At 43.7% G+C, this 105,629-nt stretch overlaps 2 protein-coding genes across 4 annotated transcripts; one reads left to right on the top strand and one right to left on the bottom strand.

Moving 5' to 3' along the window:
- Nucleotides 1–35,310: 35,310 nt before the first annotated feature.
- Nucleotides 35,311–43,544, bottom strand: LOC309796738 (melanoma-associated antigen D2). 3 transcript variants are annotated; one of them, XM_082610042.1, is made up of 13 exons: nucleotides 43,442–43,544; nucleotides 41,863–41,936; nucleotides 41,001–41,492; nucleotides 40,119–40,427; nucleotides 39,935–39,998; nucleotides 39,596–39,675; nucleotides 38,948–39,042; nucleotides 38,156–38,235; nucleotides 38,020–38,062; nucleotides 37,620–37,682; nucleotides 36,411–36,525; nucleotides 35,632–36,038; nucleotides 35,311–35,445 (listed from the first exon to the last, which is right to left on the bottom strand). In XM_082610042.1, the coding sequence occupies exons 2-12, from the start codon at nucleotides 41,905–41,907 to the stop codon at nucleotides 35,640–35,642; spliced, it is 1,785 nt and encodes a 594-aa protein (XP_082466168.1). In that variant the 5' UTR covers nucleotides 41,908–41,936; nucleotides 43,442–43,544; the 3' UTR covers nucleotides 35,311–35,445; nucleotides 35,632–35,639. The 3 variants fall into 3 exon arrangements, with proteins under 3 accessions (XP_082466168.1, XP_082466170.1, XP_082466169.1); XM_082610044.1 differs by lacking the exon at nucleotides 43,442–43,544 and adding an exon at nucleotides 42,812–42,887; XM_082610043.1 differs by lacking the exon at nucleotides 43,442–43,544 and adding an exon at nucleotides 42,122–42,178.
- Nucleotides 43,545–52,446: 8,902 nt separating this feature from the next.
- Nucleotides 52,447–93,261, top strand: ITIH6 (inter-alpha-trypsin inhibitor heavy chain family member 6; the record flags this gene model as incomplete). Its single annotated transcript, XM_082609224.1, is given in 25 exon segments — nucleotides 52,447–52,548; nucleotides 53,807–53,961; nucleotides 58,916–59,006; nucleotides 59,008–59,027; nucleotides 59,872–59,875; nucleotides 59,879–60,119; nucleotides 62,279–62,511; nucleotides 64,169–64,309; nucleotides 67,175–67,198; nucleotides 67,202–67,291; nucleotides 73,057–73,228; nucleotides 73,958–74,013; nucleotides 74,017–74,151; nucleotides 74,153–74,408; nucleotides 74,411–74,667; nucleotides 74,671–74,897; nucleotides 74,899–75,666; nucleotides 75,668–75,999; nucleotides 78,228–78,320; nucleotides 79,633–79,668; nucleotides 90,275–90,388; nucleotides 91,372–91,426; nucleotides 91,428–91,483; nucleotides 91,486–91,724; nucleotides 93,052–93,261. Coding segments are annotated over 25 exon segments (4,107 nt in total).
- Nucleotides 93,262–105,629: the final 12,368 nt, after the last annotated feature.

Raw genomic sequence — 105,629 nt, 5'->3', positions numbered from 1 at the left:
CTGTAGATATCAGTTAAGTCCAACTGGTCTATTGTGTTATTTAGGACTTCTGTTGCCCTATTAATTTTTCTGTCTGAATGGCCTGCCTATTGATGTCAGTGGGGTGCAAGGTCTCCTACAATTATTGAATTCCTGTCAATTTCTCCCTTTATGTCTGTTAGCATTTGTTTTATATATTTATGTGCTCCTGTATTGGGTGCATGTGTGTGTGTGTGTGTGTGTGTGTGTGTGTGTGTGTGTGTGTGTGTGTATATATATATGCTTCTATCTCCTGTTCTGCTTAATTTCCATTATTCTATCTTCCAGACCACTTAATAGTTCTTCTGTATTAGTTAGTTTTTCATTTGTTGCCTTTTGCTCGGTTTTCACCTTGGCAATAGAGTTGTATAATTTTGATTGGCTCCTCTTTATAATTTCTAGTTCCTTGTCACAGTGATCTGCATTTCTATCAGTAGTCTTTCTTAATTCCTTCAGCATTTTTATTACAGCCTTTTTGAACTTGGGTCTGGTAGACTGGAGAGGTCTGTTTCATTGTTCTTTCAGGGGATTTCTCTTGTTCTTTTAATTGGGAGTGGTTCCTCTGCCTTTTCACTTTACTTATATTCCTCTGACTCTATGAATTTAGGAGACACATTTACCTACTGTGGTCTTGAAGGGCTGTTTTTATGTAGGAACATCCTTGTGTAGGCTGTGAGTTCAATATTTTGGTGCAAGGGCTGTATTTGGTACGGATGCCTGCCATGTCCTTTCTCAGAATGTGTTGCTCATTACTCCCTTGCTAGTGGTGTGATTTGCATTGTGGTGACCAAAGCCTGCAGTGGATGTTGGGTGGGACCTCCTCTTTGCTCTGTCAGGAACACAGTTTGCTCCCCAGTTGTTGGAGTAGAGGTCCCCAGATCCAGTTCTACACTATGGTGTGAGATAAGTGGGACTGAAGCACTCCCACTGGAAAAGGAGCTGCTGTGTTTTCCTCCCCAGGAGCTGCCCCTCAGGACATAAAATTCTATGACATCAACTGTCACCCAGTGTGTTTGCTCACAAAGTACACTGTTGTTGGCACTGTCCTTGGCCCCTCCTCCACTGTGGGGATGCTGGTAAGCAGCTCAGATTTCAGCCTTGCTTCTGCCTGTGTGCCTGCAAAGCCTGCTGCTGCTAGCACCCAACACAACTCAGCCATGAGAGCACAGTAATCAGCTCAGATTTTCCCAGGTGCTGCGCTCACAAAGCCACCAGCATGAATCTGCTGAAGTCGCACACCCACCAGGAATCCGCTTAGATTTCAGCCCTGCTTCCACGTGTGGGCAACCCTCTGGTGCTTGTACAATCTCAGAGCTCTGCTGTATCCCCTGTGAACACGCTAAGAATGAGGTTGCTATGGCAGGGCCACACCCCACACTTCACAGGTGCATTAACAGTGGGGCTCCTACAGTGGACCTAGGCTCCATAAAGTGAAACTTATAGAAACAGAGGGTAAAATGGTGATTAATGGGGGCTGGGAGGCTAGTAAAATGGGGATATGCTGGTCAATGGATACAAGTTTTCAGGTATAAGATTAATAAACTTTGGGTGTCTAATGTACAGCATGATGAATATAGTTAATAACATTTAATGTATACTTGAAATTTGCTAAGAAAGTAGATCTTTTTTCTTTTTTACATCTTTATTGGAGTATGAATGCTTTACAATGGTGTGTTAGTTTCTGCTTTATAACAAAGTGAATCAGTTATACATATACATATTTTCCCATATCTCTTCCCTCTTGCATCTCCCTCCCTCCCACCCTCCCTTTGCCACCCCTCCAGGTGGTCATAAAGCACCGAGCTAATCTCCCTGTGCTATGTGGCTGATTCCCACTAGCTATCTATTTCACATTTAAACATTCTCACCACACACACAGAAAAATATGTGAAGTGATGGATGTGTTAATTAATGATTGTGTTAATCATTTCACAATGTTTATGTTTATCAACTCATCAAGTTCTGCACTTTACATATATATGATTTTCTTTATCAATTATACCTCAATAAAGTGGTGGTGGGGGGAATAAAGTCCATTTAAACAGGAAAAAGAAAGGATTCTCAGTTGACAGTTCTTTAAGCATCTTAAATAGGTTATTCCACTGTCTTCTGGTCTCTGAGGTTTCTGCTGATAAATTGGCTGATGATCTTATTGAGGACTCATAAGTTACGTGTTGCTTCTCACTTGCTACATTCAAAATTCTCTCTGTCTTTAGCTTTCAACAATTGAATTATATTTCTTGGTATGTATTTTTTTGTGTTTATCTTGCTTGACATTTGTTGAGTTCTTGGACTTGTAGAGTCATATCTTTCCTTTCATTTGGCAGATTTCTAGCCATTATTTCTTCAAAAAATCTCTTTGTCACTTTCTCATGTTGCTTTCTGGGACTCTCATAATTCATGTATTGGCCTGCTTTATTGTGTCCCATAAGTCCCTTAGGCTCTCTTCATTGTTTTCATTCTTTTTTAATTTAATTAATTAATTTATTTATTTTTAGGCTTTTCCAATAAATATTTTTTACATCTTTATTGGAGTATAATTTCTTAAAAATGGTGTGTTAGTTTCTGCTTTATAACAAAATGAATCAGTTATATATACACATATGTTCCCGTATCCCCTCCCTCTTGCATCTCCCTCCCACCCTCCCTATCCCACCCCACCAGGTGGTAACAAAGCGCCGAGCTAATCTCCCTGTGCTATGCGGCTACTTCCCACTAGCTATCTACCTTACCTTTGGTAGTGTATATATGTCCATGCCTCTCTTTCGCTTTGTCACAGCTTACCCTTCCCCCTCCCCATATCCTCAAGTCCATTCTCAAGTAGGTCTGTGTCTTTATTCCTGTCTTACTCCTAGGTACTTCATGACATTTTTTTCTTCTTAAATTCCATATATATGTGTTAGCATATGGTATTTGTCTTTCCCTTTCTGACTTACTTCACTCTGGATGACACACTTTAGACCTATCCACCTCATTACAAATAGTTCAATTTGGTTTCTTTTTATGGCTCAGTAATATTCCATTGTATATATATGCCACACCTTCTTTATCCATTCATCCGATGATAGACACTTAGATTGTTTCCATCTCTGGGTTATTGTAAATAGGGCTGCTATGAACATTTTGGTACATGACTCTTTCGGAATTATGCTTTTTTCAGGATATATGCCCAGTAGTGGTATTGCTGGGTCATATGGTAGTTCTGTTTGTAGTTTTTTAAGGAATCTCCATACTGTTCTCCATAGTGGCTGTACCAATTCACATTCCCACCAGCAGTGCAAGAGTGTTCCCATTTTTCCACACCCTCTCCAGTATTTATTGTTTCTAGATTTTTTGATGATGGCCATTCTGACTGGTGTGAGAAGATATCTCATTGTAGTTTTGATTTGCATTTCTCTAATGATTAATGATGTTGAGCATTCTTTCATGTGTTTGTTGGCAGTATGTATACCTTCTGTGAAGAAATGTCTATTTAGGTCTTCTGCCCATTTTTGGATTGGGTTGTTTGTTTTTTTGTTATTGAGCTGCATGAGCTGCTTATAAATTTTGGAGATTAATCCTTTGTCAGTTGCTTCATTTGCAATTATTTTCTCCCATTCTGAGGGTTGTCTTTTGGTCTTGTTTATGGTTTCCTTTGCTGTGCAAAAGCTTTTAAGTTTCATTAGGTCCCATGTGCTTATTTTTGTCTTTATTTCCATTTCTCTAGGAGGTAGGTCAAAAAGCATCTTGCTGTGATTTATGTCATAGAGTGTTCTGCCTATGTTTTCCTCTAAGAGTTTGATAGTTTCTGGCCTTACATTTAGGTCTTTAATCCATTTTGAGCTTCTTTTTGTGTATGGTGTTAGGGAGTGATCTAATCTCACACTTTTACATGTCCCTGTCCAGTTTTCCCAGCACCACTTATTGAAGAGGCTGTCCTTTCTCCACTGTACATTCCTGCCTCTTTTATCAAAGATAAGATAACCATATGTGCGAGGGTTTATATCCGGGCATTCTATCCTGTTCCATTATCTATGTTTCTCTTTCATGCCATTACCATACTGTCTTGATTACTGTAGCTATGTAGTATAGTCTGAAGCCACAGAACGTGATTCCTCCAGCTCCATTTTTCTTTCTCAAGATTGCTTTGGCTATTAGTAGTCTTTTGCATTTCCATACAAATTGTAAAATTATTTGTTCAACTTCTGTGAAAAATACCACTGGTAGTTTGATAGGGATTTCATTGAATCTGTAGATTGCTTTGGGAAGTAGAGTCATTTTCAGAATGTTGAGTCTTTCAATACAAGAACATGGTATAACCCTCCATCTGTTTGTATCATCATTAATTTCTTTCATCAGTGTCTTATAATTTTCTGCATACAGGTCTTTTGTCTCCTTACGTAGGTTTATTCCTAGATATTTTATTCTTTTTGTTGCAATGGTAAATGGGAGTGTTTCCTTGATTTCACTTTCAGATTTTTCATCATTAGTATATAGGAATGCCAGAGATATCTGTGCATTAATTTTGTATCCTGCTACTTTACCAAATTCATTGATTAGCTCTAGTAGTTTTCCGGTAGCATCTTTAGGATTCTCTATGTATAGTATCATGTCATCTGCAAACAGTGACAGCTTTACTCCTTCTTTTCTGATTTGGACTCCTTTTATTTCCTTTTCTTCTCTGATTGCTGTGGCTAAAACTTCCAAAACTAGGTTGAATAAGAGTGGTGAGAGTGGGCAGCCTTGTCTTGTTCCTGATCTTAGTGGAATCGCTTTCAGTTTTTCACCATTGAGGATGATGTTAGCTGTGGGTTTGTCATATATTGCCTTTATTATGTTGAGGAAAGTTCCCTCTATGCCTACTTTCTGCAGGGTTTTTATCATAAATGGGTATTGAATTTTGTTGAAAGCTTTTTCTGCATCTATTGAGATGATCATGTGGTTTTTCTCCTTCAATTTGTTAACATGGTGTATCACGTTGATTGATTTGCGTATATTGAAGAATCCTTGCATTCCTGGAATAAACCCCACTTGATCATGGTGTATGATCCTTTAAATGTGCTGTTGGATTCTGTTTGCTAGTATTTTGTTGAGGATTTTTGCATCTATGTTCATCAGTGATATTGGCCTGTAGTATTCTTTCTTTGTGACATCCTTGTCTGGTTTTGGTATCAAGGTGATGGTGGCCTCGTAGAAGGAGTTTGGGAGTGTTCCTCCCTCTGCTTTATTTTTGAAGAGTTTGAGAAGGATAGGTGTTAGCTCTTCTCTAAATGTTTGATAGAATTCCCCTGTGAAGCCATCTGGTCCTGGGTTTTTTTTTGTTGGAAGATTTTTTAATCACAGTTTCAATTTCAGTGCTTGTGATTGGTCTATTCATATTTTCTATTTCTTCCTGATTCAGTCTTGGAAGGCTGTGCATTTCTAAGAATGTGTCCACTTCTTCCAGGTTGCCCATTTTATTGGCATAGATTTGCTTGTAGTAATCTCTCATGATCTTTTGTATTTCTGCTGTGTCAGTTGTTACTTCTCCTTTTTCATTTCTAATTCTATTGATTTGAGTTTTCTCCCATTTTTCTTGATGAGTCTGGCTAATGGTTTATCAATTTTGTTTATCTTCTCAAAGAACTAGCTTTTAGTTTTATTGATCTTTGTTATCATTTCCTTCATTTCTTTTTCATTTATTGCTGATCTGATGTTTATGATTTCTTTCCTTCTGCTAACTTTGGGGTGTTTTTGTTCTTCTTTCTCTAATTGCTTTAGGTGCAAGGGTTGTTTGTTTATTTGAGATGTTTCCTGTTTCTTAAGGTGGGATTGTATTGCTATAAACTTCCCTCTTAGAACTGCTTTTGCTGCATCCCATAGGTTTTGGGTCGTCGTGTCTCCCTTGTCATTTGTTTCTAGGTATTTTTTTATTTCCTTTTTAATTTCTTCAGTGATCACTTCATTATTAAGTAGTGTATTGTTTAGCCTCCATGTGTTTGTATTTTTTACAGATTTTTTTCCTGTAATTGATGTCTAGTCTCATAGTGTTGTGGTCAGAAAAGATACTTGATACAGTTTCAATTTTCTTAAATTTACCAAGGCTTGATTTGTGACCCAAGATATGATCTATCCTGGAGAATGTTTCATGAGCACTTGAGAAAAATGTGTATTCTGTTGTTTTTGGATGGAATGTCCTATAAATATCAATTAAGTCCATCTTGTTTAATGTATCATTTAAAGCTTGTGTTTCCTTATTTATTTTCATTTTGGATGATCTGTCCATTGGTGAAAGTGGGGTGTTAAAGTCCCTTACTATGAATGTGTTACTGTCGATTTCCCCTTTTATGGCTGTTAGTATTTGCCTTATGTATTGAGGTGCTCCTATGTTGGGTGCATAAATATTTACAATTGTTATTTCTTCTTCTTGGATCGATCTCTTGATCATTTTGTAGTGTCCTTCTTTGTCTCTTCTTGTAGTATTTATTTTAAAGTCTATTTTGTCTGATATGAGAATTGCTACTCCAGCTTTCTTTTGGTTTCCATTTGCATGGAATATCTTTTCCATCCCCTTACTTTCAGTCTGTTTGTGTCTCTAGGTCTGAAGTGGGTCTCTTGTAGATAGCATATATATAGGTCTTGTTTTTTATCCATTCAGCCAACCTGTGTCTTTTGGTGGGAGCATTTAGTCCATTTACATTTAAGGTAATTATCGATATGTATGTTCCTGTTCCCATTTTCTTACTTGTTTTGGGTTCGTTATTGTAGGTCTTTTCCTTCTGTTGTGTTTCCTGCCTAGAGAAGTTCCTTTAGCATTTGTTGTAAAGCTGGTTTGGTGGTGCTGAACTCTCTCAGCTTTTGCTTGTCTCTAAACGTTTTAATTTCTCCATCAAATCTGAATGAGATCCTTGCTGGGTAGAGTAATCTTGGTTGCAGGTTTTTCTCCTTCATCACTTTAAATATGTCCTGCCAGTCTCTTCTGGCTTGCAGAGTTTCTGCTGAAAAATCAGCTTTTAACCTTATGGGGATTCCCTTGTGTGTTATTTGTTGTTTTTTCCATGCTGCTTTTAATATGTTTTCTTTGTATTTAATTTTTGACAGTTTGATTAATATGTGTCTTGGTGTATTTCTCCTTAGATTTATCCTGTATGGGACTCTCTGTGCTTCCTCGACTGGACTAACTATTTCCTTTCCCATATTAGGGAAGTTTTCAACTATAATCTCTTCAAATATTTTCTCAGTCCCTTTCTTTTTCTCTTCTTCTTCTGGAACCCCTATAATTCGAATGTTGTTGTGTTTAATGTCATCCCAGAGGTCTCTGAGACTGTCCTTAATTATTTTCATTCTTTTTTCTTTCTTCTGCTCTGCAGTAGTTATTTCCACTGTTTTATCTTCCACATCACTTATCCGTTCTTCTGCCTCAGTTATTCTGCTATTGATCCCATCTAGAGTATTTTTCATTTCATTTATTGTGTTTCTCAGCGTTGCTTGATTCATGTTTAGCTTTTCTTCGTCCATGTTAACTGTTTCTTGCATTTTGTCTATTCTATTTCCAAGATTTTGGATCATCTTTACTATCATTTTTCTGAATTCTTTTTCAGGTAGACTGCCTATTTCCTCTTCATTTCTTAGGTCTGGTGGGTTTTTATCTTGCTTCTTCACCTGCTGTGTGTTTTTCTGTCTTCTCATTTTGCTTATCTTACTGTGTTTGGGGTCTCCTTTTTGCAGGCTTCAGGTTCATAGTTCCTGTTTTTTTTGGTGTCTGACCCCAGTGGCTAAGGTTGGTTCAGTGGGTTGTGTAGTCTTCCTGGTGGAGGGGACTAGTGCCTGTGTTCTGGTGGATGAGGCTGGATCTTGTCTTTCTGGTGGGCAGGTCCACGTCTGGTGGTGTGTTTTGGGGTGTCTGTGGACTTTTTATGATTTTAGGCAGCCTTTCTGCTAATGGGTGGCGTTGTGTTCCTGTCTTGCTAGTTGTTTGGCATAGGGTGTCCAGCACTGTAGCTTGCTTTTCATTGAGTGAAGCTGGGTGCTGGTGTTGAGATGGAGATCTCTGGAAAATTTTCGCCATTTGATATTATGTGGAGCTGGGACGTCTCTTGTGGACCAGTGTCCTGAAGTTGGCTCTCCCACCTCAGAGGCACAGCACTGACTCCTGGCTGCAGCACCAAGAACCTTTCATCCACATGGCTCCTCAATTTGGGATGATTCGTTGTCTATTCATGTATTTCACAGATGCAGGATATATCAAGTTGTTGTGGAGCTTTAATCCGCTGCTTCTGAGGCTGCACAGAGTGATTTCCCTCTCTCTTCTTTGTTCTCACAGCTCACGGGTCTCAGCTTTGGATTTGGCCCCGCCTCTGCATGAAGGTGTCCGGAGGGCGTCTGTTCTTCTCTCAGACAGGACAGGGTTAAAGGAGTAGCCGCTTCGGGGACTCTGGCTCACTCAGGCCGTGATGGAGGAGCGTCACGGAGTGCGGGGCAAGCCTGCGGTGGCAGAGGCCAGCGTGACATTGCACCAGCCTGAGGCATGCAGTGCGCTCTCCCAGGGAAGCCAGCCCTGGATCCTGGGACCCCGGCAGTGACGGGCTGCACAGTCTTCCCAGAAGGGTGGCGTGGACAGTGACCTGTGCTCACACACAGGCTTCTTGGTGGCGGCAGCAGCCTCGGCGTCCCATGCCCATCTCTGGGGTCCACGCTTTCAGCCTCGGCTCCCGCCTGTCTCTGGAGCTCCTTTAAGCAGCGCTCTTAATCCCCTCTCCTCGCACACCAGGAAACAAAGAGGGAAGAAAAAGTCTCTTGCCTCTTCGGCAGGTCCAGACTTTTTCCCGGACTCCCTCCCAGCTAGCTGTGGCGCATTAACCCCTTTAGGCTGTATTCATGCTGCCAGCCCCAGTCCTCTCCCTGTGCTCCATCCGAAGCCCGAGCCTCAGCTCCCAGCCCCGCCCACCCAGGCGGTTGAGCAGAAAAGCCTCTTGGGCTGGTGAGTGCCGGTCAGCACCGATCCTCTGTGCAGGAATCACTCCGATTTGCCCTCTGCACCCCTGTTGCTGTGCTCTCCTCCGTGACTCTGAAGCTTTCCCCCTCTGCCACCCGCAGTCTCCGCCCACAAAGGGGCTTCCTAGTGTGTGGAAACCTTTCCTCCTTCACGGCTCCCTCCCACTGGTGCAGGTCCCGTCCCTATCCTTTTGTCTCTGTTTATTCTTTTTTCTTTTGCCCTACCCAGGTACGTGGGGAGTTTCTTGCCTTTTGGGAGGTCTGAGGTCTTCTGCCAGCGTGCAGTAGGTGTTCTGTAGGAGTTGTTCCACGTGTAGCTGTATTTCTGGTGTATCTGTGGGGAGGAAGGTGATCTCCACGTCTTACTCTTCTGCCATCTTCCCCGGAAGTCTTTCATTCTTTTTTTAATTTCTGCTCCTCAGACTCACTAAATTCAAATGTCCTATCTTCAAGCTCACTGATTTTTCCTTTTGCCTGCTCAAGTCTGTTGAACTTCCCTAGTGAATTCTTCTATTCTGTTGTTATAGTTTTCAACTGCAGAATTTTTGTTTCCTTCTTATAATTTCTCTTTGTTTATATTCTTATTTTGATCATATATCATTGTCCTGATTTCCTTTAGTTCTTCTCTTTGTTGTTGTTGTTGTTTTAGCTTTTTGAGCATATTTAATTCAGTTGTTTTAAAGTCTTTGTCTAATAAGTCTGAAGCCTGCATGTCTTCAAGGATGGTTTCTGGTGCCATTTTTACTTTTCTCCCTTAGAATGAGCCATGTTTTCCTGTTTCTTTGTGTGCCTTGTAATTTTATTGTTGTTGTTGAAAACTGGGTATTTGAAAAAAACCTGCCAACTCTCTCAATCTTTGCAGACTGGCTCTGTGCTGGGGAAGTCTTTCACTAGTCAGCTGGGCCTTAGTTCTGAGGCTTCTGGTAAGCGTGAGGAAAAAGCTTAATATCTCCTTGGGCCTTTTTTGAGCATGTGTCTTGACTCAGCTTCTGTGTAGCTTTTTTTTATTTCTCCACATACTTGGTTGCTTTTAAATATTGTAACTTCTGAAAGAGTCTTTTCTTGAAGACTTTGATGGTCTGGTGTATGTTTCACTTGTCAGTGTTCCTGCAGCCTTCCCAAGGTGTCCCTACTGCTTCTCCTGCCTGAGAACAAAGTTGAGCAAAATAGAGAACAGTCCATTAGACAGCCCTCAGACTAGTTAACTTGTGGCAAATAAAGTCTGCTCTGCTCCCTCTAATTTAAACAAGGGTATTGGGAAGTGGGCTGCTGCTTCCTCCAGACCAGGACATGCCATGCCTCGGAGGGTGTGGCATAAAAGCAAACAAATATATCATGGAATTTCCTATCATTTTGAATGTGGCATTTTCTTGATTGGGCAATAACTTGGGTATTGTAGATCTTTTATTGTTTTCCAGAACTCCTATAAAGACATTTTATGTTGTTATCTAGGTTTTATTTTTAATGTTTCTATGGAGAACCAGGGCCTGGAGTTTCCCAATCCATCATTTTGTTGATGTCACTCAGGCTTATCTATATTAAGGAAATTGGATAAATAACTAATAACCTTCCAAATCAGAAAGCACCAGACCCAGAGGAGTTCACTGGTGTATTCTACCAAACATTTAAGAAGAAAGTATATTAATTCTCTAAAATCTGTTCCAGAAAATAGAAGTATAGGAAATACTTCCTAATTTATTCTATGAAGGCAGCATCACCCTAATACCAAACAAGTCAAAGACATTATAAGAAAGAAAGCTACAGACCAATATATATCATGAACATAGATTCAAAAATCTTCAACAAAATACCAGCAAATAGAATCCAACAATGTATAAAAAGAATTACACACCAAGTGGAATTTATTCTAGGTATGCAAGGCTGCTTCAACTAATGAAATCAATTGATGTGATCCATCATATCAGCTGGCTAAAGAAGAAAAGTCAATCAATAGATGCAAAAAATGCATTTGACAAAACTCAACACTTATTCGTGATAAAAACTCTAAGCAAACTGGGAGTAGAGAGAAATTTTCTCAACTCAGTAAAGAACATCTACAAAAACACCTACAGTTAACATCATACTTAATAGCAAGAAACTAGAGATGCTTTCCCACAATTAGGAACAAGGAAAGGATATCCTCACTCTCCACTCCTATTCAACATCATACTGCAAGTCCTAGCTAATACAATAAGACAAGAAAAGTAAAAAAAGGCATACATAGTTGGATGGAAGATCTAAAATTGGTTTTGTTTGTTTTTTGTTTTTGTAGATAGCATAATTGTCTGTATAAAAAAATCCAAATAATCAGCAGAAGGTCATCCTGGAAATAATGATTATTGCAAGACTGTAGACAGGGTTAATATACAAAACTCAATTGCTTTCCTATGCACCTGCAATGAACAACTGGAACTTGAAATTAGAGCAGAATGCCATTTACATTAGCACCAAAATAATTAAACACTTAGGTGTAAACCTAACAAAATATGTGCAAGATCTATATGTGGAAAACTAAAATAATCTGATGAAAGAAATAATAGTGAGAAATTAAGATAAAAAAGCAAAGTAAGATACAAATTAAGTAAGATGCGAATACCCTTTATCAGATTGAAATCAAGTTTGCCAGGCATTTTAATCCTGAACAGGTATTGACTTTATCAATTCTCTTGGTACATCTACTGAGATGGCCATTTTTTGCTTGATTATGGTAGTACAAAGAATAACAATCATTTTGTTTTTAAGATCAAATTTATTGAGGCATCATTTGTATACAAGATAGTGCAGCCATTTTACATATACAGTTTAATGAGTTTGACAATGTATACACCCATGAAACAGCCTCTGCAATCAAGATATAGAATATTTCCACCACCGAAAAGAAGTTCCCTCATGCTCCAAGGCCTAGGCAACAACTTATCTTCTTTCTGTCAAAAAAAGATTATTTTGTCATATAAATAGAATTTATAAAAGAATTTACAAAAGGAATTTATAAAAGGATATAATATAAATGGAATTTTATACTATATACTCTTTTGAGAGAGGCTTTTTTAACTCATCATAATGTATTTGAGATTTCTCCATGATTTTGCATACATAAGTTTATTCTGTTTATTGCTGAGTAGTTTTACATTATATAAATATACCATTGTGTTTATCCATTTGCCCATCAAAAAGTCTTAGGCTCTTTTCCAGATTGGAGGCTATTATGAATAAAGCTTCTATGAACATTTCTGTGCAAGTCATTTATGGACATGAGTTTATTTCTCTTGAGTGAATACTTAAGAATGAGATTGTTGAGTCATATTGTAAGTGTATATTTAAACTTATGATTTTTTCCAAATTGTTTGCCAATGTAGCCACAATATTTTGCACTCCCACCAGCAATGCATGAAAGTTTCACTTGTTCTACATCCTAATAAGCACTTGGAATTTTCAATCTTTTAATTTTATTCATACAGTGGTTGTGTAGTTGTCTGTTAGTGTGGTTTTAATTCTCATTTGCCTGACAGGTGGTGATATTAAACATCTTTCACATGCTTGCTGCACATTTCTACATCTTCTTTTGTGAAGCATTTGTTCAAATATTTAGCCCAATTTTTAATTTGTTTTTAATTTACATGAGGCAAATTTTATATTTTGGTGTATGTTCTATGGATTTTAACAAATGCATAGATGCATATTATTACCCTTATGATAAAAAGAAACAAAATAGTTCCATCACCCCCCAATATTCCACCATATTAAACCTTTGTAGTCAAACCCTCCAAACAACTTTAATTCCTAGCAACCTCTTATCTGTTCTCCATCCTATAGTTTTATTTTCCCAAAATGTAATATTGTATGATTTGGAACCTGGCTTCTTTCACTTAGCATTGCTTATCCTAGTTCTTAATTTGTTTTGTGTGTTCTTATCGTTGAATTTTAAGAGATCTTTATTTATTCTGGATTTTTCTTTCTAATATACATTGCAAATATATACTCCCAGTCTGTGGTTTGCCTTTTCATTTTATTGATAGTGTCTTTCAAAGGGCAGAAGTTTGTAATATTGACAAAGTCCATTTCATAAAGTTTACCATTTATGATTCATGCTTTGTTTTTTTTGGGGGGGGGGTTGTTTGTTTGTTTTAGGAAATAAAATGAATATTTTATTATCAATGTAAAGTAGAAAAACTGAATTCCAAATTATATATACTATACACAGCTATGTAAACAAATAAGAAATACAAAGGAAAGACCAATAGAAATACATTAAAATATTAATAATAGTTATCTTTGAGTGGTAAGACTTTGTCTTTTTTATTTCTGTGTATTTTTTGAAGGTCTTAAAAGTTTTAATAATTATTCATTCCACTAGAAAGAATTTTTACATAAAATAATTAATCCATGCCTTTGTTACCCCCAGGAATGTAGATATATGCCATGTTATCTCTTTAAGTATTTTTTTAAACATCTTTTTTGGAGTATAATTGCTTTACAATGGTGTGTTAGTTTCTGCTTTATAACAAAGTGAATCAGTTATACATATACATATGTTCCCATATCTCTTCCCTCTTGCATCTCCCTCCCTCTCACCCTCCCTTATCCCACCCTCTAGGTGGTCACAAAGCACAGAGCTGATCTCCCTGTGCTATGTGAGCTGATCTCCCTGTGCTATGCGGCTGCTTCCCACTAGCTATCTATTTTACGTTTGGTAGTGTATATATGTCCATGCCACTCTCTCACTTTGTCACAGCTTACCCCTCCCCCTCCCCATATTGTCAACTCCATTCTCTAGTAGGTCTGTGTCTTTATTCCCGTCTTACCCCTAGGTTCTTCATGACCTTTTTTTTTATCTTAGATTCCATATATATGTGTTAGCATACGGTATTTGTTTTCTCTTTCTGACTTACTTCACTCTGTATCACAGACTCTAGGTCCATCCACCTCACTACAAATAACTCAATTTCGTTTCTTTTTATGGCTGAGTAATATTCCATTGTATATATGTGCCACATCTTCTTTATCCATTCATCCGATGATGGACACTTAGGTTCATGCTTTGGTTTTTGCATTGATAAACACTTTAGGTTGTTTCCACATCTTGGCTATTGTGAATAGTGTTGCAATGAACTTGGGAGTGAAGTTATCTCTTCAAGATAGTGATATTGGGGCTTCCTTGGTGGCGCAGTGGTTGAGAATCTGCCTGCCAATGCAGGGGACATGGCTTCGAGCCCTGGTCTGGGAAGATCCCACATGCCGCGGAGCAACTAGGCCCGTGAGCCACAACTACTGAGCCTGAGCGCCTGGAGCCTGTGCCCCACAACAAGAGAGGCCACAACAGTGAAAGGCCCATGCACCGTGATGAAGAGTGGCCCCTGCTTGCCGCAACTAGAGAAAACCCTCACACAGAAACAAAGACCCAACACAGCCATAAATTAATTAATTAATTAATTAATTTTAAAAAATATTTGGCCAAGTTTGTATTAGGACCAGAGATAAAATGTATAAAATGTTTGACATATGGTAGGCACTCACTAAATAGGAAGTATTAAAAAAAGCATTAAAAAAAAAGATAGTGATATTGTTTCCTTCGGAGGTATACCCTGCAGTGGAAATTCTTAACTTTTGAGGAATCTCCATACTCTTTTCCATAAAGGTTGCACCATTTTGCATTCCCAACAGTGTGCAAGGGTTTCAGTTTCTCCACATCTTCACCAACACTTGCTCTCTCCCTCTCTCTCTCTCTCTCTCTCCCTCCCTCCATACACACACACACATACACACACACACACACACACTAGCCATCCTGACATGTGTGAGGTGATATCTCACTGTGGGTTTGATTTACATTTCCCTAACAATTACTGATGTTGAGCATATTTTTTTCATGGATCTGTTGGTCATTTGATGTCTTCTTTGGAAAAATGTCTATTTAAGTCCTTAGCCCACTTTTAAATCAGGTTGTTAGTTTGCTTTTTATTTTGTCTTGTTTTGTTGGCTGTTGAGTTGTAGGAGTAGCTTGTATATTTTGGATATTAACCCCCTATTAGATAAGGTTTCCCATTCTGTAGATTGCCTCTTCACTCTGTTGACTGTTTCATTAACTTGCATTCCTGAAATGAATCTCTCTTGGTCATGATGTATTAGCCTTTTCATATGTCATGGGGTTCAATTTACAAATAGTTTGCTTGCAATTTTTACACGTTCATGAAAGTTAATGACATATTTTTCTTATAGCTTCTTTGTCAGGTTTTGGTATCAGGGTAAGTCTGGTCTCATAACACAATTTGCAAACTGTTTCATCTTTATTATATTCTCTGACAGAGTTTATGTAACATTGGTAAATATTTCTTTCTTGAATGTTCCAAGAATTTGCCAGTGCATCCACCTACCTCTGAGTTTTCTTGGTAGAAAGGAATTCAATTACAGATTCGATTTAGTTAACATATAGAGAGTTATTCACACTTTTGATTTGATCTTGTGTCTATTTTGGTAAGTTGTAATATTTTTAGGAAATTTTATCTTTTTACTGAAGTTATAAGCTTTACAAGCATAAAGTTTCTCATAATAAGTACTTCTTATTACTTCTGTTATTTGAATTGGGTAAAAGTTACTATTTTGGGTCTGCAATTTTATGATTTTGGTAAATACATATAGTCACATAATCTAAAACAAAAGAAAGATACAGAACAATTCCATCACAGCAAAATAACTCTCTCATATTGTCCCTTTTTAGTCAACTCCTCCACCCCTCCTAGGTCCTAACAACAACAGATCTGCTTTTCAATAACACTGCCTTTTCCAGAAGGTCTTATGTATGGAATTACACAGGATGTAGCCTTTGGAATCTGTAGTTTTTCTTTTTTCTCTTACCACAACACATTGGAGATTCATCCGTGTCATTGCATGTATAAGTAGTTTGTTTATTTTGCTGATGAGTAGTATTCGATTGTATGAATGCATCAAAGCTTTTTTTTTTTAATTCACCAATTGAAGGACATTAGAGTTGTATCCAAGTTTCGGCAATCATAAATAAATCTGCTATACTTGTATACGGATTTTCATGTGAACATGAGTTTTCATTTCTCTAAGGTAAATACCTGGTATTCCATTGTATGGGTGTAGCACTGTTTATTTAACCATTCACCAGTTGAAGGACATTTGAGTTGTTTCCTTTTAATTGGTGAGTATGAATAGAGCCACTAAAACATTTCATTACAAAGTTTATGTGAATTTAAGTTTTGTTTTCTATTGGGAAAAATATAGGCTAGGAATAGGATTTCTAGGTTACATGGTAAGTTTTTTTTTTTCTAAATTTATGTGAAATTCCCAGACCACTCTCCAAACTGTACTATTTTGCATTCCCACCAGGAATATTTGAGAGTTTCTTTTTGCATACTCACCAGCACTTAGTATTATGAGTTTTTGGTTTGCCTTAGTTTGTTTTTGTTTTTTAAGACATTCCAATAGGTGTAGTGTATCTCTTTGTGATTTTAATGTGTATTCTAATTTTTTTTGAAAAATGTCATACCCCAGAGTGTGGTCTCTTTTGGAAATTGTTTCATGAACACTTAAAAGGAATGTGTATTCTGCTATCATTTGGGGTAGTGCTTTATAGATGTCATTTAAGTCAAAACTGTTTAATATTGGTGTTCAAATCACCCATATCCTTACATATTTGTTAACTAATTTTCATCAGTTACTAAGAGAAGCATGCTAAAGTCTCTACTTATGATTGTGAATTTATGCCTCCTTTTATTTCTATCAATTTTTTGGTGGGGGGAGTTTAATATTTATTGAGGATAAAGTTTTTTTTTCCTCTTTTTATTTTTTTCTAATTTTTTATATATATCAAGCCTGTGATAATGGGTGCATACAAATTTATAAATGTTATATCTTACAATTGAATGGATCCCTTTATCATTACAAAATGTTCCTCTTTGTCTTGATTCAAAGCCTGTTTGATCTTGCATTAATACAAGACACCAGCCATCCTTTTAGTTTCAGCCTGTATTCTTATATTTAAGGTCTATCTATTGTTTAATAAAACATATAATTGAATTCTATCTTTTTTAGTCTTTTCACTGAAGTGTGAGGTGTATTTATATTTAATGTAATGAGGACATAGTTCAGTTTGATCCTAATATCTTTTTTAAAAAGATTTGTATTGAAGTATAGTTGATCTACAATGTTGTGTTAGTTTCAGGTGTACAGCCGGATGATTCAGTTATATATATATATGATTAATGATTCAGTTATATATATGTATGTATATATATATGTATATACAGTCTTTTATATATGTAGTTATATATATATATATAATTTTCCAGATTATTTTCCCTTATAAGTTATTACAAAATATTTCAAATATCCTGCATTTGAACTCACCTCCTCTCATGATTACTGGTTTAGATATCATATTTGTGTGAGGATGATTTCCTACCTTTACTATATGTTTGCCTTTACTGGTGAATTTTCCTATTTTGTAATTTTCTTCTTTCTAGATGTGGCCTTTTCTTTTCTGCCTAGAGAAGTTCCTTTAGCTTTTGTCATAAAGGTGGTATGGTGGTGCTGAATTCTTTTAGCTTTTGCTTGTCTGTAAAGATTTTGATTTCTCTGTCAAATCTGAACAGGAGTCTTGCTCAGTAGAGTATTTTTGGTTGTAGCTTTTTGCCTTTCATCACTTTAAATATATCATGCCATTCCCTTCTGGCCTACAGAGTTTCTGCTGAAAAATCAGCTGATAACCTAATGGGGATTCCCTTGTATGTTATTTGTTGATTTTCCCCTGTTGCTTTTAATATTTTCCCTTCATCTTTAACTTTTTTCAGTTTGAGTAATATGTGTCTCAGCATGTTCCTCCTTGGGTTAATCCTGTATGGGACTCTCTGTGCTTCCTGGACTTGGGTGACTGTTTCATTTCCCATGGTAGGGAATTTTTCAGCTATTATCTCTTCCAATATTTTCACAGGCCCTTTCTGTCTCTCTTCTCCTTCTGGGACCCATATAATGCAAATGTTGGTACATTTGATGTTGTCTCAGAGGTCTTTTAAACTGTCCTCACTTCTTTTCATTCTTTTTTCTTTATTCTGTTCCACAGCAGTAATTTCCACCACTCTGTCTTCCAGCTCTCTTATCCACTCTTCTGCCTCATTTATTCTGCTATTGATTACTTCTAGCGTGATTTTTATTTCAGTTATGGTATTCTTCAACTTTGGTTTTCTCTATATTTCCTAACTCTTTGTTAAAAACTTCTTGTACCTTCTCACTCTGTGCATCCATTCTTTTCCTGAGTTCTTGGATCATCTTTATGATCATTACCCTGAATTCTTTCTTGGGTAGATTGCTTATCTCCACTTCACTTAGTTGTTCTTTAGGGATTTTACCTTGTTCCTTTGTCTGGAACATATTTCTCTGCTGCCTCATTTTGTCTAAATTGTATTCGTATTTTTATGTATGTGGAAAATTAGATATGTTTCTCAACCTTGGAGAAGTGGTGGCCCCCTGTAGGGGATGTCCTATGCATCCCAGGAGTACACTCCCCTCTCTTCACCTATGTGCCAGGCACCAGCTGGTCCCAGGACAGGTCCTGACCTGTTTGAGGACTCAGTTCCACTGGCTGAGGAATTGTAGTGTTTTGGTTTTGGTTTTTGGTTTTTGGGGTGTTTTGTTTTGTTTTTGTTTTTGTTTTGCTTTGCTTCTGGTGTCTGTCTCCTGGTGTGTGAGGCTGGTCTAGAGACTTGTACAGGCTTACTGGTGGGAAGAGCCAGTGCCTGCCCACTGGTGGGTGGAGCTGGATCTTGGCCATCTGGTGGGCAAAGCCATCTCAAGGGGCATGTGTAGAGACAGCTGTGGGCTCAGAAAGTCTTTAGGCAGCCTGTCTGCTGATGGATGGTGTTGTGTTCCTGCCTTGTTTGTTGTTTGACCTGACTCATACCAGCACTGGAGCCTACAGGCTGTTGGGTGGAGCCAGGTCTTGGTGCTAATTACCAAAGCAACATGCCTGTCTCCAGGAAGAGTTCAAGTAGATGAACACTCCCTTATGTTTCTGCCACTAGCTTTTATGACCCCAGAGAGGGCCACAGTCACCCCCAATTCCCAGGAGAATCTCTAAGACCAGCAAGTAGGTCTGGCCCAGGTTCCTATGAAGTCACTGCTTTTGCCCTGGGTCCCTGTGCACATGAGACCTTGTGTGTGCCCTGCAAGAGTGGAGTCTCTGTCTCCCACAGTCCTGTGGTGTTCCTGCAATCAAGCCCCACTGGCCTTCACAGCCAAATGCTCTGGGAGCTCCTCCTCCTGATGCCAGGCACCCAGGCTGGGGAGCCTGACATGGGCCTCAGAATATTCACTACTGTGGGAAAACTTCTGCAATATAATTATTCTCCAGTTTGTGGGTGGACCAGCCAGGGAGTATGGGATTTGATTATATCATATGTGTGTCCCTCCTACCATCATGTTGGGTTTCTTCTTTATGTCTTTGGATGTAGAATAGCATTCTTGGTAGGTTCCACTCTTCTTCTTATTGGTTTTTCATCAATTAGCTGTAATTTTGGTATTCTTATAAGAGGAGGTAAGCTCAAGGTCCTTCTACTCCACCATCTTATCTCCTCCCATAAGCCTAATGTCTTAATACTACTTTTCTATTTGTCCCACCTGTTCTATGTGTCTTTAGTTCTCCTCCCCTTACTTCTTTTTAATTAATTAGTATTTATTGGTCCATTTTATCTTGTTTATTAGATTTTTAGTTATATAATGTTGTATTGTTGTCATGTTTACCCTAAATACTACACCATGCATTCTTGCCTTATTATAGTCTACCTTAACTTAGTAGTTTAACCACTTCTCAAAGAATGAAAGAACCATAAAACCATTTAACTCCATTTTTTTCCTTTATGCACTTCACTTTAAAAATATTTTTAGTTCTACCTACTATAAATCACATAGCAAGTAATTAACATTGTTGCAAAAAACAGTCAGTATTCTTTTACATTTACTCATATGTGTATCTTTTCCAAGGGAACTTCAACCCGTTCTACAATTCTGTTTGTCCATCTAGGTTCATTTTACTATAACTTAAAGAACATCCTCTACTACTTATTGTAGCTTGAGTTTGCTGGCAATAAATTCTATCAGTACTTGTCCAAAAATGTCATAATTACACCTTAATTTTTGAAGAACATTTTGGCTGGGTACAGAACATAGCTTGAGATTTTTAAAAATATAATTCCTTTAAAAAAGTCATTTCATTGCCTATGACTTTCCATAGTTTCTTTTCAAAGTTCATTTCTAAGATGTATTGTTATTTCCTAAAGATAATAATTCTTTCTCGATGCTCTTGACATTTTTTCACTTGGTTTTAAACAGCTTGCTCATGGTGTACCTAGGTCTAGTTTTCTTTCTGTTTTCCCTAACTGGTATTCTCTAAGCTATTAGAATCTATATATTAATTTATTTAATCATTATCACTTTTATGTGGAATCTAAAATCTGGCACAAATGAACATATCTACAAAAGAGAAACAGACTAAGAGGCATAGAGAATAGACTTGGTGCAAAGGGGAAGGAGGATGAGGGAGGGAAGGACTAGGAGTGTGGTATTAACAAATGTAAACTATTATTTATATGATGGATAAAGAGCAAGGTCCTACTGTATAGCACAGGGAACTATATTTAATATCCTGTGATAAACCATAATGGAAAAGAATATTTTTAAAAAAGAATGTATATATGTGCATAACTGAGTCACTTGCTGTACAGCAGAGATTGGCACAACACTGTAAATCAACTATACTTCAATAAATAATAAATAAATTTTAAGAAATAAAAATAAAATTTATTTCATCATTTGGCTTTCTGACACATGTTTATAACTCTTTACTATATTATTTTCATTATCATGGGTGTCTTTGCCTCAATTAAGATACTTTCTAGTGATCTCTTGAACTCACTAATGCTGATTTCTAAAACTAAAAAAAACATACCCAAAATTAGGTAATCACTAAGTATATTTAACAGTAGATTGGATATGAAGACAGGGTTAGTCAAAAGATACTATGGTTCACAGGCTGAAAAATCACTCTGGCCTAGGATATCTAGGCTTAGAGATTGGGAGCTTATGATGTAAAAAACAAAACAAAACAAAACAAAAAAAACCCCTAAACTTCCAGAGTTTAATGTCCAATAACTTCATGAGATCTGAAGCACCCAGGTACCCAAGATGCTAAAATTCAGGGGATATTGCATCCCATAGCTTTCCTCCAAAGAATTATGTGGTTCTACCAGTAACAAAGGCTATACTGCCACAGGATATCAGAACTTTATACTTCTAGAACCACAGGGTACTATGGTTTGAAACGCTGCTTCCAGAACTTTATGGATTCAAGCTCTAAAGTCAAAATCTATTTGGTCTATGGCTGCAGGATTCTGTTTCAAGGGTGCTCTGGTAGGTGGGGTACAAGACTGAAGCCTAGATGGACCCAGGACTCTATGGCTTCTAAGCACTATAAGGCCAGTGCACTGTATTATTCTGGCTATATAGTCAAACAAAACAAAACAAAGCAAAGCTGTGGCCCCTTGACAGTTCTGAATCTAAAATGACTACAGTTTTAATGTTTTTGACTCATGCTTTATGATGCCAGAGTACTCTAGCCAAAAGTCTCCATGACTCTGGGCCTTTATGAGACCTGGAGGTTTGTGGTTGAGGTTCTTGATGGGTTCAGGCCTCATAATCCTATGTTTCAGTGTTCCTAGGATTCTGTGGCTCCGTGTCTATGTGGCTCCTGATATGTAAGGTACCAAGACTCTAAGGTAAGCCTAGGCCTATAAGGTCCAAAGGTGATGGGATGGCAGGGTGTCTTGTCTCAGGGAATCACTGCACCAGCACTCTCTGCTTTCTGAGCTTTCTAAATCAAGAGCAATGAACGATCCCCGGGGTCCTTGTTACCTGCTTCATTTTGGTACCAAACATGGAGCCGCTCGCGTCAATAACAAACACCACATTTTTCTTAACAGGTGGAAGGCTTCTGGGTGCAAACTAATGAACAAAATAACCATCGCAAATCTGGAAAAAAAGAAGTGGAATCAACAAAAACTGTGAAAACCAGACTAAATCAAGTCCCCTCTTATTTTGCTGCATAAAACCCTGCTCTTTTCCTTCCTAGGCCTTATCACGGTTGCTATTAAATAGGCATTTGTGGGATTGTTTGCTCAATGTCCATCTCCTCCCCCAGAAGTGTATCTCTGCTGGTCAGGCTGCCAGCCCAGGGCCTGCCCCTGAGCTGTGGAGAAAATGAGACTGGCTTGTTGCCCAAGGCTCCAGGGATCAGGATCTCTGTAATATGTGAGTTCCTGTCTGTGAGAGCTGGGCTTGCATAGTCTTGAGGGCCCCTAGAGACGTTTTGCCTGGGCTCCAGGAACTGAGAGTGTTGTTTTAACCTCCCTCTATAGAGTGAGCCTGAGGCCCGGCTCCATTGCTGCCAGGGGCTGGGAGTTTGCAGGGCCTCCTTCTCCTCCTTAAACCTCCTTTCTGCTGTTGCTGGGCAGAGCAGGGAGGGGAGGAGGGAGCAGAGGCTGGCTGAGCTATTTGTTCAGAGGGGATTGGTTAGACCAGGTGCAGATGTCTTGGGCTATCGGGGATATGATTGGCTGCTGACCCCCTTCCCCCACTCCATCTCTCCTTCTGCAGAGCCTGGGGCCTGGGACAGTTGAGGGAAGGGGAGGGGGAAGCTGGAAGGGCCCCCAGGACCAGTGGAAGCTCAGCCTAAGGAAGTATAGGCTTGCTGAGGGTCTGTGCTGCCCAGGAGCCCGAAGCAAGCTCTGTCCTGGGATAACCAGCTTATTTTCCTCTCAGCCCTTCAGGCATTCTCTGGTCACAAAGCTGGACACACTATCTCCTCCCATCTTGGAGGGCGGGAGGGGGGTGGTGGAGAGCAGGAAGGAGATGGGAGGACATCTTGCTCTTCCCCTCCACCCCAGCCTTTGAATTAATTCACAAGCACAAGCGTAGGCTTTGTCTGCACTTTTTTCTGACCCTCTACAGCAGTTCCCCAAGCCCTGGGTCAACCATCCTGCAACTGCCCAAGCCACAGGCAGAGTCCAGCTGTCCTTCTGTGTTCTTCTCATACCTGGGTAGGTGAGAGCTTCTGGGAAAATCACATGCCTACCTCTCCATGGTCCCAGGCTCACCAGTGGTCCCACACCTCACATCCTATTGTATAAACCAGAGGCATGACCCAGGTCACCAACCTCTCACACTCCCTTCAGCTGTCATGCCACCCCATTCTCAGGAAATGCCTCCCCTCCCTCTTCATGAAAAAATTAAGGGACCCAGGCCATGTCCCTTGGAATGCCCACCCCACCCTTTCGCAGGGTCCACACACCTATATGCCTCCTCCCTCTACTGAAAGACAAAACAATCCTTCCCTGACCCAATGCATGCCCAGCCTCCAGTACCTCCTCCACCAGCCAGACTCCTACTCTCCAACCTAGCCCATGCACCCAAATGGGTCTTCTTTAGAGTTTAAAAATGTTGGTGTCTTTTCCATCCACTAAGACAACCTCCATTCATCCCAATCCCACCCAAACTTCAAATCAGCTCCTTTCTTCCCGGTAGCATGCCAAGGTAATGAACTCAACAGCTGCAATGATCTTCTCACCTCCGGTTTACTCCTCTGCCCACTGCAGACTGGCTCCCACCCCCACCGCTGATCCATCTCTCACCAAAGGTAGCAACGACCAGTTGGTTGGAAAACTCAGTGGGTGTATTGCAGTTCTCATCAGACTGCACCTCCCTGATATATTTCACAATTGACAATCACTTCTGCTCCTCAGAAGAATCTTTTCCCCTGGGATCCAGAGAGGATGAACACTCCTTATTCTCCTACCAGCTCTCAGGCCCATCGGATTCAGTCTCTTTCTTCAGCTCCATTTCCCCCCTCCCATCCCTTAAACAGTGTTGCCTAATATATGTCTGTCATGGCATGCAAAGAAAATGATTACATTTGTGTAGCACAATGGATGGAAGTGGTGGGGATTTACCGCCATGAATAGGCTGATGGCAGCTCATGGAGCCAGATACCCCAAGGGCTGTGGAGATCAATAGCACCTAGACTGGGAAGCTCTACCTTAGCACCTGCCATCCTGGATCTGCTCTTCTGGCTCTATACATTTGGCCTGGGTCACCTCCCTAGCTCTCTTGGATTCAACCCCTGTACCTCCACTGCTGACCCCACAACTCTTTCCCCAGTCCAATGCTCTTCACACTTCCCCCTCCACAACTTCATACCCACTCACCACTGGACCTGTTCCCTTGGATGGCTGAAGACTCCAATGTATGCTGCCCAAACAACAAATTCATTACCTTCCTCCCATCTCACCCTTGTGTATCTTTGTCATTTAGAGGCACCATCATCCACATGGTCACTCCAGACACAAACCTGAGTGTCACCCCTGAATCCTCCTGTGTCCCTCACTCCTCACATCCAACCAGCAACAAATTCATGCTGGTTTGATCTGCTGGATATGTCGCAGGCCCAACCCTCCTCACCATCCCAAACTAATGAAGCCCAAATTTAGGGCTCCTTTCCCTCTGGTTTCCCTGCTTCTCCTGGGGCCCCTCCCATCCATGCATCGTTGCAGCAGCTGCACGGTCTGGTGTTTCTAAACACAAACCTCATAGCGTCATTCCCTCTCAGGGCTCCCTGGGCATGTTCAACATAAATTTTATGTTCCTTATCAAGCCCCTGCAGCACTCATGGCCTTCAGTCTCACCTCTTAGCATTTCTTGGGCCTCAAATCAACACTCCAGGAACTCCAATCCACTTGTAGTTCCCTACACACCCCTGGATATTTCCAGCCTCCCTTCTTTGTATCATGCAGCCCTCAGTTTACTAGACTGCCTTTGCCTTCTGAGAGCCCCCTTCCCAACTTGGTACACTTCTTTGAATTCTTTACGACCCAGGTCAGGCTCCCTGACCTCCTCACCCCTCATGATGGCTTCCATCATACTTATGTTGTCATTGACAAAGCACTTCTCATCTTTCCTCATTCTCGTGTCTCTCAGTTTCACCTGGAGACAGTGAATAAGTTCTGTGTGTGATTCACTTCAGGGTTCCTGACATCAGCCAGCAGTGGGCATAATGGATTAGGTGCCCATGGAGTGAGTGTGTTGGGCTTTGAAAGGCGGGCATCCTCAAGTAAAATGGTAGGTGAACTGAGGGGTTCTTGGGTGGGGGATGCAGGAATCATAGCACACAGTGGATGGGAGTATCAGTCGTACTATTTAATGCCTAGTTCCATCTGTTCTATCTGTATCTTTACTCCAGGCAATGGTGGGAGAGGTAAAGAATGAACAAGCAGACAATGCCTCAGTTCACATGTGCACGCACACGCGCACACACACAGACACACGCACACACACACACAGCCCAGAACACCAGGTTAAGGCCCTGCTGCCACCTACTGGCATGATACCCTCAGCTCCTATTCTGAGAGAGTGAATTCCTTCTATTCCCCTTACACAACAGGCCTCCGTCATACCTCTGTGCCTCTGCATATGCTATTCCCCTCTCTCTGCATGCCCTCCCCTTCATCCTATCGGCCCAGGTGGGGGTAAAGTCTATTCAGTTTGCCTATGCTAATTTAAAGGCCAACTCGTTCATGAAGGCTCTCGTGAAACCCTCCTCAGTGGTATGCATACGTAACCCATTACAGATTAATACACAGCCCTTAGAACCTTTTATGACTGCTCTGGCTCTATGTATCGGGTTACCTCAGGATGGGACATTTCCAAAGGGAGATGAGGGGCTGTGTCCAACTCATTCCTGACTTCCCAGAGTCACTGAGGGCAGGACTGGGCTAAAGCAGTTTCCTGCTTGATGGAGAGGAGTCCACATATGAATGAATGAATGAATAAGTAAGTGCATGAGGAGAGGTGTAACCAAAGCACTATATTAGCCCAGAACAGAGAGAGGAATTGTAAGTGGGGTGGGGTCATCATGGAGGTGGCACTGAAGCAAGGTTTTCAGGGATGAGGAGGACACTTACCAGTGGAAAAAGGAGGGGGAAGACATTCCCAGGGTGGCAGATAGTATGAGCACATACTCAGGCACAGATGACTGGCAGGTTCAGGTGCTTTGGGACATTGGTGTGTGGTGTGGCGTAGTGTGGGGCAGCTGGAGGATGGTTTGTGTGCTGGAGGTAGTGAGAGGTGTGGTGGGAGAAGCAGGCTGGGACCAGACATCTCAGGCTGCCATGCAATTGTTGTTGTCAAGCCAAGCGTCCCGGATCAGCCTCTATCCGTCTGGTAGAGCCTGAAGGGACCTCTTCACATTCTTCATGAGTGTGTGAGCTCAGAATTTAAGGGCTCCCTGTTTAGGCAAATGGCTCAAGTGAGGCAAAAAGAATTTTTAAAACTTAGAGACATCCAGAAAGCACAAGGGAACATGAGAGTATCAGAGCTGCAGAAAGTGTGAGAGACTAATCACTGGCCAATGGTTCCTCTCCAAAAGGTCTGGTTAAGAGTGGGCTATGACTTGCTTCAGTTAGGAATGTATTCACCTGGATCTTGATTCAGTTTTAGGCAGTTCCGGGTCTCCAACGCTTTGGGGGACACATGTGCCTCACCAGGTGTGAAGTCATGTGTCGCTACACACCGTCCTGTCCATGTTCACTAGTCCTCACTGATCCCTAGGGAGAAACAAACGCACACCTTGGGGAGGCCAGCACCTTGTTTCCCAGGCCTGTCCGACTGCAGAGCCCACGCGCTTTCCATTCCCCTGGCCCTCTGTCGTGCACGTCTCCAACGATGTCCTCCATGACTACATCATACTGGACCACGAAGTCGGCCCTGATGCCTGAACTGGAGAAGGCAGACTGGTCTTGCAGTGTCGCGCAGAAGGTAATTCGGACACTGGTCTCTCCCCTCTCAATCCTGGTGGATGGGGGTGAGTCAGCCTCACCTGCATGGGTGGGGAGGGGGTAGGTGGGATGGAGAGCTCGCCAGGCAGAAAGCCAGGTAAAGGGACATCAAAAGAGGCAATATCTGGGGAGGGTGAGAAGTAAGCCCTGCACCACCTGCTGTTCCTTTGGCCTGCAACACCCCTCCACCCGCCCAAATGCTACATTCCTCTCCCAATCCTACAACCAGCTCCCCCTACTCTGCCTCTTCCACGGGCCCAGCCTGACAGACCCAGCCCCCACTCAGCTCCCAGCCTCTGGCAGCCTGGCCCTCACTCACAACTTCATCCTGGCTCATTTGCCATCCATCCCGCAAGCCCAGTCTCTGGAGGAGTGTCACGTCCCCAGGAGACTGGATCTCCTCCCGGAGAGACCGTGTCGTGTGTGTTGTGGAGAGAGACAGATACACAGTCAGGGCCTCGGTTTCCTCCCATGCCCCTTACTGCTGTGGGAAACTGCAGCCCAGCAACGTTCTCTTCTAGATAGAATTTCATGTGTTTCCTCCCCGCTCTGGCTTCTTGACTCTCAGAATCACGTGTGTGAATAAGACTTTTAGCGCCTCATGAAATCACAGATGAACTTCTGGTCCCGGATGTTTGCTGAGCTGGCCACAAGATCAACTCCTCTGGAATTTCAGCCCAAGACAAATGTCCATTTAGACATGCCTCTGTGCCTCCTTTTTTCCAGAAAATGGAAACTAGGGAATTCTGCTCCCCGCCCCCCTTTCCTGCTACAGCTGTCAGGAAGCTTAGGGGCAAACTGAGCCCCCATACTCTCTGAGGCGTCTGCTTACATACATTCCCTTGGCTTCCTTCCTTTCAGAGGTCTTTGTTCTGTTTTATCCCCACAGGACTGGCTCTCCCCTCCGTTTTAACCTTTAAGGAGAAGGGGGGAGGGAGCTGCCATTTATAGCTTAGGGTTTAAGCATGCAGGCTCCAAGGACTCAGATGCTGCCTGTGGGCCCCTGGACAAGTTATTCACACTCTCTAAGCCTCAGGCTCCTCATCTGTAGCACGGGAAGGATAATAGCTCCTCTTTCATAGACAGTGTTTGTGCAAATTCAATGAGATCATTTATGTAAAGCACTTGGAACCATACTTGGATGTTAGTAAGTGCTCGATAATGCTAATGATTACAGTTATCATCAGGTCTTCATTACTCTGTACCAGTGATCTGCAGAGAGGAATTTTCTCAAATTCTCACAGTGGTCCTGGGCCATCGATTGCACGTCCTCATCGTACAGACGGGAAAACTGAAGCAGAGCCAGTGAGTGATTTGCCTGCTGCCCCACCTTTGGAGAAGGTCAAAGCTGGGATTTGAACCCAGGTTTGTGTCTGTCTCTCTCTTGTCTGTATTCCATACTGTCTCTCTGGGTCAGCAGGGTCCAAGTAGGTAGGACATCCGAAGCTAAACAGTTTAGTGAGAGTGGCCACGTGACATGGGTGATTTCTCTGTGCCTGTCCACTTGTCCCTCAGCGGAGGCGTCTAGGCCAGATCTGTGGTTCTCCAATATGACTGGACATCAAGTTCACTTGCAAGTGGGTTAAAAAGATAGGTTCCTGGGCCCCTCCCCAATCTCCTGAAGCAGACTTCAGGAGGGTGGGGTCCAGGAATCTGTATTCTCACAGCTCACATAGCCATTCTGCTGTAGCCAGTGTGGCCATCAAACACCTTGAGATGAAGTTTGAAGCAAGCTTGGCAGCCAGGACGTCTCTCTGGCATACAGGGCCTGAGATGATGTCCTCTGGGGCAGCCTGCACTTCACACTGTCCTCCCATTGCCCTTCCATTCTCAGTGGTGATTCCAGAGGAAAGCAAGTGTGGGCTCTGAATCCCTTAGTAGAATAAATAGGAAAAGGTTACTGATCAACTCATTCAGTCATTCACTCATTCACATTTACTGATTCATTCATGCATTTGCTCACGTTACATTCACCCACTCTTTCCTTACTCACACATTCACTCATTCCCCTTTTCTTTCCCATTTACTCTCTTCATCAGTCAGAATGCCATCAAAAAGCAGATGGCTTACTCAGTCGGTAAACTGAAGATAAATTAGCGAAGACATAAGTCTCCTGGGGCACAAAGTACTCTGGATGCTCCCCATCTACTATCTAATGTGACGCTCCCGAAGACCAGGTTGGGTGAGCTAATGCTGTTCGCATGTTACAGGCAGCAGGCATGAAGCCAGAGAGGGCCAGAGACATGCCCCAGGCCACACGGGGACCCTGTGAGGGAGCTGGGGTAGTTTAACCCTCGTTGCCTGTCTCCCAGTCAGGACTCCTTCCACCAGAGCACACTGACTGCTGACTCATATTCCATAATTAGAATGCGTGTACACAATGCCTATATTTGTACATGAAAATGTGTGCCTGTAACTGTACATTTGTGCAGATGTTCCTCACACAACATCTGTGATTAATAACACGCTTACATGCAGAAGAAGGGTGAATCACTTGCTCATCTGGGCTCCCACAAACCCAAGTGGTTCCTTTTGGTGCCGTCACTGTTTCCCTCACTGTTCTTGAGAACAGGCCACCCCAGTACCCAGCACGGGCCATGAACACTGTAGTCACTAGCAGAGGTTTGTTGAATGAACGAGGAAATGTTTGAGTGAGTTGAGTGAGCGTCTGTGACAGATTGGGATGCTGTGTGGGGCCTGTGACCAGCCCCAAGCAGAGAATCAAAGCACAAGTCTCTAGAGTTTGGGAGCATAAGCCCTGCTCTTTGTCAAATAATTACCCTCCTTTTGAGAAACAGCTCCTGGCACCTGATGATTGAGTTAACAAAGTTAAATCACTGGCTCTGGTAGAGTTTGAACACCTAACCACGGGACCCCAAGTGACCATGCAAACTGAGCTGCCCATCCTAGGCTTGGTGCCATCTGATCCGCCAAGCCATAAATTTGGACAGGCAATAACAACACTCCATCACCAAAGAGTAGAGGTATAAACAAAGTCAGTCTGGAGCAGGTCCTGAAAGCAAAAGTGAGTTATAGGAGGTGCAAACTCCCATAGTCCCTACTCGTGCCACACCGCTTGCTCTCCTTCAGCTCACTTCTAGGCCCTTGGGGTGAGTTCCCAATAACCAGCTCACTGAAGGAGAAAAAACCCAGGAGCATGGTTTGCAGATGATTCTGTATGATAAGTAGGAACTAAGCCCCACTTAGATGTGACCCTGATGGGAAGTAAGGAAGGGAAATTCTCCTAGGAGGCAAAACTCGGAGCTGTGCATCTGGTTGATCTCTTAATTCAGAAAGTGACCTGGCCAGCACACTGATCAATGCCAATTAACAGTCTTGTCAGATGGTCAGATGGTCAGACACTGGGAAGGAACAAGAATGGAGAACTGAGCAATAACAAAAAGGCAGCAAAATACTTAGAGAGCACTTATTACATGTAAGGCACAGTCTAATTGCTTTGCGTACGTATGTATGAGGAGTAAGTGAACGGATCTCTCGGAATGGGCTGAGTGTGAGAATATTTGTGTCTCATGTGAATGCTTACAAAAGGGAGCATGATGACCCAGCCTGTGGAAATCTGTCAGCCTCTTTCTCTAGACATTCTAGTGCTTGTTATATGAGCCAGTGAACAAAACTGCCATTGTAGAAGGGATGGATGTTATGCAGGGATTTGACATGGATTTACCATCACATGGGTTGACTTGGCTACCAACACTGTTGAATGCCCAATTTCTCAACAGCAGAAACCCCAATATGTCACCATTTCCTGGGGAGACCAACAAATCCTTGGATGACAGAGGGATTACATTGGACCTATTCCATCAGGGAGTGGGCATCAATTTATCCTTATGGAAATAATCACATATTCTGGAATGGATTTGCCTTCCCTGGTGCTTTTACCAGCACCACCATCCTTGGATTTTCTAATTACTTTATACAGTTTGTACATCATTGAGATATCCCATACAATATTTTTTTCTGGTCAAGGAACACAGTTCACGGTGAAAGAGGTAAAACAAATGGTCTAATGATGATGGGCAATCACCCATAAGCAACCGCCTTTGCAGAAGTGTGGGATGGCCTATGGAAGATTTAGTTTTGGTGACAGTTAGGAAACAACACTTTGTGAGGTCTGGGGGCCATCCTGCAGAATTCAGTGTATTCTGTGAATCAACGACCAATATATGATGCTCTTTCTCCCATAAACAGAATACACAGGTCTAGAAACCAAAGGGTGGAAATGGGAATGGAACCTCTCATCACTTCACTTAGTGAAACAATTGCAAAAGTTTGATTCACAGGAAGTTGAGACTTCCACCTGGCCATTTGGAGCTCCTCATGACATTGAACCAATAGGCAAAAAAAAAGGGTGTTTACTATGTGTCTGGGATGAGTGGTCCCAACTATCAAGGGGAATTAGGGAATCTCTCTGCTACACAATGGTGTAAGGAAGAGCATGTCTGGAACTCAGGAGATTCACTGCATGACCCTACCACTGCCATGTCCAGTGGCAAAAGGTCAATGCATATTATAGCCAGCCAATACAGATAGGACCTCCAAGAGCTCAGATTCCACACAGTCATTGTGGAGGCAACCTCTAGCGTCTCAGGAGCATAACGCACAACTTGCAGTTCAGGATTGCTGGACCTACTGGAGCAGGGCTTAATCTACCTTCTATATATGAGTATATGAGTCCCAGGAAATCCCCTTAGTACCTTCATCCACATCATACACAGTGATTATCCAAAAGATACAGTACCCATACACTCACAGGACATGGTGGTTCAATGCACAACCTAGCTCATAGCTTGTAGCATATCTAGAATGGGTTGCAAGGAAGGTAGAGAAGGAAAGGACATCACCCAAAAATTCCTAGACTGGAGGCTGGAGATAGTAGGTAATAAGATTTGGGGTGATCTCCTTTTGAAGGGATGAATGGCAATTGTACATGGATTAATAGTATTATGTTGGACCAAAGCATTTTTGAAAGTGTAAGTTTGGAGAAAAATATTGTTATCCATTTTGTTTTCACAAATGGTTGGTCTCTAGTAGATATTTCTTGTTTTCTTTTCCTCCCTCCCTCTCTTCCTTTCTTTTCTTCCTCTCATTCTCCCTCCCTCTCTCTCTCTCTTCTTCCCCGCACCCAACTCAGCATTCATTCTACCTTGTTTTATTCAGTCCAGGTGAAATGTTGCTGTAGGGTTTCTATTCTCAATGCAGGGGTAAAGAGCAGATAGGACGGTGGGTAATCACCCCACAAGGGAGTGAAAATTGGTCCTTGTGGGGGACAAAAATCACAAAAAAACTTTCACAAAAATTATAATAGTTTTTGGCCCTCTAAAGCTCAGCCCTACCTGAGGAATCTTACTCTTAAATATTTAATTTCTGTTACTGGGTTTTCTTGGGTTTCACATGAGCAACAATGAGGAAAATACACAAAATGTATGCAAGATCAACACTACAAAACCATGGCAAATAGATGACTATGATTGGAAGACTTTCAATCTATTGCTCATTCTTGCAGAAGTGACCTGCTTGTGCCTTTTGGCTGCCATTGACTGCCTTTATGTTTGATCCTCAGTGGCTCTGTGTGTTGTTTGGGCTTTGAGAATTAAAGAAAAATGGCTTTCATTTAATTCTACAAAAGTTATTCAATCTATCATTAATTATGCCAAGTACTGAAAAGAAAAATGTTGATGATACCTGAATGAATATCCAGCAGCTAGTTAAGATTTCTCATATCAAGCAACACTTAAAAGTTAATTACACTAAAAATAATTTTTAAGAAATTAATTTAAAACTTCATTTGTTTTACTTCTGCTGAAAAAATAAGTTTGAATAGTATTTTAAAATTTTGATTACACTGCTAATATCATCAGTTATATAAATTGCTAATTTACATATGTACTCTGATACCTTAGTGTAAATAGGTTACATTTAAAGTTGCTCAGCAAATAGTTAAATGTTCATAGCTTTTACAAACTGTTAAACTTTTAAACATTTTATTTAGTCATTATAAACCCTGTATTGAATAAAATATCTTATGTATAAAGTGCAAATGTACATAGTTATTAAATAGATATACAGTATATCTGTGGTACTCAAATTTCATGGGGGGTAGCAATTAGGACAAAAATGTCTAAATAGGCTTCTTGAGGGGTGATAATAAAAAATAGATAAACTGCTCTAGGGGCTTTTCCCACTCCTAGCCAAATGGAGGATATATGATACATTCTAGAATTATCTGGAATTAATGATATACTGTGGGAGTTCTTTCATTGTAGTAGTGACCTCCAAGCTGACAAAAAACATGAACCAGGGTCTATCCCCATTTCCCCTGGCACTCCCTCTTCCTAGCTCTGGCCACTCCCCACTTGCCTGGAACTGGACTTGATCTCGTCCTCCCTGCCTCACATGCCTTCAGTCCTTACACTTGGGTAGTGAGAAAAAGTCCATCACTTGTCCTGTCCAAGTCTAAGCCTTGTAGGAAAGGAGAAGAGGTAGGAAGCCCTGCAAACCTAGTGGTCTGCAGAGGGAAGGTAAGTGGGAAGGTCAGAGTTCTTCATGACTATGATTCACCCTTATCTCTATCAAGCACTCTGAACTCAATTTTTATTAGAATCAGTCCCCAAGTTCCTTGCTACCCCTCACCATCACCCCCCCACCCATTCCATTTTCAGATGGACATCACCTGGAAGTCTGAGAGGGTCCCGGACGTGGTGCCCACCCACTAGAGAGTCCTTCCTAGGTCTAAGCTGCCTCTGGCCTTGTTTACCTCTCCCAGGTACTATCCACCCCGAGGGAACCATGGCCTATGGAATTAATGGAAGAAACTTTGCTTCCAGTGAAGAACAACCTCGGCAGCAAAAGCAGGTCTCAATCCATGACCACAGGCAAGGAACTACCTTGTTCCAGGTGCAGCTTTTTCCTTTTTTAGATCCTGTTCCCTAAGCAGCAAACCTTGTTCCTTTACTGCTTACAGTCTACAGGAGGGGAAAGGCAGCTGTTACTAGAGCCTCATTGTCTGCAAGACTCTGTCCCAGATAAGGAATCTGGTAACGTGGCAATTAGATGATGAGAGCTTCCTGGAAAGAAAGGTCGAGGGAAATACTCCCTAAAACAGGACAAAGGTGGATCTCTGATTGCCTGCGGGCCGCATGCCTTAGTGGGCACTGGAGCTGGGAGGGCATCTTCAACTACACGAAGGGACTTCGGCACTTGCCTCACAGTGCTCTTTCCTACCCCAACTCCTGCCTCCATCTTGAGTGATTTCACAGTCCAAATGGATAACCCAACCAATACCCCATCTTCCCAGGCCATTGACCCCTCATGTCTAGGAACCATCACCTTCTCTCCCGTTTAACCACCTACTCCTTGGACCTTCTCATCACCCAGAGTTCTCTCTGCTGTCTTCTTAAATATAATCATCCCAGCGTCTGACCATCTGACTAGTGCCCCAGTTTATCCTTCCAGTTCTCTCAACATTCCTTCCCAGACACCTAGAACATGGCATGTAGCAGGCACTTAGTATATTCACTTAATGTTCTGCCTTGTTCAGACTTCAGAGACTCCTGTCCACAAACCCCTGCACTGTCTCCCAGTCTGTCACACAATCTCCTCATCTTCCTCACCAAGCCTGCCTGGTTCCCATGGTCCATCTCTTCCACCATTCTGTGAACCTACTATGTGTCACTGTGGATACAGCAACGAAGATTCAGACACACACTCACTGCCCTTGGCCTTGTCCTTATTCCACAACCAAACAACAGAACGAAAACCTTGGAATAAACTAACACTCATCTTGATCCCTACAAGATTACTGAGCACCTTGCCACGGGGAAGGGGTCTCCCAAAAACCATAGGCTCCATGCTCTACTGGGGCTTCCCCACTGCCTAACATCCTTCCACAGTCCCCTCTCCAAGTCCTTTCTGTACAGTCCCTTCCCACAGGTCCTCCCCGCCCACCTCCTCAGGGATTGGGCTGCACGAGCCAGCCTTCAACATCTCCCTGTCTTTTGGCTCCTGCCTGCTCAAGTCTCTCTCTCTTTTCCCAAGAAAATCCCTACTTGTTCCTGTATCTCCCTTTAGCTACCTCCCTCTCCCTCCTTCTTGTCTTACCCAAATTTCTCAAAAGGAGAGTCTATACTTGATGTTCAATCTCCTCTATTTTTCTGCTCCAGACTTTCCCACCTCAGGGCTCTTCTTCAAAGTGTGTCCTCTATGCCTATAATCCCCATGACTCCTCACACCACTGCAATCCTGCCTGCTCTATAGGCTAGAGATGGGGCCCAACCTATCCTAGAGAGACATGCTAATTTTGCTCTAATTTTACTCTATTTGACAATGTCACCTAAAGCTAAGCACAGACTGAGGTGGAAACTTTCCCAATTCATTTTAAAATGTGATACCAAAATGTGACAGCCCACCAAAAAAAGCAATAAACTCAGAAATGGCAAATAGATTTAATGTAGAGTGTCAATTTCAATTGATTGATAGTGGCTGCCTAGAGTGCTGTGTTGAGTAGGTTTCTGAGGATGCACCCTGGCTCGAAGAGAAAGACTGCTGGGATTAGGAATATCTGAAAACACAAGTAAAAGAAAATCAAAAAGTCAATTGATATCCACCAAAAAAGAAGGAACAAAATGCCAAAAGTACTGTTTTCTCACACTCTCCATGTGGTCCTCCAACCTTGGCCTTCCTATAACCACCCAGCTCCTCATCCCATTCCCATGAGGCCCGGCTGCCCCCAAGTCTAAATAGATACCTGAAATCTCACTTGTAGGAGAAACCACAGGCACCAGAGCTGCCACTGGTGCTGGCACCAGCTCCACCAAGGCCCGCGAAGAGCCCAAACGTGAGAGTGGCTGTCAGGCTGGTGCTAGCACCAAAGCTGCCACTGGCACTGGCACCAGCGCTGGCACCACCGCTCTCCTGGGCTTTGGCTTTAGCTTCAGCTCCCGTCTGGATCCGGGCTTTGGCCCAGGGTCCAATATCAGCTTCGTCCCAGTTGCAGGGCCCAGCAGCATTCTCAGAGCCGAGCCCAATGCCCATCCGAGCTCTAATCTCAGCTCTTGCCTTGGCTTCAGCTGCAGCCTCAGCTGCAGCCTTCATATCTGCTTCCATTGCCTCTCGGTACTGAGCTGCCCATTCCTTGGGATCCTTCTTTTGTACCTGAAACAGGAATAACAACCATCTGAAGGATCAGAATCTGAACACTGAGCACCTACAGGATGCAAATTATAGTAATACAATAACTACTACCAGTAATTATACACCTAATATTCCATCCCTGCTCTGACACTTACTATCTCTGTGACCTTGGACATAACACTTGACAACCTCTCTGAGCCTGAGTTTTCTCATCTGCAGTAAGGCAATGACATGTCAGTTGTAAGGATTAAACTATTCAGATAGAGTGTTTGCACATTAATACAGGCTTCAGAATGTTCATGCATGAGCCGCAGGCTGCTCTGCACACAGCCTACCCTAAACAGTGGCACCCCATGCTCTTGGTATGCCAGGCTTGGACAGCTCTCCAATTACCTTGCAGGCAAACTTGAGGACTTTCATCTTGCTGGTCTCATAGTAAGAGCGCAGGCCCCAGAAGAACTCATACTCAGGCGGATTGCTATTAGGGACTCTGGCATAGTCCAGGTACCTTGAAAAGAGAGGTTCAAAGCCTTTATGTCTGTAAGACCACTCATGGCCCACTCATGCATTTAGGTGGCAAACTCCCCCACTAAATACTGCAGCTTTTCTCCCAATATTCAGCCCTAGCTCACTGGTCCTGCCCAGCAGCCACGTGGAGGTGCAGGGGGCACGTGTAGGGTATTTGTTCATAGGAAGGCCACGAGTTTTGTGCCCCTTGTCACAATAACCCAGGTTCCTGTTGGGTGTGTTGTAAACAGAGGAGCCATTTCTTCAGGCCCCCTGCTCTGAGCACACCCCACCATGGGGCTCGTCCGTGGCCTGGCTGAACCCTGGGACAGTCCACCCTAGAAAATGACTGTACGGGAAGAAACGGTCAACCAAGAGCAGTGGACTCCATGCATACTCTCGACCATTTGTGTGTGAGCCCACAGGTGTGTGCTGGTACACCCGTATGAGTGCACACATGTTCTCCAAGGACCAAGAATAGGGTGGGCCCTGGCCAGAAAAGTCAGGAGGTCTGGGCTTCAGGTCCAAATGGATCCTTTACCAGCCGGGGCCATGCTCAGACTTCCACTCTCCGAGCCCTAGGCTCCTCAACTGATACAGGGGATGAGGCGACAGCAGCTATTCTGCAGGGTAGTTATGAAAATGAAATGAGATGTATTAGTCAAGACCCCAGCACAGTACCTGGTTGCTTAAAGCTACCATTCTATGGCATTTCTTTATGGAGATTAATTTCTATGAAGCCCTAGCTAGCATAGTAAAAAAGAACTAAGGTATTGGGGCCAGGATCTAAATACAACTTTTCCGTTTGCTACCTGTATAATAACCCTGAGCAAATTACTTCACCTCTCAGCTTCAGTTTCCTCACGCGTACAATACTGGTGATGACAATCCCTCCCTTGAAGAATTGTTCCAAAGGCATATGTGAGAGTACAAGTAGGTCAGGAAATGTGTGCTTCTGTTCTCTGCCACCACCTCAGGAATAAACTACCACCTGCATACGCACACATATACACACGCACGTGCACCACAGCTTTATTACTCAGTTCTAAGACAGGCAAAATGCATGGAACACAGGAACACTAAACAGACACTTACTTCTGCTTCACAAACTCATCAGTAATGAGCTTCTTCACATCCCCAAAAAGCGAATGATGTATCCTGACAGCAGAAAATGATAAAATACATACATACATACACAATTACATACATAGATAAATATAATCGGGGCTGTTGCACTTCCCAGATGTGGGCAGAGACATTTCCAACATGGAAAAGAGGCTTCCAACATAAGATGGAAGCTCCACAGAAGCCCAAGAGTCAGTGAGACAGACAGCAGGACCATTTCCCCATCCACCCAGGTCAGAACCCTGGACCCTCTACCCAGTCCAGCAACCCCGCCCACTCCACCAGACCACCAGGCTGATGCAATCCTGGGACCATCTTCTTTTGCCAAAGGACAAAACAGACAGCAAGCACTGACAGAGCCCAGTCATACCCAGGGCGCAGCCCCAACTTGCGCAGCACCTCCCAGATGACAGCTGCAAGGGGAGGCAAAAGGAAACAGGGATAGGAAATGAACATGTGGAATTCCGACCATGACCCCCCATTCAGCTGCCAGCCCAGCCACTCACCCTCACTGGACCTATTTCCATTCATGAAGATGATGCTAAGAAGCACCATGAGGAGACCCAGCTTTGGTGAGTCCTTGGTCCTAGGGGAATAATGGGACAGAGAGAAGGTTTATATCCAGCAGCAATCTGCAAAAAAAAAAAAAAAAAAACACCAGCCAGCTCACTAGGCTAGCTTCTCCCAGATTCTTCAGATATGAGAGAATTCTGCCCAGTCTATGCTTCAAGCTCTATGTGACCCTGGGCAAGGCACTTAGACTCTCCTATTCATAAAATGGGAAAATCACATTCTCCTCTCCCCAGGTTGCTGAGAGGATAGAATTGTACTTGTATTTGTCAATCCAGTACAACCCGGACACCCAGCCAATGTGAGTCCCTTCTTGCTCTCCCAGACCCCTCAGCTCCAAGAGAATTCTAGGCATGGCCCCACTGATGTTCATGCCCTTCAAGCATCATGAGCCACTCATACCAGGAAGCCCTCCTGTGAGAACCATTCTACCAAGGCCAACAGGAAGAGATAAGCAATGACAGGTCTGCTTTCCTGGGAAGCTTCTGGAGAAACAGAAAACCTGACAGTAGGAGTGCCCTGCCCCAGGCTTCTACGCCCTCCAGTCAATCATAATCAGGTATCACTATTGTATGCAGGGCTCCAACTACGTGCAGGAGCTGGAATAGGGGTTTTTAGGCTCTGTCTTTCCTGACTTCCTAAGGGGATGTGGGGAGAGGACAGGGATGGAGTAGTACCACGGACAAAAACAGAAGCCTCCCTCCCACCCCAGCCCTTTCCCAGCTTACGTTCCTAGTATGCCTGCATCAGTGGGCTCTAAGGTGCTGAGAAGAATGTACAAGTGGTCATTCTTATCAATTTCCTTTAATTGGATCCCAAATACCTGCGGATGTGGAAAACAACTTGTGAGATCACAGAATGGGCATCCCACAGCTCCCCCTGTGCCTAGGGGTGTGTGTGTGTGTGTGTGTGTGTGTGTGTGTGTGTGTGTGTGTGTGTGTGTGAGAGAGAGAGAGAGAGAGAAACATCAGTGAGATAATGCACTTAAAGCACTTAGCTGAGTGGCCAGCATACTGCAAACAGGCAACAAATGCATTATTTTTAATCAACATCATCTTTGTGATTAGTGACAATCTAGGCAGCCAGAGAGTGGGGAATGAAAGGGAGAGAGAGCATCTGAAGTACATTATAGGACATGTCCAGCAGTGGACAGAAGTCAGGACTAAGCTGGGTGGCTTGGGTCCTAGCTGTGATTTTACCACTGACTTGCTGTGTGACCTCAAGCTAGTCTATGCCCCTTGCTAGGCCACTGTCTGCCCATCTGCACAGTGATGGGGCTGGATTACTCTCTGTGGTACCCCCCAGGAGAGACATGTACACCTTTGTTTGATTCAAGGCTACCCCATTGCACCCATCCCCCAGGTCTGCCCCTTCACCTTCTCCAAGGAATAGCCTGCTCGTTCAATGATTTCAGGGTACACATCAGTGTATTCTTTGATGATGTCCTTCAGCATGTCTGCAAGGGGAGAGTGTTGCGAGCACCTGGGCGGAAGTGGAGCCGCGTGGCCCCCATACCCAAACTAAAGACCCTTTACCAACCCTGCTGTGGGTGGCACAAACAGGTTCTGAGCTAATGAACAGAGATACTACTACTGCCAAATTAGAACTTTAGGAGGACATAAGTGGGAGCAGGAGAGCAAGAAATGCCCTCAGCACATGGGGGAGAGGGCAATGGAGAACAGAGCTGGGGGAAGGGAGGGTTAGTAGAACTCTACCTGAGCGTTTGATGGGAATCTTCGTCTGGTCTTTAACCAACAGGTACTTCACCAAATCATTGGCCTGGGAGAGGAGGAAAAGATGGAACGATCAAAACATGCTTGCAGAAGACTTGAGAGGATGGCAGAGAAGAGGGCAGGCAAAGCAGTGAATAACGCTGAGTGGAGAGGACAGGTTTCTTACCCTCCCTTGCAAAAGGGCTACATCCCGAGGTGGTGGTGTTTCAGGCTCTCGGGATGACTGGAGCTTGGCGGCTCTGCGGCGAGCCTTGCCCCTACGGGCCTTAGGTGACCTCAGTGAAAGCAAAGCTCTCCGGGCCCAAGCAGCCAACCGAGTCCTTGATGCCCTGCGGGCCCAAAAGGCTATGGGGCCCCTTGAAGCCCTGCGGGCCATTGAGGCCATTAGGGCCTTTGAGATCCTTCGGCCGCCCGTGGTTCCAGAAGCCTGACTCTGATCACTGCTGCCATCCTCTTCCCCATTCAGATGCTTCACCTGCATCAATGGAGAGCAAGCACAACATTGCCAGATGATGCAGATGGTCCTTTTTCCTCATCTTCTCCCTTCCTGAAGTCCCCTCTAATCCCACCCTTGTAGTAACAGCCTGAGTCTTGGATTTGTCTTTCACTGTTTTCCAAGCAGAAGTTTCATCTTCCCACCAGGCCAGGAGCAACCCAAGGGTGGGGCCTGAGGCTTCTTCTCCTCCTGTGTGCACCACTGGCTCCGCTTATACCACCCTGGACATGTCACTCCACCTCTCTGGGACTCAGCTTCCTTCTCTACAAAACTAGATTACTTTCAGGATTTAATGAGATAACCTGTGTGAATGTGCCTAGCTCAAGGCCTGACATATGGTAGCTACTATGTAAATATAAACTGCATTTCGTTCAGATTGCAGCTGTTTGTATTCCTGTCTCATGTGCCCACCAGTCTGTGAGCTTTCTGAAAACAGGAATTATATCACATTTCTCTTAGTGTCCCGCCACAGCCTTGATGAGCAGAGGGAACTTTCTAAAGGTTTACAGAACCATGAACCAACTGAGAGAAACAGAAAGGCAAGGGTCTTACCTTTCGGGCTTTCTTGGCCTTGACCTTGGGCCGAGTATCCTGATTCTCCTGAGCCTGTGCAGCTGCACCCTCAGGCTCAGGTTCATCTGCCAGAGCCTGAGAGGCAGCAGCCTCAGTCTCCAGGGTCTTTGTATTGACCTTCGTATCAGCCCCACAGCTGACCTTTTTGGTCTCAGTAGCAGGCGTTGTCACAGCCTGAGGGTCAGTATTCTGCATCTTGGTGTCAGCTGCCGGATTCTTCGTTTCAGCTGCCAGAACCGGGGTATCAGTCAGCTTAGTGGTAGCTGAGGCCTGAGTGGCAGATACCTCCTGAGCCTCTGTGGCCTTTGAGACCTCTGTGGTCTTTGAAACTCCTGCAGCATTTGAGACCTTCGTGGCCTTTGAGACCTCTGGTGCCTTTGAGGCCTTCGGTGCCTCTGAGACCTCCAAGTTCTGGGTCACTGTCAATAGGGTCTGCATCTTCAAGCCACGGTCCTCTTCTGAAGCTTCAGCCTGCAAGAGGAAGCAGGGAAGCTCACAGACCTTCTCCCCACCCCCAACTAGGCAAATGGCCCCAAAATTCCAGGGCCTCACTTCTCTGACCTATAGTAACTCCTACTTGCAGTGCGCTCTGACCACCTCAGCCCAACAAGGCCTCCCTTTCCTCTGAGCAGAAGAGGGGCGGGCCTACCCTCCCTCCCGCCTTTCTTCCTCCCTCCTTCCTCCCCTCCTCCCTCCCTCTACTTGGGGGAGGGAGGCGGCAACAAAGCAGGGAGGTAGATGGAGAAGGGCTGGGATGGGAGGGGAGGTGCCAAGAGATTTGGGGCAGCAACAGGGGCTGGAGAGCAAAAGCAGCTAGGGAGAGGGCGGAAGCAGGGCTTACCTGGAAGGGGGTCGGACCCGTACCACTCTCGCTTGTGTCAGACATGTCTCAAGTTGGCCTGGCAAGAGCTGAGCCTGAAGGAGAAAAGGCCTGGGTCAAGAGGCGAGCTCACTTAACGTCCTCTCTCCCGCCGTGCCTGGAGGCTGATACCCACCTTCCCTAGGGTCCCAATCCCAAACCCTCCCCCCACCCCCCCAAGGACTCCGTTCTCAAATTCAGTAATCCAGAGCGCCTAGATCTCAATTCTCTGCAGCCGTACCCTCCCCTACTCCAGGAAGATGTGCCAGCGCGGCAGCTCTGAGGACCCCGCCCCTTTTCCCAGTGCACACCCCCCCAGCCGCAAGTCGACAGTGCGCATGCGCATCCGTTGCAGGGCCCATCTCAGCCCCGCCCGCTTTCCCAGCAGAAGCTCTTTCTTTGATGTCCAACGTGCACATGCGCATTCGGCAGCTGGCTTGTCTCCAAGCTGGCCTTTCATTACACGCCCCTTTCCAGCGATCCATGGTGCGCATGCGTAATAGAGACTCAGTCCAGTACCTTTTTCCAACACGCCCCTCTCCAAGTTCGTAGTACCATTCGGTCCCGCCCCCTCCCCAACAAGCCTCCCTCTCAAATTGTCGCAGCGTCTGGTGGTCCAGGCCCCTCCCCTACTGACATCCAGCCCAAGTCCACAGCACCGTCCGGTCCCGCCCTTTTTCATAATACGCCCCCCTCCAAACAGGGACCAAGCGCATCTTGGTTCCGCCCTTTCCCTAATACACCCCCCTCCTCAAATCAGTATTTAGCTAGTGATTCCATCTTGGGCCCAGCCAAACAGGGTCCTGTCCCCTCCCTTCCCGGCCGGATGGATCCGGTACGATCCGGTCCTTAGAGCAGGATTTCTCCAGATCCCAGAGGGTGGGGCCGACCCCTCCCGGGCTCGGATCCAGAGCTGGGCCCCTCTGCTCACCTCGTCTTTCTACTACTCCTGAGTTCGTCCACTCCCTCTGAGCCCCTCATAAACTCAGACTGCCCTCCCCCCGCCAGGCCGGAAGTGGCCCCGCCCCTTTCCGCCTCCCTAGGGGGCCTCCGTCCCAACCAGTCTGCCCTTCCCCCCGCCCGCTCCTCATTCCTTATCCCCCACTCCGTACTACTCCGTATTCCCTCTGCGTTGCTGCCTGCTCCCTATTTCTCCATCGCCGTTCCTACTTACCCCACAGAATTCCGTATTCCCATTCCTTACATCCTCCTTCATGCTACCATTGCACCCCCTCCCCCAGTATTCCTTAACCCTTCTCTACATCCCCTGTTTTCTTCTCTGAATTTCCACTTCCCCTCAGTATTCCCCTTCCCCCTCATATTCTCCGTCCACCACTCAACACGCCCGGTTCCCAGTTTTTCTCCCCCTCTTCCTCAACTAGCCTCTGCTCTCCAATCCATACAGCCTACTACTCTCTTGGTCTTCTTCGTTGCCTACATCCCACTCCGAGTAACCTCTCCCCTAGCTGCAGTGGTGCAGTAAAAATTGACCACCTGCCTGGCTCTAGGTTCGAGGGGACTGGAACCACTGTCTGGAAACCCCAATCTCAACGTCCCTCACCTTGTCCTCTAGCGAGTCCGGAATTCGTCTGCCCTCTCTCAGTCTCTCTCGAAGTCTCAGCCTCCTGGACTAGAGCTGCAGCCAGCCCAGCCCAGCCCAGCCCCTTTCCGCAGCCCCCTGCCACCCCCCTTCTCCTTCCTCGGGGGTGGGGCAATGGGGCCCCGCTCAGGGCTGTCTGACGCCGAAGCCCGTGTTTATGCCACTGTACCAGGCTCGGTCTGAAGCCATTCCAAACCAAAACCACCGCCTCAAAGCGATTCATTCATTGAATATGTTTATATATATATATATTATATATATATATATATTGCTTATTGCAAAAGTAACGTGTTGTAGTTGTGAAATTTCAAATTATGCAGAAATATGTAACATACTAATGAAAGGCCATCCTTATCTCATGCCCCAGAAATAACCACTATTAACGTTTTGATATACATTCTTCCAGATTTGTTTCTATTTATATACTAATTATTTGGGTTTTCTCCCCACAAATGGTACACTATACCTACTGTTCTGTGACCAGGCTTTGTTTTTTTTTCCCCAGTTGTATATTCTAAACAGCTTTCCATAGTGCACATTTTTCTTAACTGCTCTATAATCTTTTCTCTGTAAATGTCCCATAATGTATTTAACCAGTCCAGGATACATAGACATTTAGATTGTTTCCATCTTTTTATTTACTATTACAAGCAGTGCTGACTCCATTTTGATACAAAACTTGTCAACTTTAAAAAGATACACAGAATAACATTTCCACCAGCAATGTCTCTTGCACGTTTATGTGTTGCATATACTACAAATATTTTCCATGTTATTTAGGATAATATTTGCTATACAAAAAGGTTTAATTATTATGTAGTGAAATGTATCAGGTTTTCCTTTACCATGACTAGATTCTGCTTCATGCTTAGAGATGCTTTCCACACTCCTATGTTATAATAATCACTGATTTTATTCCAAGCAGTTTTATGGCTTTATTATTTACATTTAAATGTTTGATCACTCCAACATTTATTTTGTATAAGGATTAATTATTTTCCAAAAATATAGCCTCATCCCTACACCATGTGCAAATTAATCCATCTTTTCCCCCACTGATTTGAAATGGCACCTTTACCACGTAATAAATTCACATAAGTATTAATAATTGGGTCTATTCAAGAGAACAAAATAAGATGTATAAAAAATTGAAAGTAGACAACATTATCATTAATTACAGAGTATATGAATGCAGACCTGGACAACCTGAGAGCATCAGTTAATGCTGTTAGAAACCATAATAAAAGTCAACACAGTGGTCAGTTATAGAATTAATATTCAATATGTTTCCTATATCAAAAGTAATTCAAATGGTTATGTCTTCTGCTTTATGAAATCACCTTTTCCTCTATTAAGCAAATAAAATATGAATCCCTATGTTCTATGGGCAATTCAACATACACATGCACACATACACACATACTTCACAGATATTCATGGTGGGCTTCTGTTCTCCTGACTTTTTCTCTAAATTGTTGCTCCCTCCAAGTTTGTGACATCAGCTCACCGCTTTCTTGCCTCCTAAGTTCTCTCCCCCCATCTACAGGGCTTTATTTCACACTAGACACAGCCCTTCCTTTCTTCCAGTTCTAGTACCCCAAATTCCCATCCCTTTCAAATCATGGCAAGCCTTGAATGCCAAGATAAAGACTTTGGTCTTGATCCTGAGAACGCTGAGATATTATTGAAGGGTTCTAGGCTTGGATGCAATACAGATTTGTGTTCCAAAAAGAACACCACTCTAGCTGCCTAACCCATTAGGAGTATGAATTAGATGTCTTCCTGGAAAAAGGGAGAGTAGTCATCCAGGTAAGCAATGATTGTGGTTAGGCCTAGAGTGGTAGCAGTGGAGGTCATGAGAAGTGATTGAATTCAGAAGATATTAAAGAAATAAAAAGCAGGACTTTATGAATAATTGGATGTAGGGAAAGGGGTGTGGAGGAGGGAAGTGTCAAAGGCAACTTTTGGGAATCTAATTTGAGAGATCAAATGTGTAGATGGTAACCCCTTTCACTAAGATATGGAATACTAACGGCTCTTCCCTGAGCCTGGGAAGAATAAAAACCTTAGAAGAGACGGGGCCCAGGGAAGAGCCCTGGAGGCCAACAGCAACCTCAGCATAGGTGAAGGAAAAGGAGCCCAGGAGAGAGAAAGATAAGTACTGACCAAGGAGACAGAGAGAAAAGCAGGAGAAAGTAACACCACAAAACAAAAGGAAGAGAATATTTCAAAAGGTGGGAGGGGTCAATAGTGTTGAATACTACCCAGAGGTCAAGAAAAGTCCTGAAAAATGTCTAGGGATTGTAGCAGTCAGGTAGTGGTCTGGTCTCTGGTGACCTCGGAGGGGATAGTTTCACACTTGTGGCATAGGTCGATAACTGTTTACTCCGGTATACATTATCCTCTCCTTCCCTATTAATAGAAAATCTGATTTTTACCTGGACACATAGCCTCCTGGAATAAAGGCCATGAGGACAAGGGTCACACCCTAAGGATAGTGGAGGAGTAAACTGAGAAGAATCGGGATCTCTAACAATTTCATAGGGCCACCATACAAACTTTGGACTGCCTAACTTTGGATTTCTTTTAGGTGAGATAAATACAGGTATGTCTGATTGAAGCCACTGTTTGGGAGTCTATGCCATGCGGCAGTTTTATGACTGCAGTGAGTTGAGATGTGAATTGCAGGTGAGGTATTCCTGACAATGAGCATAAACTACTCTTTCAAGAAATGTCTGACTCTGATTTTGAGACTCTCCCAAAATCTAGCCCTGACTAGTTTTCCAGGCTTCTTCTTGCTATTTTTCTGAGTACTGTGTATATTCCAAACAAACACTTCACTATTACCAGATGTGCCCTGCCTTCTCTTACTTAGGAGCCGTTGCTCATACATTTTCTTCCCTATGGAACACCCTCTGTTATATCTACCCTCTGTTACAACCTCCATCATTTTAAATTCCACAACATTTTAAGTCCTGGTTGTGGCCTTTGGGATCCTGGGATAACTTTAAAAGAATATAGAGTCAGATCCTTAGGAGATATTGGACTCAAGGGACTCAGGCAAAATCTCAGTCCATGTCCATCAGAGAGGCATTCCCAGGGACTTTCAAAGCCAAACTTCCCCAGTGCCTCTCAATGCCAAACACCTTCATAGCATAATACCATAACCACTCATCTTATGATCTGGGGATCAGAGGACAGGATGAAACCTTAACAGGAGAGAAAAAAAATAAATTCACTTACAATCTTCATCATTTGACTAGAGAGATTTCCTCCCACCTTCTCTCTTTGTAAACTCTTGGAATCTTTTGAACTTCAGCATCCTCCCATAAACTCTGACGAACCTAGGTCACTGTGTCCCAGACCGGTTTCCAGCATTCATAAATCAGCAGGAAAATACCTGAAATCATATAGATCCTACATATTAACCAGGAACAAATATGAAAAGCTGAGTTATCACCAAGCAGCTCTGTTCAGGAGATAAGGAAAGACAGGCTAAAGACTGCTTACTGCAGAATGTCAGGGGATGAAACTGCCTAGTACCGGGACATCCAAGATTTCAGACACCTAAGCTTACATGAGAAGCCCAGAATATCCTCACCATCAGTCCTCTCCTAGCACATTTCCCTTCCCCCAAACTATATAAAAATCAGTACCTGTGAATGTTGGAAAATTCTGAAGGCTGGGAGTAAGTGACAAAGATTTCCTTCCAAGGCTACCTATCACTTCTTTAGTCATCTAAGTTGTACAGCACAGCCTAGCAACCAACTTAATATTGGACATCAGACTTTCCTGTTCTTCACATTTCCTAAGCCTTTCCCATCACTGGGAAAAGCTTCCTAACCAACCCTTCTCCTTGACCCCACTCTCTGTCGCTGTTGGGCTCTTTCTGTTCCCGATACACAGAGAAAGCAGCTCCCCTCCTTTCCAATTCCAGGCTCATGTGCCCTCTCCCTTGAGCTGCTGTTGAATTCTTATTGTTTTCTTCCTTTTATGTACAGGGCAATTTAATTCATTTTGTATCACTCTAAGCCCTGAGAGCTATTCTTTCCACAGCCAAAATGACTACATTTTATTAAACCAAAGGCAAATTTCCCACAGACGAGGAAACCGGCTACCCACTTTTGAACTAACACTGCTTCTCCCCTGCTCTTTGCACATTGAGTCCTTCATCAGCACATACCTGTGAGGCAGGTTCAGGCCTCACATGCAGACATTGAGCATCAACTATATATTATGCACCTCTACAGAGGTGGCTCTTTCTCTTGAGGGGCTTACATTTCTACTGTATGAGCATTAGCCTCATTTTATGGCAGACAAATTGAGGGTGAGGGAGGTAACTTGCCCATGACAGAGCAACTAATGAATGGCAGAGAGAGGACTTGAACCCAGGCCAGTACGATGCCAAATTCCAGAGCCTCCACTACTACGCTCAAGTACTGCCAATGTTTTAAGTCCCATAATATCCTTTCCAACCCTCTTCATAAACATATGCAAGGCACATTACAGTGTGATTTTCCTCCGTGGAGGCAAGTCTAATTGGATATCCACACACCCATTCTGATATTGTCATAAAGTGACATAGGATTTATAACTATTTTGTTGTAACATCAACATGAAGTTTTTAAGATCTTATTTTTATTAAAGTAATGCACGTACATGGCAACAAATCAAACAGTACAGAAGGAGCACATGATAAAAACCAATGGTCCCCTGCCTTGATTCTCCTCATCTCCATCCCACCCCCTCAAAGCAACGTTTTAACAGTTCTTGGGCTTTCCTGGTGGCGCAGTGGCTGGGAATTCGCCTGCCGGTGCAGGGGACGCGGGTTTGAGCCCTGGTCCGGGAGGATCCCACATGCTGTGGAGTGACTAGGCCCATGCACCACAACTACTGAGCCCAAGTGCCGCAACTACTGAAGCCCGTGCGCCTAGAGCCTGTGCTCCACTATGAGAGAAGCCACCGCAATGAGAAGCCCGCACACTGCAAAGAAGAGTAGCCCCTGCTCTCCGCAACTGGAGAAGGCCCGCGCACAACAACGAAGACCCAACGCAGCCAAAAATAAATAATAAAATAAAATAAATTTATAAAAAACAAACAAACAATAAAACAGTTCTTGCACTTAGTTCTGCTGGTGGCTCCATTTACAACTCTAGATAACATGTATATACTCTGTCTCTTGGTTTATAAAATTTATACTATATCCTGTTGACTCTCAAGGATGACAATGAGGGCTTTGTTTCTGTACACTGCCTCACTTTTCCCTCCACTCCCCTGCAATGTTTAACGCTGATATTCCTTTTTTGTTCCTAGTTAACTTTGTAACTTGAAGAAATATGTATACTCAAACTTCTATTCTTTATTCCATCCATTTTTGACAGGTAATTTTGACTACCCACTTTTTAGGACAAGGATGTTAGAGCCACCACCCTCCCTCTGCCCATTCAATGACCCACATTGTCAGTTTGATGTTTCCTTCACATTGTCTAGGTTATTAACATTTCCATTCTGTTCTGCAGCCACAACCAGCTCTTCCCTGCTTTGTCTTCATGTTGACTGTAAAACCTGAAAACCAGTCATGATTTACATTATCATGACTATGTAAATATTTTTCAAAACCCAGCCAAGTAGTGAGCCAGGAATACAGCTCCTTCTCTACAAGTCCTATGTCACAATCTTTTGGCCTCTGCAAAGAGAATGTTTCTACTATCAAGGTCAAAGGGAGTCCCTCTTATATTCCATCAGCTGCTTATAATCATGTTATATTTTATTTGGCTTTGTAGTTAGACCATGATTTTTTCGAACAGGTACACACACACACACACACACACACACGGGTTCTCTAATAGCCTTTCTTTATTCCTTGAATTATTTGCCTTTATTGTATTCATTCTTTCAACAAACATTGATTATCTACAATGTGCCAGGCACTGTTCTAGAAGCTGAGGATACAGCAGTGAAACAGATCCTTGTCCCCATGGAGGTGATATTCTAATGAGGAAGAAAGAGAAAATGATCAGATAAATAAGTAAAATACATAACAAGTTTAAGTGTTATCAGTGCTATAGAGAAAAATAAATCAGGGTAAAAAGGATAGGGAATGCCAGTGAGAGTGGGAGGTTATTGAAGTTTTAAATAGGTTGGTCAGAGAAAGACTCACTGAAAAGGTAGCATGTGAATAAAGACTTGCATGAAGTGAGAGAGCTAGCCAAGTGGATACCTGGGGAAAGAGCATTCCAAATAGAACAGTCAGTGCAAAGGCCCTAGAGCAGGACCGTGCCTGGCATTGTTTGTCTCGTGCCTGCCATTTTTGAAGAACATAAAAGTCATTGTTGCTAGACTAGTGGAGGAAGGCAAGGAGGGAAGTAATAGAAAATGAGGTCAGATAGGTAATGGGGGCCTGATCTTATAGGGCCCTGTAAGCCAAGCCACAGTGGGATCCACAGGAGGGTTTAGAGCAGAGGTGGGAGAGTATCTGACCTGGGTTTTATTTTTATTTTTTTTTCAAATTTATTTTTTATTGAAGTATAGTTGATTAACAAGTTGTATATATATATATATATATATATATATATATATATATATATATTCTGCTTTATAACAAATTTAATCAGTTATACATATACATATGTTCCCATATCCCCTCCCTTTTGCGTCTCCCTCCCACCCTCCCTATCCCACCCCTCCAGGCGGTCACAAAGCACCGAGCTGATCTCCCTGTGCTATGCAGCTGCTTCCCACTAGCTATCTACCTTACGTTTGGTACTGGTATATATGTCCATGCCTCTCTCTCACTTTGTCACAGCTTACCCTTCTCCCTCCCCATATCCTCAAGTCCATTCTCTAGTAGGTCTGTGTCTTTATTCCTGTCTTACCCCTATGTTCTTCATGACATTTTTTTTCTTAAATTCCATATATATGTTGACTTGGGTTTTAAAAGGATCCCTCTGGCTGTTGTGAAAATATACTGGTGAAGGGGGGTGGGGCGGTGATGACAAAGTAGGAAGCTGAAGACCAGTGAGGAGGCTGTTGTAGTAATTGCTTGGGTTGGATCCACACTTACCTGGGTTCACTGTTCTGGGCACCCGTTCTAGAAATCCTTCTTCAGCTTCGGAAAATTAACTTCTAATAAGTTTTTGACAAATTGTCCTTTATTTTTTCTGTTCTCTCTGGCTAGGACTCCTGTTATTCAGATGTTGAACCTGCTGGATTAATCTTCATCTCTTAAATTTTCTCTCCTACTTTGTGTTTCTTTGTTTTTTGGCCCTGCATCCTGGGAAATTTCCTCAATTTTATTTCCCAGTCCTTCTGTTGATTTTCTTTTAATTTCAGCAACTTATTTTCCATCCCTAAGGAGTCTTTCTTTTCTCTGATTGTTCCTGTTCTGTGGCATTTACTTCTTGTTTTATTCATGTTTTACCTTCTTGAAATTTGCTGAGGATATTATCATTTCTTTTCTGAAATTCTCTTTCCTTTCCAAAATTCCCAAATTTCTCTGGGGTCAGTTGTTCTATTTTCTTATTTTAGTCTTTTGCTTTCATGCTGCAGGTTCCCTTAATTTGCCTGAAGACCCTTGGTTATCCATCCCAGGTAAGGGAAAAGGACTGGTAGCTGATGTGGGTTTCTCTGTTGTTGTATAAGCAGAGCTGTTTTTCTAGCTAGGGCTCTCTCCCATGAGGAAATTCTGACAGGAAACCTTGTGTGGACTTGGGGGAGGTGGCAACTGACAGGCCATGGGTCACCAAATACAAGAATGAGGAGGCTTTGTTATGCGGTACCAAATGCCATAGGACAAGTCCGAAAGTTCCCTACACAGTTTGTAAAATGTCGTTAGAGATTTTGCTTGAAGGTAAGTGCTGGGGCTGCATGTGCTCTATGTGGGTGGAAAGGGCAGAGGGATAGGGGCTCTGACTGATGCTGATGTCCCGTGTGCACACCTTCAAGTAATTTTCTTTCTCAGCTCCGGTTCTCACTCTTGCCCTCCACAGTTCCTGTAGACACAGTCCAGAGCATCTCTGGGTGCCCACAGACAGACTGACCCCCATCAACTGAGCATCTCCCCACCCCTCCCCCACCTAGGTCTCCGGAGGGACAGGGAGCTTCCCATACTTTTGAGATCAATCAGGCCTCATCCAGCTCTAGTCCTAGCAGCTAATGTTTACTGAATGCTTACCATGTGCCAAGCATTCTGAAAGTACAACCTTTTTTAAACTTCATAACAACTTTATGAAATAGATGCTATTATTATTCTCTTTTTATAGGTAAGGAAACTGAGGCTGCAGAGCAATTAATTAAATTTCACAATATTACACTGTCAGTAAGTGGCAGAACTGAGACAAAACCCAGATGGTCTGAGTCCAGTAGTTCTATTTTGAGCCACTATCTTATTTTCTCAGTCCTACCTTAGCCTGTCTTGGCCTCTGAATATTCTGCAGATTGTAAGGCTCATATCTGTAAGAGTCCATTTTTATGGGACCCTAAGTAAATCCTTCCTGTCTCAAGGCTAAAATCCATGACAGAAAGGACCAGGATTGGGGCCTTGCTCCACCAACCCCTCTCTCATATCAGCTACTTTTTAAGATGACCAGTGCTAAGTGACCTTTCTCTGGCCTCAGTTACCAGGCTCCTGTGGATGTTTATAGGAAAGAAAAACCCCACCCTGGGCCAACACAGCAAATAGACAGACCCAGAACTTTAGTATGTTTAGTTTCCATTCATCTTACAGCTGGATGATGGGAAAAACGGAGGCATGGAACTGGCCCCTCTCCAGGCAAGATGCCAACCCCAGCTCTTGGACAATCCTGGTTTGTGTGGATTCAATGCCACATTCAGAGTCTTCCCCACCCTTCAGGATAGTCCCTTCCTCTCAAGAGAAGGGATACCTGAAGGCTTAAAAGAGCACGAGTTTGGAGATTGGGCTCAGGCCTTCTGGATGTGAACAACAGCCCTGGGCCAGAGGTGGCATCATGTCTAAGTGGAGATGCCTCATCCGTATCAGCTTTTTGCTGACCATTCTCCTGGAACTGACATGCCAGGGACCTTCTGGGCCCTCCTCATCAAGCACAAAGGTTAGATCTGGGATGAGGGAACAGAGCTCCAGGATTTGCAAGGAAATTAGCTCCTTGGGGGCAACAGCGGAAGGTTATTTGGTCTGCTTTCTCAGTCCTAGGAAACTAGGGCCAGAGGAAAGAGTTACTATTTTCTGAGCATATGTCAGGTGCTCCACCAGGGATTTTAGAGTTATTATTTCATTTAGTCCTTACAGCATCCCTGTAAGCTAAACTCTACTATTATAGCTAAGTAGATAGCTAAGCTATCTACTATTATAGAAGAGGAAACTGAGGCTCAGGGATTGACACAGTTAAGAGGTGGCAGAACCAGAATTTGATTCTAGGTCCATCTGATCCCAAATGCCTTCATTTCCCTCTGCCCCACACTGAGAATGAACTAGACGTGTGGGTAGATGAAGGGATCATGGCTTCAGAAAAGGTCAGGAAAAAGATCGATATGTTACTTGCTGTGCGGCCTCAGGCTCTGGGCCCAGTTAACACATCCGTAAAATATGAACAATAATATTATGTAGCCCATAGAGCCGATGTGAGGATTAAATAAGATCATGGATGCCAAATGCTTATCACGCTTTCAGTGTCTGATTGTACTTATCAGGTGCAATTCTTTTTTTTTTTTTTCCTCTTTTGGCCCCGCTGTGCGACATGGGAGATCTTAGTTCCCCAACCAGATCAAACCTGTGCCCCCTGCAGTGGAAGTGCAGAGTCTTAACCAATGGACCTCCAGGGAAGTCCCCAGGTGCAATCCTTTACACTTGAGTTCCTAAAAAGGGAATAGATATAGATATAGTTATAGACACATATATCACAGTGTCTTGAACAAAGTAGAGCTCAATGAATGACAGCCACTGTGGTATTCTAAAGCCTTGCTACTCAAAGTAAAATTCATAGACCAGCAGCATCAACATCACCTGGGAGTTTGTTACAAAGTTAGAATCTCAGTCCCCACCCCAGACTTGCTAAATCAGAATCTTCATTTTAACAAGATGTCCAGGAAATTCATGTGCACATTAAAGTTGGAGAAGCACTTGTCCAGAGGTCCCTTGATTTGTGATCCTCTGTGAGCCTTTGGGTCTGAGACTTGGTAAAGCTCACTGAAATATTAGGCAGATCCACAAAATGAATGACAGAGGCTGTTTTCCCTCTCTGGGCCTCAGTTTCTCCACTTGTACCTTGAGGTCTGTCCAGGAGTCCTGGGTACTAGTGCATGTAGGCCAAGGATAGAGTCTACCTAACCCACCTCCCTGTCTTCCCTCAGCTGCTGATGAAAAGCTATTCCATGCATTCTACTGTGGTTTCCCACTACGCCCACACCTTGGTCACCTCTGTCCTGTTCAGTCCTCATGCCAAGGCTCATGAAGTCATCTTTGACCTGGATCTGCCTCGTCTCACCTTTATCTCCAATTTCACCATGTAAGTCTGCTTCCAAACTCACTGTTTTATTCATTCTTTTGTTCATTCTTTCAGCAGAGCATAGTGATAAAGAGCATGCACCCTTGAGTTTGAATCCTGGATCTGCCACCTATGGGACTCAGGACAAATCATGTCACTTATCAGAGTCTCATTTTACACATCTGTAAAATGGGGATAAAATTAGAACCCACCAGGCTTCCCTGGTGGTGTAGTGGTTAAGAATCCGCCTGCCAATGCAGGGGACATGGGTTTGAGCCCTGGTCCGGGAAGATCCCCCATACCACGGAGCAGCTAAGTCCGTGCACCACAACTGCTGAGCCTGTGCTCTGGAGCCCACGAGCCACAACTGCTGAAGCCCACACAGCTGGAGCCCGTGCTCTGCAACAAGGGAGACCACTGCAATGAGGAGACCACGCACTGCAACGAAGAGTAGCCCCGCTCGCCACAACTAGAGAAAGCCTGCACCCAGCAACGAAGACCCAACACGGCCAAAAATTAAATTAAAAATAAATTAAAACCCATCTGAAAGGATTAAATGAGCTAATATATGTGAAAATATATGCTAAAATTAGTGGCAGGCAGATAATATTTCCTTGATAATATTCGCTTGATTATTTTTTTAACAAACATTTCCTGATGCTGACTGTTTGATTTACACTGGGCTGGGTATTATGGAAAAAGGAAGATGAATTGTACATGGTCCTGCTCCCAAAGAGTTCACAGTCTAATGGGGGAAATAAAAATGAAAGCAGATAATTTTAATAAAGTATGCTGGGAAGAAAGAGAAACGTGAATGCGGGATGGTGGGAATAGCGAGGGCTACCAGGAGACAGTGGTCAGTTCCCCAGCCCCATGCAGAGAAAGCCTCACAAAGATGACACCTAAACTGAGGTTCAAAATATAAGCTGTTCATCGGTCAAGCAGGCTGAGGGCAGGGCTGGAGAATCCAGGCAAAAGGAGCACATGAATAAATGTTTCCTCATTAGGGGAACTGGAAGGACTTCAGTGTCACCAGAGTGTAGGGCACAAGCAGAGGTAGAGAGTGGTCAAAATTGAGACTGGAGAGGTAAGGAAAGACTAGGTGGTAGAGGGCTGCCAATGCCAGACCAAGCACGTGGCCCTTACTTGATGGTCTCCAAACCATCTTATGTGTTTGCACGCCCATCAGGGAAAAATTGATCATGTACTTCCCAAATATATATTATTTATTAATTTATAAAGTCTATAAATATACTACTGAGCAAATATATTAGGTACATTATGAAGCATATGCAAAAATATACGTAGACAATGTAGGAGAAAACCCTATAAGTAGAGTGTTAACACTGTTTTCCCACTCCCTCAGTGAGTGTTGGAGTGTACACACTCTAGCACCCCCAGAGTGTGTGCACTCCACTTTAGAAATAACTGTGGCCCATAATGAGGAGACATGGCAAGGTTTTAAGCAAGGAGTGACAATAGTGAGGTGGGGTGGGCTGGAAAGGCCAGCTGGGAAGCAGGGAGCTCAGTAAGGAGCCTGGGGCAATATCTGCATAAGGGCTGCTGAGGGCTGGAACAGTGCAGTGGGGGTGGGATTTGAGAGACCATAAGGAGGGAGAAACAACTTGGTGCATACATGTGGGGAGTAAGTAAAGATAGAAGGTGCCCATCTGATTTCAGCTTGTCCGACCTGGTAGATGACAGTGCCTTCTTTGAGATGGTAAACGTGAGAGGAGGAGCAGATAAGGAGAAGCTTGGTGGGGCCTCATGAGCTCATATAACACCTTAGTGTGAATTAGAAAATGGCCCCGATTTGGGAAGAGTGACTCAGATTTAGCAGATGAATGAGGCCAGCATGTGCAGAGTTTCGCCCTTTGCTCAGACCCCCTCACCAGAGGTGGGCTTTGTGCTATAAACAATCTGTAAGCCTCTGTTAACAGCAGCCCTAGAGACTGAGCTTCGTCATCAGGAACCTCCTGGCCTTGATGGACAGATGGCACTCCCCGGAAGAGAGGAAAGGTTGGAGGAGGTAGGCAGTGTGCCCCTGACAAGGTAGTTCATGGGAGAGGTGGTGAGGTAGTCAAAGAAAGCTTCCTGGAAACAGGATTTCCATATGGGTAAGACTGGAAGGGACCAGGATCACTGTGTGTGGGTGATCCAGGAAGATCAAAGGCAAAAAAGACAGCATGGGTTTGAAGTATGGGGGCTCAACAGAGAGGTTGCTGGTCAAATGATACAAGAGCTAGGCAGCCAGACAGAATGTGGATTTTTGCTCTAATAGAAAAAACTCCAAAATAATTTTTTTAATTAAGCAAAGCAGGCTGGAAGAAATGTTTTGGGCAGACTCCATGGAAAGTATGCTTGCTGGAGGCAGCACACACACAGAGGCCCCAGTGTGCTGCTGCCAGACCAGCCCCCCCCTACACCCCCACAACCCCCAGGAGACCTTGGGGCAGTGCCAGCTCAGCCCACCCCCACATGAGCCCAGCCACAGCAATAGTCTGTTTCAGCTGCCCAGAAACACTTCCCACCTGAGTGGTCTTTTCTGCAGGTTGCATATCCTCCTCAAGTGTTTCTAGAAACTGCTGCTTTGGTCAAATAACTTCATTCTACCCCAACCACCCCCAGTACCTGTGCCTTCCATTTGTAAAATAGAGACTGTTGTTCCTGCCGCTTACAGAGTTGCAGTAATATTCTCTAGGACAAGGAACTATCTATCACTCCTCAAAGACCAGCTCTGACCCATTCCCCCCCTTCAAGATTTATCTTGGACTCCCATTCTCCATATCTAGTCTTCACTGTCATATGAGCTCATTGAGTCTAGTGTTCAAAGCCCTTTATTCTCTAGGCCTACACAACCACTCCAAACTTCTCTCCATAACTCCTTTCCCTACCTCTCTGTTCCAGCCAAATCTAACTACTTGCTCTTCTCTGAAACATGGTCCCTGTGCTTTCCTGCTGTCTGTATGGAAAGCCCATTCCACAAATAATTGTTGAGTGCCTACTATGTGCCAGGCAGCATTCCAAGTACTGGGGATACAGCAGCAACTAATACAGACAAAATCCCTGCCCTCAAGGAGCTTACAGTCCAATGGAGAAGGCAGATAAGGGAAAAATAAACAAGGAAGTATATGTCAGTGTATGGATAAGTGCTACAAAGAAATAGAAAGTAGAGCAAGAGAGATAAAGAGTGAGTGGGAAGGGGCTGTTTAGGAGTGATCAAGGATGTATCTCTGAGGAAGTGACATTTGAACAAAGACCTGAAAGAAGAGAGAGTATAAGATTTGCCAATATCTGGAGGAAGAGTGTTCCAAACAAATGGAACATCAATTGTAAAGGCTCTTAAACAGGAGTGTGCTGAAAAAACTCAAGAAACAGCAAGGAGGCCTTGGTGGCTGGAGAATAATGAATAAGGTGAAGAGAAGGAGGAGATGGGGTTAAAGAGGTGACAGGGAGCCAGATAGTATAGGACCACGGAGGCCCTGGTGAGGACTTTGGCCTTTACTCTGATTTGAGACAAGAGCCAGAGACACTTTTGAGCAAAGAAGGGACATGGTCTGACTTAGGATTTAACAGGATCTAGGATCTGTCTGACTGCTGTGAAGAGAACAGGTAATAAGGAGGCAAGGCTTTAAAGAGGGAGGCCAGTTAGTAGGTTGTTGCATTTATCCAAGCAAGAAATGTTGGTAGTTTGGATTAGGGTAGTAATTGTGGGTGTGGGGAGAAGTAATCAGATTGTGGACATATCTAAAGATAGGGTCAAAATTCCCTGATGGATTAGAAGTGGTGTATGAGAGGAAGAAGGGAGTCAAGCATGACTCTAAGATTTCCAGCCGAACAACTATTTCCTGAGATAAGGAAAACCAAGGGAGGAGCAGATTTGGGAGGTGGGGGAGATACAAGGAACTCAGTTTGGGATATGTTAAGCTTTAGGTGCCTATTGGAAATGCTAGTGAAATGTCAAGTAAGCAATATATAGGTCTGGAGTTCAGGAGACAGGTCCACACTAGAGATACAGATTTGGGAGTCATCTGTGTGCAAATGATATTTAAACCCATGAGACTAGACGACCTTACCTAGAGAGTGACTGTAGAAAGTTCCAAAGAATTAGAATCAAGAAGAGAAGGAGCCAACAAAGGAGACTGAGGAGGCATGGCCAGTGATGATCATCTGTCCAAATCTTCCCTAATTTGAACTCCCCCAACACCAAGGCCACCTCCTCTAGGACCTTTTCTGGAAGACTTGGGCAAAAGTGCTTCCTCCCTTCTTTGAACTCGTTTATACCTTATTACCTTCCTTAGAGCAATAGGAAAAACTGGGGTAAAACAAGTTTGAATTAGTATCTCATTGGTCTCTGAGCCCACTAATGTCAAGGTCCCTTCCCTGGTCAATCTCAGGTGCCTTTGCAGCAATTTGCATTCCGCTTTGACAATTTTTACTGCCTGTGCCACCCACCATATTAGTTACTTAATATAGTTTCTGTAAATAGATACACTTAAGATTACCTAAGTTAGGCTTATCCTAAGTAACAATATCCTTGAGCTCATGTGTTCAACGTGCTACTTATATTTTAATACACATTACAGTAAATATATAACAATTGCAATAAAAATGTTCAGTTGTGTTCCACCTAAAATTATTTTATGTACCAAAACATGGAATTCATTCAACACTTTGGAAAACATAAAGTCCTAACACCAAATCAACCATATACCAACTGTGTGGTCTCTATTTCCCCACCTGACAAATGGAGATAATGATAACTGCTTCACCTGGTTTTAGCTCCCTGGACTCTCCTTCTTCTCTTCTTCCTTCTCTCACTCTGGCTTCACAGTTCTATTTTGCTCTTTTTCTCCCCCCATCCCTCATCCTCCTCCTCCATCTTCTTTGTATGTCTCTTTCTGTCTATGTCACTGACCATCTCTTTTTTCCTTTCTCTGTTTCTGTCTGTCCTTCCTCTTTCCTGCTCCATCAGGACCACCAACAATAAAGTCTACATTGCAGAAGTCAAAGAGAAGCACCAGGCAAAGAAAATCTATGAGGAAGCCCATCAGCAAGGAAAAAATAGCTGCTCATGTAGGCATCAGGTAAGACTCCAACCAGTCTGAAACATGACAAGTTAATCTTAGGTGTGTGATCAGGGGCTTACACATGTTCTCACTTGGCCTCAATCTCTACCTCTGTAAAGTGGGGATAATGATCTCTACTTCATAGGATTACATGAAGATGAGGTGAGTTAATGAATAGCAAAACCTATAAGACAGTAGGTGTTCAATAAATGGGAGTTTACTTCACTACTTCCACTTTCCTCCTGCCAGCAGGATGTGGCTTATTTAAGAACTGGCATCTTCCGGTAAGGTTATGTTCAAGTGAGATTTCTCTAAATCAAATCCTGTTTCCTAACTGAGTTCCATTCTGCTGGCAGAAGTGTATTGTCTTCCTTCAATGTTTCCTCCCAGCCTCCAAAAGAGTTTCATCAAGCACGGAAACTTTAGGTTTGGTTACTGCATACTGAGGAATTAATGCCATATAAACAAGCTTAGTCTAAAGCATGGGGGAGGGGTGGGCGTGAGGGGTTATTTGAAGGGAAAGAGGCATTGTGTGTAAGTTGAAACCTCTTTTCATAAAACAAATCATTAGTCCCTTATTGTTTTATTGTAGATTCAGATTTTCACTAACATAGTTTCCTTATGGGTAAGCTGCCTGTGATAGAATTTCTTAGGCAGAATATTTAAGAGGATGAATGAGGGAGAGAGACAGTTTAACAAGTGGGGGAGTGAATAACTAACTGTGGTCGAGGGACTTAGTTGAAACAGAAGCCTGGCCAGGTCTGCTGGGGCCAGAGAGGGGGTAGCCGAACTAGGTCATCTAACAGCTCCCCTCCTCCTCACGAGATCCCATCTCTTTCATCCTCCTCCCTTTCAAGACCAGGGACTGAGAATCAGAGAAGTTTCACATCTTCACCAGCCTGGCAACAGCCACAAAGGTGACTTTTTTTCTCACCTACGAGGAGCTGCTGCAGCGGCACCAGGACCAGTACCAGCTGGTGGTGAGCCTGAGACCCCGACAATTGGTGACAAGGCTGAGTGTAGAGATCACAGTGTCAGAAAAGACAGGTATTGGATATCTTCACGTACCACCTCTGAGGACCAGCCGCCTGCACACCAACACCCACACAAGTATGTGAGCAGCACTACAGGTCAACCATAAGACTGGCCTTCCCTAAATGGGAAGCTGCCCCTCTTCCCTCTGCTTCCCTCTAATACCACTTCTGCCCTAGGTTCCTTTCCCATTCAAACAAGGAGAAGAGGGCATGTTTAGAGTTGAAAATATTTCGGTTACAAACTTGGTCTCATCCTTGCAAGCTGTGTGAAACCAACAAGTCCCACATTTCCCGCAGTGGTGATTTCCCTCCGGAAATTGTAAAAAGTGGAGAAGGGGTTGCTGGGTCAGCTCCATGAAATCATATGTTGGCAATGCTAAGAGATTCAGAGCCCACAGTTACTTTCCTCTGGAATCACCACTGAGAATGGAAGGGCAATGGGAGGACAGTGTGAAGTGCAGGCTGCCCCAGAGGACATCATTTCAGGCCCTGTATGCCAGAGAGACGTCCTGGCTGCCAAGCTTGCTTCAAACTTCATCTCAAGGTGTTTGTTTTTTCATCTCAAGGTGTTTGAAGGCCACGCTGGCTACAGCAGAATCGCTATGTGAGCTGTGAGAATACAGATTCTTGGACCCCACCCTCCTGAAGTCTGCTTCAGGAGATTGGGGAGGGGCCCAGGAACCTATCTTTTTAACCCACTTGCAAGTGAACTTGATGTCCAGTCATATTGGAGAACCACAGATCTGGCCTAGACGCCTCCGCTGAGGGACAAGTGGACAGGCACAGAGAAATCACCCATGTCACGTGGCCACTCTCACTAAACTGTTTAGCTTCGGATGTCCTACCTACTTGGACCCTGCTGACCCAGAGAGACAGTATGGAATACAGACAAGAGAGAGACAGACACAAACCTGGGTTCAAATCCCAGCTTTGACCTTCTCCAAAGGTGGGGCAGCAGGCAAATCACTCACTGGCTCTGCTTCAGTTTTCCCGTCTGTACGATGAGGACGTGCAATCGATGGCCCAGGACCACTGTGAGAATTTGAGAAAATTCCTCTCTGCAGATCACTGGTACAGAGTAATGAAGACCTGATGATAACTGTAATCATTAGCATTATCGAGCACTTACTAACATCCAAGTATGGTTCCAAGTGCTTTACATAAATGATCTCATTGAATTTGCACAAACACTGTCTATGAAAGAGGAGCTATTATCCTTCCCGTGCTACAGATGAGGAGCCTGAGGCTTAGAGAGTGTGAATAACTTGTCCAGGGGCCCACAGGCAGCATCTGAGTCCTTGGAGCCTGCATGCTTAAACCCTAAGCTATAAATGGCAGCTCCCTCCCCCCTTCTCCTTAAAGGTTAAAACGGAGGGGAGAGCCAATCCTGTGGGGATAAAACAGAACAAAGACCTCTGAAAGGAAGGAAGCCAAGGGAATGTATGTAAGCAGACGCCTCAGAGAGTATGGGGGCTCAGTTTGCCCCTAAGCTTCCTGACAGCTGTAGCAGGAAAGGGGGGCGGGGAGCAGAATTCCCTAGTTTCCATTTTCTGGAAAAAAGGAGGCACAGAGGCATGTCTAAATGGACATTTGTCTTGGGCTGAAATTCCAGAGGAGTTGATCTTGTGGCCAGCTCAGCAAACATCCGGGACCAGAAGTTCATCTGTGATTTCATGAGGCGCTAAAAGTCTTATTCACACACGTGATTCTGAGAGTCAAGAAGCCAGAGCGGGGAGGAAACACATGAAATTCTATCTAGAAGAGAACGTTGCTGGGCTGCAGTTTCCCACAGCAGTAAGGGGCATGGGAGGAAACCGAGGCCCTGACTGTGTATCTGTCTCTCTCCACAACACACACGACACGGTCTCTCCAGGAGGAGATCCAGTCTCCTGGGGACGTGACACTCCTCCAGAGACTGGGCTTGCGGGATGGATGGCAAATGAGCCAGGATGAAGTTGTGAGTGAGGGCCAGGCTGCCAGAGGCTGGGAGCTGAGTGGGGGCTGGGTCTGTCAGGCTGGGCCCGTGGAAGAGGCAGAGTAGGGGGAGCTGGTTGTAGGATTGGGAGAGGAATGTAGCATTTGGGCGGGTGGAGGGGCGTTGCAGGCCAAAGGAACAGCAGGTGGTGCAGGGCTTACTTCTCACCCTCCCCAGATATTGCCTCTTTTGACGTCCCTTTACCTGGCTTTCTGCCTGGCGAGCTCTCCATCCCACCTACCCCCTCCCCACCCATGCAGGTGAGGCTGACTCACCCCCAACCACCAGGATTGAGAGGGGAGAGACCAGTGTCCGAATTACCTTCTGTGCGACACTGCAAGACCAGTCTGCCTTCTCCAGTTCAGGCATCAGGGCCGACTTCGTGGTCCAGTATGATGTAGTCATGGAGGACATCGTTGGAGACGTGCAGGACAGAGGGCCAGGGGAATGGAAAGCGTGTGGGCTCTGCAGTCGGACAGGCCTGGGAAACAAGGCGCTGGCCTCCCCAAGGTGTGCGTTTGTTTCTCCCTAGGGATCAGTGAGGACTAGTGAACACGGACAGGACGGTGTGTAGCGACACATGACTTCACACCTGGTGAGGCACATGTGTCCTCCAAAGCGTTGGAGACCCGGAACTGCCTAAACTGAATCAAGATCCAGGTGAATACATTCCTAACTGAAGCAAGTCATAGCCCACTCTTAACCAGACCTTTTGGAGAGGAACCATTGGCCAGTGATTAGTCTCTCACACTTTCTGCAGCTCTGATACTCTCATGTTCCCTTGTGCTTTCTGGATGTCTCTAAGTCTTAAAAATTCTTTTTGCCTCACTTGAGCCATTTGCCTAAACAGGGAGCCCTTAAATTCTGAGCTCACACACTCACGAAGAATGTGAAGAGGTCCCTTCAGGCTCTACCAGACGGATAGAGGCTGATCCGGGACGCTTGGCTTGACAACAACAATTGCATGGCAGCCTGAGATGTCTGGTCCCAGCCTGCTTCTCCCACCACACCTCTCACTACCTCCAGCACACAAACCATCCTCCAGCTGCCCCACACTACGCCACACCACACACCAATGTCCCAAAGCACCTGAACCTGCCAGTCATCTGTGCCTGAGTATGTGCTCATACTATCTGCCACCCTGGGAATGTCTTCTCCCTCCTTTTTCCACTGGTAAGTGTCCTCCTCATCCCTGAAAACCTTGCTTCAGTGCCACCTCCATGATGACCCCACCCCACTTACAATTCCTCTCTCTGTTCTGGGCTAATATAGTGCTTTGGTTACACCTCTCCTCATGCACTTACTTATTCATTCATTCATTCATATGTGGACTCCTCTCCATCAAGCAGGAAACTGCTTTAGCCCAGTCCTGCCCTCAGTGACTCTGGGAAGTCAGGAATGAGTTGGACACAGCCCCTCATCTCCCTTTGGAAATGTCCCATCCTGAGGTAACCCGATACATAGAGCCAGAGCAGTCATAAAAGGTTCTAAGGGCTGTGTATTAATCTGTAATGGGTTACGTATGCATACCACTGAGGAGGGTTTCACGAGAGCCTTCATGAACGAGTTGGCCTTTAAATTAGCATAGGCAAACTGAATAGACTTTACCCCCACCTGGGCCGATAGGATGAAGGGGAGGGCATGCAGAGAGAGGGGAATAGCATATGCAGAGGCACAGAGGTATGACGGAGGCCTGTTGTGTAAGGGGAATAGAAGGAATTCACTCTCTCAGAATAGGAGCTGAGGGTATCATGCCAGTAGGTGGCAGCAGGGCCTTAACCTGGTGTTCTGGGCTGTGTGTGTGTGTGCGTGTGTCTGTGTGTGTGCGCGTGTGCGTGCACATGTGAACTGAGGCATTGTCTGCTTGTTCATTCTTTACCTCTCCCACCATTGCCTGGAGTAAAGATACAGATAGAACAGATGGAACTAGGCATTAAATAGTACGACTGATACTCCCATCCACTGTGTGCTATGATTCCTGCATCCCCCACCCAAGAACCCCTCAGTTCACCTACCATTTTACTTGAGGATGCCCGCCTTTCAAAGCCCAACACACTCACTCCATGGGCACCTAATCCATTATGCCCACTGCTGGCTGATGTCAGGAACCCTGAAGTGAATCACACACAGAACTTATTCACTGTCTCCAGGTGAAACTGAGAGACACGAGAATGAGGAAAGATGAGAAGTGCTTTGTCAATGACAACATAAGTATGATGGAAGCCATCATGAGGGGTGAGGAGGTCAGGGAGCCTGACCTGGGTCGTAAAGAATTCAAAGAAGTGTACCAAGTTGGGAAGGGGGCTCTCAGAAGGCAAAGGCAGTCTAGTAAACTGAGGGCTGCATGATACAAAGAAGGGAGGCTGGAAATATCCAGGGGTGTGTAGGGAACTACAAGTGGATTGGAGTTCCTGGAGTGTTGATTTGAGGCCCAAGAAATGCTAAGAGGTGAGACTGAAGGCCATGAGTGCTGCAGGGGCTTGATAAGGAACATAAAATTTATGTTGAACATGCCCAGGGAGCCCTGAGAGGGAATGACGCTATGAGGTTTGTGTTTAGAAACACCAGACCGTGCAGCTGCTGCAACGATGCATGGATGGGAGGGGCCCCAGGAGAAGCAGGGAAACCAGAGGGAAAGGAGCCCTAAATTTGGGCTTCATTAGTTTGGGATGGTGAGGAGGGTTGGGCCTGCGACATATCCAGCAGATCAAACCAGCATGAATTTGTTGCTGGTTGGATGTGAGGAGTGAGGGACACAGGAGGATTCAGGGGTGACACTCAGGTTTGTGTCTGGAGTGACCATGTGGATGATGGTGCCTCTAAATGACAAAGATACACAAGGGTGAGATGGGAGGAAGGTAATGAATTTGTTGTTTGGGCAGCATACATTGGAGTCTTCAGCCATCCAAGGGAACAGGTCCAGTGGTGAGTGGGTATGAAGTTGTGGAGGGGGAAGTGTGAAGAGCATTGGACTGGGGAAAGAGTTGTGGGGTCAGCAGTGGAGGTACAGGGGTTGAATCCAAGAGAGCTAGGGAGGTGACCCAGGCCAAATGTATAGAGCCAGAAGAGCAGATCCAGGATGGCAGGTGCTAAGGTAGAGCTTCCCAGTCTAGGTGCTATTGATCTCCACAGCCCTTGGGGTATCTGGCTCCATGAGCTGCCATCAGCCTATTCATGGCGGTAAATCCCCACCACTTCCATCCATTGTGCTACACAAATGTAATCATTTTCTTTGCATGCCATGACAGACATATATTAGGCAACACTGTTTAAGGGATGGGAGGGGGGAAATGGAGCTGAAGAAAGAGACTGAATCCGATGGGCCTGAGAGCTGGTAGGAGAATAAGGAGTGTTCATCCTCTCTGGATCCCAGGGGAAAAGATTCTTCTGAGGAGCAGAAGTGATTGTCAATTGTGAAATATATCAGGGAGGTGCAGTCTGATGAGAACTGCAATACACCCACTGAGTTTTCCAACCAACTGGTCGTTGCTACCTTTGGTGAGAGATGGATCAGCGGTGGGGGTGGGAGCCAGTCTGCAGTGGGCAGAGGAGTAAACCGGAGGTGAGAAGATCATTGCAGCTGTTGAGTTCATTACCTTGGCATGCTACCGGGAAGAAAGGAGCTGATTTGAAGTTTGGGTGGGATTGGGATGAATGGAGGTTGTCTTAGTGGATGGAAAAGACACCAACATTTTTAAACTCTAAAGAAGACCCATTTGGGTGCATGGGCTAGGTTGGAGAGTAGGAGTCTGGCTGGTGGAGGAGGTACTGGAGGCTGGGCATGCATTGGGTCAGGGAAGGATTGTTTTGTCTTTCAGTAGAGGGAGGAGGCATATAGGTGTGTGGACCCTGCGAAAGGGTGGGGTGGGCATTCCAAGGGACATGGCCTGGGTCCCTTAATTTTTTCATGAAGAGGGAGGGGAGGCATTTCCTGAGAATGGGGTGGCATGACAGCTGAAGGGAGTGTGAGAGGTTGGTGACCTGGGTCATGCCTCTGGTTTATACAATAGGATGTGAGGTGTGGGACCACTGGTGAGCCTGGGACCATGGAGAGGTAGGCATGTGATTTTCCCAGAAGCTCTCACCTACCCAGGTATGAGAAGAACACAGAAGGACAGCTGGACTCTGCCTGTGGCTTGGGCAGTTGCAGGATGGTTGACCCAGGGCTTGGGGAACTGCTGTAGAGGGTCAGAAAAAAGTGCAGACAAAGCCTACGCTTGTGCTTGTGAATTAATTCAAAGGCTGGGGTGGAGGGGAAGAGCAAGATGTCCTCCCATCTCCTTCCTGCTCTCCACCACCCCCCTCCCGCCCTCCAAGATGGGAGGAGATAGTGTGTCCAGCTTTGTGACCAGAGAATGCCTGAAGGGCTGAGAGGAAAATAAGCTGGTTATCCCAGGACAGAGCTTGCTTCGGGCTCCTGGGCAGCACAGACCCTCAGCAAGCCTATACTTCCTTAGGCTGAGCTTCCACTGGTCCTGGGGGCCCTTCCAGCTTCCCCCTCCCCTTCCCTCAACTGTCCCAGGCCCCAGGCTCTGCAGAAGGAGAGATGGAGTGGGGGAAGGGGGTCAGCAGCCAATCATATCCCCGATAGCCCAAGACATCTGCACCTGGTCTAACCAATCCCCTCTGAACAAATAGCTCAGCCAGCCTCTGCTCCCTCCTCCCCTCCCTGCTCTGCCCAGCAACAGCAGAAAGGAGGTTTAAGGAGGAGAAGGAGGCCCTGCAAACTCCCAGCCCCTGGCAGCAATGGAGCCGGGCCTCAGGCTCACTCTATAGAGGGAGGTTAAAACAACACTCTCAGTTCCTGGAGCCCAGGCAAAACGTCTCTAGGGGCCCTCAAGACTATGCAAGCCCAGCTCTCACAGACAGGAACTCACATATTACAGAGATCCTGATCCCTGGAGCCTTGGGCAACAAGCCAGTCTCATTTTCTCCACAGCTCAGGGGCAGGCCCTGGGCTGGCAGCCTGACCAGCAGAGATACACTTCTGGGGGAGGAGATGGACATTGAGCAAACAATCCCACAAATGCCTATTTAATAGCAACCGTGATAAGGCCTAGGAAGGAAAAGAGCAGGGTTTTATGCAGCAAAATAAGAGGGGACTTGATTTAGTCTGGTTTTCACAGTTTTTGTTGATTCCACTTCTTTTTTTCCAGATTTGCGATGGTTATTTTGTTCATTAGTTTGCACCCAGAAGCCTTCCACCTGTTAAGAAAAATGTGGTGTTTGTTATTGACGCGAGCGGCTCCATGTTTGGTACCAAAATGAAGCAGGTAACAAGGACCCCGGGGATCGTTCATTGCTCTTGATTTAGAAAGCTCAGAAAGCAGAGAGTGCTGGTGCAGTGATTCCCTGAGACAAGACACCCTGCCATCCCATCACCTTTGGACCTTATAGGCCTAGGCTTACCTTAGAGTCTTGGTACCTTACATATCAGGAGCCACGTAGACATGGAGCCACAGAATCCTAGGAACACTGAAATATAGCAGTATGGGGCCTGAACCCATCAAGAGCCTCAACCACAAACCTCCAGGTCTCATAAAGGCCCAGAGTCATAGCGACTTTTGGCTAGAGTACTCTGGCATCATAAAGCATGAGTCAAAAACATTAAAACTGTAGTCATTTTAGATTCAGAACTGTCAAGGGGCCACAGCTTTGCTTTGTTTTGTTTTGTTTGACTATATAGACAGAAGAATACAGTGCACTGGTTTTATAGTACTTAGAAGCCATAGAGTCTTGGGTCCATCTAGGCTTCAGCCTTGTACCCCACCTACCAGAGCACCCTTGAAACAGAATCCTGGAGCCATAGTTCAAAGAGATTTTTACTTTAGAGCCTGAATCCATAAATTTCTGGATGCAGCGTTTCAAAGCATCATACTCTAGGGTTCTAGAAATATACAGTTCTAGTGTCTTGGGACAGTGTAACCTTTTTACCTTGACATTTTGAACCACAGAGCCCATGGGACCTAAGGCTAACTGACTTGTGTTTTATGAGAATATAACGAAACTGGGAGAAGGAAGTATTGAAAACTGTCTCCTCTAGCCTTTAATGTATGGGAAGGGATATACCCAACTCCAAACCTTTTTAGTCTTCCCATTTCATCTAAGGCAGGAAAAAAGCTGAAAGAACTTATGATGAGCATATTCCAGGGGCTAGGTGCCCTAAAAGACTGAGACCTAATCCTAGAACTATAGAATGTTTCTCCTCCCCCCATGCATGACCATCATATCAGCTGGGTTCTTGTGTAAAAGCAGGAGGTTACAGTTGAAAGAACTGGAAGCCTGTACTCTATTTATGAAAGAGTCTCTAGGGAAATCCAAGATAACATAGGAAACAAAAACAAGGACTCTAGAAACACTTATAGCCTCTGACACCCACAACTGCAGCAACCAACAAACACAACCTAACTCCTAACAAGATAAACATAAAACCTCACACTAAAGGTCTATTTACTTCAGTTCCTTTTACCTCATACCCCATGTCTGGCTTTCAACAAAAATATACAAAGAGTGCTAAAAGGAAAAACACAATCTGAAGAAATGAATCAAGCATCAGAACCAAACTGATATGGCAGAGCTTAGAAATTATCAGACCAGGAATTTAAAATAAGTATGACTAATATGCTAAGGGTTCTAATGGGAAAAGTGGGCAACATACAAGAACAGATGGCAAATTTAAGCAGAGACGGATATCCTAAGAAAATTAAAAAGAATACTAGAAATATAAAACACTGTAACAGGAATGAAAAATGCCTTTGGTGGGCTCATTAGGAGACTGAACATGGCCAAAGAAAGAATCAATGAACTTGAAGATATGACAATAGAAACTTCCCAAACTGAAAAGCAAAGAGAAAAAAAGAATGAATATATATATATATATATATATATATATATATATATATATATATATGGAATCTAAAAAAAAATGGTTCTGAAGAACCTAGGGGCAGGACAGGAATAAAGACACAGACGTAGAGAATGGACTTGAGGACACGGGGAGGGGGAAGGGTAAGCTGGGACGAAGTGAGAGAGTGGCTGGACTTATATATACTACCAAATGTAAAATAGATAGCTAGTGGGAAGCAGCCGCATAGCACAGGGAGATCAGCTCAGTGCTTTGTGACCATCTAGAGGGGTGGGATGGGGGGGTGGGATAGGGAGAGTGGGAGGGAGACGCAAGAGGGAGGAGATATGGGGATATATGTATATGTATAGCTGATTCACTTTGTTGTAGAGCAGAAACTAACACATCATTGTAAAGCAATTATACTCCAATGAAGATGTTAAAAAAAAAAACAAAGACAAAATATCCAAGAACAGTGTACATGTACAAAAGTGTAACATGTGTAATGGGAATACCATAAGGAAAAGAAAGAGAGAAAGTAACAAAAGAAATATTTGGAGGAATAACAGAATCAAATTTTCCAAAATAAATTACATCCATCAAACCACAGGTCCAGGAAGCTCAGAGAACACTAAGCAGGATAAATACCAAGAAATGTGCATGTAGGCATATCCTATTCGACCTGCAGAAAATTAAAGACAGAGAAAGTCCTGTAAAAGCCCACAGAAAATAATATCTTACTTATAGAGGACAGGAATAAGAATTACATTGAATTTCTCTTGAGAAACCATGCAAGGAAAAGGAGAGTGTAGTGAAATATTCAAAGTGTTGAAGGAAAAAACCACTCACTTTGAATTCTGTATGCAGCAAAATTGTCCTTCCAAAGTGAAAAATAAAGACTTTATCAGTCAAACAAATATTGAGAGAATTGTCACCAGTAGACCTGTCTTGCACAGCTAAATGTTAAAAGAAGTTCTCCATAGAGAATGAAAACGGGATAGCTCAGATACTTGGATCTACATAAACAAAGGAAGATTGTTAGAGAAAGAATAAATAAAAGTAAAATAATATATTTTATTTTTTAACTAATTGATCTAACAGATAACGATTTGTTCAAAATAATAATAGCAACAATGTATTCAGTGAATATAGTTTACTGATAAGTGAAATTAATGACAGCAATGTTATAAAGGACAAGATAGAGGAATTGGACTACTCTGTCACAAGGTATTTGAACTATTCATAAAGCTGTATAGTGTTATTTGAATGTGGACTGGAATTAGTTGTAAAGGCATGTTGCAAACTCCAGGGCAACCACTAAGAAATTTTCTTAACATAATGGTTATGCTAAGAGACAAGAGACAATGGGACCATATAATACACTCGACTGAAACCAGAGAAGGCAGGAAAAGAGTAGGAGACAAAGAAAAAAAAAAGGGAAACAGAGAAAACAGTTTAAAATATAGCAAATATTAATCTAATTATATCAGTAATCACTTTAATGATGACTTGTCTAAATATACCAATTAAAAGACAGAAGCTTCCATATAATATGTTTATGTATAGCTGATTCACTTTGTTATAGAGCAGAAACTGACACACCATTTTAAAGCAATTATACTCCAATAAAGATGTTAAAAAAAAAGTACAGCCGACTTAAAAACTGCTTAAAAATTTAAAAGACTAGATCTCATGTTAAGTGTTTTTACCATAACAAAATTTTAAAAATTAAAAAAAGGCAGAAGCTGTCAGTGTCAATTAAAACAAAACAAAAACAAAAACCAACTATGTTTTCTACAAGAAGCCCATTTTAAATATAAAGACACAGATAGATAAAAGTAATGGGATGCAAAGAACATATACCATGCTAACACTAATCAAAAGAAAGCTGGAACAGTTATATTAATTTCAGACCAAGTACACTTCAGAGCAAGTAAATTGTCAGGGATTAAAAGGTGCATTATATTATGGTAAAAGGGTCGATTCTCCAAAAAGACATAATAATCCTTAATGTGTATGCACCTAACATTAGAGTGTCAAAATACATGAGGCAAAAATTGATAGAACTGCAAGGATAAATGGACAAATGCACTGTTGTAGCTGGAGACTTCAACTTCCCTATATCAGAAATGGACATATCCAGCAGGCAGAAAATCCATAAGGACATTGTTGAACTGAACAGCACCATCATTTAATTGAATCTAACTGACATCTACACAACGCTTCATCCAACAACAGCACAATACACATTTGCCCCAAGCTCATGTGGAACATTTGCCAAGATAGACTACATTGTGGGCCATAAAACACATCTTAACAAATTTAAAATAATATAAATCATACAAAGTATGCTCTCAGACTAAATGGAATAAAACTAGAAATCAGCAACAGAAAGATAGCTGGAAAATCTCAAAGTAATAGGAGATTAAACAACATACTTTTAAAAATGTAATCTGTCCCTGGATAACAGGAGATTCTCAGGGAAGGCCATCCTTTATGTGTCAGCCCTCTCAATGGAAGCAGGAATATGGTGCTCAGATCCTTTTTTCTTTTTTAAATATTTATTTATTTGGCTGCTCCGGGTCTTAGTTGCAGCGTGTGGAATCTTCTTTGTGGCATGTGGGATCCTTTTAGTTGCAGCATGTGGGATCTTTTTTTTTTTTTTTTTTTTTTTAGTTGCAGCATGCAGGATCTTTGTTGCCGCATGAGAACTCTTAGATGCGGCATGTGGGATCTAGTTCCCTGACCAGGGATTGAACCGGGGCCCCCTGCATTGGGAGTGCAGAGTCTTAGCCACTGGACCACCAGGGAAGTCCCTGGTGCTCAGCTCCTGATCCCAGAATGTGTGACCTATCCCCTGAGTTCATCTTATGGCAGGAAAGATTTTGATCCCCTTAGAAGCATTCAAGGCATCTTCTATCAGTTTAAGATGTAGAGAAAGGCAAGCCACAAATGTCCTTCCTGTGGTTTCTAGAATCCACACCTCTATAAAAGGTTGAAGGTGTATATTATGCTTAAAATCACTGGATTTACCACCTCCAAAATACAGATTTGAGTCCCTGGTCCCTCAGTGACTAGCTGTGTGACCTTGAGCTAGCCACTCCACTCTCTGAGCCTTAATGTCATCCCTTGTAAAATGAGGATAATATTAGTACCTTCTTCATTGTGTTGCTGTGAAGATGAAATGAGCTGATGCATCTAAAGTGCACTGCCAGGAGCATAGCAAGTATCCTATAAATGATACCCTAATACTAGAACCTACATATTGTATTCCCTGAGCGTAGCCCTATACTAAATTTTGTCAAGGAGAAGGGAGCCAAGAAGAAGTAGCAATCTCAGCCCTGTTCTCAGAGGACTCAAGATCTGTATGGAGAATGAAAATATTCCACGTAAGATAGTCAGCAAATAATGTGGGACAGGGAATATCTGGGTGCGAAGGGCATGGATCAGACTAGGCAATCAAGGAAGGGCGGCCCAGAGAAAGAGCAACTGAAGGAACTATGAAGGTATGAGTAAGTAAAGGACAAAGTTGTGGAGACGAAATGGAATCTAGGTTATCTGGAGGCTGGTGAGAAGACCAGCCTGGAAGAAACAAAAATTGAGGTAGAAGAACAGATTAGAGAGAACAGAGAACCAAAGCATGCAAAGTCATTGAAAGGTAGCTATAAATACCTGCCTGGAGTCATAAAGCTCTTAAACTTTAGGGCCCTCGAATCATTGAATCCTTGATCATGGGTTCAGAAACCATAGAACACATGAATCCTAGCTCTCTGAAAGCATAGAACTTGAACCTTCTAGACCACCACAGTCCAGTAGAACTTTTTTGATGATGGAAATGTTCTAAACAGTGTCCAGTACAGTAGCTACTGGCCACATGAGGTTATTGAACCCTTGAAATGTGGCTACTGCAAATGAAGAAACAGAATTTTAACTTTTTCTTTAATTTCAACTAACTTACATTTACATTTAAATAAATACATGTGGCTAGCAGTTACCATTGGACAGTACAGTTCTAGGCTTTCAGCCATTACAGCCTATAGAGCATTTTGACCTAAGAATCCTAGACTTAAAGTGCTAGAGTCAGAGAACATTAAAACCATGCAACACTTAGTACCTTGTATAGAAAGAGCCTTTCAGTCTTGAACAAGACCTCAAGTCTTGGTCCATCTCCTTCACATCATCTATATCCCACAGACTAAAAAGGCCATGAGTGTGATCCTTGGTAACCTGCCAGCCAGCGACTACTTCAACATCATCTCCTTTTCTGACACAGTTAGTGTCTGGAAAGCCAAAGGCTCCATCCAGGCCACCATCCAGAATGTCCACAGTGCCAAGGACTACCTGGGGCACGTGGAAGCTGCTGGCTGTGTTAGACCTACCCACCCGAATTGGCAGGCTGTGGTGACATGGGAAATTCTTGAAACCCTCCCTTCATGCACCCATCCACTTCACCTCTCATAATGTCTGAAATATCACTGTTACATTTTACACAAATATGTCCCTTTTTCCTTCTGTGTTTCTTTGCCTAGTGGAAAGAGCACAGCTAAATCTCCATGTATTTTAGGACACATTCCTCTTTGGGGCTGAATTTCCTCCTCTTTAAAGCACATACTCAAAAGAATTTGCTGAAACTTTTGTTTTATATTTTATCAATAATCTAGATATTTATATCTTAGTATTTGAGCAAGCTGCTGCCCTGATTGTGGCTTCTGATCAATCCTCTCTCAGATGATTACTGAAGTCTCCCCCACCCACCACCTCCTGACAACTCAGCCCTTTTTTCCCCTGTAGCATGGAGGTGGAGATGCTATCCTTGGGGATCTGCCAATCTGACTAGAGAATGAGACATCCCCCCAGGAAACAGTCAGAGCAGTCTGAGACAGGGAGTGATAAAAACCAAGGACATGTGGGCCCCACTGTCAGATCTCAGGGAGCCTGTGTGGGGGCGGGGATTTGAGAAGGATAAGCAGCGGAAACAGTGTGAGCAAAGATAAGGAGATATGACTCTGCCTGGGAGGTTGGTGAGGTACCCAGTGTGTCCAATGGGGGTAGAAGTTACTAGAAAAAATGGTCTCACAGTCTGCTCTCCAATTAGGGACTGACATCAATGCAGCTCTGCTGGCAGCTGCTTCAGTGCTGAACCATAGAAACTAGGAGCCTGGGAGGGGCCCCAGTGTGGGAAGGATCCCTCTCATTATCTTCCTGACAGATGGGGAGCCCACGGCTGGAGTGACGACTCCCAGTGTGATCCGCTCCAACATCCGTCAGGCACTGGACAACAGAGTGTCCCAAGGTCAGCTTGGCCTTTGGGGATGATGCTGACTTCCCACTGCTGCGTCGCTTGTCCCTAGAGAACCAAGGAGCAGCCTGGCGCATATATGAGGACACCAACACAGCCCTACAGCTGGAGGGCCTCTATGAAGAGATCTCCATGCCTCTGCTGGTAGATGTGCATCTGGACTACCTGGGTGGCTTGATTGGGGCCTCCCCTTGGGCCTTTTTCCCCAACTACTTTGGTGGTTCAGAGCTGGTGGTGGCAGGCCAAGTGAGCAGGAATTGGACATCTACCTGGCAACCCGTGGCCCCAGGGGTCAGCTTCTTGTGGCCTGCCACAGTGAGGTAGCCACCAACAACAGCCAGAAGGTCTTTGGTTGCCCAGGGGAGCCAGCCCCCAATGTAGCCCACTTCATACGCTGCCTCTGGGCCGACATCACCTCTGGAAAACTGCTGGAGACACACTTCCAAGCTCACGATGCCAGCACTCACCACCTGCTGGCTGCCAAAGTCCTCAACCTGTCCTTTGAATAAGATTTTGTCACACCTCTGACTTCACTGGTCATGGTGCAGCCCAAAGAAGCCACTGAAGAAGTCAGGAAACAGACTTTCACCGCAGATGGACTAAGCACCATCATGCCCTCATCCACCAGCAGTCATGGCCTAAGGGCAGGCACAGCCCAGCCAGCCTTGGTTCCCAAGGTTTCTCCCAAATCAAGGCTTGTGAAACCAAAGTTCTACTTATCCTCAACTACACCTGCCCAGTTCCAAGGAGTTGGAGCCACTAGGTCAGAGCCCTAATACCCTAGCCACCCTCACACACCCAAAGCCCCAAATTCCAGCACAACAGGATTCTGGCAACTTGGCTCAGCCAACATTTAGGATACCACCTGCTGCCATTGTGCCCTCATATTCTGGTGGCCTATTGCTTCTGAAGCCCAGCACGCCATTACATCAGAATTCTGGTACCCTATTACCCATGAATTCCAAGACACAAGTCCTACCTCTGAATCCTAGCACCCCAGCCCAGCCCAAAGCTGGCTCTATGAAACATGTTACTTTGCTCTATTCCAAACCTGGTTCTCCATCACAACCTAAACTAGATGCCCCATCACACCCCCAACCTGGGGTACTTACATCACAGTCACCCAAAAGCCCATCACAGCCCAGGGCTGGAGTCTCCACACATCAGATTGTCAAATACCCATCACACACCAGAGCAAGGGTTCCTGCTCCTAAGACCCCAAACAACCTGCCGTACCCTAGACCTGGGATCCTCTCACCCAAGACCCCTAAAATCCCATCACCTCTTAAACCTAGTGCCCCACCTCATCAAACTTCCCTAAGCTTATCACTTTCCAAACCTAAGACAACAATCCCCAATAAACCCAAAATCTCATTACCCCACAGGCCTGACAAACCCAGGTCCCCACCTCCTCAGAGCCTTAGCATACTTCCGAGCACTATCTCAAGTCCTACAAGTCCCAGCAGTTCCATGACAATTTCTGTCCTTGGAGAGCCCCTCCCTACTCTTTCACCCCACTCTGCCCTCTCTGCTGCCCCCTGGAAGGCTCTGGCATCAGCATGACCTGTTGCCAGAGCCCCAATGCACCAGGAAAATTCTGGGACCATCTGTGTCAGGAGTCCCGATGATGGGCCTACCCAACAGCTCCAGGCCTATGCCAGAAGGCAACCCCCCAAACCTGCCAGTCTTGCTGCCTTCTAGCACCCTCTCTGAGGCGGTCAGCCTGCTCCTTATCCCTGAGGAGCTACAGCTGCTCTCTGAGTCAATGGAGGAGTCCAAATTTGTGGAGTCCTTGAACCCACCGGCTTTCTATACCTTCCTCACTCCTGACAAAGATGGTGAGTGCCATAGGCAAAAGGTCAAGCCACAAGGGGGGGCAGTATGAATAGAGGGAACCAGGAACTAGAAGTATACAAAGCTTGTGCAGATTCTTGTGATTCAAGCTGCTTGCTTGCTTACTTTGAGACTTTGAACCAGCTACTTAACTTCTCTGGGCCTCAGCACATAGGCACAGAATTAGAGGCCCTGGGAGAGAAGGGATGTTAAGACTGGGGAATGCAAAGAAATGAACTGGCCAAGCTATGGCTTTGACATTTGCTTTGTTGGACAAGAGGACTGCTTATGCTTCCCAAGCAGAGAAGGGATGTGGGGTTATAAATTGGAGTATCACTGGGCAAGTCAGCTCTGATTGGTTCTTTTGAGCTCTATGAGCAGCCCTGCTTAATGAAAGGGATACAAAAATTGGGGAAGATGATGACAGTTGTCTTTAAATTTCCCAAAGACTGTGAAATAATAACAGTTTACAGTTTTTAGCTCTTCCTATGTGCAGGTACTGCTCTACATATTGTACTTGTAGTCCTCATTTAATCCTCACCAAAAAACTCTTAATATCTGCATTTTACTCATGGGGAAACTGAAGCACAGAGAAGTGAAGTAACTTGTTCCACATCACATAGCTAGTAAGACATTTGAACCTACATAATCTGGTCCCATGCTGAATGTGATTCACCACTTCACTATTCACCTTCCTGAGAGGAGTGACATTTCCTGGGGTGACCTTGTAGGGCAGGATTAGAACCAGTTTGTGGTGGCAATAAGTCATAGAGAGAGAAATTTGGGCATGACATCCTTGACCTACCCCTCTCCTTCACCACCCTCCCTCCCAATATCCCATCCATCTTCAATTCCTGACACTGTTATCTTTAATATGCTTGTCAAATGCACCCACTTCTCACTACCTCAACTGTCACTATCCTAGGGCGACTACCATTGTGCCTCACTGACAAAACTGTTCCAGCCTCCTCACTGGTTTTCTTGCTTCCTCTCTTGAGATATTCTCTTGGTCATTCTCCCCCAGCAGCTGAAGGGATCATTTTTTAAATAAATTTATTTATTTTATTTTATTTTTATTTTTGGCTGTGTTGGGTCTTCGTTGCTGCACGCGGGCTCTCTCTAGCTGCAGCAAGCGGGGGCCACTCCTCGTTGCGGTGCGTGGGCTTCTCATTGCAGTGGCCTCTCTTGCTGTGGAGCACGAGCTCTAGGTGTATGCGGTTCAGTAGTTGAGGCACACAGGCTCAGTAGCTGTGGCTCGCAGGCTCTAGAGCACAGGCTCAGTAGTTGTGGTGCACGGACTTAGCTGCTCTGTGGCATGTGGGATCCTCCTGAGCCAGGGCTCGAACCCATGTCCCCTGCATTGGCAGGTGGATTCCTAACCACTGCGCCACCAGGGAAGCCCAAAGCGATCATTTAAAAACATAGATCACTTCATGTCCCTTCCCTACTTATCTCCTCTCAAGGGTTTCCTATCATACCTAGAATAAAGTCCAAATTCCTCTTTATGAGCTTCAAGGCCCTGCATGATCTGCCCTCTATCCCATACCTCTCTGACCTCACCTTCTCCCACTCACCCTCTGAACTCAAGCCCCAATGGCCTCCTGTTCCTCCAATGGGCCTTACCCCCATCCCTGCCTCCACTCAGGGACCTCTTCCAAGCTGTTCCCCCTGCTTGAAAATTGCTCTGACCTGCCTTGCCCTGCTCCCTCCCTACCACCCTCATCTCTTCCATTGCCACTCAAACTCCAGCTCATGCCTTAAATCTCAGGTCAAATGTTCTTCTCACCCCTTCCTACTGCCCCAGACTACGTCAAGGATCTGCAACTCCCTCCATCAATCTGTTCTTTTTTCTTATAGCATTTGTCACCATTAGTAATTATAATTTCATTCATGCCTGCCTTCCCAACCAAAATATGAGCTTCACCAGGTCAGAAATCATGACTGACTTTTTCACCACCATATCACTGATACTTGAACAGTGCCTGAATGAATAAATAAATGATCACATGAAGGCATGCATAAATGCTATAAGGAAAAATTTTGAACATAACTGAGCTTGAAAGACTAAGGTACTATGGAGAACATAAGGTCTCAGTCTTGGCAATGTGCAGGTCAGATTGGGAAGCCAGTGAAGACTCTCCCGGTCAGAAGGAGAGTCTCCCCTTTGGTGGACCGAGGACATCTTTGCCCTCAGAGTGTGAAGGATTTCTCTTATTTCTTTTACACTTGGCAGAAAATCCACATTGGGACAGCAATTCTGAGGAGATCCTGGGAGGAGCTGGAGACAGCATGGAATCTCAGGGAAGTTCTTCAGGGCTATCACAAAGTGAACAAAGAGCTCCCCTGACAAAGATCCCTGAGCTTTCATTTCCATTCAGTTAGAATTTTCACAGGCATTGTGTGATCCCAGAGGAGGGGCAATGTATTAATTTTCCATTGCTGCATAATAAATTACCACAAACTTAGTAGCTTAAAACACTCCTATTAATTATCTCACAGTTCTATGGGCCAGAAGTCTAGGCAAGAGTTAGTTAGGTTCTCTGCTTAGGATTTCATAAGACTAAAATAAGGGTGTCTATCAGACTGAGTTCTCATTGTCTTCCACGTTCGTTCAGGTTATTGGCAGAATTCAGTTCTTTGTATTAAGACTGAGATCGCTGTGGGATATTTTTGGGTTTTTTTTGTTTTCTTTGTTTTTTTCTGATTGTTGGCTAGCAGTCACTCTCAGCTTCTAGAGGCTCCTGGGGCCACTTTCAGATCCTAGAGGCTTCCTGCATTCCTTGCCATGTGGCCCCGTCCATCTTCCAAAGACAGCCATGGAGAATCTCCCTCCTGTTAAATACTTCTCATACTTCAAATCCCTCTGACATCTCTGCCTCTGATCTCCAGACCCAGATTTAAAGGGCTCATGTGATTAGGTCACGCCCACTTGGATAATCTCCTTATTTCATCAACTGCACCACATACCATGACCTATTTATGGGAGTGATAACTCACCATATCACACCCTGAGGATTTTACAGGGTGTGTATACTGGGGAATCTTGGGGGGCATCTTAGAACTCTACCTACCACAGGCAGAGAGCAAGAGAAAATAACATTTGAGTTGGCCTGGAAGAATAACTAGAAATTGATCCTTAGTAGCTAAAGGAAGGAGAACATTCCAGGTGGCAGGAAAAAACAGAAGCAAAGGGTCACTAGCAAGATAAGGCAGGGCACTCATAAGAATAGTCAGTTCAGTTGGGCTGGAGCACGCAGAGAAGTCTGGAGAGCTAGGCAGGGACTAGATATCAGAAAAGACTTAAATGCTGAGCTCAGGATTTTGGGGTTTATTTTGGAGGAGGTGACTGAGAGGCCAGGGGGCCCCAGAGTACCTAGGAATGTAATAGATCAGTCTCTTACCAACATAGTCCCCCCCTTTTTTTTTTTGCGGTACGCGGGCCTCTCACTGTTGTGGCCTCTCCCGTTGTGGAGCACAGGCTCCAGACGCGCAGGCTCAGCGGCCATGTCTCATGGGCCTAGCCACTCCGCGACATGTGGGGTCTTCCTGGACCGGGGCACGAACCCGTGTCCCCTGCATTGGCAGGCGGACTCTCAACCACTGCGCCACCAGGGAAGCCCTCCTCCTCTCTTTTGTAGGCACGTTACCAAGCATCTTCACCTTCTCATCCTCGGGTAAGCCAGCCACCCTCGCTGTCCTGTTTGAGTACAGGACAGCTTGTGCACTAGAACTGGGGCTGGGCTGTCTCTCTGGGGAAATAGACATGGCCTCCTACCTTCTCCTCTCTCCTTCCCTCCCCTCCTCTCCCATTCCTTCTGATCTCAAGTGACCTCAGCGTGCAGCGACTTGAAGCAGGGTTTTGGTTCCCAGTCAGAGATTGAGGTCAGGTCGTGACAGTGAGAGCACCAAATCCTAGCCACTAGACCAGTGGCCCTAGCCTTTCAGCTTTGCAGAAAAGAATTCCCACAAAGATGGAAAGTAGTGAAACAAGTAAAGTATTTATTAGAAGGAAAAAGAGACAGTACATGTGGATAGACACAGGGGCGGACTCAGAAAGAGAGTAACGCCTTCATGGTAGTTTAAATCACTTATATGGGGCATTTCTTCTGTGTTTCCTTTGGCCAATCATTTTGATTTGCCTGGTTCAGAGTCCGTATTTGGTATACCTCAGGATCCTCCCAAAGTGTGCACCAAGATGGATTCCACCCAAGAGGGCTATGGGTAGTTTTGTGTCACTCCCCTTTTGACCTCCAAGGACCTTTCTAGTTGGGAAGATCTCCTTGACTTTGAGAATGAGAACTATGTGGTCTCTTATCTTCTATCTGAGCAGGGCCCAGCCTCGTCTCTCAATTGTCCTGTTATTCTCATCTTAGAGTATTGGTCCACAGGTATTGAATCTCCAATAGCTTACCCTGGGGGGGGCATCTACCTCCTGCCTCAAATACCCCGTGAGAGACGTAGCCCCCAAGAAATATTTAAGGGGAAGATGAAGGACAAAGGTCTATCTTCCATAGCTTCTTCAGGCTGGCAAGGGTCTTGTAGACCCTACCTAGTTGGGGGTCACAGAACTCTTGCCCTGTCTCATTAAGGGGACCCAGGGTGATTTCTGTTGTTATTTCGGCAGGATTGGCTGTGGGGAGTGGTTGGAGTCCCTGCACCAGCGTTGTCCCATGTTGCCCTAGAGAAAACAAACTAAATAATTAGATTAAAGAAGCAGGGGCTAAAGACTAGTAAAAGACTACTATAATCAGAGACTCAAGCAAGGGTAGGAAGCTGGTTATACAAGGTCAGCATATCTTTGTTAATCTCAGGCTTAAAATTTTAGTATATTTCTCTATTTCTAAAATGGAAGTTCTGAACCTGTTGGTTCCAGGTCTCCTTCTTGGACTGAAAGGTCTTGGTTGCAGATTTGCAACAGTATGGAAGACAACAGAGCACTAGGAAAAATATAACATAAATCAGTATGGCTGAAACAAGGAAGGTTATAAGAAAATGGAAACCTCCCACCAGAGAGGTTCTTTTTCTTTGGTTCATGATTTTATTTTTACACAACATTGTAAAGCAACCATACTCCAATAAAAATTAATTTTTAAAAAAGAATGCTGGTATAGGAAGGCATGACAGTTCACAATTGCTTAATTCTTAGATATCACTAGAAATTAAAGTTTTTAAGATTAAAGAATTCTAATGAATACATGTAATTATAATTACTAGAACCGATAAAGGAAACAACTGTGTGTACCAAAAAATAATTAATTAATTAATTTATCTTTTGAGTGAACTTAATTAGAATCTAATATTAATTCTATTTTTAATTTCATTTTAAGAATATTACTATACTTTTACTTTTAAAGCCACTTCCTGTTACATTTTTTAAATCCCTTTCTTTTTTTATTAATTTTTATTGGAGTATGGTTGCTTTACAATGTTGTGTTAGCCTCCACTGCACAACAGAATGAATCAGCCATACGCATACAGATATCCCCTCCCATTTTGGACTTCCCTCCCACTTAGATTATCACAGTGCATTAGAAATGTTTTAATATCTTGTGGGATCCAGGAAAACAAGCTGGAGAACCAGTTTTCAATTTTCCCTCCCATAATAGCGAGGATTCGTGGTTAATTGTCTGCTGAAGCCAGGTGGCTTGTTGTTGAATTTTCTCAATGTTGATCTCTACCTGGGAAGAGGTGTTAATGTATGTGCAGCAAGAAGTGTTGGCAACTGCACATACCCCTCCTTGTTCTGCCAACAGATAATCCAGGGCCAGTCGGTTGTCAAGTACCACTTTGGCCAGCGAATCTAGAGACTTCTGTAAACTAGTGAGAGAGTTAGCAGTACTGTTACCTATGGTAGTAAGAGTATGAGACAAGTTTCGAAGGACATGTTGGTGGGTGGCTACTCCCCGCCATGGTAACAATGTATACCTAAAGAAATAGGCATCTCCATCTGGGATGCCACCAGGTAAATCTCGAGTTAATTGAGTGAACAGTTTTAATTAAGTGGCCCAGTGCCTGGATTCGTTTAAGGAGTGGATTAAGAAAGGGGTAATCAAGGTTCCCAGCATACACTGTGTGGGCATAGAGTTATTTTGTAGGCAATTAATGGTGCATGGTTTTTTATCTACCTAGCATATGAAAACGTATCCTGGCAGGACACGGTAGACTAACTCACCCAAAGTTTTAAAACCTAGCCATCCGGTGGGGGAAGGGTAAGCTGGGACGAAGTGAGAGAGTAGCATTGACATATATACACTACCAAATGTAAAATAGGTAGGTAGTGGGAAGCAGCTGCATAGCACAGGGAGATCAGCTCGGTGCTTTGTGATTATCTAGAGGGGTGGGATAAGGAGGGTGGGAGGGAGGCTCAAGAGGGAGGGGATATGGGGATATATGTGTACATATAGCTGATTCACTTTGTTATACAGCAGAAATTAACACAAAATTGTAAAGCAATTATACTCCAATAAAGATGTTAAAAAAAAAAAAGACCTAGCCATCCAATTCTATTGTTATGGAAAACTTCTCCAGCTACAAATACAAGCTGTTCCATCCACATCCGTCCTGCTATCTGCTTCTCCTGTGTGGATCGTTCTTCCTTTGGGTAGTGAGTTACAGTTTGAGCACAAATAAGTAACTGGAATTCTGGCTTGGGGGGTCATTATAAAACGCTGGGGTGCTTTAATACCAGTTCTTTGTCCTCCCTGTTTGACTTCATATTCTCCTTCCGTTGCTAAGGGGAGGGTTAGGCAAGAGACATTAGAATTTTCTTCAGTAGGAAAATGAACAATTCTGACTCTGTACATTACCGTTCTGAGCCTTGGGTCTCTGGTAGAAGACGATTTTCCATCAGGAACTTGGCTAAAATTCCTTACAGGATGGACAAGAGGGTTGCTCTGGTCCACAATGGACTTAGCTCAGGGTAAACAAATCCAGCATTCTGTCAAAAGAGTGGAGGAAGCAAGAGTTTGTGCAATGTGAACCAGAGTTGCTGTCCATCCTGTGGATAAGGGAAATAGGCATAGAAAAGCTAAGGCTTCATAGTAGCACCAGTCAGAGTCATATTTAAATCACCTAGCGTGGGCAGAGAGGTTTAGTACATTCCAAGAGCAAAGGTGAGAGCAAAGAAGACAATAGTTATCTAAATCTACCAGAGTCTATCAATTATTCTGTAAGTGGATTGGAGTACCGGAAGGCAAGAAGGAAGATAGTGGCTATGGGTACTTAGCCTAGGGTCTAAGAAGTCTTTTTGTCCTTTTCAAATAAAAGTTTCAGGTCTTGGAGAGGTTCATTCATCCACCTGGAATTTTCAGGCTTTCCTGGGTCCTCCGGATCCTGTGGAGTCTCAGAGGAAGGGGTGGATTCACAGGAATGGCTGGAATGTGGGTCTTCAGGTTCTTGTAACATATCAGTGGAAACAGGTTTAATCCTGGACAGATGAACCCAGCTGGTGACCCCCTGGAGTTTAACTGCTATAGGAGTGCTCAGCAGGACTTGGTAAGGACCCCTCCATTTTGTGAGTAGCTGATGACCAGGGGACTCATTTTTCCAGGTCTTTAAAAGTTCCCAATCTCCAGGTTTTACAACAGAGTGACTGGGACTGTCATCTGGAGAGGGCTGTACTCTGTTGCCATGCTCTTGTATAGTCTCTGCACCTGGCCTAGGTTTATAATGTATTTAAGATGAACCTGGGTTTCTGGGTCAGTTAGCATGTCCAGAGTAAGGAATGTCCTTCTGTATGTCATTTCAAAAGGGCTTAACTTAGTGGTTGTTTTAGGAGCTGCTCTGACCCTTAAGAGGGCTATTGGCAGCAAGCAATACCACGACTCCTTTCCTGATAGAGTTTGCCCAAGGTTTTCTCCAATTAGCCTGTTCCACTTTTCCTGAAGACTGCGGTCTCCAGGATGAACGGAGGTTGTATTTAATCCCTAAAGCCTGAAAAATCTGTTGAGTGATCTTTGCTACAAACGAAGGTCCATTGTCACTCTGAAGGTGATGGGGCAACCTGAATCTAGGAATACTTTCCTTTAGGAGAGCCTTAGCCACTTCAGTTGCTTTCTCTGTTCTAGTGGGGAAGACCTCTATCCATCCAGTAAAAGTATCTATAAAAACTAGTAAGTATTTGAAACCCTGGAAAGAGAGCATCTGAGTGAAATCTATTTGCCAGTCCTCTCCTGGGTAAGTCCTACATTGCTGGACTTGGGTTAACAAGAGGGGGAGGCTTGAAGTTGCCTCCTGCATTATGGGTGGCACAAAGGGCACAGGCTCAAGTAACTCTTTTCATTGTCTCCGGGAGCCTTTTCCCTGTAAAAAGACAGAAAACAATTATAAACATTGCACCTCTCCCCAGATGGAGAGAATCATGTAGCCCTTTAATAATTTTCCATTGGTCAGAGAGAGGTATGAGCAATTTCTGATCTATGTGCCACGAGCCATCCATTCCCTTAGTTCCTCCTCTGTCTCATGCCCAGTTCTCTTTGGAAGTTGAGTACCTGGGTATAACGTTAGAAGGGGTAAGAGATGGGATTAATGCCATTTCGGTTATGGGCATCAAGACTGCTTTCTTTGTTTCCCGATTTGCCCTGTTGTTTCCTTGGGAAATTTGAGAAGTTCCCTTTTGGTGCCCATGGCAGTGAATGACTGTTATCTGTTTTGGTTTTTGAACTACTTCTATGAGATGTAAGATCTCAGCCCTATATTTTATAGGGAAATTTCTTGCATTTAGGAGTCCTCTCTCTTTGCAGATAGCTGTGTGGTCATGTAAAACAAGGAAGGCATATTTTGAGTCAGTGTATATATTTACAATCTTTCCTTCCCCTAGGATTAAGGCTTGGGTTAGAGCTATCAGTTCAGCCTTTTGGGCTGAGGTGTTAGGTGGCAAAGGTTTTGCTTCTATGACACTATGCATGCTCACAACAGCATACCCTGCCCCCCTAACTCCATCTTTAATGAAACTACTGCCATCAGTAAACCATTCTTCCTCAGGGTTTTCTATGGCCTGGTCTGTTAGGTCAGACCTATAGGCATAGACCTGGTCAAGGGTTTTGAGGCAAGAATGTGTTAGCTCTGGGCTTTCGGCAGACATTAGTGTAGTGGCGTTAAAAGTGTGGCACGTTTTGAGGGTTAGCTCTGGGGAGTCAAGGAGCAAAGCCTGGTACTTAATAAGACGACCTCCAGTTAACCAGTTGTGGCCTTTTATATCTAGAATCCCTTGCACTTGATGAGGGGTCTGGACTTCCAGTGGCTGTTCAAAGGTGAGCTTGTTGGCTTCTTCCACTAATAAATCAGTGGCAGCTACTGCCCGGAGGCAGCCAGGCCAAACTCAGGCCATGGAGTCTAGGTGCTTGGAAAAGTAGCCTATAGGCTGCGGAACTTCCCCTAGATTCTATATAAGGACACCAAAAGCTGTCCCCTGCTTTTCAGCCACGTACAAGATCAATGGCTTTTCAAACTGGGGAGACCCAGAGCAGGGGCTCTGGTGATGACCTGCTTTATATCATTAAAAGCCTTTTCTTATTCCCCATTCCAAAGTAATAGTTCTGTATCTGGGCCTTTAGTGTCTTCATATAGGGGCTTAGCCATTAGCCTGAATCCTGGAATCCAAATTCTACAAAATCCTGCCATGCCCAAAAAGGTATGGAGATGTTTCTTTGTCTTTGGTGTACTTAGGCCTAATATAGCTTGTTTTCTATCTGGAGATAACTGTCTACTTCCAGGGTTTATAATGACCCCAGATATTTAACTTGTTGCTTTGAGATTTGTGCCTTTATCTGAGAGACTCTGTAACCCCAGGCCCCAAGGATATTAAGGACTTCAATGGTATTTTGATCTGAGGCCTCCATGGAGGGACTACATATTAATATATCATCTACATACTGTATAATAGCTCCTTCTTTCAGGTGTATTTCCCTTAGTTCCTTTCCTAGGGCTTGGGTGAAAAAGTGTGGACTGTCCCAAAACCCCTGAGGCAATGCTGTCCAGGTATATTGTTGCATTTGGCCTGAGTCGGGGTTAGTCCACTAGAAGGCAAATAGATATTGTGATGAGGGATGAACTGGGATGCAAAAAAAAGGCATCCTTGAGGTCAAGTACAGTAAACCACTTAGTGTCCTCAGGGATTTGGGCTAATATGTTATAAGGATTGGCCATGAGGGGATGTATAGTGACCACTGCGTCGTTTACTGCCCTAAGGTCTTGTACCATCCTATAGTCCCCATTTGGCTTAACAACTAGCCTAATAGGAGTATCGCACGGAGACTGGCAGGGCACCAAGAGGCCATGCGTTAAGAATTTATCTACGAGGGGTTGTAAACTCTTCTTCACTTCCAACTTTATAGGGTATTGTCTCTTGTTAGGGTAGGCAGCTTCTGGTCTATGGCTAATTCTTACAGTTGGGCATTTATGGCCCTCCCAGGGATTCCTTTGTCCCATACTGAAGTGTCCACTCCTTGTAGAATATGGCTGGGAATAGGACCTTGCTCTTCCAGTTGGTCTGTCTTAGTCAGAGTCAAGAAAAGGGGCTGCTCGGGGCCTCCTAACTGGAATATGGCCCTGAGGGAGCTCAGAAGGTCTCTCCTCAGTAGTGGAGTGGGACACTCAGGTACAACTAAAAAAGCATGCGAAATAACCACTGCTCAAATTGGCAAGTGAGAAGCCCGGTAAAGTAATGGGTGCTAAGCTTTTCATCAACACCAGTCACAGTACAGCTTTTGGAGCAAAGAGGTCTAGAGTGAGAAATTAAGACAGAGTGAGCGGCTCCCATATCAATTAAAAAATCAATCTTCTTTCCTGACACATCAAGGACTACTCAGGGCTCCTCGATGAAGATAGACATGTCATTGCGGGGAGCCACCAGAATCCCCAGCCCACCTCAGTGGTCGAGCATGGCCATCTTGGGAGCGGGAGCCCCCCTTCTCCTTTGGGACTGAGGGCAGTCCCTCTTCCAATGACCTATTTGTTTGCAGGTTGGGCATGACCTGGGGGACTCTTTCTGGCAATCTTGGGGCCACTGGCCAGTTGACTTACATTTGTAGCATTCCCCCTTGTTGGTCTTACCTCCAGATGGAGAGTTGGACTTTCTTGGCCCCCTTGGGTTGTCCTGAGGTTGCAAGGCATGGCTGACAGCAACACCTATCAGTTTTGCATGAGCCCTGGCCTGTCTTTTCTCATGTTGGGTTCTCTCTTCCTTCTCAGCTTGATCTTGATTATTATATACCCCAAATGCCACATCTAGGAGTTGGGGCATGGGTGTTTGTAGGACTAATTGTAATCTTTGGAGTTTCCATTTAATATCAGGGGCAGACTGACTAATAAAGTGTTGTGTTGTCCCAGCAGGGGCTGACTTTCAGAAGTGGAGGGATCTATGTTGCTATACTTCCTAAAAGTCTCCACAAGCTGCCCATGAAAGAGGGCTGGATTTTCTTCTTCTTCTTGGGTCATTCCTTTAACCTTTTCATAATTAACCGACTTTTTGATACACTTTCTCATCCCTTCTAATACACATTGGAGCACATGCTTCCTGGCTTCTGTTCCTGCCTGCAAATTATAATTGTATGGGGGTTCCTGATTTGGGACTGCATCTCCACCCATAGCATAATGTTTGGGTTGGTGTCTGGCAAGCTGGTTGGCATGTCCCTGGGCTGCTGTCCAGATTCTCTGTTTTTCCTCAGGAGTACAGCAAATAGATAGAATTACTTGGACATCCTTCCAAGTTAAGTCATGAAACCCTTCAACAAACTTACTAGGGTCTTCAGAAAATTGGCCCCGTTTCTGTTTGCATTGGGCTAAGTCAGTTAAAGAGAAGGGCATATGTACTCTGATTGTCCCTTCTCCATTTGCCACTTCCATAAGAAGGCATAGTTTCCCTGATCCTGGGTGATAGGAAGCTCCACTGCGAGCTACCCAGGAAGGACTAGCCTCTCTTGGGGTAATGGAGGGTCTGGTGGGACATAAGGAGGTGCAGTTTGGGGTCAGTCAGAGGGAGCAAGAGAAGTAGGTGGCTGCGGAGAAGTAGGGATACTGTCAGGAGTAGGAGGAGCTAGGTTTCCCCCTGAGAGATGGGAGAGCTTAGAAGGGGGATCATCTAAAATGTCAGGACAGTTTTCTGGTTCCCCAGGTTTTGAATTATAAGAGCCATATAAGGCGGGATTTTGGTAAAGGACCATGAAAGCCTGAATATAGGGAACTTCAGTCCACTTTCCCATCCTGCAGCAATAGAGATCCAATTGCAGAATGGTACTGTAATTTAGAGACCCATTTTCAGGCCATTTTTCTCCATTCCCTAACTGATACAAAGGCCAGGCACCGTTACAGTAGAACTTAAGTTTTTCCTTTCTTAGCCCTTCTATTTTAAAAAAATTTCCAATTCTTAAGGATACACTCCAGAGGTGTCTCTTCTTGCTTGGAGGGGGATCCTCCTATGTTGAGTAACTTGCAAGTGAGAACAAGAGAGAGCTTCTAGAATTGAATCTGGCATTCTGGAAACATTTATCAGGAGGCTTTAACCTGAAGGGGTTCAGGGCATCGCCCAAATTCTCTTCAAACCTGATGAGGTTTCAAGCGTCCTCTACTCTCCCATCGATTTCTGACCAGACATCTCTGGTCTTCCATGGTAACTTGCGCAAGCCTTCTCCCCCAACATGGCCAGGGGAGGACCTTCAAACCAGTGCAGACCAGTTGCCAGGACTTTCCTTAGGAGGGATCCCTTGTCTATAGAGCTTATGTCCTGTGATAAGTCTTCCTATGCTGGAGTGTATTCCTCGTGACTGAGCATCTACAAAGTTTATAATTCAGGCTTCTGGGTAATGGCCAGCCAGATAGGCTGTCCATAGCAGTGTGTAGGCTGCCAAGACCTGGAGTGAAGGGGGTCCCATAGATGCAAAGAGGAACCCTTGGAGAAATTGGAGTTGGGTGCTATGGAAGATGCCACAGGGTTCAAGGTTCCAGGGCCGGGAGGTGCAGAAATTCTCATAGTAAATTTCTGGGCGTTGAGTGAGGTGAGAGACTAGACAGCAAAAGAACCCAAAATCCTTTGCCCTGTCTGGCAGCTAAGATAGAACTGGGAAGGGTCTGACAATTTTGTCTCACACGGGCAGCACTGGGTTTGTCAGTGGCGGGGATGCAGTTTAGGAATGATGTCCAGGAAATCCTTCCCTAAAAGGACACGGAGATACGAAGTGAGAAAGAGACCTTGTTGTGCAAGTAATTTCTGAAAGAAAAGCATAGTGGAGGGTTCCATACGGGACAATGAGAGAGAGAGAGCGAGAGAGAGAAAAAGAGACCCCTTGGGTTCCTTCTCAGTTGGAAATCACGTTTCCACCATGTCCCAAAGGATAGCATCAGCTGTCACCCAAGTGTTATTTGAATCTGCACGGCCTGGGGAATCCGCCTGCCACCCTCAATGTTGTTGGGGGTAGCCACAACGCTGAGAGCAGACAGAGGTTATGCCCTGCAGGTCTTGAAAAGAAAGTGAAGTGGAGAGTGAGAAAGAAAATAAGAGCGAAAGTCAGGGGCCTCAAGCCACAGCTGGGTGAAACCCACTGTTTACCTTGAATGCCTGAATTCCCAGGTTTCGGAACCAAATATGATCTTGGGTGCCTCAGCCTGCAGCAGTTTGAAGCAGAGTTTCTGTTCCTGGCCAGAGATGGAGGTCAGGTCATGGCAGTAAGAGCAGCAAATCTTAGCCACTAGACCAGTGGTCAGTGACAAGGCTCTGGCCCTTCAGCTTTGCAGAAAAGAATTCCCACAAAGATGGAAAGCAGTGAAACAAGTAAAGTATTTATTAGGAGGAAAAAGAGTACAGTACGCGTGTATAGACACAGGGACTGACTCAAAAAGAGAGTCACGCCCTCGTGGTAGTTTAAATCACTTATATGGGGCATTTCTTCCAGGTTTCCTTTAGCCAAACATTTTGATTTGCCTGGTTCAGAGTCCGTATTTGGTATATCTCAGGATCCTCCCAATGTGTGCGCCAAGATGGATGCCACCCAAGAGGCCTATGGGTAGTTGACATCACTTACTATGGGGTGGCGCCCCCTCCCTTTTTGACCTCCAAGGAGCCTTTCTAGTTGGGAAGGTCTCCTTGACTTTGAGAATGAGAAATATGTGGTCTCTTATCTTCTATCTGAGCAGGGCCCAGCCTCCTCTCTCAGTTGTCCTGCTATGCTCATCTTGGAGTTTCTGTCCACAGGGAACGAATCTCCAATTGCTTACCCTGGGGTGCCCATCTACCTCCTGCCTCACTTCTAGGACCATAACTTCAGAGGTGTGCCTCCTGCCTTGCAGTGGATGGGGACACCCACTTTGTGATCCGCATCCCATGCTCAAAAGAGAGGATCCACTTCACACTAGATGGGTGTCCAGGGGACCTACTACAGCTCATAGATGACCCAAAGGCAGGTGAGAGCCCCAAAGACTCTACCTCATATAACTCCACAGCCAGATATACACATGTCAACACCCCCAGACATTTGTGGGCTAATACAAACACATAGCAGGGCACCGCACTAACACACAAGTACACACCCAGACACATGGAAACACACACAAATATACCCTAACACCAAGACACTCACAGATACACATACACACACACTAGGGAATACAGTAAACTCACAAAAATACACATCTAGGCACATATATTTTGACACTTTCCACACCTACACATAATAACATACAAATAGGCATCCAGATACACAGAGATGCACAACACATGCTCAGATATACACAATGACACATATATCAACACACTCAGACACACATACATGCGCTGGTAACCTCACTCATCCCAATACACAAGAATTCAACATACATAGGTACACATACTCTGCTACTCTAGACATAAAAAACATACCAAAGCACACAAATACCATGGCACACAGCCAGATGCATGCACACTGACACCCCCAGTTATACAATATGTACCAACACACAACCAGACACACACAACATAATATATTCACCAAGACTTATAACACCAACATATCCAGAGACACATATACACATACAACCAAAAAAAAAAATACATGCTCTACCATAACACCTTCCCCAAATACGCAGATGCACTGATATGTCCAGAGATACTCATATGAACAGAACTAAACACACACATTTACACACTCAGAGGCAAGCACATACATGCAAACAGCCCCACTGGGGTAAGCATGCACAGGTATACATACATGTTCATACACTGCACAGGAAGGAGAAGCTAGATGGACTGTGGTAGAAGCACTTTCCTCAGGAGCTGCTCTCTAACTACAGATCTGTACCAATTCATCTGAACTCCAGTCTCTGAGACTTCACCCCTCCTGTGCTGTGGGTGACTATGTGAATGACCATGTGAAAGCCTGTGCTCCCAGCAAGCATTCTTCTCCCTCCAGGGCTGCATGTACGTGGACAGCTGCTGGGGACACCATCAAGGCCAGGGCACAAGGACCTACTTCCAGACCATCACAGTTACTAAAGACAAATCCCGGACCTACCCTATCACGATCACCGCAGTTCCATATCCATACAAGGTGAGGGTACCTTGCTTCTGTCCTGGGACCAGTCGGCCCTACTGAAGAGGTCCCAGCTGGAGCTCCATGTGGCTGCCGCAGCCCAACTCATCCTCTGCCTTGGGCCCCACCTTGAATTCCTAGTCCTCCAGCACCGCTACCAGAACCCCAGCACCCCACAACTACCCCACCTGGGGCTCTACGTGATCAATGGCTCAGGTCTCAGCCCCTTGGCCTGTGGCCTGCTGGAAAAGTGGTACTGAGGCTGATAGTGGTCAGAGAGCAACAGTCCCAAGAGAGACTCTGCCAGGGTGAAAGGCCAATGAGCCCCCAGCACCTTGACCCTCAAACCACAAAGAGGAATCAGAGCCAAGCTGTGCCCTTGGAGAGCTCCTGGTCTAGGAAGATGACAGACCCAGGACTTCCCTGTGGGCACAGTGGTTAAGAATCCGCCTGCCAATGCAGGGGACATGGGTTCGAGCCCTGGCCTGGGAAGATCCCACATGCCACAAAGCAACTAAGCCTGTGTGCCACAACTATGGAGCCTTTGCTCTAGAGCCTGTGAGCCACAACTACTGAGCCCATGTGCCACAACTACTGAAGCCCATGCGCCTAGAACCCATGCTCCGCAGCAAAGAGAAGCCACCACAATGAGAAACCCACGCACCACAATGAAGAGCAGGCCCCGCTTGCCACAACTAGAGAAAGCCCACACACAGCAACGAAAACCCTATGCAGCAATAAATATATATATATATATATACATATATACATATATATATATATATATATATATATGTATGTATGTATGTATGTATGTATAAGACAGACCCAGGCAGAGTGATCCCAGGGAGTTATCAGTGCTAGACAGACAGCAGTCCAGGGAGCTGGAGGAACCCAGGGTGAGGCATCTTGCCCAGCTTTGGAGTTCAAGAAAGATCTCCTATAAGAGAGATACCCACACCGAGTCTGGAAAGTTGAGCAAACGTGTAGAGGAAAGGAATGGAGATTGGAGGAGATGGAGCTGGAGTGATCAGACAAGAGTGCCAGCATGAGGAATTTGGCTTTTTCCTGAAGGCAATGGGAGTCATGAAAAGGCATAAGCAGGTGAAAGATACAGTCAGATCTGAGTATTACAAAGATCCCTCTGGAGGCTGCCGTACAGGGGGATTGCAGGAAGCCAGACTGTAGGTCAGGAGACACTAGCAGAACCTGAGGCAGAGGCACACGTCAAAGAGTTTGGGCAGCGACGGTGGGTTGGACAGATATTTTTACTTCCTCTGAACCTCCTCACTTATCCAATCTGCCTTGTCATCTCCTTCAAGCCGGACTGAACCCCTTCTACTGCCATCTCATCCACTTTGGCTCTCTACTTTCATACTACTGTCCCATCTGGCTCCTCCACGTTTCACACAATGCTCAGTCTCTTCTCTCCTCCAGGCCTTTGCTGTCCCTCCTCCCTCCCACTTTTCCTTCTAGGTTTCCTGCTTTAGGATCCTCTCAGAGCTGTCAGTAGGACTGAGGCCACTGCCTTAACTGGAGCTGCATCTCTCTCCCTCAGGACAGTTCCAGCATGCGGACATCCAGCTGGTGGCAGGGCCTATGGGGCCAAGCTTGAGGAGGCACCAGGACCCAGATGTGCCTGTGATCCTAGGCAAGAGGCTGCTGAAGGACTCACCAAGGCTGCCACCCCGCTGGGCTTCCTGCTGGCTGGTGAAGCACTCTCATGTACAGCGGCTGCTGGGCCACCCCTACATTGCCTATGTCCTGTGATGGCCCCTGAACCCCAGAGCAGGAGACCTGACTTTTGGAGACCCAGAGGCCAGGGTATAGGGTGAGCCAGGAACAAAGCCCCGATGACGTGGAAACACACAGGGACATGCACACTAACACATGCACTAAGTGACACATATACCAGAACACACACACAAAGACATGCAGATCTATGGATCTAGAGGCTTAGGGACTTCTGCCTCCTCACAGTCCTTACTGTCTCCAGTCTCTACTCTTTCCAATCCATACTCCACAGCAGCCTTAGAAGTGACTTCCTTAAAACAAAAAAACTGAGGCACCAGTCCTGCTCACGACCTTCTCTGGCTCCCATGACATATTTAAAGCTCTTACAGTTCCCCTAACAAACAATGCTCTCTCCCACCAATGGGCCTTTGCATGTGCTTTTCCTTCTATGTGGGACTCCCTTCCTTGGCTTCATGCAGGTAAATTTTACATATTCTTCAAGTCTTAGTTGTCTACTTCCTCTAGGAGGCCTTCCCTGACCCCTCCCATAGATAGATTGAGTGTGGTCCCCTCCTGTTACCATAGCCCACTCCCACATTCCATTCAAGCTAACCTATCATACTGTGTAGTAATCATCTATTTACTCGTCTGGATCCCTTACTTAGACTGTGAGCTCTTTGAGGGCAAGGACATTTTCTGAATCATCTATGTATCCCCAGGGCCTAGCACATAGTAGGTGCTTAGTAAATATTTGCCGAATGAATGAACCAAAAAGGATCCCATGACACAGCAGTAGACACACACATATACTACTCACAACCAAAGGCATGGAATCACACACAGAAAGACAGCAACGAGGACACAGACATGGATGGGTAAATAGAGATAGAGACATGTGGAAACACAAGGACCTCAAAATAAAGAGAATAGACATAAGGGCACGTAGACATACAAAGAGGGGGCAGGAAGCCAGAGTGACAGTATCAGGGACATAAACCCAGAGAAACAGATGCCCACTTGCTGGGCTTCTGTATCCCCATTTTGAGGTGCTGTCCCTGTCAAAAACAAAGAGGCAGGGAGAAAAAAATGAGGTCACCCAGGGACAAGCACACAATGACTAATGTGAAGACACTGAGACATAACAGCATACAAATGAAAAGATAGAGATTCACAGAGATCCAGACACAGGAGCAGAGGAATCAAGACACACAGGGTCACAGAAGTAACCAGGGGGACATTGGTCAAAACCACAGACCAAGACACCAAGGACAGAGAGGTAGAAACACATAGACATGATGACATGCAGACATGGAGTGGGGGATGAGAAGAGAACACAGAGATACAAGACCAGAGACCTATAAGGACATAGAAACAGAGATGTTACACAGATCCAGACTTGGTGACAAAGACCCAAGGACACACGCACATGCAGAGAAACACATTAAGAGTGAGACAGGAGCATAGACTTATATATTTAGAGATCCAGCGACTAAGACATGGGGATGCAGACACCTCAACAGTGACAAACACCACCAAAGATATAAGTTTCAGACCAGGTAACAGAGACATAAGGACAGACAAAATAGAGGCCCAGGAATAATGGGGACATTGTGACACAATGACAGGGACACAGGAATTCAGAGACAGAAATCTTAGAACAAGTAGACATGGGGATGTGAACTCACAAACACAATCATATGGATACAGGCTAGACATAGGGACAAAAACACAGGCACACTTCTGGAAGCATCAAGATAGGAATAAAGAAACCTAGACACAGAGAAACAGGTACACAGAACACAAGCAAATGGGCAAAGACACAGAATCAAGATACACTTGGTTTACCCAGAAATAGAGACACACAAAAAGGCAGCCAAGGCCACAGATGAAAGGATGGGGACAGTGAATCAGACCCAAGGACACATAAATAGTGGGTCAAAAATAAAAAGACATGGATCCAGACACCAGACACAAACAGAGACAGGGACACGGACGTGGTGAGTCAGATCAAAACTATACCAGGGACAGAGCAAGACGAAAAGAGGAACAGATACAGAGAGACACCCTGACAAATAGACCCATAGAAACAAGAACACAGTCATGGGAATCTAGAGAAAAAGATCAATGGACTAAGAAAGAGAGGCACTGAGACACAGAGCAACTTAAGACACAGAAACATCAAGAAAATAATACAGAAACACTGGCAAAATCTGGCGAAAATAAATAGAGAAGTAGGATAAATACCAAATCACAGACATGGAGAGCCCCAGAGATGCATAGACTCAGAGACTCACCAACCAAGGGCACATGGAAGGAGGCATGTGCAGATTCATTAATATAGACACTAGAACACAGAGGCTCAGAGAAAGACACCCAGACAGGAATATAGAGACTCCAGGACACACTTACACTGGATCACAAAAGTTCAGGGATATGCAAAACTTGGGGATGCACAAAGACAGGAACACACAGATACTGGAACACAGAGGCTCATGGGTGCCCTGACATGGAGGTGAACAGACACTAGATCTTAGATCACATGCAAAGACTCAGGAACATGCAGACTCAAGGATGAACAATGACTCGAGGACACAATAAAGACTCAGGAAAGTGCAAAGATTCAGGAACATGTAAAGACTCAGGAACACAAAAAGGGATACACAAACAGGGACACATAAAACCTGGGACACACACACACACTGGGACACAAGGAAACTTGGGTATAGAGACTGAAGCACACAAAAACTGAAACTCAGAGACACACAGGAGCATGTTGAGACTGGGACACACAGACAATAGAATATAAATATTGAGGCACACAGACATAAGGACATATAAAAACACTGAGACACACAGACACTTTACCTCACAAACAGTGGAACAAGCAAACACTGGAATATACATACACTGAGGCACACTGACATTAGAACACACAGAAACTGGGACACATCATGGGACATACAGTTATTGAGGCACATAGAGACACAGAACCACCATAGAACCACCACAGAACTGGATCAAACAGATGTTGTGACACACAAACACTGGGCTACAGGTACTGAAGTACACAAAAACACTGAAACTAAGAGACATATGCAACGTGGAAATAGTCACTGGGGTACACAAACCATGGGACATATAAAAATTGAGGAACACAGATACCAGAACATTCACAGACATCAAGACACACAGACACTAGAACATAGAGTTGTTAGGACATAAACAGATATTGGGACACCCAAGCATTAGAGTACAGATAGGCTGTGATCTACAGATACTGGGAGTTATATATACACTGTGACACACAGTCATTTTGACACACAGACTGTTGCACAGTCAGTAGACAGAAACAGGGACTTATAGACATTGAGGTACATAGACACTGGGATACATAAACATTGAGACACACAGATACTTGGGTGTACAGACACTGGGACACAGTCCCTGAGACACATAGACACTTGGATGTACAGAAACACAGGGATACAGTCAGTAGGGCACCTAGGCACTGGGAAACAAGGTACACAGACACTGAGACAAACAACCACTGGGACTTACAGACCCTGAGACACACAAACACTGACACATAGAGATGTTGTGGTACACACTGGAACATACAAACATTGGGATGCTCAGAAACTAGGACATACAGACACCAGAAAACATACAGATACTGGCATATACAGTAGCAAACACTTAAACCTACAGATTCAAGGACACGCAAACACTAGGACATACAGACAGTGTGATATAGTCCCTGAGGCACACAAACACTGAAACTCAGACAGAATACAACATGCTGACATAGGGACACAGTCACTGAAACATGTAGACACTGGGATACGCAGACTCAAACACACAGAAACTGGGGTACAGACACTAAGGCGCACAAAACACTGAAATACATAGACACACTGCAACATGCTTACTCTGGGACACACAGTCACTTTGGAACACACAAACACTGGGACATACAGACATTGACAGACAATAAAACATACAGTCCATTGGGATTTGCATAGACACTAGGACACATAGACACTGGAACTTACAGACATGAAGATACAGTGACACTGGGACATACAGACACTCTTTTCACAGATATTAAAATACACAGACACTAGTATGAAAACACTAGGGCACACAGACTGGGATAGAAACTGAGGCACATAGAAACACTGAAACTGAGCTAATACAACCAACATGCTGACACTATGACACACAGACACTGGGGGCACATGGACACTAATGCACTTATTTACAGAGATAGAGAAATTGGTATACATAGACATTGTGGTACATAGACACTGAGACACATAGAACTTGAGACACATAGAAACTTTGATATACAGTGACATGGGGATATATATTCATTGAGACACTCAGACACTGGAATGTAGATCCTGGTGCATAGTCACTAGGATACACAGATTCTGGGATATACAGGCACTGGAACACATAGATATTGGTGCACACACACAAGGTACCCAGACATTGGGACACACCAACTCTGGGACATTAACAGGTTCTATGAAACACAGACACCAGGAAACACAAGCATCGGGATACACAAACACTGAAGCATACAGATATAGGAACACACAGAAAGTAAGGCTCATAAACACTGGGATATACTGTCATCAGGAAATATACAGCATTGGAACATACAGTAAATAGGATGCATAGACACTGGAAAACAGGAGTTAGTACATACTGACAATAAGAACAACTGACTGGGACACAGATACACAGGCACACTTGGTCAATGGGACACACAGAGACATTGTAACACAGAGACCCTGGGACACACACACTGGGACACAGAGACTAGGACAAACAGTCATTGGAACATACCCGGACCCTGCAACTCACAGACCCTAGGAAACACAGACATTGAGATATACAGCCACTGAGACATATTAAAACTGGAAAAACAAAGACTCTGAGATATACACAGATGCTAAGATAATATCACTGTTCAATATAGTCATTGGGACATGTACAGACACTGGGGTACAGAGACACTGGCATTTACACATAAGGGTAAATACCAACAGCAGGAAACACGGTGCTGGGATATTCAAACACTGACCCCAAGACACATAGACACTTGGGCATAGACAAAAGCTATGACGTACAGTCATTAGGACATACAAACACTGGAACACAGAGACACCAGGGCATAAAGACATTAGGACACACAGAAACTAAAACATTTGGACACAGTGTCACTGGGATATACACAAACACGGTGACACTCAAAGGTTGAGACACAAAGACACTGGGATACACAAACAGTGGGAGACATAGAAATGGGACACAAAGGATCTGAGGGTGTTCTTGATGCCAGGCCTTGTAGGACATTTACCATTGCTTTACCATTGACAAAGAAGAGAAAAGGAGAGACTAGGAGAGGGAGTGGTCTCATACTGAGTCTTGTGACAGGGGTAAGCATGAGAGTGCTCTAGTGAGGAGAATGGATGGCAGGGTAAAATGAGTGTAGTGGAAAGAGGGAGTGTGGATGAGAAATGTGAGTTTTCTTCCAGGGCCAGTAGAACCAGTGCAGCTTGGGACAAGGGATGGTGTTTGAAGCCAGACTTGAGGAGCTTGGTCTGATAGGATGGGAGGAGAGGAGAGGGGAGAAGAGAATGCCTTTCTGAGTTGTTAGTGGGTGTGAATGCACAAACACAAAACTCTATTCTTGGTGCACATCCACACTCCTTTTTCTTAATTGAATATTTTAATATTTCATTTAAAATATTATATTAGTTTCAGATGTACAACATAGTGATTCAATATTTTTATAGATTATACTCCATTAAAAGTTATTACAAAATAATGGCTATAGTTCCTTTTTCTGTACAATATACCTTGTTGCTTATCTATTTTATACATGGTAGTTTGTATCTCTTAATCCCGTACCCTTAACTTGCCCCTCCCCACTTCCTTCTCCGCACTGGTAACCACTAGTTTGTTTTCTGTATCTATGAGTCTGTTTCTGTTTCACTATATACATTCATTTGTATTATTTTTTACATTCCACGTATAAGTGATATCATATAGTATTTGTCATTCTCTGTCAGAGTCATTTCACTTAGCCTAATATTCTCTAGGTCCATCCATCCACAATGTTGCAAATGACAGAATTACATTCTTTTTATGGCTGAGTTACGTGTATGTGTATGTGTATGTATATATATATATGCATATGTATATATGTATCTTCTTTATCCATTCATCTGTTGATGGACACTTAGGTTGCTTCCATATTTTGGCAATTATAAAATATGCTGTTATAAACATCAGGTACATGTATCTTTTGAATTAACATTTTTGTTTTTTCTAGATATATACCCAGGAGTGGAATTGCTGGATCATATGGTAGTCCTATTTTTAGTTTTTTGAGGAACCTCCATATTGTCTTCCATAGTGGCTGCACCAATTTATATTCCCACCAACAGGGTACAAGGGATCCCTTTTCTCTACATCCTTGCAACATTTGTTATTTGTTGACTTTTTGAAGATAGTCATACTGACAGATGTGAGCTGATATCTTGTTGTTGTTTTGATTTGCACTTCTCTAATAATTAGTGATGTCAAGCATCTTTTTTTTTAATTTTATTTTTTTGCTTTATAACAAATTTAATCAGTTATACATATACATATGTTTCCATATCCCCTCCCATTTGCGTCTGCCTCCCACCCTCCCTATCCCACCCCTCCAGGCGGTCACAAGGCACCAAGCTGATCTCCCTGTGCTATGCGGCTGCTTCCCACTAGCTATCTACCTTACGTTTGGTAGTGTATATATGTCCATGCCGCTCTTTCACTTTGTCACAGCTTACCCTTCCCCCTCCCCATATCCTCAAGTCCATTCTCTAGTAGGTCTGTGTCTTTATTCCTGTCTTACCCCTAGGTTCTTCATGACATTTTTTTTTTCTTAAATTCCATATATATGTGTTAGCATACAGTATTTGTCTTTCTCTTTCTGACTTACTTCACTCTGTATGACAGACTCTAGGTCTATCCACCTCATTACAAATAGCTCAATTTCATTTCTTTTTATGGCTGAGTAATATTCCATTGTATATATGTGCCACATCTTCTTTATCCATTCATCCGATGATGGACACTTAGGTTGTTTCCATCTCCGGGCTATTGTAAATAGGGCTGCTATGAACATTTTGGTACATGTCTCTTTTTGAATTATGGTTTTCTCAGGGTATATGCCCAGTAGTGGGATTGCTGGGTCATATGGTAGTTCTATTTGTAGTTTTTTAAGGAACCTCCATACCATTCTCCATAGCGGCTGTACCAATTCACATTCCCACCAGCAGTGCAAGAGTGTTCCCTTTTTTCCACACCCTCTCCAGCATTTATTGTTTCTAGATTTTTTGATGATGGCCATTCTGACTGGTGTGAGATGATATCTCATTGTAGTTTTGATTTGCATTTCTCAAGCATCTTTTTATGTGCCTATTGGCCATGCATATATCTTCTTTGGAAAAATGTCTATTCAGGTCTTCTGCCCAGTTTTTAATTGGGTTGTTTGATTTTTTGATGTTGAGTTGTATGAGCTGTTTATATATTTTGGATATTAACCCTTTATTGGTCATATCATTTGCAAATAATTTCTCCCATCAGGTAGGTTGTCTTTTCATTTCGTCAATGGTTTCCTTTGTTGTGCAAAAGCTTTTAAGTTTAATTAGGTCTTATTTCTTTAGTTTTTAAAGTTTCATTTGCTGTAGGAGACAGATCCAAAAAAATATAGTTACAATTTATGTCAAAGAATGTTCTGCCTATATTTTCTTCTAAGAGTTTTATGGTTTCAGGTCTTATGTTTAGGTCTTTAATCCATTTTGAGTTTATTTTTTGTATATGGTGTGATAAAATATTCTAATTTCATTCTTTTACATGTAGCTGTCCAGTTTTCCCAGTACTACTTATTGAAGAGACTGTCTTTTCTCCTCCTTTGTTGTATATTAATGGGCCGTAAGCATGTGGGTTTATTTCTGCACTATCTGTTTTGTTCCACTGACCTATGTGTCTGTTTTTGTGCCAGTACCATGTTGGTTTGACTACTGCAGCTTTGTAGTATAGTATGAAGTCAGGGAGTGTGATACCTCTAGCTTTGTTCTTTTTCCTCAGGGTTGCTTTGGCAATTCTGGGTCTTTCATGGTTCCACATAAATTTTAGGATTATTTGCTCTAGTTCTGTGGAAAATGTCATGGGTAATTTGATAGGGATTGCATTAAATCTGTAGACTGCTTTGGGCAGTATGGCCATTTTAACAATGTTAATTCTTCCAATACAAGAACATGGGATATTTTTCCATTTCTTTGTATCATCTTCAATTTCCTTTATCAATGTTTTATAGTTTTCAGAGTATAGGTCTTTTACCTCCTTGGTTAATTAATCTACCAGATAATAAGAATGCTAACTGAATTAGGGGAAAGAATAGATGAACACAGTGAGAATTTTTAAAAGGAACTCAAAAATATAGAAAAGAAGCAGTCAGAACTGAAGAATACAATAACTGAAAGGAAAAACACACAACAAGGAATAAACAGCAGACTAGGTGATATAGCAAAATGCATAAGTGATCTGAGAGATAGAATATTGGAAATCAACCAATCAGAACAGCAAAAAGAAAAGAAGTTTTAATGAGAACGATTTAAGGGATATTTGGGATAACATCAAGCATAGCAATATTCACCTTATAGGGGTTCCAGAAGGAGAAGAGAGAGAAGGGATTTGAAATTTTATTTAATGAAATCATGGATGAAAACTTCCCAACCTGAAGAAGGAAACAGATATCCAAGTACAGGAAACACAGAGGGTCTCAATCAAGAGGAACTCAAACAGACCCACACCAAGACATGTCATAATTAATATGGTAAAAGTTAAATATAAAGAGAGAATTATAAAGGCAGTAAGAGAAAAACAAAGGGTTTTATACAAGGGAACACCCACAAGGCTATCAGTTGATTTTTTGGCAAATATTTTGTAGGTCAGAAGGGAGTGGCATAATATATTCAGAGTGTTGAAAAGGAAAAATCTGCAACCTAGGATATTCTACCCAGCAATATTATCATTTAGAATTGAACAATAGATAAAGAAGTTCTCAGACAAGCAAAACCTAGAGAGTTCATCAATATTAAACCCACCCTAAAGAAATGTTCAAGGGTCTTCTTTAAGTGGAAAGAAAAGACTATAACAAGAAGTAAGAATTTATAGGAAAGGAAAAATCCCAATACTAAAGGCAAGTATATAGTAGGGACTGAGTTTCACCATTTAAATAAGCTACTATGAAGATTAAAAGATAAAAAAAATTGTAAAAGCAATTATAACTACAGTAAACCGTTAAGGGATAAACATGAAGATGTAAAATGTGACATCAGAAACAAAAATGTGGGGCTGGGGGATAAAAATGTACATATTTTAGAATGTGTTTGAGCTTAAATGACTGCCAGTTTTAGAAAAGTATGTATAGTTATAGGTTAACATATGTGAACACCCTGGTAACCACAAGTCAAAAACTTACAATAGATACACAGACACTAAAGAGAAAGAGATGCAAATAATGCTAAAGAAAATCATCAAACCAAAAAGGAAGAAATGAACAGAGAAAAACTACAAAAACAACTGAAAAACAAGTAATAAAATGGCAGTATGTATCTTTCAATAATCACATTATATATCCATGGAATAAATGATCCAGTCAAAAGACCTAAGGTGCCGACTGAATAAAAAAACAAGACTTATCTGTATGCTGCCTACAGGAGACTCACTTCAGAGCTAAAGACACACAGACAGAAAGTTAACAGATAGAAAAAGACATTTTATGTAAAAAGAAAAGACAAGAAAGGGAAGGTAGCAATACTCATATCAGACAAAATAGAATTTATAACAAAGTCTATAACAAAAGACAAAAGAGGGCATTATATAATGATAAAGGGATTAGTACAAGAAGAGAATATTGCACCCATTAACATAAACACACTGAAAACAGGAGCACCTAAGTATACAAAGCAAACACTAACAGAAATAAAGGGTGAAACTGACAATAATACAATGAGAGTAGGCAACTTTAACACCCTAGTTACATCACTGAACATATCATCTGGACTGAAAATTAATAAGGCAAGAGTAGTCTTGACTCACAGAAAGATAGACAAGATGAAAAGGCAGAGGGCTATGTACCAGATGAAGGAACAAGATAAAACCCCAGAAAAACAACTAAATGAAGTGGAAATAGGCAACCTTCCAAAAAAAGAACTCAGAATAATGATAGTGAAGATGATCCAGGACCTCAGAAAAAGAATGGAGGCAAAGATCGAGAAGGTGCAAGAAACGTTTAACAAACACCTAGAAGAATTAAAGAACAAATAAACAGAGATGAACAGTAAAATAACTGAAATGAAAACTACACTAGAAGGAATCAAGAGCAGAATAACTGTGGCAGAAGAAAAGATAAGTGACCTGGAAGACAGAATTGTGGAATTCACTGCTGTGGAACAGAATAAAGAAAAAAGAATGAAAAGAAATGAAGACAGCCTAAGAGACCTCTGGGACAAGATTAAACACAAAAACATTTGCATTATAGGGGTCCCAGAAGGAGAAGACAGAGAAAATGTTTGAAGAGATTATAGTCAAAAATTTCCCTAACATGGGAAAGGAAATAGCCACCCAAGTTCAGGCAGTGCAGCGAGTCCCACACAGAATAAACCCAAGGAGAAACACACTGAGACACATAGTAATCAAATTGGCAAAAATTAAAGACAAAGAAAAATTATTGAAAGCAGCAAGGGAAAAATGACAAATAACATACAAGGGAACTCCCATAGGTTAACAGCTGATTTCTCAGCAGAAACTCTACAAGCCAGAAGGGACTGGCATAATATACTTAAAGTGATGAAAGGGAAGAACCTACAACTAAGATTACTCTACGCAGCAAGGATCTCATTCAGATGGAGAAATCATAAGCTTTACAGACAAGCAAAAGCTAACAAAATTCAGCACCACAAAACCAGCTCTACAACAAATGCTAAAGGAACTTCTCTAAGTGGGAAACACAAGAGAAGAAAAGGACCCACAAAAACAAACACAAAGCAATTCAGAAAATGGTCATAGGATCATATATATTGATAATTATTTTTTAACATCTTTATTGGAGTATAATTTCTTTACAATGGTGTGTTGGTTTCTGCTTTATAACAAAGTGAATCAGTTATACATATACATATGTTCCCATATCTCTTCCCTCTTGTGTCTCCCTCCCTCCCACCCTCCTTAACCCACCAATCTAGGTGGTCACAAACCACCGAGCTGATCTCCCTGTGCTATGCAGCTGCTTCCCACTAGCTATCTATTTTAAGTTTGGTAGTGTATATATGTCCATGCCACTCTCTCACTTTGTCACAGCTTACACTTCTCCCTCCCCATATCCTCAAGTCCATTCTCAAGGAGGTCTGTGTCTTTATTCCCATCTTACCACTAGGTTCTTCATGACCTTTTTTGTTTCTTAGATTCCATATATATGTGTTAGCATACGGTATTTATTCTTCTCTTTCTGACTTACTTCACTCTGTATGACAGACTCTAGGTCCATCCACCTCACTACAAATAACTCAATTTTGTTTCATTTTATGGCTGAGTAATATTCCATTGTATACATGCGTGACATCTTCTTTATCCATTCATCTATTGATGGACACTTAGGTTGTTTCCATATCCTGGTTATTGCAAATAGAGCTGCAATGAACATATAGGTACATGACTCTTTTTGAATTATAGTTTACCTTAAACGTGAATGTATTAAATGCTCCAACCAAAAGACACAGGCTAGCTGAATGGATACAGAAACAAGACCCATATATATAATGTCTAAAAGACACCAACTTCAGACCTGTGGACACATACAGATTGAAACTGAGGGGATGGATAAAGATATTCCATGCAAATGGAAATCAAAAGAAAGCTGGAGTAGCAATACTCATATCATATAAAATGGACTTTAAAATAAAGAATGTTACAAGAGATAAGGAAGGACACTACATAATGATCAAGGGATCAATCCAAGAAGAAGATACAACAATTATAAATATATATGCCCCCAACATAGGAGCACCCCAATACATAAGGCAACTGCTAACAGCTATAAAAGAGGAAATTGACAGCAACACAATAATAGTGCGGGACTTTAACAGCTCACTTACACCAATGGACAGATCATCCAAAATGAAAATAAATAAGGAAACAGAAGCTTTAAATGACACAATAGACTAGATAGATTTAATTGATATTTAGAGGGCATTCCATCCAAAAACAGCAAATTACACATTTTTCTCAAGTGCGCATGGAACATTCTCCACTATAGATCACATCTTGGGTCACAAATCAAG

This window comes from Mesoplodon mirus, assembly GCF_964341445.2.
Source record: "Mesoplodon mirus genome assembly, chromosome: X".
Lineage (NCBI taxonomy): Eukaryota > Metazoa > Chordata > Mammalia > Artiodactyla > Ziphiidae > Mesoplodon > Mesoplodon mirus.
Note: the sequence above shows the minus strand (reverse complement) of the source record. Positions and strands in the feature narration are given on the sequence as shown.

What these genes read in the sequence shown, in the direction of transcription:
- LOC309796738 (XM_082610042.1), bottom strand. Translation starts at nt 41,907, where the DNA reads ATGTCTGACACAAGCGAGAGTGGTACGGGTCCGACCCCCTTCCAG. An exon ending in TGGAAATAGGTCCAGTGAGG is followed by an intron (nt 38,063 to 38,155) that starts GTGAGTGGCTGG and finishes CTCCCCTTGCAG; the next exon opens with CTGTCATCTGGGAGGTGCTG. An exon ending in GATGAGTTTGTGAAGCAGAA is followed by an intron (nt 36,526 to 37,619) that starts GTAAGTGTCTGT and finishes TCTCTTTTCAAG; the next exon opens with GTACCTGGACTATGCCAGAG.